The sequence below is a fragment of the Schistocerca gregaria genome, chromosome 8 (assembly GCF_023897955.1).
Source record: "Schistocerca gregaria isolate iqSchGreg1 chromosome 8, iqSchGreg1.2, whole genome shotgun sequence".
NCBI classification, from domain to species: domain Eukaryota; kingdom Metazoa; phylum Arthropoda; class Insecta; order Orthoptera; family Acrididae; genus Schistocerca; species Schistocerca gregaria.
The window spans coordinates 478,492,348-478,596,889 of NC_064927.1; the positions used below are offsets into that span (position 1 = coordinate 478,492,348).

At 42.2% G+C, this 104,542-nt stretch overlaps 1 protein-coding gene across 1 annotated transcript; it reads left to right on the forward strand.

Annotated features, from left to right (window-relative positions):
* The first annotated feature begins 33,675 nt into the window (after positions 1-33,675).
* Positions 33,676-84,460, forward strand: LOC126284311 (uncharacterized). Its single transcript, XM_049983145.1, has 4 exons — positions 33,676-33,801; positions 59,618-59,676; positions 77,836-78,003; positions 82,593-84,460. Exons 2-4 carry the CDS (start codon positions 59,620-59,622, stop codon positions 82,767-82,769), a joined length of 402 nt encoding a protein of 133 aa, XP_049839102.1. The 5' UTR covers positions 33,676-33,801; positions 59,618-59,619; the 3' UTR covers positions 82,770-84,460.
* The last annotated feature ends 20,082 nt before the right edge of the window (positions 84,461-104,542 follow it).

The window sequence follows — 104,542 nt, forward strand, 5'->3', positions numbered from 1 at the left end:
TAACATCCCTTTGGCGAAAAGGTTTTAAGTTTAACAATTGGTGCTCGACTACAGCTTGTCCACATGGTAACAAAAATACGAGTATTATGTGTTGTGTTCAGAGGGGAGTAGCATAAATTGAAACAACATGATCTAGCCCACAGGTTGGTTAACAAAGAAAAAAATGTAACAGGAGCACGTAATACGAAAACGTCGAGATCCTTCAGCGCTCTGTTGGCAAAAACTGGTATTCGACATATCCTAAAAATGAATTCGCCGAGTAAAACAAGACTTTTTTGCAGCTATTGGTTGACTGAAAAAAAAAAAAAAACATATGCATTGCGTTCTATGACCACGGAGAACAGAGCCATGCGTAAGTCACCTTATGAGATACTGTGGTTCGCTAGACCTTTCAAACCTCTACAAGATGATGAAACAAATGGTTTCCCCAAAACAAAAATTACAGTCTCACCAGAAAACTTAGGTTAAATATCACACGGACCATACATGAAGAAATGGAACAATGAGGGGAAGCAACAAAGAAACAATTTTAGAGGATCGATACCATAATTGGTTACATTTTATCTTCTTCGTACTTCTGAAACAAAACTGCAGTAATGCTACTATGATGCAACAAAAGCTCTCGCCAATCATGTCTTCGCTTCAGTCTGGAATATTTGTAAACCAGACATTAGGCTTAGTCAATGGACTAACACGCCATGCGATTTTTGAGAGAAGCGGACGTGGGCCTGCAAAACAAATTTTGAAAATTGAATAATTTTACTACATGTGTAAGCCCAAAACCCTACGCACCTGCTCGCTCTCTCATGCCTCTGAAGACCACATGCACACGTACAAAGTATAGTACACAAGTCAAATCAAGAGAAATTACGTAAACGTTACTACACATCGAAAAAAGTTTTGCATCACCTCGGTTCCGAGAGTGCCGGAACCTGTACAGAAAATTGGAATAGAGATCAACATAAACATCATTTCCGCCCTTTTTATTGCTCATGAAAACAACACACTGTGTATAGTACCACCATACAGGTGGTGGTCCAAATTGCTGTACACACCAGTACCTCTAATATCCAGTAGCACGTCCTCTTGCACTGATGCATGCCTGTATTCGTTGTGGCATACTATTACCAAGTGCATCAAGGCACTTTTGGTCCAGATTGTCCCACTTCTCAACAGCGATTCGGTGTGGATCCCTAAGAGAGGTTGTTGGGTCACGTCGTCCATAAACTGCCCTTTTCAGTCTATCCCATGCATTTTCGATGGGGCTCATGTGTGGAGAACATGCTTGGCCACTCTAGTCAAGCAATGTCCTTATCCTGAAGGAAGTCATTCACAAGATGTGCACGATGAGAACCCGAATTATCGCCCATGAAGACGAATTCCTCGCCAATATACTGCCGATATGGTTGCATTATCGGTGGTATGATGGTATTCACGTATCATACAGCCGTTATGGCGCCTTCCATGACCACCAGCGGCGTACGTCGGCCCCACATAATGCCACCCCAAAACAGCAGGGAACGTCCACCTTGCTGCACTCGCTGGGCAGTGGGTCTCAGGCGTTTAGCGTGACCGGGTTGCCTCCAAACACGTCTCCGACGATTGTGTGATTCAAGGCATGTGTTACACTAATCGGTGAAGAGAAAGTGACGCCAATCCTGAGCTGTCCATTCGGCATGTTGTTGGCCACATCTGTACTGTGCTGCATGGTGTCGTGGTTGAAAAATGGACGTCGCTATGGACGTCGGGGGTGAAGTTACGCATGATGCAGCCTATTGCGCACTGTTTGAGTCGTAACACGACATCCTGTGTCTCACGAAAAACATTATTCAACATGGTGACGTTACTGTCAGGGTTCCTCCCAGCCATAATCCTTAGGTAGCGGCCATCCACTACAATAGCCGGCTTTGGGCGGACTGAGCGAGACATGTCATCGACAGTTCCAGTCTCTCTGTATCTCCTCCATGTCCGAACAACATCGCCTTGGTTCACTCAGAGACACCTGGACACATCCTTTGTTGAGAGCCCTTCCTGGCACAAAATAACAATGCGAACGCGATCGAATCGCGGTGTTGACCGTCTAGCCATGTTTGAAGTACAGACAACACGAGCCCTGTACCTCCTTCCTGGTGGAATGAGTGGAACTAATCGGCTGTCGCACCTTCTCCATCTAGTAGGTGCTGCTCATGTGTAGTTGTTTACATCTTTTGGTGGGTTCAGTGACATATCTGAACAGTCAAAGTCTCTGTGTCTGTGATACAATATCCATAGTCAACCTATACCTGCAGGAATTCTGGGAAGTGGGGTGATGTAAAACGTTTTTGGATGTGTGTATTAACCACTGACAAGATCGTATGGGTAAGTAGCATCTCCAGATAACTTACACAAAAACAAATCACATCACCGAAGCTAAAATAAAGCAATCTAATTGAACAAAAAGTATGAGACTGGAGAAGTGGTCCATAGTCAAGCTTGTTGACTACTTTCTGGAACTGGTTCCCTTATTTCAGTTATTTTCAGTCCTCCGTTTCCTTGTTCCCTAGGGTGGTCCTCGTACAATGTCTCCCAAACATGGTCTCTTGCCGTAACCCCTGGTTCTTTGAGTTCGCCAGTTCTGATTTTGAGACCGACTGATGTTGCTCTTTTCTCTGGCATTTCCATTTTTCCACTCACTGTCTCTTGAGTTTCCGTATTGACTTCGCTCTGATGAAGAGCTCGTGCCTTTATCTTCTTGAGTACTCAAAAATATCCATTGAAACAGCGTTAAATATCTACAGATCGCTCTCCTGAACAGTGAGAACAGAATTTTTTGTGTTATGTTGGTGAAGAGTTCAGTCACCGAAATGGTCGAAATGCTGCTCCTGTTTCAAAATCTCCTCGCGATGCTGCAGATAAGATTATAACTGTGCTGCTGGTAGCGGAGGGAATTCTGTGGTACTTAATCTGACCCTGTTTTGTTGTGCACACAACCAGTGGAACTTCATCACCCAAGATTCGAACTCACCCAATGTTTTAAAGTGCCTGTCGACTGGAAAATCTTTCATGGTAACCTCTGTCTTTGTGGCTACTCATAAACTCTTTGGACTGACCAGGAGTTCAGCGGATTGTTCTCAATTACCCTGCTTTAATACACAGGTCTCCCCCTGCCCGTAGAGGAATAAAATGGTTCAAATGACTCTGAGCACTATGGGACTTAACATCTGAGGTCATCAGCCCCCTAGAACTTAGAACTAGAACCTAAGGACATCACACACATCCATGCCCGAGGCAGGATTCGAATCTGCGACCGTAGCAGTCGCGCAATTCCAGACTGAATCCACTAGAACCGCTCTGCCGCAGCGGCCGGCGTAGAGGAGTATCCCGCATGTTCCAGAGCTTTAACTGCTCTGCGCTACTGCCGTTTCCATTTCGCAAATCTCGCTAGTTTCACTCTATTGACTTGCCGCTAAGGTTTCCTAGGTTACAATAAACGCAACATCTGCTGACGCTTCCACGGTAAAAGGTTCCGACACGACACGTGTTCCTCTGGATCAATCTGATCCTCTCACCAAATAATTTTCGCTGCCTCCCTAGAGTCCGCTCGATTACCTCTGTCGCGTTTGGAGGAGTTTAAATTGAAAATTACCTCACAAAGTTTAACATGAACAAATAAACCTCCGCACAAGAATGCCTTTACACAAAAATACAAAATCTTCAGGTGCAGTACAAAGGCTCATAAAATACCCGAAAATACACGTACATGAAAAACATCAATCCACAAGAAAAGCTTGCACGCGCCACGCCGTCGTATGCTGCAGTTACTGGTTCAAGCGTACTGAATGAAAAACTGGACAAAATGGTTGCTAGAACTTTTTGTACCCTGATATGAACGACTGTCACAATGCGCCTGGAAGTGCAAATACCTGGCCAAAATAGGGTTTTTATTAACACTTCCCAGAAAAAATCTTTACTGGTTTGGCAGATGGGGCCTTGACAGTAAGACAAACAATTACCTATAATCGATCAATAATGTTATCAAATATTTCAGTGAGATTAAGTAACAAAAAGTTATAGTGTTAATTCAAATACTTTATCTTAACTCTCCAAAAGTGATTTGTGGCAACATGAAGTGTGAAAATTTAAATTTAAGACAAATATTATTCTCTTTCCCAAAATATTCAAATCTTGTGGGTCACTGGTTACTACTGCTGAAATATTTACAAGTTTTAATAACAGAAGCAAGATAGTATTTCACCAATTGAAGTTACATAGTTCGTTCAAAGGTGCTAAGAAAACAATCTTCAAGTAGGTAGGCCACAACCATCTTTAGAATGACTTTGACCAATACACAACAAACAATTCAGGTTTACCTGAAATGGAGTTGACTGAAAGAAAAGAAAAAAGAAAAAAGGGGCTTCACATGAAACCATAACGCGTCAAGCATTGTGGTCCAGACGAACGGATCCGAAATTACTGAGTGCATGCCCGATGCTGTGCTCAGCACACCCCCATTTTAAGCAGTAAGTGGAAGCACGCCCCAAACACAAACATACATTGATAGCCTGATGAACAGAAGTAATTTGTAAGTGAAGCAAGTGAAACTTAGGTCATCAAACTAAAAGTTAGCAGCGTAGACAAAACATTTATGGAAAGTCACTAAAAGATAAGGCAACTGGCCAAGCTGTAATGTTACGTGTGCCTCACTCTTTTTTTTAACTACTTTGTGCCTGATTTTATTCTGAGAAGCTCAGTAATGTATTTAAATACCGTAACTGAAAATGTGATTCAAAAAGTACTTTAAGTGAGTGACTGCAGCTGGACAGTAAGAAACTCTTAGCGCACTATCCCCGCAACGATAGTAGTTTGTGAATCTTTGAGTATGGACTCTAAAAAAAGACAATTGATTTATTAAAAAAAACAGAGGACTGTTAATCTGTGTCTTGTGGAAAGAGGGCGTGATGCTAGGCCGTCGCTCAGAAGGTATTGTTACATTGGATGAAAATTGATATTTTAGTGATAAAACCGAGTAAAGTATGCGTAAGAGTTGCCATACATTTATGTACACAAATTTTCTGGAAGTGAAGAATAGAAATATCTTGTTTTTGGAAACAGAGGTAAACTTCATTGTCGTTGCCGTCTATCAATCGACAGAATTGTAAGAGTACAAAGTCCACCAAAATACAGGAAAAGAAATGCATTCTCTGTAGTTTTCATTCAGTAAGTAACAACCTCTCATAATTTCTTAATTACAGTAATTAGATTATGTTCTTGTGCAATAGTTTGGTGCTGAACTCCGCTGACCAATTTTGATGTGGCATAAAAGCAGATTGCAACAGTGGTCCCTTAGGTATGAAAAGCTACGAAAACTTGGGCTCAAAGCTATCCGCAATACGGCCAAGTACCTAACAGAGTCGTATTTTAAACCTTAAAGAACAATAACTTCCTCCAAATTGTAATAGGTCACCAACTGGTGCAGAAGCTGATCATCACTTAAAGTAAAAATATCAGTCAAAAATGTGTATCTCTCTCTCTCTCTCTCTCTCTCTCTCTCTCTCTCTCTCCAAAGACACACATAAATATTCATTTTATTAAGATAAAAGTCATTTTATAAAGGCAACCAATCCCATTTAAACCTGATAGCAATGGAGTCCAGCGCCCAACCGAGGTTAAAAAAATGGTTCAAATGGCTCTGAGCTGTATGCGACTTAACTTCTGAGGTCATCAGTCGCCTAGAACTTAGAACTAATTAAACCTAACTAACAACCGAGGTTCAGCTTCAAATCACGCCATGAGGCGGAAACAGGAAAAACTTAACCGTCACGAGGGACTGAAAACATAGGCGGAAAACGGAAGCGAACGGTTGGCTGAAGATCTTCACCTACACAAACACAAACGTGGCTTGGAAGTATAACCCACCAAAATACAAGTAACAAGATTCGCCCCGGAAAGGCGCATAAGCTTGCGGGTCCCAAATAACTCAAAAGAAGCGACTTGGCGACGAAATATACGAGGTACTAGGCCATAAAATGTTTTGAACGTCACCATTATTGGGACCACAATAATTAAAAAAATTATAACAGTTGGCAATTACTAAATGAAAGATACTATGTTTTGATGCGACGGACATGCTCCTCAAATCTCCAGGGCAGAAGCAGGAACAGAGGACAACAGAAGGCTGAAATGAGTCCAATGTAGAAGCAACAGGACACAAGCAAACGCAGGAGCCGAACCTGTCGCAATTATTACTCTCACAGCGGTGATCAAGACCAGACTTTACGAATGCTGCATGGTCTCTTCACCGAAGCAAATAACTAAAAATAGCTCACAGAGCGTACAAAGCCGCTGTGGGATGAGAAACAGTGTAAAAACTTGGAGCCTCCAGGAGATAAGTGGATGACGACGACTCACTGCTCACCTCCAGATCTTTTCAGCCAAGGTATAATCCGACCACTCCCTTTACCGGTGCACGTTCTTCGGCTCCAGAAGATGTTTAGCCACACCAATTTGAAAGTCACACGGGCGGTGGACGAACAGCTGACCCGTTGGTCTGCACACCTTCGCTGTCCGTGCTGCTTCGCAGACTGTCTCTACCCGGGAGACGGCCTCAACAACACTCGGGGAATATGTCCCACGCCCCTTCAGGCCATAGATTCTGTTCCAGGAGACGTGGCGCGAGTTATCGATCGCGCAGCAGTTCATGCCACACTGTGTTTCGCTGTACCGTCCTAACTACAGGAGACTCAAACAACACAAAAGTAGGAACGTGGATCAAAGTCAACAAGTAACTAGCAGATACTCTCTGTCAATGAAACCAAATAATACCTATACAAGACGAGCGAGTGTTATGTTCTTTGCTTTCACAAAATAATAAATAAATTATATTTATATTTCTACGCTGTGTACAAGGACAACGCTGCACTGTGCAGTCAACCAGTTGGATATGCAACAGGCTACATCTACTTTTTGTATGGATATGTACCATGAAAATATGTAGGAGATGCTGAAGGATCCTGAAATTTTCTCTATGTATTGCATAAAATTGACAACTAATTGAGAGAGAAATTTTATCTCAATATTCAATAAAATTGACGAAGGCCGGCCGCGGTGGTCTCGCGGTTCTAGGCGCGCAGTCCGGAACCGTGCGACTGCTACGGTCGCAGGTTCGAATCCTGCCTCGGGCATGGATGTGTGTGATGTCCTTAGGTTAGTTAGGTTTAAGTAGTTCTAAGTTCTAGGGGACTAATAACCACAGCAGTTGAGTCCCATAGTGCTCAGAGCCATTTGAACCATTTTTTTTGAATTGACGAAGAATGTCACTAACACGGTGAGATGTAATAAATTTTCCTGTAAGACCACAGGGAGCAGTCAGCACCAAGATCCTCAGTGAAACTCGAAAATTCAAAGTTAAACAATCCAAAATTACCGTTTGCGATCAATCAAAAAATAGTTCAAATGGCTCTGAGCACTATGGGACATCGGAGGTCATCAGTCCCCTAGAACTTATAACTACTTAAACCTAACTAACCTAAAGACATCACACACATCCATGCCCGAGGCAGGATTCGAACCTTCGACCGTAGCGGTCGCGGGGTTCCAGACTGAAGCGCCTAAAACCGCTCGGCCACCACGGCCGTCCTACGATCAATCAGATCGTCAACATAAATAATACAACCACAAGTAAACAAGCTGCTCAGAATATGGATTGTGCTACTGTAGATTGTGAACTTACATTTCGTTAAAACAAGGAGAAAGTGTTGAACAGCATACGACGACACGCAAAATCACCTGTCCAATACATACCCGGTGGTTCATTGATTGTAACTTCTTTCTGGTTCGCCATCTCAAAAAACTCTACATGGAGAGGATGAGTCTTTCATTGTCAACGTGACAGGTGATAATCGTTGTAGGATTCGCGATAAAAAAAAAGAAACAGGCGAAAGTACTTGTAATTTCCCTCCTTTTGCGTATCAGACGTACATTTTTAAACAAGAAGTTGGTACTGGGCTGAAACAGAGTCTTCGCCACTGATCAGTCTTAAGTGGTAAAAACACTGTCCAGAGTGACGCAGTATAATTGGCCGAACCAAATCTTAGCTGCTGCGTCTGTCTGTTGGAAGTACACATAACAAGGGAAAATATCACGCCCGGTCATTTCCTGAGGTCTGTAGAGCAGGTGTGGTGTTCACTGACCACAAGGGGTGCTAGCGCCTGCTCAGCACTCAAAAGCCAAGAAACGGGTCACTACCCAGCTTCAGCGAAACTGCCTGTTTCCTATTCGGAGGCCTTCTTGTCCTAATGAGATTCACCAACAGCCTTCTCCCAATGAACGATTCCAGAGAGACAGTTCCAGCGGCACACCATCCCAGCGATCCGACTGTCAGGCTGCCTTTCTCTGCGTGATAACAGTGGAGATACTATCGAAGAGAGTGCTGCCAAAGCAAATTTACTAAACACAGCCTTCCGAAATGCCTTCACAACAGAAGACGAAGTAAATATTCCAGAATTGGAATCGAGAACAGCTGCCAACGTGAGTAACGTAGAATTAAATATCCTCGGAGTAGTAAAGCAACTCAAATCACTTAATAAAAGCAAGTCTTCTGGTCCAGACTGTATACCAGTTAGGTTCCTTTCGGAGTATGCTGATGCATTAGCTCCATACTTAACAATCATATACAACCGTTCGCTCGAAGAAAGATCCGTACCCAAAGACTTGAAGGTTGCACAGATCACACCAATATTTAAGTAAGGTAGTAGGAGTAATCCACTAAATTACAGGCCCATATCGTTAACGTCGATGTGCAGCAGGATTTTGGAACAACACTCGTATATTGTGTTCGAACATTATGAATTACCTCGAAGGAATCGGTCTATTGACACACAGTCAACATGGGTTTAGAAAACATTGTTCCTGTGAAACACAACTAGCTCTTTACTCACATAAAGTGCCGAGTGCTATCGACAGGGGATTTCCGTATTCCTGGAATTCCGGAAGGCTTTTGACACTGTGCCAGACAAGCGGCTCGTAGTAAAATTGCGTGCTTCTGGAATATAGTCTCAGTAATTGACTGGATTTGCGATTTCCTGTCAGAAGGTCACAGTTTGTAGTAATTGAGGGAACGTCATCGAGTAAAACAGAAGTGATTTCAGGCGTTCCCAAAGGTAGTGTTATAAGCCCTTTGCTGTTCCTTATCTATATAAACGATTTAGGAAACAATCTGAGCACCCGTCTCCGGTTGTTTTCTTATGGCGGTGTCGTTTATCGACTAATAAAGTCATCAGAAGATCAAAACAAACTTCAAAACGATTTAGAAAAAATAACTGAATGGTGCGAAAACGCCAGTTGACCCTAAATAACGAAAAGTGTGAGGTCATTGACATGAGTACTAAAAGGAACTCGTTAAACTTCGGCTACACGATAAGTCAGTCTAACCAAAAAGCCGAAGTTCAACGAAATACTTAAGTATTACAATTACGAACAACTTAAACTGGAAGGAACACATAGAAAATGTTGTGAGGAAGGCTAACCACAGGCTGCGTTTTATTGGCAGGACACTTAGAAAATGTAACAGACCAACTAAGTAGACTGCCTACACTATGCTTGTCCGTCCTCTTTTAGAATTCTGCAGCGCGGTGTGGGATCCTTACCAGGTGGCACTGACGGAATACATCGAAAAAGTTCAAAGAGAGGCAGCACGCTTTGTATTATCGCGGAATATGGGAGAGAGTTCAGAGAAATGATACAGGATTTGGGCTGTAAATCATTAAAATAAAGGCGTTTTTTGTTGCGACGGAATCTTCTCACGATATTCCAGCCACTAACTTTCTCCTTCGAATGCGAAAATATTGTGTTGACACCAACCTGCATAGGGCGGAACGATCACCACGATAAAATAAGGGAAATCAGAGCTCGTGCGGAAACATACAGTTGTTCATTCTTTCCATGCGCTGTTCGAGATTGGAATAATAGAGAATTGTGAAGGTGGTTCGACGAACACTCTGCCAGGAACTTTAATGTGATTTTCAGAGTATCGATGAAGATGTAGAACAGAGCTCCAATATACTCACTGAAATAATCGCGAAAAACTGGCAAAATTGTTTAATATCCTACAGCGAAATGTGAGAGTAACGTAACATCACGACAGTAATGTCAAAGTAGTGTTGACTTGTGTTATTAAGACTCCTGAAGGGTGCATTTAAAGTGAAAACGTGGAACCGTCATTCATTCACACCACATTGGAAAAATCTTAGAAACCATAAACAGCCGGCGGTTTCCAGTTAATTTCTGCATGGGACACGATTACAGAAAAACTTCCTTGTCTGCGTAATCGGCGTCGTTCTGCGATCGTACCGTGTGAAGGCAACTTTTTTGATATCGAAGAGGCGAGCTTTCACCTCAGAGGACGCACAGAACAGCGCACGAACTTTCACAGGCGTGCGAACGTTCAAGTAACGCCTGTGCAATGCAAAATGGGACACCACGCATCTGCCAGCGGGATCTTAAATAGGGGAGTATTCACCTGAATATGGCCAGAAGGCTCTGTGCCCAAACATCATACCACCAAGTTACTGCTCTCCGGCAGTTCTCCCGAAATTTTAAATAATAAACACGTTCGTCTATATTTATATCAGTTTCTTAAATTCGTAAAGCTTTTTTGTGTTTCCATTACTACTACAGTTACCGTAATCTCTCTCTGTTCTATAAAATATGCACCACGGACATCAAACAAAATCAAAGAAAACAGCTGGTAAAATCACAAAGTGACGTCAGCTACGTCGGGTACTAACCTCATGTAATACCTTTAGCATAGTTATCGTCAAAATTGCAACGTTCTATTACACACGTGTGTCAACGTGTTACTTGCAGTTTCACTTGTAAAGTGGCTATCTTGACATGCAGAGAGACATTAGTCGTATGGGTACATCAATCTACTTTTTTTATTAACAGGAGTTCCATTTATCACGCTAAGGACTTAAGATATGTATTGAGTGCAGATAATCACAACATTTTGCTGCAGAATGACTATGAGTTGCACAAATTTATCAAATGCCAAAGAGGGTGTATTCATCAAACTAAATTTCTATATATTTTCTTATACGTTGTAAAAATATAGCTAAGTTTCCTTACGTCGAAAGTAAAACATTTAATACCAGTTTCTGTTCAGACTTTTTGTGCAGAAACATTCGGAGTTCTCGTGTATTTAGATCTGTTTTGTCAGTATCTGAAAGAGGTCACATGTTGTGGTCAGGGAAACTGACACAGCTATTAAAAGCATTCGACGCATTCTCAGTTTAAAGTAGAGAATTCGATACCGTGACATTGGTTAAATTATGTGGGGGTTTTGGATGTTTACATGATTATTACAGCTATTTAGATACAGCTTGCCAAGGATAAGGAATCTTTCGACTCTGTGATGTAAGTATTTTTGATAGTTTAGAGCATATTGTAAACTGCTGACACGCGAGGGAAACGTGTTAGGTGTGCTGGCAACGAAAAGACTCCAACGTTTCGTTGCAGATAACGGAAGAGATAGCAGTCAGCGATCACGAGGTTATTACAGGAGCGTCGATAACTGGTACTGAACGGAAAGATAGCACAAAAATGTATTTTTGCTTAAGAAATTCGATAAAAGTGTACTTAGAACCTAGCTAAGCATTCAGCAGCTAACAATCGGCTAGGCAGAGGACAAAATCGAGGATCTCATTCCCAGATACAGACTACATTACAGACACGGAAGACAGCGAGGGATTGGAAGGCACCATCATGGTTCGGCAACAGTGTTCGGAAACTGCTAAGGAAGTGGAGAGCGGTGCAAGCCATATTAAGGCGAACGGGAACGCCTCGTGACAAACAGGGACTGTTTAAGGCCAAGGTGGCATAAGAGCCCCTGCAAACAGAAGCTGAACGATGTCTCATTGAATTTGGTGGAGCAATTTTACTGGTTGATCCGTCAAAAAAAATTGGTCCTACGTAAATTTATCCATTGCAACAAACTAATCTGTCCAAATACTCGTTGACTGTGACGGCATCCGAACAGAAGAAGATAAATTGAAGACTACAATGCTAAACTGGTTTACCAAATTAGACCTCAACGTAGTTATCCCATTTGAATGTCGCACTGATGCGAGAATGACATTTGCAGACAGACTTGACCGCAGAATTGATATACAGCTAAAGGCCCTCGACAGAGAAGATAGCAGTGTCCTTGGTGGGGTTGTGTTGTTGTAGTCTTCAGTCCAGAGACTGACTTGATGCAGCTCTCCATGCTACTCTAACCTGTGCAAGCTTCTTCATCTCTGAGTAGTGCCACAATTTCCTCTTCTCTCCAGTTCTATTCAGTACCTCTTCATTACTTACGTGATCTACTCTTCAGCATTCTTCTGTAGCACCACATTTCGAAACCTTCTATTCTCTTCTTGTCTGAACGATTTATCGTCCATGTTTCACTTCCACACATGGCTACACTTCATACAAATACTTTCAGAAAATTTTTCCTGACACTTAAATCTATACTCAGTGTTAACAACTTTATCTTCTTCAGAAACGCTATCCTTGCCATAGCCTGTCTACATTTTATATACTCTCTACTTTGACCATCAACAGTTATTTTGAAACTTATTGGCAAATTAAAACTGTGTGCCCGACCGAGACTAGAACTCGGGACCTTTGCCTTTCGCGGGCAAGTGCTCTACCATCTGAGCTACCCAAGGACGACTCACGCTCGTTACTCACAGCTTTACGTCTGCCAGTCTGGGGGATGTACTGGCAGAAGTTAAGCTGTGAGTAATGTGCGTGAGTCGTGCTTCGGTAGCTCAGATGGTAGAGCACTTGCCCGCGAAAGGCAAAGGTCCCGAGTTCTAGTCTCGGTCGGGCACACAGTTTAATCTGCCAGGAAGTTTCATATCAGCGCACACTCCGCTGCAGAGTGAAAATCTCATTCTGGAATCAGTTATTTTGCTTCCCAAATAGCAAAACTCATGTACTACGTTAAGTGTCTCATTTCCTAATGTAATCGCCTCAGCATCACCTGACTTCATTCGATTACGTTCCGTTACTCACGTTTTGCTTTTGTTGTTGTTCATCTTACATCCTCCTTTCAGGACACTGTCCATTCCGTTCAACTGCTCTTCCAGGTCCTTTGCTGTCACTGACAGAATTACAATGTCATCGGTACACCTCAGTGTTTTTGTTTCTTCTCCATGGATTTAAATTCCTGCTCCAAATATTTCTTTTATTTCCATTATTGTTGACAGGCTACAACCCTGTCATACTCCTTTCTCAACCACTGCTTCCCTTTCATGCCCCTCAACTCTCATAACAGCCACCTGGTTTCTGTATAAATTGTAAATAGCCTTTCGCGTTATGTATTTTACCCCTGCCATCTTTAGAATTTGAAAGAGAGTATTCCAGTCAACATTGTTAAAAGCTTTCTCCAAGTCTACAAATGCTAGAAATGTAGCTTTGTCTGTCCTTAATCTATTGCCTCCAACATTTCTGCGGAATCAAACTGATCTTCGCCGAGGTCGGCTTCTATCAGTTTTTCCATTCGTTTGTAAAGAATTCGCGTTAGTGTTTTGCAGCTGTGACTTATTAAACTGATAGTTCGGTAATTTTCCCATCTGTCAACACCTGCTTTCTTTGGGATTGGAATTATTATATTCTTCTTGAAGTCTGAGGTTATTTCGCCTGTTTCATACATCTTGCTCGCCAGATGGTAGAGTTTTGTCTTGGCTGGCTCTCCCAAGGCTGTCAGTGGCTGTAATGGAATGTTGTCTATTCCTGGGGCCTTTTCCATATTCTGCAGCCATGGTCTCCGAGGTGATAGTCCATGCTGCCTAAAACGTTGTCGACCTGTCCGTGCAAATGGTTGTTGTCTTGCAAACGTTCCCATCTGTTGACTCAGGGATCGAGACGTGGCTGCACGATCCGTTACAGCCATGCGGATAAGATGCCTGTCATCTCGACTGCTAGTGATACGACGCCGTTGGGATCCAGCATGGCGTCCCGTATTACCCTCCTGAACCTACTGACTCCATATTCTGCTAACAGTCATTGGATCTCGACTAACGTGAGCAGCAATGTCGCGATACGATAAACCGTAATTCCTATTCACATTATACATAAATGACCTGGTGGATGACATCGGAAGTTCAATGAGGCATTTTGCGGATGATGGTGTGGTATATCGAGAGGTTGTAACAATGGAAAATTGTACTGAAATGCAGGAGGATCTGCAGCGAATTGACGCATGGTGCAGGGAATGGCAATGGAATCTCAATGTAGACAAGTGTAATGTGCTGCGAATACATAACAAGATAGATTCCTTATCATTTAGCTACAAAATAGCAGGTCAGCAACTGGAAGCAGTTAATTCCATAAATTATCTAGGAGTACGCATTAGGAGTGATTTAAAATGGAACGATCATATAAAGTTGATCATTGGAAGAATACTAAGGAAATGCAATGCGAAAACAAAGGAAGTAGGTTACAGTACACTTGTTCGCCCACTGCTTGAATACCGCTCAGCAGTGTGGGATCCGTACCAGATAGAGTTGATAGAAGAGATACGAGGTGCATTCAAGTTCTAAGGCCTCCGATTTTTTTTCTAATTAACTATTCACCCGAAATCGATGAACCTGGCGTTACTTCTCGACGTAATTGCGCTGCAGACGTACACATTTTTCACGACACTGACGCCATGATTCCATGGCAGCGGCGAAGGCTTTTTTAGGAGTCTGTTTTGACCACTGGAAAATCGCTGAGGCAATAGCAGCACGGCTGGTGAATATGCGGCCATTTTTCATTGTTGCAAAAAGCCAAAAGCCAAAAGTCACTAGGAACCAGGTCAGGTGAGTAAGGAGCATGAGGAATCACTTCAAAGTTGTTATCACGAAGAAACTGTTGCGTAACGTTAGCTCGATGTGTGGGTGCGTTGTCTTGGTGAAACAGCACACGCGCAGGAAGGAATTTTATCTTCAAAACATTTTCGTAGGATGCACCTGTTACCGTAGTGCCCTTTGGAACGCAATGGGTAAGGAGTACGCCCTCACTGTCCCAGAACATGATCACCATCATTTTTTCACCACTGGCGGTTACCCGAATTTTTTTGGTGGCTGTGAATCTATGTGCTTCCATTATGCTGACTGGCGCTTTGTTTCTGGATTGAAAAATGGCATCCACGTCTCATCCATTGTCACAACCGACGAAAAGAAAGTCCCATTCATGCTGTCGTTGCGCGTCAACATTGCTTGGCAACATGCCACACGGGCAGCCATGTGGTCGTCCGTCAGCATTCGTGGCACCCACTGGATGACACTTTTCGCATTTTCAGGTCGTCATGCAGGATTGTGTGCACAGAACCAACAGAAATGCCAACTCAGGAGGCGATCTGTTCAACAGTCATTCGGCGATCCCCCAAAACAATTCTCTCCACTTTCTCGATCATGCGTCAGACCGGCTTGTGCGAGGCCGAGGTTGTTTCGGTTTGTTGTCACACAATGTTCTGCCTTCATTAAACTGTCACACCCACGAACGCACTTTTGACACATCCATAACTCCATCACCACATGTCTCCTTCAACTGTCGATGAATTTCAATTGGTTTCACACCACGCAAATTCAGAAAACGAATGACTGCACGCTGTTCAAGTAAGGAAAACCTCGCTATTTTAAGTATTTAAAACAGTTCTCATTCTCGCCGCTGGCGGTAAAATTCCATCTGCAGTACGGTGCTGCCATCTCTGGGACGTATTGACAATGAACGCGGCCTCATTTTAAAACAATGCGCATGTTTCTATGTCTTTCCAGTCCGGAGAAAAAAAATTGGAGGCCTTAGAACTTGAATGCACCTCGTAGAGAAGATCCAACGGAGAGTAGGGCGCTTCGTTACAGGATCATTTAGTAATCGCGAAAGCGTTACGGAGATGATAAACTCCAGTGGAAGACTCTGCAGGAGAGACGCTCAGTAGCTCGGTTCTAGCTTTTGTTAAAGTTTCGAGAACATACCTTCACCGAGGAGTCAAGCAGTATATTGCTCCCTCCTTCGTATATCTCGCGAAGAGATCATGAGGATAAAATCAGAGAGATTAGATCCCACACAGAGGCATACCGACGATCCTTCTTTCCACGAACAATACGAGACTGGAATAGAAGGGAGAACCGATAGAGGAACTCAAGGTACCCTCCGCCACACACCGTCAGGTGGCCTGCGTGGTATGGATGTAGATGTAGATCTGTAAGCTGGTCGAATATGCATGTGTTATTGTCGTTGGCATCTACGGAAAGAGAAAGAACAGTGAAACCACCAATAGGCGCTAAGTGGTTCACGAGCCTTCACAGAACGCGGGGCTTGGGAGCTTATCTGCTCATTAAAGTATAATAGTTGATGATCTGTGGCATCTCTGGCGAACCAGCTGGCTGGTGCACGCACAAGTATTTCGGAGCACACCGTTCATCGTACGTTTTTCTTCGTTGACCATGGAGCCCCGCAGCATACCACTTCTACGTGTTCACATGTTAACCCAACGATATCGTCAATTGCCACTGCAGTGGTCACAGGACCAACGGGATTCGACCCGCCGATCAATGAGTGAATCACATTGTGGTTACACTAGTTGGTTTGTGGACTCCATAAATGTCGTTATCGAGGTGAACGCCGGCTCGAAACGTGTCGCGCGTCACGGATGCAGGCTGGTGGTAGCAGTACTATGCTGTGAGAGACATTCCCCTGACGGTCGTGGGACCTGTGGTAGTAATGGAGGACACGTTGCCAGCTGCGAACTACGTACGTCCCTTCATATTTGATGTCTTCCCCGGTAGCGATGTGACCGCTCAGCACTACAACAGTCCTTGCCTCGGAGCCAGAAATGTGCAACAGTGGCTTGAGGAGCTTTATAGTGCACTCATGTTGATGTCTCGGCGACCATATTTAATTTTAATTGCTATGGAACCCATTTGGGTCGCTGTCTGGCGCCATCAGAACTTACGCACATCAGCGGAGACATCTAATGCCACATTCCTCCACAAAGCTACCAAAATCTGTCGGATCCCCGATACGAAGAGTCCGTCCCGTATTTCGTTCCAAAAACAGACAAACAAGTTCTTAAGAAGGTGGTCATAATGTTTTGACTGATCAGTGCATATCAGCATGCGAAGCCACACAACTGAGACACAAAACGTTCCGTCACACACTCTTCACTCAAGAATGTCTTCTGGATCTTTATCCAAGTGCAGGACAAACAGATCAACATCTAAACATTCTTTCTATTCGCCATTTAGCGGAGATGCTGAGTCGCGATAGGCACAATAAAAAGCTTCACACACTCATAGCTTTCGGCCATTAAGCCTGTGTCAGCAGCAGGCACACACACACACACACACACACACGCACGTACATACTCACGCAAACACAATTTGCAAACACGTCTGCAGTCTCAGTGAACTGAAACTATGTGAATCTTTTTATTCTGCCTATCACGACTCAGCACCTCCGCTATATGGTGAGCAGCAACATTCCTTCTCTGGTATGTTACATTCCATCCTGGGTTTTCCATTGTTTCATTCTTTCTATTGACAATATATGAACATACTAACATTTAGAAAACAGTAGAAGTTACTGGGTATGTCAATAAGCTATTTGTAATATTTCCTTAAATTGATATGCACTGATTCATGATTGACACCATTACCATTTCATATGTGTTAAACGAAACATTGTCTAATCAGCATTTTTAATTCTACAACCATGCTAAAAGAATTACCTTGGACGTGTGCTGAAACTAAAATCTCTGATGAAAAGTACATTTCTATCAGGTGTAGATCGATGTAAGAATTGTGGTTCATAATAGGATATGGGAAAATGTAAAGAAGCTCAAAACTGGACAACAACACTAAAAACTATAAAATACTTACGTAACATTTAAAACAATTACTCAACTGCGATCCACCACTGAAAAATTTCAATTTTCACAATACAACATCGAGAGAACCAGACTCAGTCACCAACATTGAAATGATTTTAAGAAATCATAAAATAATAAAGCATCTGAGGAAGACAATGTAGCTGCAAAATTATGGACGCACTTCAGTGACAAAGTGACGTTATGCTTAACGAAAATAATTCAGAAAATCTGGGAAAGATACTTCCTGCCTACCCTGACACAGTCAGAGAAGAATCAAGTAGAGCTGAGGAAGAGCAGATCAAGAGCAGAACACATCTTAGAAATTATAAAAATAGAAGCTTGTAATATGTGGTAACACTTGCAGATCTTAAAAAGGGTACGATTATATTGATAGAAGAATGTGATACGCAACATTCTGAGTCTCTGTACTATATAACAAAACAACAAAATAATTAACGGTAACGCTGACCAACACAAAAAGTGAAATTGGTGGAAGGATTGTCCGAAAATTTTGAAATAAAGTCAGGATGAAGTCAAGGAGATAGCTCCTCGCCTCTACTTTGTTAACGTCCATCAGAAACGGAGTAAGCCATAAATAGTGAGGATGTACAACAAAGAAGAAAGTCAAACTAGATAAGCGGATAGCGTGGTATTTATTACAGACTACTTGAAAGTGCTCAGTGCTAGCCTACATCGTCAAGCAGAAAAAATAGGATTACAAATATCATTAGAAAAAACACAGTTCATGACAATCGTCAGTATTACACCTTAAAAGCTGAAAATAAATAAGAACACAATCTCTAAATGACACTGTTTAGATCACCTAGGAGCGTGGGTGTCAAACAATATGAAGGAAAAAGTGGAGTAGATAAAAAGAAACAATTGTACTAAAAAAATCTTTATCCTGTAAACACTATGAAACAGCATTCCGACCAGAAATACTGTATGCAGCAGAAGCTGTTATAGGCTGTCTACGAAGGGAGAGCTCGAAAAATTAGAAAAATCTGAAAGAATAGTTCTAAGAAAATTAGTAGGACCCAAAACTAGCAGCGACCAGAATCCAGGGTGAGATCTAATACGGTACTATATCTGAATGTCGAAAACCTGTACGACATAATGAGAAAACGATTAAATTCTATGGACACATCTCAATGATGAATCATTTCAGAATAACTAAACAACTCTTTGACTTACTAAAAATTACAAATTCAAAATAACATAGCTGAGAGAAGAAGGATGAGATATATAGCAAATAAATAGGAGCTGACTTGGGAGCAATAAGAAACGAAAGCAGTAGAGGAGGCTGGTTTTCAGGACAGAAAAAAAAACTGGAAGCAAAAGGTCACAAAAAGAGAAGAAAGAACATCGAATGAGAGAAGTGTGTGCCCAAAACGAAACTGCAATTGAAAACAAAGAAGCAGAAAGAGTGTTGATTTATAGAAGAGCCATTCGAAATAAAACGAGAGATATGGGAGGATATTAAAACTCATATCAGCGAAGTATTACAGAATGACTTAATCAAAACGAAATCGAAACCGGATGATAAACTGCGTGGTCTCGGCAGTGTTACTGACAAGAATAAAATGGAGCCGCATTCAAAGTTTTTCAGTTTGTACCCATAACGTTAGAGAAATGCCTCGATCTCACTATCGAAAAGACAGTTAATAAAAAATTATCATTAGCGATATGATTTTTACAACAAATCTGACAGGAAAGTAGCCAAACTGAATAGTAACAAAGTATGGGTGTTTAAGTGACAAGTACTAAAATTTAAGGTGACTGATTAGCCATTGACTTCATAGGCTGTTACCTTATGCATGGGACGACTTTTACTTTAAGCAGATAAACAGAATACCGTTGGAATAATCAAGTAATAGGAGAAAGTCTAGAATGTTGAGTACTGAATGCCGAAAATGGCATCTCGGAGATGCCAAGGAAAACAGCATGCTTTATCATTAATCCACTGCACCAAATTTAGGGCCATAGCTGAAAATTTATAAATCGAAGCATCGCTTCATTGCGATAGCTAACTCATGGAATTTCCCAGCTTATAGAATAGCAGAAACTCAGACTTCTAGTTCAATACGTAACTCTACATCTACATCTACATCCGTACTCCGCAAGCCACCTGACGGTGTGTGGCGGAGGGTACCCTGAGTACCTCTATCGGTTCTCCCTTCTATTCCAGTCTCGTATTGTACGTGGAAAGAAGGATTGTCGGTATGCTTCTGTGTGGGCTCTAATCTCTCTGATTTTATCCTCATGGTCTCTTCGCGAGATATACGTAGGAGGGAGCAATATACTGCTTGACTCTTCGGTGAAGGTATGTTCTCGAAACTTTAACAAAAGCCCGTACCGAGCTACTGAGCGTCTCTCCTGCAGAGTCTTCCACTGGAGTTTATCTATCACCTCCGTAACGCTTTCGCAATTACTAAATGATCCTGTAACGAAGCGCGCTGCTCTCCGTTGGATCTTCTCTATCTCTTCTATCAACCCTACCTGGTGCGGATCCCACACTGCTGAGCAGTATTCAAGCATTGGGCGAACAAGCGTACTGTAACCTACTCTATAACAATATATCCCCAATTAACGGAATGAAAGAAGAAACAATTGCACACGAATCTCGCTTTGTTTCACTAAACTAGAATTTATGTTTCAATGTTAGCAACAACGAAACAAAGCCCACAATTAAGAAATTCTCCTAAATAATAAAATATCAAAGTAAGAAAGAGCTGTATTCATGAATCATTTAGTCGGAAATAAGTTGTAAATATTTTACTTTTAATGAAAGTTTTATATTCCAAAGAAATGGTAGCCATGGGGTCCAGCATTTAAGGGGCTGCGACAATTTCGTTAATGATCTAAAAAAATATTTTAAAGTCTACCCAGGCTGAAATAATACAATCATTTATTATAAACTTTATGTGGATGATACGATTGTCATTGCTTTTGGGAAAGAATATGACGTAGCTGAAACAGTGACGAAGCTTTCCAGAGACGAACAGAAGTTACTGAAGAAAAACAAGTAATTGCAGCTTGCAGTGTGAATATTAATACAAAATCGACGACGACTGAAGCTGATACATTACGACTGATGACACCTATGTATTTAAGGAAGCTGCATTTCGATTACTTAGAACTATAAATGTGCCTATGAGCAGTGAAGATAAGGAGACGGACTAAATCCTATTGGTAAAACAGCCGTGAATAACGTTTACAAGGAAGACATTGTCAACCAATTGATAGGCGAAAACTAGAGGGGAAGGAAAAGAAATAGATGAATGATGTTTTGAACAAATGAAGATCGTTGCTTCCTAGTCTGTTACGGAAAATGTTGGCAAGTTAACATCTTTAAGCGACAAAAAGACCAGTAATTTGAACAGAGGCCGAAAGTCATGCAAAGAGTTGCCTCATTTAAAGATGTGTTGTGTATCCTCTTATTCATACCTCGAACACATAAATAAAAGTTTCCTTTTAAATATAATACACTCGTCATTGCTGTACGCCCTAATTATATACTGTATATACACTCCTGGAAATTGAAATAATAACACCGTGAATTCATTGTCCCAGGAAGGGGAAACTTTACTGACACATTCCTGGGGTCAGATACATCACATGATCACACTGACAGAACCACAGGCACATAGACACAGGCAACAGAGCATGCACAATGTCGGCACTAGTACAGTGTATATCCACCTTTCGCAGCAATGCAGGTTGCTATTCTCCCATGGAGACGATCGTAGAGATGCTGGATGTAGTCCTGTGGAACGGCTTCCCATGCCATTTCCACCTGGCGCCTCAGTTTGACCAGCGTTCGTGCTGGACGTGCAGACCGCGTGAGACGTTGCTTCATCCAGTCCCAAACATGCTCAATGGGGGACAGATCCGGAGATCTTGCTGGCCAGGGTAGTTGACTTACACCTTCTAGAGCACGTTGGGTGGCACGGGATACATGCGGACGTGCATTGTCCTGTTGGAACAGCAAGTTCCCTTGCCGGTCTAGGAATGGTAGAACGATGGGTTCGATGACGGTTTGGATGTACCGTGCACTATTCAGTGTCCCCTCGACGATCACCAGAGGTGTACGGCCAGTGTAGGAGATCGCTCCCCACACCATGATGCCTGGTGTTGGCCCTGTGTGCCTCGGTCGTATGCAGTCCTGATTGTGGCGCTCACCTGCACGGCGCCAAACACGCATACGACCATCATTGGCACCAAGGCAGAAGCGACTCTCATTGCTGAAGACGACACGTCTCCATTCGTCCCTCCATTCACGCCTGTCGCGACACCACTGGAGGCGGGCTGCACGATGTTGGGGCGGGAGCGGAAGAAGGCCTAACGGTGTGCGGGACCGTAGCCCAGCTTCATGGAGACGGTTGCGAATGGTCTCGCCGATACCCCAGGAGCAACTGTGTCCCTAATTTGCTGGGAAGTGGCGGTGCGGTCCCCTACGGCACTGCGTAGGATCCTACGGTCTTGGCGTGCATCCGTGCGTCGCTGCGGTCCGGTCCTAGGTCGACGGGCACGTGCACCTTCCGCCTACCACTGGCGACAACATCGATGTACTGTGGACACCTCACGCCTCACGTGTTGAGCAATTCGGCGGTACGTCCACCCGGCCTCCAGCATGCCCACTATACGCCCTCGCCCAAAGTCCGTCAACTGCACATACGGTTCACGTCCACGCTGTCGCGGCATGCTACCAGTGTTAAAGACTGCGATGGAGCTCCGTATGCCACGGCAAACTGGCTGACACTGACGGCGGCGGTGCACAAATGCTGCGCAGCTAGGGCCATTCGACGGCCAACACCGCGGTTCCTGGTGTGTCCACTGTGCCGTGCGTGTGATCATTGCTTGTACAGCCCTCTCGCAGTGTCCTGAGCAAGTATGGTGGGTCTGACACACCGGTGTCAATGTGTTCTTTTTTCCATTTCCAGGAGTGTAAATTGAAACTGGCTAGTACTCTAAAATAAAAGTTGTACAAATTGTTCAACTTTGTCAAATTAATTAAACAGTCTATAGTGGACAAAATATGTTTGACTTTCAGAAAATGCGCTGAGGATTGAACTCGAATGTAAGTAAATTATTCCATTTTTCTGGCAAGTGTATAAACTATCATTGTGTACAGGTACTGGTTAGCTGGAACTATGAATTCTCTCTGTGGGTTCATACTGAGCTGATCCATTACTGTTGCGATTGCTAAAATATTTCACAAGGCAGATACAGCCAAAGACAGGATGCAATATTACGTACTCCGCCGTAATTCTCAATAAAGTGACGACCCGATTGTGCCCGAGAAACGTCATAATTTTATTTGCGTCATGAACTGAGCTCACATCGTTTCCTGGGATAGAATGAAGTAAACAACACTGGAGGTTCTTATTGTACCCTGATACCCTTTCGTAATCGGTTTTCTGATATTTTATCTCTGTATCGTCCTGGTGAAGAACATTCCACGTACCTGTTGTCAGCTGATAACGGTAAACAGCCGAAGCCTTCATATCGAGCCATACTAGTTTCGTACACCCTAGCTCAAACAAGCCCGTAGACATAATCGTCAATTATTATATGATAGATAATGTGAAGCTAAGTGACATTGCAAAGCAGAAAAAGACTAACAGAAGGTATTCGGAAAGGTCATGTTTTGATATCCGGAACGAACCGTCTACATCACAATCATCATCACCATCATGTAATACGGACTTCCATTGTTGGAAATCTATGAATGCTACGCTAATGCAAATTTGGTACTATTTATTTGCTGGTGAGAAGCTTAAAATTTTATTGATCTTGGCTGCTATGTGGCGTTCCTCCTGGTATTTAGCGAAAACTTCACTCGGGCTTGTGATGCATGTTATGGCGTACTGGTCATTACAAGAACTATTATTTTGTTACGCCACTTTCTGTATATCGATTTGTGCTGTCACTCCATTTGACTGATGAAGTCATCCATTTATAACGTATGCCACCGCCCAGACTTGGCATGTAGTAATTCCATGGGAACATCTTCATCGCTAAATACTTCATTTATGACTCGTTTCGAGTAGCCATTTTCAAATAACTGTGACATAATGTACACAGAAAACAAAAGACAAAAGCTTACAAAATAATGTAAATATTACAAGGCCAGTCACGAATATTTGGAAGGAAAGAACATATCGAGTACAAGTACTCACAATCTGCTTAGGAAAGCTCATACAAGTGAGCAATACAGGAAAATGTACGCTCTCACGTACAATTGTCGTTAGGTGTATATGCAAAAGATGTTTTTTGGAGTTGTTACATGCCAGACTGAAGGCAGCAGACTCGAGGACCGTATTGTTTTAACTTGGCGCCAGATGGCGTTGATCTCAAAAACCAACACATACGAGGACACAGAACTTATAGTATACGAAACGTTGTAAATACCACTTACCACATTTTACCTGTTCTTTTTACAATAAGTGTTACATTGTCAACGAAAAAATAAAACTAAGACTACTTAATGAGTATAACCTGTCGTGAGGCATATAAAAGGATTCTTCAGCACATTCCGTAGAATGTCCATCGACAAACAGAGCAATCTGAGGGCCATCATTATAAAGGAAGACATTACATTTTTTATTTACTATTTTCCAGGCAAAGCAAGCAATCTTCTACCCACCGATGCCATTGACGGGTCAGTTTAAAAAACAAAATTGCAATGTCTTCCCTTATAATGATGGACTTTACGTTGCTCTCTCTCTCTCTCTCTCTCTCTCTCTCTCTCTTTCTTTCTTTCTCTCTCTCGATGTGGTACTCTGACATCCAAAACAAAATAAAGCAACAAACCGGCATTTCCCTTTCCTGTATCTAATTCAACAATATGATCATACAAACTGTCAACAGATGTCCATACGATCGTGTTCTGCATGGAAGATGGCATTCCAGTCAACGCACAACTACGCCGACGATGACGTCAGGGCACGTACAAAACGAGGTAGTGTTAGCTGAGTAGTCTCACAGCCACAGTCGCTGTGTACACAGTCACAGACGGTGCAGTGTGGCATAGAGAAAACTCCTACCAGACTATATCCGGTGGAGAACCATGAGAAGAATGGAAGCAGGACAATCGCAAACTGATGTGGCCTGATGGCTTGTGGATCGTTTTGGTCTTTCTCGGATACTGAGAAAGTTCAAAGGGAGTGAAACTCTATCCCGAAAACCAGGGCAGGTGCGACCTCGTGTGACATCAGCAAGAGAGGACCGTCATTTGTCTGTAACGGCACGAGGGTACCACCTTAGTACAGCACGGCAACGGGATCAGACCTCGCAGCATCCACTGGACGTGTTGTATCGAGGAAGACGGTGCGCAGAAGGACTCAGCAAAGAGACTTTCTTTCAGGAGTGCTAGTTCTGCAAGGTTCGCAGGAGAGCTTCTGTAAAGTTTGGAAGGTAGGAGACGAGGTACTGGCAGAAGTAAAGCTGTGAGTACCGGGCGTGAGTCGTGCTCTGGTAGCTCAGTTGGTAGAGCACTTGCCCGCGAAAGGCAAAGGTCCCGAGTTCGAGTCTCGGTCGGGCACACAGTTTTAATCTGCCAGGAAGTTTCATATCAGCGCACACTCCGCTGCAGAGTGAAAATCTCATTCTGGAAACCTCTTGATTAATTGTACGGGTGAATTGGCAAGGTTTAATAGCTGTAACGTATCGTGAGGAGATCTTGGTACCTCAGTGGGCCTGCTGCGAGGTGCTGTGAGCCCAGACTTCAAACTGGTGAACGATAATGCTCGACGTCATGGAACACCGGTGACTGATATTCCTTTGGAAATGATAGATATTGTACGACTGGCGTGAATCCTACAGGGCTTGTCAGAGATGCACTAGGGAGACTGGTTACATCGCGTCAGCATCCACCACCACATTCCAAGACTAACGAACAGCTATGCAGGAAGAATGGGCGTCATTGCCTCAACATAAGACTGATGGCATCTTTCACAGCCTGCCCTGTCGTTCTCAGGTCTGTATTGCTGCCAGAGGTAGACACACACACACACCATACTGAGCACATTAACCCCATGTCGGAATGTGTGTGCTAAAGTTGGAAAATACGAAGAACATTCTTGTCTACCGTTATGCATGTTGCAGTTGTTCAGGTTATGTATTCTTTACATTGTTTTTCCTTTACTATCAGCTGATTATATTTTTTTGTGGCAAAACAAACAATTTCCCTTTGTTGCTTTAATTTTGGACACCAGTGTAGGTAGTTCAAAAAAATGGCTCTGAGCACTATGGGACTCAACATCTCAGGTCATCAGTCCCCTAGAACTTAGAACTACTTAAACCTAACTAACCTAAGGACATCGTACACATCCATGCCCGAGGCAGGATTCGAACCTGCGACCGTAGCGAATGCGCGGTTCCGGACTGAAGCGCCTAGAACCGTTCGGCCACACTGGCCCGCCCAGAGTAGGCAGTGATTAAGGCCCTAAACAACAACAAGGTTATAAATGTCGAAAGAATAGTTGGACATTTTGCCAAGTGTGCTGGACGATCTTTGTATGTTCCGTAACAAGTTTTGGTCCAAACGTATTGTATGTTTCTTTCTGTCACTGACGGTATGGCGCTTATTGTAAAAAAAAAAAAAAAGAAAAAAAAGGGGGCGGGGGCAATTTCCTGTGATATTATATATTTTCCTTGTGTTGCTCCCATGCATGAACTTTCCTAAGCGTAAGTACTAGTACTCGATACGTACTTCAGTTCCTTATCTATTATTGGCCTTGTAATATTTATATACAAACTTTTCTAATTTGTTTCTTGTATAATCTGATGATGCTTGCAAGGCGCCATAAATAAGTATTTACTGATCAAGACGATTCCAAGAATTACTACCTGCCTTGTGCTGGTATTGTTGCACTAATAGTTGCCGTAGATGTTGCTAAAGCTGTGATGATTTCTTTTTAAATTTTTACATAGGATAGTGAAATTTTCTCAATTGTATACCTTCGCAAAAATGAGACAGCACTTATTAGACATTACTAATAACTTGAATTCTGCAACAGCCCCGTGATATTACGGCACAGTACGCGTTTACAGATAACGATCACTCATCTTCAATGCAAACGAGCTGCACTACTGGCTATTAAAATTGCTACACCATGAAGATGACATGTTACAGACGCGAAATTTAACCCACAGGAAGAAGATGCTGTGATATGCAAATGATTAGCTTTTCAGAGCATTCACACAAGGTAGGCGCCGGTGGCGACACCTACAACGTGCTGACATGAGGAAAGTTTCTAACCGATTTCTCATACACAACCAGCAGCTGACCGGCGTTGCCTGGTGAAACGTTGTTGTGATGCCTCGTTTAAGGAGGAGAAATGCGTACCATCACGTTTCCGAATTTGATGAAGGTCCGGATTGTAGCCTATCGCGATTACGGTTTATCGTATCGCGACATTGCTGCTCGCGTTGGTCGAGATCCAATGACTGTTAGCAGAATATGGAATCGGTAAGTTCGGAAGGGTAATACGGAACGTCGTGCTGGATCCCAACGGCCTCGTATCACTAGCAGTCGAGATGACAGGCATCTTATCCTCATGGCTGTAACAAATCGTGCAGCCATGTCTCTGTCCCTGAGCCAATAGATGGGGACGTTTGCAAGACAGCAACCATCTGCACGAACAGTTCGACGACGTTTACAGCAGCATGGACTATCACCTCTGAGACCATCGCTGCAGTTTCCCTTGACGACGCATCACAGGCAGGAGCGCCTGCGATGGTGTACTCGATGACGAACCTGGGTGCACGAATGGCAAAGCGTCATTTTTTCGGATGAATCCACGTTCTGTTTACAGCCTCATGATGGTCGCATCCGTGTTTGGCGACATCGCGGTGAACGCACATTGGAAGCTTGTATTCGTCATCGCCATATTGGCGTATCACCCGGCGTGATGGTAGGAGGTGCCATTGGTTACATGTCTCGGTCACCTCTTGTTCGCATTGACGGCACTTTTAACAGTGGGCGTTACATTTCAGATGTGTTACGACCCGTGGCTCTACCCTTCATTCGATCCGTGCGAAACCCTACATTTCAGCAGGATAACGCACGGCCACGTGTTGCAGGTCCTGTACGGGCTTTCCTGGATACAGAAAATGATCGACTGCTGCCCTGGCCAGCACATTCTCCAGATCTCTCACCAACTGAAATCGTCTTGTCAATGGTGACCGAGGAAATGTCTCGTCACAATACGCCAGTCAGTTTGACTCAATGCCTAGTCGTATCATGGCCATTATGACGGCCAGAGGTGCTTGTTCTGGGTACTGATTCGTCAGGACCTATGCACCCAAATTGCGTGAAAATGTAATCACACGTCAGTTCTAGTATAATATATTTGCCCAATGAATACCTGTTTACCATCTGCATTTCTTTCTGGTGTAGCAATTTTAATGGCCAGTAGTGTACTTCTGTTACCGCGTTTTGTGCCTGTAGCATTACCAGGCGCCATCCAACGTCACTGTGGGTGGTGGCCATGATGTTTTGGCCTAAAGTATATACACACCGACAGAACGCAATATATGGGAAAGACAATAGGAGAGAAATGACCTTTCTGCTCCGGTCCTAAAAACTAGAAATGCCCTCAGTGGTTATAGAATTGTCCCCACAAAAGTCCTTGTAGGAAAAACTTTTGATCTGAGCTATTTATCAGCCATGACCTGTTTTGAATTCTAGAGGCCAGAGAACTTCTTGAACACCCACAATGTATATGCGGGAGATAGGAATCCCCAGCCAACCACTGAACTGTTTTGTATAACGCTTTGTCAAGGGCTTTCTTACGAAGACGGCTTCCAACTGTCGTAGCTTGAGACTGATAAAGTTGTACAATACTACCTGGGAACACAATGTTCTACGGCACGGCCGCCCCACCGATGTACCGCAGTTTTCGTGGTAGTCTACTAGATTCACCCACTGGGTGACAGATATCCTTAACCAAAGGTTAAGTTTCCGCCCTGTGAGAAAATTGAGTGCTTTCGACTAACACATCTTGAGCAACGTAAGAAGGTTGTGATGAACCTTACCGATTACTTTCCATCAGCAATTTAAGGGTTGTCGCGCCTTACGACGGGTCATGGCATCATACGTATAGTGAAAGCAGGTGTGAAGAAGGCGTGGATCACTCAGGTATGTATAATGGAAAAACTAGGACAACCTGGGTTTGCCTAGCAATCGATGCTTCATCCTGCAGTCGTTTGGGCTAATTTTTACGACACTTGATAACTCATAGAAATTTCCCTGACGGATTATCCCATTCTCACAATTACACATCTCGAAGCAAATCTAAATGCATAATATTTGAAATTGTTTATGTACGAAACATTCTGACCAACGTTTTTCATTAAATGTTGTACTCTCAACATAAAGAAATTACGTTATATTTTCATAACAGGTAAACAAATTTCTACATATCTGCAAAACGGTGAGTATGAAAATTGTTCACTTACCACCAGTGATTCACTTGTGATTACTAGACACTTTTTGTGTAAATAATGTAATACAATAGAAATTAAAAAGAAATATACAGCTATTTTCGAACATGTTAGCACTTAGCTAGCAACATTAAGTCTGAATTCAGCTACTTCGAAATGTTCAGTTTATTTATATCTGGCAGTAGGGTTTGTAATAATCATTTATAACCTGCCAAGGAGCACGATTGTTTTTTTATTTACTTAGTTCCATCTGAAGACAACCACTTTTACTGAGAAAGTATCGCGGATTACCAGATGTGAATATCTTGTAGCCTACTTACAATTCATCAGAAATAGTTCCACATGATCATACATACCTTTTTCATACTTAATAACAAATTTTACTGGTTACGTGTGGTAGACTGGCTGGCGTGAATCATTAAATATAACATTACTCACACATATGAAACAAATTTATTATTTATTGCTTTCGTAAAAGAGAAAGTTTTGACATTCTTGACTGGAATACTCGCTTTCAAATTCTGAAGGTGGCAGGGGTAAAATACAGGGAGCCAAAGGCTATTTACAATTTGTACAGAAACCAGATGGCAGTTACAAGAGTCGAGGGGCAGGAATGGGAAGCAGTGATTGGGAAGGGAGTGAGACAGGGTTGTAGCTTATCCCCGATGTTAATCTATCTGTATACTGAGCAACCAGTAAATGAAACAAAAGAAAAATTCGCAGTAGGAATTAAAATACATGGAGAAGAAATAAAAATGAGGTTCGCCGATGACATTGTAATTCTGTCAGACAGCAAAGGACCTGGAGGAGCTGCCCTGGGATTTCGTTTCAGCAAGATAACACCCGCCAATACTCGGCGAGACTTCCTACTGCCTGTCCTCGTGCTTCCCAAGCCCCAGTTGGACAGAATTTAGCACTACATCCCTCAGGAGGACATCAACCAACTCTGTCAGTCAATGGAAAGCCGAAAAACTGCTTGCATAAGGGCCAGAGTTGGACCAACGCGTTATTGACTTGCTTAATTTGTGAGGTTCTTTCTCTTGTATAAATCATCTAATTTCTCTAAAATTGTAATCATTTGTTTGTCTCTACATTTACGTCGCATCTGTCGATCCTCTTTCCATTCGGGTAATTGCTTCTTGGTGCATTTTTCTCTTTGTCTTAGAGTTTGTGATAAAATAGGACATAATAGAACGAATGTGCTCTAGGTTAACAAGCTTCCACATTTTATTGTCAAACAGTGGGGATTCTCTCAATGATGTTATTGTGGTCTTCAATCCTGATACTTCTTTGATGCATCTCTCCATGCTACCCTATCCTGCGCAAGCTTCTTTATTTCCCAGTGTTTACTGCAACCTACATTCTTCTGAATCTGCTTAGTGTATTCATCTCTTGGTCTCCCTCTACGATTTTTACCCACCACGCTGCCATCCAATGCTAAATTTGTGATCCCTTGATGCCTCAGAACATGTCAGAACAACCGATCCCTCCTTGTCAAGTTGTGCCACAGACGCCTCTTCTTCCCAATTCAATTCAATACCTCCTCATTATTTATGTGATCTACCCATCTAATCTTCAGCATTCTTCTGTAGCACCACATTTCGAAAGCTTCTATTCTCTTCTTGACCACATTATTTATCGTCCATGTTTCACTTCCATAAATGGCTACGCTCCGTACAAATACCTTCAAAAACGACTCCCTGCACTTAAATCTATACTCTATGTTAACAAATTTCTCTTCCTTAGAAAAGCCTTCCTTTTTATGTTCTCTCTACTTTGACTATCATCAGTTATTCTGCTCCCCAAATAGCAAACCTCGTTTACTAATTTAAGTGTCTCATTTCCTAATCTAATTCCCTCAGCATCACTCGGGTTAACTCAAGTACATTCCATTATCCTCGTTTTGCGTTTGTTGATCATCTTATATCATCCTTTCAAGACACTGTCCATTTAGTTCAACTGCTCTTCCAAGTCTTTTGCTGTCATCGGCGGACCTCAGTTTTTATTTCTTCTCCATGCATTTTAATTGCTACTAATTCCCACTCCGAATTTATCTTTTGTTTCCTTTACTGGTTGCTCAATATACAGATTGAATAACATTGGAGAGAGGCTACAACCCTGCCTCACTCCCTTCCCAACTACTGCTTCCCTTTCATTCCCATCGACTCTTATAACAACCACGTGGTTTCTGTACCAATTGTAAATAGCCTTTCGCTCCCTGTATTTTACCCCTGCAACCTTCAGAATTTGGAAGAGAATATTCCAGTCAACATTGTCAAAAGCTTTACTAAGTCTACAAATGCTTGAAACGTAGGTTTGACTTTCCTTAATCTATTTTCTAAGCTAAGTCGTAAGGTCAGTGTTGTCTCACGTGTCCCAATATTTCTACGGAACCCAAACTGATCTTCCCCGAGGTCGGCTTCTACCAATTTTTCCATTCGTCTCTAAAGAAGGCCGTCAGTAGTTCTAATGGAATGTTGTCTACTCTGGGGACCTTGTTTCGACTCAGGTCTTTCAGTGCTCTATCAAACTCTTCACGCAGTATTGTATCTCCCATTTCATCTTCATCTATATCCTCTTCCATTTCTGTAATATTGTCCTCAAGTACATCGCCCTTGTATAGACCCTCTATATACTCTTTCCACCTTTCTGCTTTCCCTTCTTTGCTTAAATCTTGGTTTCCATCTGAGCTCTTGATGTTCATACAAGTGGTTCTCTTATTTCCGAAGGTCTCTTTAATTTTCCTGTAGGCATTATCTATCTTACCCCTAGTGTGATAAGCCTCTACATCCTTACATTTGTCCTCTAGCCATCCCTGCTTAGCCATTTTGCACTTCCTGCCGATCACATTTTTGAGACGTGTGTATTCCTTTTTGCTTGCTTCATTTACAACATTTTTTTATTTTCTCCTTTCATCAATTAAATTCAATATTTCTTTTGTTACCCAAGGATTTCTACTAGCCCTTGTCCTTTTACCTACTTGATCCTCTGCTGCCTGCACTACTTCATCCCTCAAAGCTACCCATTCTTCTTCTACTGTACTTATTTCTCCCATTCCTCTCAATGATAGCTGAATTAGTTTCTACACCTGATCCTGACTGTGATACGTCCAATAGAAATATTCATCGATGTTGGCTGTAAAAACTTAAAATCTTCGACTTCCCTGATTACCTGGTCACCTATATGAAAGAAAATTTTTGCTTCTTCAAGAGTTCTATGTCACAAGTTGTACGCACTATGTTTTGTTTACAGTTAAGTGCCAAACGGGTTTTTATGCGCTGGTGGTATCCTCTACCCTATTAACTCATTCACTTCACACTGCATAGTGACCATAACGACGCTTCCGCCGTCTGCGGATAGAAATTGTTTTGCATCACCAATCGTGTTTTTTGGCAGATCATTCGTATGGATGTTAAGAAAAGAGCTATCTACTTTTTGCTGTTTTCTAGGTATAATTTCAACCATTATTCAGCTCCTTCCGGTAACAATGTAATGTTCCAAGTTATGGAGAAGTACTGGGTGGACCACAAAACCCTACGCAATTTTTTTATCGATGTGGGCATCTAGTTAACACAAACATTTTCTGTGTGACCATCGCGATATTTTATAAGCCATCAATTAACAGGTGAAGGTAACGTTTAGCTCACTGTAACTTGCATGCTCCCCGTGAGACCCAAGTTCCCAACATGTCCACACCATCATATGATGGGCAAACATCAATTAGGCGTACTACGAATGTAGTGGTGTGGACGTATTGGGATTGTGGGTCTCACGGGGAGCGTGCAAGGGATAAGTCGCTGAAAGCGCACTGTGTTCTGTGCGCTCGATGGCTCAGATGGATAGAGCCTCTGCCATGTAAACGGGAGATCCCGTGTTCGAGTCCTGGTCGGGGCTCACATTTTGAACATAATTTAATTATCATTTCATTCCTAGCAAAACAACATGGTCACCTACAGTAACTGTTCTTTCGGGAACAGATACTACCGTCACATATATTGTCTAAACGTCAGTTTTATCCGTCAAGTGACAGTTATTTTATAATAAAAAACAGCTACGTACAAAAAAAATATTTGAACTGTCTCTGCCCGCGGAAGCACGCACACTTGAAAGATACCCGTATAAACAAACTTATCATTTTGTCCTATATCAGTATACATTCACGTGAGGTAAACTACCATTCATAAGTTCTCTCATTTAGTATACAGTACCCTCCGCTTCCTGCTCGTATCTCGCCGGATACGGCATACGCATCCTCGCCGACCTGGAGTGTCTCCATTCCGGGAACCAGCCACCGCACCGCCTACTCAGGAGCGTATCGCGGCGGCTCCATAATCTCTGATAAGGGCTCCACTTATCATCCAGGCACGCCGCGGAGCTACTCTCAAATGCGACCTGCAAGCGGCCACCTAACGTAGCTACACACCTGTAACACACCCACATTTGCTGCTGCGACGACACACACCGAGTAATAACAGGTAAGGACCGAATTGTTTCTTAGTGAATGTACAATGATCTATCTTCATTTGGGGTCACTCTGGTTACTAAACGCTATCGTTTTATACGTGACATTTATTGGCAGATTGCGAATATGAACTACCGTCAGCTGTACAATGGAATGACGACACTGTGAAAATTTGTGCTGGGCCGGGGGTCGAACCTGGATTTCCCGCTTATCGCGAGCGGTCGCTTCATTATTTGGCTATCCGAGCACGACACACGGCCACACCCACACGTCCTTGTGCCGTCAGCCGTGTGTCTACAACCCGTACTCGTACATCAATCACGTATATTCTCGTACATAGCAGACATTTTACTTGAAAGTCACTTGGGCGGCCTCGGCGGTTAAATGTGATACTGCACTGCCTGTGTTGTTCCGAATTACAATGATGACAAATGGAAATTTGTGTATGGCCGTGAGTCGTGCTTGGATACCAAAAATGTAAGGCGACTGCTCCCAATAAGTGAGATACCCCGGTTCGAGCCCGGGTCCGGCACAAATTTTCATTGTCCTCATTCCATTATACTGCTCACAAGTGTGAATACATTTCAAGAGGTTTCATAACGCCTGCAGTCGCCGCAGTGCCTTTCGTTCGAACATCCCAGCATGTCAGAAGAAACTTTGCATCGTAATTCGGAAAATAACGGGCTCTGCAATAACATGTTTCGTTTTAATCGTTGTTGGGTGTGGAGCCTGCATGTGTGCGACACATTCTAGTATAGTTTATGTATGGTAACTGCTTTCAGGCATCCGAAGCCTCGCAAAAATGCTTCAGCTGCGGTAAAAAATTGCTCTTTGTCATTCTGTATCAAAAGATTTATTAAATCGACCCATCAGCCTGTTTTTGTTACACAAGCGGAATACCCATGTGAATAGAGCACGGTTTATGATTATGGTTAAACACATTAACATGAACTTAAATGTATCGGCTGGAGCACATTCATTGACGATGAATAAATGGAGCCACGTTTAAGAATAAGAATAATCGTTCGCCCCCGGAAGCTTTTGTTCAAATGGCTCTGATCATTATGGGACTTAACATCTGAGGTCATCGGTCCCCTAGACTTAGAACTACTTAAAACTAAAGACATCAAACAGATCCATGCCCGAGGCAGGATTCGAACCTATGACATGTCCGAAGGAACAGGCACTGCTGCGACTACAGCCGTTATGAAACACGTAAAATGTATCTGCAGTTCCAAAGATGGACTACCATCGTCAGCATAATGGAATGACGACAATGAAAATTGGTGCCGGACCGGGACTCGAAATCGGATTTCCCACTTACTGCGTGAGTCATGTTACCATTAGGCTATCCGAGCACTCTTCATTACCAGACCCCTTTATATATGTCCAAAGCAACATTACTTAGGACTTCTGAATAACGCAGGCACTGAAATATTGTGTTTATCTGCCGACACGGGACAAGCGACTTCCGAACGGGAAAATAGATAATAGATAGACGAGTACAGTTTGTACTTATGGAAGTGTGCTCGGATAGCCTAATGATAAGGCGGCACGGTAGCTCAGCGTGTTCGGTCAGAGGGTTATCTGCCCTCTGCAATAAAAAAAACTGAGTTAACCGATCAACAACGAACTGAAACGAATGTCTTACGACGTCCACCACGAGCAGATGGAACGAACAAAACTGAACAAAATGAGATTTAAAAAAATGGTAAGGTGACTGCTCACGATCAGTGAAAAATCCGGGTTCGATTCCCGGTTCGGCACAAATTTTTATTGCTGTCAGTCCATTATCCAGCTGATGGTTTTGCATATTCGTAAATATGGAACCATTTCTGCACCATCGACAGCATTTCAGTGTGTTCTTTTAAGCGGGTACTGAAAATCTGTCCGCTGAGCTGACACGTATGTTGTTGCGAAGAGAAGGTAGATATCACGTATGGTAGGAATGTTCAAGCTGAAAACGAAAGTTTTTACACGAGACATGGGCTAAACAGTAAACAATGCAAACTCTTATCATCAGACAGAAAATTAAGAATGGTCAGTCTCCTCATTACTTTTATTTAATTATATCTTTTAAGAATATATGCTTTACATCTGCATCTACATCGATACTCTGCAAATCACATTTAAGTGCCTGGCAGAGTGTTCATCGAACCACCTCCACAATTCTCTATTATTCCAATCTCGTATAGCGCGCGGAAAGAATGAACACCTATATCTCTCCGTACGAACTCTGATTTCCATTATTTTATCGTGGTGATCGTTCCGCCCTATGTAGGTCGGTGTCAACAAAATATTTTTGCATTCGGGGGAGAAGGTTGTTGATTGGAATTTCGTGAGAAGATTCCGTCGCAACGAAAAACGCCTTTCTTTTTCCAGCCCAAATCCTGTATCATTTCTGTGACACTCTCCCCCATATTACGCGATAATACAAAACGTGCTGCCTTTCTTTGAACTTATTCGATGTACTCCGTCAGTCCCACCTCGTAAGGATCCCACACCGCACTGCACTATTCTAAAAGAGGACGGACAAGCATGATGTAGGCAGTCTACTTAGTTGGTCTGTTACATTTTCTAAGTGTCCTGCCAATAAAACGCAGCCTTTGGTTAGCATTCCCCACAACATTTTCTATGTGTTCTTTCCAATTTAAGTTGTTTGTAATTGTAATACCTAGATATTTAGTTGAATTTACGTCTTTTAGGCTAGACTGATTTATATTGTAACCGAAGTTTAACGAGTTCCTTATAGTACTCATGTCGATGACCTCACACTTTTTGTTATTTAAGGTCAACTGCCACTTTTCGCACCATTAATATATTTTTCTCTAAATTGTTTTGCAGTTTGTTTTGATCTTCTGATGACTTTATTAGCCGATAAACGACAGCATCATCTACAAACAACAGGTGCTCAGATTGTCTCCCAAATCGTTTGTAGATAAGGAACAGCAAAGGGCCTAAAATACTACCTTTGGGAACGCCTGAAATCGCTTTTGTTTTACTCAATGACTTTTCGTTAATTACTACGAACTGTGACCTCTCTGAGAGGCAATCGCAAATCCAGTCCATAACTGAGACGATATTCCATAAGCACGCAATTTTACTACGAGCCGCTTGTGTGGTACAGTGTCAAAAGCCTTCCGGAAATCCAGGAATACGGAATCAATCTGAAATCCCTTGTCAGTAGCACTCAGTACGTTATGTGAATAAAGGGCTAGTTGTGTTTCACAGGAACGATGTTTCCTAAACCCACGTTGAGTGTGTGTCAATAGACCGTTTCCTTCGAGGCAATTCATAATGTTCGAACACAATATATGTTCTAAAATCCTGGTGGCCGAGCGTTTCTAGGAGCTACAGACTGGAACCGCGCGACCGATACGATTGCAGGTTCGGATCCTGCCTCGGGCATAGATGTCTGTGATATCCTTAGGTTAGTTAGGTTTAAGTAGTTATAAGTTCTAGGGGACTTAAAGTTAAGTCCCATAGTGCTCAGAGCGATTTTTGAACTAATAGGTGATTTTTTTGGCTAGCTTTCGCTTGCAGAATAGTGCTCAGAGCCATTTGAACCATTTTTCTAAAATCCTGCTGCATATCTACGTTAACGACATGGGCCTGTAATTTAGTGGATTACTTCTACTATCTTTCTGGAATATTGGTCTGACCTGTGCAACTTTCCAGTCTTTGGGTACGGATCTTTCGTTGAGCGAATGGTTGTAGATGATTGTTAAGTGTGGAGCTAATGCATCAGCATACTCCGAAAGGAACCTAATTGGTATACAGTCTGGACCAGAATACTTGCTTTTATTAAGTGATTTGAGTTGCTTCACTACTCCGAGGATATTAATTCTACGTTAGTCATGTTGGCAGCTGTTCTCAATTCGAATTCTGGAATATTTACTTCGTTGTGAAGGCGTTTCGGAAGGCTGTGTTTAGTAAATCTGCTTTGGCAGCACTCTCTTCGATAGTATCTCCACTTTTATCGCGCACAGAAGGCATTGATTGTTTCTTGCCGCTAACATACTTCACATACGACCGGAATCCTTTTGGATTTTCTGCCAGGTTTCGAGAAAATCTTTCGTTGTGGAAACTGTTATAGGACTCTCGCATTGAACTCGATGCTAAGTTTCGAGCTTCTGTAGACGATCGCCAATTTTGGGGATGTTGCGTCTGTTTAAATTTGGCATGTTTATTTCGTTGTTTCTGCGAAAGTGTTCTAACCCGTTTTGTGTACCAAGGAGGATCAGCTCCGTCCGTTTGTTAGTTCATTTCGTATAAACCTCCCAATTGCTGCCGATACTATTTCTTTGAATTTAAGCCACTTTAGATTTAAGCCACTAGATTTAAGCGGAAAGTATTTGGAAATTACTAAACAATGTCGTAAATAGTAAATGACGCCGAGAGGAAGCTATCAGCAACCGCAATAAATTTGTCTTTCGAGAGATAGCAATGCTCTGAGAAAGCTGATAAGTGGAAGCTGATGGCACCCAAATCTAAAGATCAAAGGCCATTAATGTAGCAACGAGAATTCCTTGGAAAATAAACACTTTCATTCTAACAGTAAACGCAAGTTCTGGTAGTCGGTGAGTCTGGGTGTAAATGCGTCGCATGACACGAGTAGGTGAATGAACTTCAGAAAGGTCATATTTAGGATTGACGTTCTACGACGTCGTTACCTATCTTGGCACCTGCTGCTCAGTAACGCGAACGTTCCGTCTAATCAGTTGATCAGTGATGGCACGTGATGTGTCGCATGCGCTCCCACGATACTGATGACGATAGCTTCCCGTGTACTGCTGACCTTATCTCGCAGTACTGTACGTTATCTGCCGCTGCAGAGCCAACGGATGTAGATAAACGTGCCTCGGGCATCAGAATCGGTGATTTACGAACAGTACGTTCTCTGCTAATATCCACTAACGTAATACAAGTATCGCCGGCCGGGGTGGCTGAGCGGTTCTAGGCGCTACAGTCTGGAACCGCACGACCGCTACGGTCACAGGATCGAATCCTGCCTCGGACATGGATGTGTGTGATGTCCTTAGGTTAGTTAGGTTTAAGTAGTTCTAATTTGTAGGGGACTGATGACCTCAGAAGTTAAGTCCCACAGTGCCCAGAGCCATTTGACCCATTTAACACAAGTATCAGTGACAACATTATGAATATGGACAGGAACAACAGCTGTCTTACAGACGAATAAGATGGTAGAAAAGGAGGCGGACGGTATTCGTTATCAGCAAAGAAGCAACAACAACGAAGTGGCTCGATAGGGCGATCTCAGTCGACTGTGGGTGACTTGATTGTGAAGTAGAAAACCGAAGGAACAGTCACAGCTAAAGCAAAACCAATCACACTTCGCCTTCTGATGGACAGGGACCGTCAAGCATTGTGGCGAGAGACTGAACAATCGCATTGAATCAGCGGGAGGAATGAGTCGTGAGTCACAAAGTTCCCTCAGCAGTCCAGCTACCACAATGTCTGTGCGTAGGGAGTTAACAATGTGAGGGTACAACGGTCTGTCAGCTCCTCATGATCCACACGTCGATGTGGTCCATTCTAAGCGACGGCTAAAGTCATGTGAGGGCAGACGTCACTAAGCAGTGGATGAGTGGAAATGAGCGATTTGGATTGATGAGTTTCGATTCAATCTGCAGCAATCCGATCGAACGGTTCGGTTCAATGAATACCTGAAGAACGTTGCAAGCCGTAATGTCTGTCCCCATCTATGAAATACAGAGAAGGTGGTGTTTTGTGTTTTTCGCGATACCACCCCCCCCCCCCCCCCCTTGCGCTTCAGAAATAACTGAATTCGAGAGGATGTGAACAGAGTTTATAACACTGTGTACTTCTTACAGTGGTGGAACAGGTCGGAGACGATAAGTCTTGGTCTCACCATGAAAGTGCACCTTGCAGTAAAGCAGCATCTGTGAATCGGTGGTTTGTGGATAAGAACATTCCTGAAATGGACTCGTCTGCACAGAGTCCCGACCTGAACCTGCGGAACACCTTTGACAATTCGCGCTAGACCGGACCGTCTAGCATCACTACCTTGTTTCGTTTGTCCTCTTGAGGAAGAATCGTCTGTCATTTTTCCAGCGTTCCCAGTTGAGTTCAAGCTGTTATAGAGACGAAGGATGGACACACAGCACATTTATGTCCACTAGAAGGTGTCCTAATACTTTTTTTACAGTATAAGCCACAATAAAATTTGTTTGGAAAATTGTTTGCAAATGTTCTTCAAATGCTCCCATAATTTCATTTATAATTGGTATGTTTCCTTTTCGATGATTTGGTTATATGTTTTTTTAGCCTTATAGAAATTTATTTTCTGGCCTGCTTTCAACTTTAACTGTTAACCTTTTCCGTTTACTTGCGTCCACAAGTCTGTCCTATTTTACAAAGGACTTTTATAAGTATTTACTCACCACGATCGCAATTGCTATCAGCAGAAAATTATTTTTGTGAAAAGTTTTGAGAACAAAATGCACTATCAAAGGTGAAATAGTCTTCAAGTCATTTTTATTGTTACAGCTTTTACTTTAGAATGTCAAAATAGATCAAAATCGGTCCGGCCTGGGGTGGCCGAGTGGTTCTAGGCGCTACAGTCTGGAACCGCGAGACCGATACGGTCGCAGGTTCCTCGGGCATGGATGTGTGTGATGTTCTTACGTTAGATAGGTTCAATTAGTTCTAAGTTCTAGGGGACTGATGACCTTTAGAAGTTGACTCCCATAGTGCCATTTTTTTGGTCGAAATCGCATTCGTTGTGAATAAATACATTTAATAACAGTCCAGACGGAAAAGCTGCCATTTATACACAAAAATTCCTTTATTAAGTTCTTTCCTACTACGAGCACAATGTCTTCAGCAAAACTAAGGTGAGCTTACCATACCCGGCTTACGCCTTACGACCATGGGAAACTTCCCTAAATCCCTTGCTCCAGCATGAGATGCGTTCCTTCAACACTATTCCTCCATACTTTAATGTCTTCAGACCTGAATATTTACTCTGTGGATACTGAGTGCAGTTTTGGCGATAAGGAACCTTTTTCTTGCTCCTCTCAATGATTAATTTTTGAATATCCTCAATAAACGGTGTGGAAGTTGTAGTACTGGCTTATAATAGCTCACCGCACAAAAGTCACAACCATAAAAAAAACACACTGGTCGCTTAAGAGCGCTGCGGATTTTGTAGAATGGGTAGCATACTCCAACGATGGAGGTCGTGGTACTGAGACGTTGTGCAAGTGGCATTCGGTTCTATGGAATAGACACAGCAAGACGGATCGATGTGGAGACAAGTCACAATAGGAGCAACTATCGTGTTTGAACGTGTCCATCACCATATGTATGGTACTAAACAAATACAAATCATTGTTTAACATTGTTACCAAAATTCTCGAAAAGTACTTGACCGATTTGCTTCAGATTTTTACACGATACTCCAATAAAAATACGGACGGACATAGGTTATATATTTTATTAAATAACAGTGATGCCTAATTTCAAGGCATTGAGTGCATCGAAGGCCCAATAAGGTTTTTGAAGCTGAGTGTCTGAAATGTATGTGGAGGTTTAGTTCAGACCAGAGGTGGTTCCGCGACGTTTTTCGTATCATGAATTTGGCTCATCCATCAGGTTACCGTGAACACTAATCAAGTACTTGCTTCAGTATTCACAGTGGCGAAATGCTGCCCTTAAAAGATGCCAGTTTTTCCTATCATACACTCTGTAAGTAGGCTGTTTAGGTTTTTGTGTTGGTAACGTCACCTAGCACTCTGTATTAAAATCTCTGGCTGTGCTGTGAGCAGTCTGTGGCTGGTGGGCATTGTTGGATTATTCGCCATTGTAGTGTTGGGCAGTTGGATGTGAACAGCGCGTAGCGCTGCGCAGTTGGAGGTGAGCCGCCAGCAGTGGTGGATGTGGGGAGTGAGATGGAGGAGTTTTGAGAGCGGATGATCTGGACGTGTATCCATCAAAGAGAGTGTCTTTGTAAGACTGGATGTCATGAACTTATATAATGACTTTTGAACACTATTAAGGTAAATACATTGCTTGTTCTCTATCAACATCTTTCATTTGCTAACTATTCCTATCAGTAGTTAGTGCTTTCAGTAGTTAGAATCTTTTATTTAGTTGGCAGTATTGGCGCTTGCTGTATTGCAGTAGTTGGACTAATGATTTTTGTGAGGTAAGTGGTTCATGAAAGGTATAAGCTACTATTAGTCAGGGGTCATTCTTTTTAGGGATTATTGAAAGTCAGACTGCGTTGCGCGAAAAATATTGTGTGTCAGTTTAGCTATGATCAGAATACGTAAAGAGAGAAATATCTGAGTACGTTCAGTTTTGCTCAGCTGTTTGAAAATCAAATAACTTAAGAGGTTTATCAGCACAGTAATTCATTAATTTTTCTAACAGAATGTTTCAACTCTAAGACAAGAAAAAAACGATGCACCACCAACAAATTATCCATACGTGACGGAAATAGGTAGATGTGACGCACATGTAGAGACAATGAAATGATCTCAGAAAAAAGGGTACGATTTATTCAAGAAAAAGAGCTTCACAAGTCAATAACGAGCTGGTCTATCTCTGCCCCTTGTGCAAGCAGTTATTCGGTTTGACATTGTTGTAAGATATCCTTCTGAGGGATATCGTGCCAGTTTCTGTCCAACCGCGGCATTAGATTGTCAAAAGCTCGAGCTAGTTGGATGGCCTTGCCGAGCTCAGTCCGAAGCGGACTCATCAGCTTGGGGTTATCAGGTTCAGTAAGCAGTGCAATGGAATATCTGAGACCAGTCTTTAGAAATAACCTAAATAAAATAGAGCTAACACACGTCCCCCAAAGAAGCAGCATCTATCGCAGAATCCTTAAAAATCAAAGTATTCTTGTGCTTAGATAACATATCAGCGAATTTAATCAAAGAGTGCTCAAGTGAGTTCAGTTCTATTTTAAGTCATTTGTGTAATCAATCTCTTATCAGTGGAACATTTCCAGACTGGAAAAAATATGCTGAAGTTACGCCTCTTTACAAGAAAGGAGGGTAAAGAGTTTCCATCAAACTATCGACCAATTTCAGTTTTGCCTGCTTTTTCAAAAATATTTAAGAAGATTACGTTCATGGGTCTTCTTAAGCATCTGCCTGCAAATAATATATCATCCAAGTTACAGTTTTGGGTTTATTAAGGGTTTCGATCTATAGAAGTCTATTTATAAATACAGTGAAAATTTACTTAACACATTAGATAAGAAATTAGCGGCTACTGGCATTTTCTGTGTCCTATCGAAAGGCTTTGTGTGAATCACAGCGTCCTCCTAAGTCACTTATAATATTTTGGTGTCACTAGCAGTGCCAAGAAATGATTGGAGTCTTACCTAACAGGAAGGAAAGGACTCGTTGCGAAATACATGTAGAGTAACCAATTGATTTTCATCTGAATGGGGATTAATTACATGTGACGTTCCTCTAGGTTCCTTGTTCGGTCCGTTGCTTTTTCTTGTGTACATTAATGACCTCTCGTCTGTTCTCAAATGCTAACTTTGCTTTATTTGCAGATGGTAAAATCATTGCAATAAATAGTACAAGTATACATTTAGAAATGGCTGGTAATCAAATTTTCACTGATATTGCAAAAGGTTATAGCTAATTCACTGTCATTAAACAATGAAAAGACCCAGTTCAGAACCTGTGAGAGATTCCCTTCCAGCGTGTGTACAGCATATGAAGATATGCAGATCAAAGTCGTTGACAGTGTTAAATTCCTGGGGTAATAAGTTCATTTGGGTAGGGCACACCACTGAATTACTGAAGCGCCTAAATAAGTCTGTATTTGCAATGCGAATAACGACAGATGTACGACATATATTCGTTTACCTTCATTCTGTGATGTCATAAGGTATCATATTCTGTGGTAGCTCATCAAACCGAGCAAAAGTGTTTAGAGTGCCAAAACGCGTAATAGGACTCATTTGTGGTGTGCATTTAAAAACATTATATAGAAACCTGTTCAAGGAACTTGGTATTTTAATCACTGCTGCTCAGTATATTTATTCCTTAGCGAAATTTGTTGCAAATAATACGTCTATTTCTAGCCAATAGCTCAACACACAGTAACAGTACTAGGAATAAGAAAAATCCACATGAAGATCTAAAATCACTTACCTTGGTCCAAAAATGGTCGAATACTCAGGAACACACATTTTCAATAAATTGCCAGCAACCATTAAAAGGCTGGTTTCACGTAAAGCACAGTTCAAACAGAGTTTGAAAGAGTTATTGATAATCAGCTCCTACCTTATAGCTGAATCCCTTAACAGGGACTATTAGACCAACTTAAGTAAAAACCTCTGTTAGATTTGATGACACTTGGTCAAAACAGCCAAGATTAGGTATGTTGTGTATGATAAATTTATTAAATGCGCGTCACAATGTTTCATTCTGACAATGTATTAATTCTGTTAAAAGCAGCATTTACAGTGTATTGTGATGCAGCCACGAATTTTTACAATCTCCTGACAAATTACCAGGTAGGTGAGTATGATGTTCAGATGTTCTATGTTTTTTGTGTTGTACTTTCTGACATGTTTCACGCCCGCGAGAATCGTCTCATTTTTGGGTTTATGGAACGAAAACTGAATCTAATCTAATCTTAATCGAATCTAATCACTGAAGAAAATTCTACTCCAGTCAACGACATAGCAGGCCCTACGTGCCCGATACCGCTGCAGACGGGCTTGTTCGTGTGCGGAGGCCAGTGGCAGCCGGCGCAACGGGTGCCTTGAACTCTTTTTCTGCGAGCCGCCTCTTTACGGTCATTGTCGTCAACCAGCTGCACGTCAGATCGACGATAGTGATGAATCTGGGCTTCTGAGTGCCTCCTTAACGATTGCTCGTCCGTCACGTTCTGTCTTCTCTCTAAGTCGACTGCCCTCCTCTTGATGCTGTGTTCAGCCAAGGTTCACTCGTCCCTGCCAATGTCCCCGAATAGTGGCATTGTTCTTGCTCAAATGTCGAGCGATTCCTCGATTAGCCCAGCCGCCACCTTTGAACCGAACTACACGTCCACTCTCAAATGCTAACATCTGCCTATAATGTTCACACACCCTTCTGGAACGCACAGTTACCGTTCAGCTGAATACACGGAATGAAACTCGCAAAGAATTTATGCCATGGTATTGACATGTCCCCTGTTCACTATACTTGCCATTTTCCGTCGATATCTCTGTCAATATCAGATTGCGATCAGTTTGGATAACTCGTATGCGATGCGTCGATCTTTATGCTGTCTATCGTCTTCTTACTGTCTGATTGTGAATTTAGTTTTTTTCAGAACACGGGATACATCTTTCGCCATACACCATGGGCTTTATGACGCCACTGCACTTCTCATCATGAGCAATCAGTACCCCTCTATTTGCAAGTTCCACTGAGTACAGTGTCGCCCGACATCGTTACGAGAATTTAATGGAATTTCGCCAAATGATTTATCTTTAATTCGCAGCAGAACCTGACTTAGCCACTTAAGCAGAAATAATGAGGCAATTATTTTCATTAATCATTTAAAAAGACATTTCGCAAGAAGGACAGCTATTGTTAATAATCATAGGAGGTGGAAGGGAGTGGTGGCATACGCCTGGGGGAAAAGACAAATGAACTATAATCTACATCTACATCTACATCCATACTCCGCAAGCCACCTGACGGTATGTGGCGGAGGGTACCTTGAGTACCTCTATCGGTTCTCCCTTGTATTCCAGTCTTGGATTGTTCGTGGAAAGAAGGATCGTCGATATGCCTCTGTGTGGGCTCTAATCTCTGATTTTATCCTCATGGTCTCTTCGCGACATATACGTAGGAGGGAGCAATATACTGCTTGACTCCTCGGTGAAGATATGTTCTCGAAACTTCGACAAAAGCCCGTACGAAGCTATTGAGCGTCTCTCTTGCAGAGTCTTCCACTGGAGTTTATCTATCATCTCCGTAACTCTATCGCGATTACTAAATCCGTGAAAGGGTTCTTTTATTATCAGGGAGTTGTTCTCTCCTCGATTTTAGTAATCCCTTAACAAATTTTAGTCATCTTAACTATACGGGTCCGTATGGGGAATAATGGTTCTAAACAGATAGTCTCCACATATAACTTGATAAATGAAGAACCATAACAACTATAAATTGATTTGTCTGGACATGATTATCTCATTATGTCGAATATAAAATTATATTTAATATAAAATTATTCCACATAATCTTATAATACAGTCTCAGACCTCAAACAACATCCGTATAACATGGATAAATTTAAATATAATTCTCTCAGCAAAGGATCGCACTAAAACTCAGACGATCGTTACAGGTGGGAAAGAAAGTCACTGGAGAATAAGTTCACCATATATAAAAACTAAAGAAAACGTTGAAAATACTACGAATAGCAAGTGTTACCGTCAATCCTGGCATGTGACTTAATTCTCCTCAAGAAATTCTGTATACCACAATAGAATCACCCTTACATGGGTGGATAGTGACGTCATGTCGTCCTTACAAGAACCAAGTTAGACTCGAAGAAACTGACACACAAAGAATCCAGCCACGTGATTTCCTTAATAACTGAATCTAATTACTGCAGTGATTACCTACATTATGAGACGAAACGAGTAACTAGAATCCCAACCAAAATTTTTTTATGCTAAGTAGGTAACATGGCTTACCCCTCACCCCGTCAGCCACCAACCAAATAACACAGAACATTTCTAAAACTTCTCTGACCCTGTGGTCTAGTGCAACATCCCTGAGTGGAGGACGAAGACAACTAGTCATCTAGGAAAATAATCGGCATACCAGGCACTTTGTCCAATCTCGCAGATGCGGAAAGACCCAGCGCATGTTGCTAAAGGCTCCCACGGGTTTAATGTACAACATATAAACAAGAATCAGATGGAAATATCGACAACTTGCAGCTTGATCTGTCTGACCAATCGGAAGATATACTTTTTTAAGGATCCGAACAAACTGTTGTTCTGACCCGGTCACGTCACGAGCGAACTTTGAAAACTAAATGCCACGAACGTTTCTAAGCCTTTACAACGATAAACAGGAAACGTATTCTGATTACACAATCGCATACACACTTTCAGTCATAGACACATTCATACACCACACAGCTATCCATGGTTAGGATTATAGATAATGGATAATACAGAATGCTGATACAAAATAAGAAGGAAATGAAATCAATGAGCTTGATTCCGTACGAAATCCTTCTCCCAGGCACTATTATGTTAAGCAGGTGGCAGAAAAGCAATGTGGTGAACTAAATTAAGACAGATTAATCGTTACAAGTAATATTTTCATGAAATGTGGCTAAGAGCCCCCCTTTTCACCCTCTCTTCTAAATATTTGAGACGGGTATGCTGTCTCTGGTTTCCATGTTTCTGTCAACGGTTCGACGAGCACGAAGAACCTCTGTCGTACCTCTCCTGGCCCGCTAGATCAATAGAGGTTAGTCCTACAGTACATTTTTGCGGCTGTTTGGAATGGTGGTTTAAAGTAGCATTAAACGCCCAACAACTTGTACTTCCACTCCATCTAATTATGAATTGATGAAGCTTAATAAACTTGTCAGCTCTCTTCCTCACGGAATTTAGGCCATTGGGCGATAAGTTGTCCTTAAAGGGTATTAGTGTCATATATCGTGTTGGCGACTAATTCCTGATTGGTGAGCTGTAGTAATCAATGTACTACCAACGGATGAATCAGCCCCTTGCTTCACAAATGTTATTACAGATTCCCTGAAAGCAGAACAGGGAAGAGATATTAGTGGCTCCAGAAGGACCCTCCGCCACACACTGCCAGATCACGTGCAGAGTAATGATATAGATATAGATAAAAACGAGCAATTTGTGAAATAGTGATAATTTGCACCCATTTCTCGGCGCTTTTATTTCGTACACGGTCAGAAAATGGCCTGTTATACATCTAAAAACAATTTGTTCTTTCGTCACATTACTAGACGACGTTTACCGGAAATAATTCTAGTGAACATCTTGTACATTACGGAGGGAAGGCAGATTCGTATGTTTCTTTTGTCTTGTCTGTCTCTTCTTGTGAAGCAGAACAGTTACGGCATTGCTTCGGTCTTGTGGAACAGCCTTCTTCCTCATATTTTCAGCAAATTCGTTTTATATTACTTTTTCTCCACCTTCATGTACACTACTGGTGATTAAAATTGCACCACCAAGAAGAAATGCAGATGATAAACGGGTATTCATTGGACAAATATATTATACTAGAACTGACATGTGATTACATTTCCACGCAATTTGGGTGCATAGATCCTAAGAAATCAGTACCCAGAACAACCACCTCTGGCCGTAATAACGGCCTTGATACGCCTGGGCATTGAGTCAAACACAGCTTGGATGGCGTGTACAGGTACAGCTCCCCATGCAGCTCCAACACGATACCATAGTTCATCAAGAGTAGTGACTGGCGTATTGTGACGAGCCAGTTGCTCGGCCACCAGTGACCAGACGTTTCAATTGGCAAGACATCTGGAGAATGTGCTGGCCAGGACAACAATCGAACATTTTCTGTATCCAGAAAGGCCCCTACAGGACCTGCATCATGCTGTCGTGCATTATCCTGCTGAAATGTAGGGTTCTTCAGGGATCAAATGAAGGGTAGAGCCACGGGTCGTAACACATCAGAAATGTAAGGTCCGCTGTTCAGAATGGCGTCAATGCGAACAAGAGGTGACCGAAACGTGTAACCAATGGCACCCAAGACCATCACGCCGGGTGATATCGCCATTATGGCGATGACGAATACACGCTTGCAATGTGCGTTCACCACGATGACGCCAAACACGGATGCGACCATCATGATGCTGTAAACAGAACCTGGATTCATCTGAAAATATGACGTTTTGCCATTCGTGCACCCAGGTTAGTCGTTGAGTATACCATCGCAGGCGCTCCTGTCAGTGATGCAGCGTCGAGGGTAACCGCAGCCATGGTCTCCGAGATTATGCTGCAAATGTCGTTGAACTGTTTGTGCAGATGGTTGTTGTCTTGCAAACGTCCCCATCTGTTAACTCAGGAATCAATACGTGGCTGCACGATCCGTTACAGCCATGCGGATAAGCTGCCTGTCATCTCGACTGCTAGTGATACGAGGCCGTTGGGATCCTCCACGGAGTTCCGCATTACCCTCCTGAACCCACCGATTCCATATTCGGCTAACAGTAATTTGATCTCGACCAACTCGAGCAGCAAATTCGCGATACGATAAACCGCAATCGCGATGGCTACAATCTGACCTTTATCGAAATCGGAAACGTGATGGTACGCATTTCTCCTCCTTACGCGAGGCATTACTACAAAATTGCAACAGGCAACGCCGGTCAACTGCTGTTTGAGAATGAGAAATCGGTTGGAAACTTTCCTCATGTCAGCACGTTGTAGGTGTCGCCACCGGCGCCAACCTTGTGTGGATGCTCTGAAAAGCTACTCATTCTCAGGTCACAGCATCGTCTTCCTGTGTTAAATTTCGCGTCTGTAGCACGTCATCTTCGCGGTGTAGCAATTTTAATGGCCGGTAGTGTATTTATAGTGGAACAAATCATCCTTTTTTTAGTAACTATCATGGCTTACACTCCTTAATTGCCCTGGTGAAGAGCAACAGTTGCTTGTGAACTTTGCTTGAGGTGTGATGTTGGCCTATGTACGGGAGTACTTGCAAAACTTAGGCATATTATTATAATTGGGCGTTTCAGACAACGAATCGTTAAGTACTGACCAACAGAACTACAGCATGCCCGAGAATTTTGTAAATGATTTATAGTGGTAACAGGCGGCCGGGGTGGCCGAGCGGTTTTAGGCGCTACAATCTGGAACTGCGCAACCGCTAAGGTCGCTGGTTCGAATCCTGCCTCGGGCATGGATGTGTGTGATGTCCTTAGGTTAGTTAGGTTTAAGCAGTTCTTAAGTCTAGGGAACTGATGATATCAGTAATTAAGTGTCATAGTGCTCAGAGCAATTCGAACCATTTTTTGAAACTCTGTAATTAACATCTATACGGGGGCAGTATTGGACCCACGCATCGACTCAATCATAAAGTTTTCAGTAATATAAAATATATCAGTTAACGCATTCAGTGTAAATATCGCTAGTGACACGCAAAATGTCCAAACGCTAATCTGTCTCACGCCACAAATATTGTAGCATTTGAGTGTTGGCGCTTTGAAAATTTGAATGATGCGTTCACAAAATATAAGCATATCCGGCACATATTTGGCATACACTTTCGTATTCACAAACCTACATAAGAAAAATGATTTATTGGGGTGATGTCGCGCGATCGTGGTGGCCATGGGATAGGGGTGTCCCAGTGCATCAGTACAGCAGTTCTTCATCCAAAGACGCTCTGACTCGTGTTGTCGACTGATGCGGTGCTCCGCCTAGTAGAAACATTACAGTGGGTCTTTTGTATCTCGAGCTGATGCGATGGCCAACTCACTGTTATGGATGCTGATCGTGTAAAGACTGTCGCGGTGTTCTCAACAGTTTCTACAGACGTTGATAGTCCTCCGCTTCTTTTCTTTTATTTCTAAAACAAAAATGCATCCATTTCTCATCCTTGCATCGTGGTTGGAGTTTTTGAGTCAGAAGGGCACACAACCCATTGTGCTTTTCCATGTATTGCTGTCGCCATTTTACGCTTTAATCGACTGCGGTGCTTCCAGAGGCAAATTCACTAACTGAAACACATAGTCATAGAAACTTAACGATGTTTCTAAGACGCTAAAATACAATATTAGAGACATGTAGCATGATAAAAGATAATACCTGTTTAGAAACGAAGTAAACTGTCTTGGACGCCCTGTATTTCAGTTTAGGTAAGTAAGCGCGGCGCTCAGGAGCGTCGACCGAGTAATGGCAGCTTATCGCTTATCGCTCGTATACGATATTGTTTCGTTAATCCTGGAAAATCAAGACGAGTATCAGCATAAAGATAACACTGTCTTCCACGAAGACTTTTACTGAAAAACATTACCTTCAAAGCTGCCTTACGTCCTGGTTTGTCCGTCAAACGACATGTATTCAATTCTAGTTTTTAGTGAGGTATTACATGTGCGCCCATGTCTGTATTTTACAAACCACTGTTTAGTGTACGCCGGAAGGAACGTCCTATTGTACGAGCTATAAGGTTTTCTTCCCTTTCGATTCTCGTATGGTGCCCGGAAATAATGACTGTTTAAATGGCTCCGAGCATGTTGTAATTATTCTAATCCTATCGTCAAGATCCCTGGCGGAGCGAAACATGACGGTTCTGGGGGTGGGGTGGTACGATATTCCTAGAGCCGTCGTTTAAAGCAAATTCTTCAAACTTCGTAAGTAGCCTTCTGAAGATAGCTTACATCTATCTTTAATAACCTGCAGAGTCTGTTTCTTGAGCATTCCTGTGACATCTCACACGGATCAAACAAACCTGTGGCTATTCGTGTCACCTCTCTTTGTATGCGTCAGTCTCATTTGGTACGGATTCCAAACACTTGAGCAACATTCTAGGATGGGTCGCACGAGTGATTTCTAAGCAATATCTTTTGTAGACTGTTTCCATTTCATTTTTTTAATAAAACAAATGTAATAAACGTCTGTTACAGTATTATTCATGCCTACGTATTTTCAGCTCTCTGTTGCTGGAAGGCTCCGAGTTGTAGCGTGCAACTACGTCGGTGTGTAACGTAATCATGTGGAGCACGAGAAACAGCTTGCAGTAATTGAATTTCGAATTCGAAGAGTTTGTCCGCGTATGGAGCGCCTCCCCCTTCAACGTAACAACGCCAGACCACACACGAGCGCCGCAACATCTGCAGCAAAGCGACGCCATGGGTTCACTTCATCGATCATCCTCCGTACAGTCCCCACTTGACCTCATTGGATTTCCGTCTGTTGCCCAAACTTAAATAACACCTTAGAGGACTTCACTTTGATAATGATCAAGTGGTACAGGCAGAGGGGAGGTTTGGCGGTATCAAAAAACTAGTCCCTCGTTGAGAGAAATGTGTTCATTGACAGGGTGACTATGGTGAGAAGGAAATGTGTAGACATGAAGAATATAGATGCAGAATGTCAATAACGTATAGAGTTTTCACACAAAAATATCGGAAGCATCACTTTCGATCTATTCCCCAAACATTTCTGAACATTTGAAGAAAGTTTCCAATCTTTGTTCCTCTTTTAAATCTTATCAAGATCTGAATGAATATTTATGCAGCAGCTTTTCGGCTGTACTTCTTATAGATAACGGTATTGTCAGCAAAAAGTCTGAGGTTACTATTAATATCGTCTACAAGAACATTAATATGCAACAAGAACAGCAACACACTTCCTTGTAGCACAACTGAAACCAGTTCTACATCTGTCGATGACGTTCTGTCCGAGATAACGTGCTTCGTTCTCCCTTTCAAAAACTCCTCAATCCAGTCACAAATTTCCCCTTCAGTTACACATGCAGTACAGTGACGGAAAACTTGTAAAACAGAAGCACTGGTGACATTTATATAATTTCTGTTTCTTTGTAGCAGTCAGAAGCCGTGAAATGGACTCTTCCTAACTGATACTGAATTATCGTTTCTCCTCATGCTTTCGTAGTTTAAATGGCCGAGGTGGCCGAGCGGTTCTAGGCGCTACAGTCTGGAACCGTGGGACCGCTACGGTCGCAGGTTCGAATCCTGCCTCGGGCATGGATATGTGTGATGTCCTTAGGTTAGTTAGGTGTAAGTAGTTCTAAGTCCTGGGGGACTGATGACCTCAGAAGTTAAGTCCCATAGTGCTCAGAGCCATTTGAACCATTTAAATGGTGAAAATACTTTTTAGGCGACAGTCAACAGTGGAAATATATTGAAGGAAATGCATGACATACTACTGTACTGTCAATTAGTATTCATTCCGATCGATTTCGATGGTTGACCGTTATCCAGAAAGAACCAAAAACAAAAGCGTTCATATGTCATATACCATGCAACACGAGAATAACATCTTTATTGCAGTCAGAGTTAGTGTGCACAACGCGATCAGAAAGCTTTTGTTGTGCGCAGTAATTGTGGCTGCGATAAGTGAGCTACTCTCACGTCATGTGAATGCTTTTGTTTTTCGTTCCTCTTGGATGAAGGTAGAGGACCGAAAGCGGTCTGAATAAACATGTATTCACAATAAAGGAGTATGCCAGGCAATTCGTTCAGCTTCGTTTCACTCTGGCATACGCTGTGGTTACCTCTACGGCAACTAGCCTTGTTAAACTTCTGTAACATAACTTTAATAGCTCTCTTAGCAATTAAAGAATGTGTGTATAAAATAGTCAAAATGATTAAGAGAAAGCATAGGACAACAGATTTAAATTGAAAATGTGTAATTACTTTCATAATATAAGAAGCTTTTGCTTTTGGAAGTCTTAGAAGTACGTGATATGCGGCTCTGAAATTATTATTGAGTCCAAGTCGTCTACCATCTTGAAGCCACCTTCTTGAATTTATTTGATATAATTATAGTTCTGCAATGTCATCTGTTTCACGCAAGCATGTAAAATTTCACTAGAATCGGATGATTTCATAAAACAACGGCATCTAAGCTGTAATTAAACTTTGACCGGCGGTAATACTTAGACTGTAAATCGTTCAGCTATCTTCGGGGCTATCCGTTAAGACTGACGGAACAGCACTGACGCCCACCTTACATACACGCAGAACTAGCAAAGTGCACGGCTGGTAACTGTGGAAGAAACAGCACATGAGCGGGAGACACCTTCTGTGAAGGATGTAGTTAAAAACTTTTTCGGCAGGGAAACAGCACCATTGTCTACGAGAATTAACTCTGCCGCATTCCACATTTTGCCAGAGTCAGTACTGTCAACACGATAAACCTTGACATAATATGGAATGTGGCAATGGCAATAGTTAATTCGCAAGGACAACGGTACTGTGCCCCTAGCGCTTTACTTTGACTCTTTCCACCTCGGGCCGAAGATGGCTGAACCGTTTACAGCGGAAATACTAGGGGTAATCAGTACGCAATGAAACGCATTTTATTCTGAAAGCAGATTGGTTTTATTCGGTATTTCAATATACCATGCTATTTTCCACTCTATTGGCTATAAAACCCTATTTTTCAACATACACTACTGCCATTAAAATTGCTACACCGCGAAGATAACGTGCTACAGACGCAACATTTAACCAGCAGGAAGAAGATGCTGTGATATGCAAATGATTAGCGTTTCAGAGCATTCGCACAAGGTTGGGGACGGTGGCGACACCTACAACGTGCTGACATGAGGAAAGTTTGCAACCGATTTCTCATACACAAACAGCAGCTGACCGGCGTTGCCTGGTGAAACAAAATGAAACATTATTGTGATGCCTCGTGTAAGGAGGAGAAATGCATACCATCACGTTTCCGACTTTGATAAAGGTCTGATTGTAGCCAATTGCGATTGCGGTTTATCGTATCGCGACATTGCTGTTCGCGTTGGTCGAGATCCAGTGACTGTTAGCACAATATGGAATCGGTGGGTTCTGGAGGGTAATACGGAACGCCGTACTGGATCCCAACGGCCTTCTATCACTAACAGTGGAGATAACAGCCATCTTATCCACATGGCTGTAACGGGTCAGGCAACCAGGTCTCGATCCCTGAGTCAACATATGGGGACGTTTGCAAGACAACAACCATCTGCACGAACAGTTCGACGACGTTTGCAGCAGCGTGGACTATCAATTCGGAGACCACGGCTGCGGTTACCCTTGACGCTGCATCACACACAGGAGCGTCTGCGATGGTGTACTCAACGACGAACCTGGGTGCACGAATGGCAAAACGTAAGTTTTCGGAAGAATCCCCGTTCTGTTTACAGCATCATGATGGTCGCATCCGTATTTGGCGACATCGCGGTGAACGCACATTGGAAGCTTGTATTTGTCATCGCCATATTGGCGTATCACCCGGCGTGGTGGTATGGGGTGCCATTGGTTACATGTCTCTGTCACCACTTGTTCGCAATGACGACACTTAACAGTGGACGTTATATTTCAGATGTGTTACGACCCGTGGCTACCCTTCATTCGATCCCTGCGAAACCTTACATTTCAGTAGGATAATGCACGACCGCATGTTGCAAGTCCTGTATGGGCCTTTCTGGATACAGAAAATGTTCGACTGCTGCCCTGACTAGAATATTCTCTAGATCACTCACCAATTGGAAACGTCTGTTGAATCGTGGCCGAGCAACTGGCTCGTTACAATAGGCTAGTCACTACTCTTGATGAAATGCGGTATCGTGTTGGAGATGCATGGGCAGCTGTACCTGTACACGCCATCCAAGAAAATGTTCGACTGCTGCCCTGACTAGAATATTCTCTAGATCACTCACCAATTGGAAACGTCTGTTGAATCGTGGCCGAGCAACTGGCTCGTTACAATAGGCTAGTCACTACTCTTGATGAAATACGGTATCGTGTTGGAGCTGCATGGGCAGCTGTACCTGTACACGCCATCCAAGCTCTGTTTGACTCAGTGCCCAGGCGTATCAAGGCCATTATTACGGCAAGAGGTGATTGTTCTGGGTACTGATTTCTATGCACCCAAATTACATGAAAATGTAATCACATGTCAGTTCTAGTATAATATATTTGTCCAATGAATACCCGTTTATCATCTGCATTTCTTCTTGGTGTAGCAAATTTTAATGGCCAGGAGCGTATTCTTCGTAGAGCGCGACGGCCTTACGCCACCTTAATAGGATTGAACGTCAAACGTAATAACCCCTTGAGAACCCCATCGCTATGACTTTAACGGCTGCCGGTGCGGCTTTGAACATTTTCTCCGGAAGCGAGCTGATGTGGCCTCTGTTTATGGATAGCCGCTTTGTATCCATTTCGAAGAGATGAACCCATGTTTCATCGAATGTGACGATTTTCCACCATAAAAAAAATTTAAAAAAATATTCACGATCAGCCTCATGAGGCGCAAGCAGTTCCTGACAGATGGTCCTTCGTTGCTCCTTATGGTCTTCTGTTACGCAAACGGAAGTCAGCGAGCACGCAACTTGGAGTACCCCAACAGGGGACGAGTATATCAACAGTACCAACAGAGACGTCCAGTTGTGCAGCGGGGTGTTTGATTGTGATCCGTCAATCATCTACAATGAGAGTGTCCCCACGTTCCAGCACTGCAGCAGTCACAGGAGTGAGATGCCTGCAAGCAAACGGGAAATCGGACAGGTTCGTGCGACCTTATTGCGATGTAGACAGACTCCTCGCCTAACGACACATTGTTCTTCTGTTCACTGCCAGGTCTTCGTAAGCAGCCGCCTACGAATACTTTTGATACTCTAGTTTTCCGCCAAAGGAAACTCAATGACAGCTCTCTGCTTGGAACGCACCTTCGTCACAGGCGCCATTTTGAACGTTGCATGTAACGCCGCCACATATCGGAACTTCATGAAACTGTAAGGACTGTAGCGGGAATGTTGTACGATGTCCCACAGCAAATTCCACATTTTTTCAACCCAAGTTGGGCGAGAAAAAAAAATTAATTGTGTTACTTATTGAACGCTCCTCCTATTAGCAGCGGGCAAAGTTTGGTTGCATCAGAATTCTTATAACATTATGAATGAAGTATACACCAAGAGAACAAGTAGATTTACCCAACTGGATGAAATTTAGCGGCATAAATATGGTTTAAAGTTTTCGAACCACGAATGTCCTGGATCGAAGGAAGAATGATGGTTCTCTAGGGCATTCAGTTTACTAGAAACCCACTCATACTGATTTGTACCTGCAAGCATCGAGTTGCCATCACGCATCGCAAACCATGAGTTTACTTAAAACACTTCTTCATAGAGCTCATACTGTCTCAGATCTAGATAGCTTACCTCAAGAACTAGCCCATCTAAAGACAGTATTCAGCGAAAATGGATATTCCATCCGGCCGATTAACAGGGCACTAACAGTTAAAACTAAGTAGCTGGAAGAGGAGAACATACCGAAACAATCTTTAGCTTTTATTCCTTTCGTTGGCAACTGCATAAAGTGTCATCACTTCTGTCTCTCAGCTGGTCGTAGGGTGTGTTCCAAAAATGAACAGCATAGAGATAAAAGTGATGACACTTTCTGCAGGACCTGACCATCATTTTGCAGGACAATGCTCAAGCACGTGCAATGCAAGCTGTTACTGATTTGTTTGACTGATGGGGCTGCTAAGTGCTATACCACCTACTGCACTCCCCTGACTAAAGCCTTATTAAGTTCAACTCGATTTCTAAACTGAAGGAAAGTTCACGGCTTTCGCTTCAGAACTGCTACAAATTCGTCGGGCAATAGACCGCGCCGCAAGAACTGTCAACACAACTGGCACTGCTAAGAATATCCTACGACTTCCACATCGCTTTCAACGGGTTATACACAATGCTGGTGACTGCTTTGAAGGTCAGTAAAACTTTGAAACACGTTTCTATTTTGTAAGAGCTGTAAATAGTTGCCACCATTAAAGTTCCAACCCTCGTATGGGACCATCCCTACACTTTCTTACAACTGTCGCCAGGAGGCAGACATATCCTGCAATCTGCGTTGAAGAAAACCTGACGTTCCTGATACACTTTGCATTCCGAATGTTCTCTTGATCACGTTCTTCACAGATCAAGTTTCTGGACAAGGATTGCATAGTATTTTGTAAAGAAAGCCTAGAGTCCAGATTTGTTCTGTACAGTCTGTTGAACATTCTCGGTCGACAAAGCCTTCCTAGTTGGTTTAGAAAGGTCGAGTGCAGTTCTGTTGTACTCTCCTAATGGTACGTAAGAGCCATAACTTACAGGTAGCGATTATCATCTCCGGTGTTGACCCCTGGTCAAATACTGCGGTACAGATATTCAGTGTCTTCAGATAGTTGTCCGTCCGACATACACTACTGACCATTAAAATTGCTACACCACGAAGATTACGTGCTACAGACGCAACATTTAACCGTCAGGAAGAAAATGCTGTGATATGCAAATGATTAGCGTTACAGAGCATTCACACAAGGTTGGCGACGGTGATGACACCTACAACACTGTGGTGCACGCTAATTTGGTGGATACCTCACTATGCCTAAAACCCTTCTCCCGTCCAGCGACAAGGCACACATCGCGTCAGCTTGAAATGACTTTTCAGTTTTCCTTAACAGAGTGATTCGTGTAGAAAAGGCGCGCCGACCCGATCTCTATTGCAGGCTCAATCTTCTTTAGTAAACTGCGCTGACAAGAGGGATTACTTCGACATTGCTTACGCAGGTGTCAATACGTAGCACTTTCATGTTGTCAAAAGAGTTCTGAGAAAAAGATTTGCGATTTAACAGCACGAGCTATGCAAGTCATGATGGTGAAATAAAACGTTATGGAGCAGCTTATAAATTAAAGTTTGTATGTTTTCTACGTACAAAGTATGCCGGGGTGCAATCACCTTTGTATGTCACTAAAACATCTGAAATGGAAGGTACCATCTTGTTTCACCCCATGGTGGTTCTAGAATGGAGTGACCTTAGATATTTTAGAAACTCATTCAGACTTCTCTTTCTATGTGGCTACATGACAAGTACGGAGATACGTCGGCTTTACTATGACCTGTTTAGAAAAGTTCTCTGCGAAGTTATGTTTATATAATTTCGCTATCGCAGATGTTACGGTGTGTTCGACAACCATTACGTCGTCCTGTTTATAGCAATTTAGACGGAACAAAAAGCAAGCTGAGATGACCAAGAGCTCGAACAGACTTCTCATCGTGGTTCCAAGCTGCTCCATAGTATGTTTTATGGACTCGTCCAGTTCTGAAGAGAACACTGTATCGACACTTGTCATCGAAGCGTCGCTGCAAAAAATGCCCAAATTCATATGGTGTTTGCACTTCCCTACGTGTGGGCTTTGTAATACTGTTTAACGGGCTCTAATCTTATACCGATGTAACATTCAATGAACAGCCCTCCGCTTTTTGAGTCACCCCGTTATTGTGCAAACATCTTATCACAAGATTAAAACTGTGTGCCCGACCGAGACTCGAACTCGGGACCTTTGCCTTTCGCGGGCAAGTGCTCTACCATCGGAGCTACCGAAGCACGACTCACGCCCGGTACTCCCAGCTTTACTTCTGCCAGTACCTCGTCTCCTACCTTCCAAACTTTACAGAAGCTCTCCTGCGAACCATGCAGAAAGGCAAGGGTCCCGAGTTCGAGTCTCGGTCGGGCACACAGTTTTAATCTGCCAGGAAGTTTCATATCAACGCACACTCCGCTGCAAAGTGAAAATCTCATTCTGGAAACATCCCCCAGGCTGTGGCTAAGCCATGTCTCAGCAATATCCTTTCTTTCAGGAGTGCTAGTTCTGCATGGTTCGCAGGAGAGCTTCTGTAAAGTTTGGAAGGTAGGAGACGAGGTACTGGCAGAAGTAAAGCTTTGAGTACCGGACGTGAGTCGTGCTTCGGTGCTCAGATGGTAGAGCACTTGCCCGCGAAAGGCAAAGGTCCCGAGTTCGGGTCTCGGTCGGGCACGCAGTTTTAATCTGCCAGGAAGTTTCATATCAGCGCACACTCCGCTGCAGAGTGAAAATCTCATTCTGGATCTTATCACAAGAGTTAACCAACTCTTAAGGATGTCCACTATCTAATACAATGTAATATGCTGTCTGTATTACAATCTAATTTAAAGACTTGTTCTTTCAAAATTTGTTGACAAAAATAAGAAGGAAAAATAAAAAAGGGTTCAGATTTACAAATGTATTGCTTTAATAACTAAATATCTTCTCTTTCAGAAATGGCTGTTACGGATCTTATCAGGAGCCCACCTTTTATAATCAAAGTTGTTGAACTGGTGAGTATTCTTCTACTATCGTTCTTCAGAATAGTATTTGTATCAGAAATAGATAGTTTCAACATGGAAAACTGAACATTAACAACAGAGACAATACGCTTTCTTTACGAAAGAGCGGGCAATTTCTACATCTTCTGTTTGTGGTACTGCTACGTCTTATTGCCAAATAGTATCACACACAGTGTGGGTTGTTGATTGTTGTATTCATCTCTTTATCTCCCCCTACAATTCTGACGCCCACCTACCACCACAGTTCCCTACAATACTAAATTAGTGATCCCATAATGTCTCAGAACGTATGCTCTCAACCGATACCTTATTTTAGTAAAGTTAAGTCGCAAATTTCCTTTATCACCATCTCTCAAAATGGCTCTGAGCACAATGCTACTTATGAGGTAACCAGCAGCCTAGAACTTAGAACTAATTAAACCCAACTAACCTAAGGATATTACACACATCCATGCCCGAGGCAGGATTCGAACCTCCGACCGTAGCTGTCGCTCGGTTCCAGACTGTAGCGCCTAGAACTGCTCGGCCACTCCGGCCGGCTCTCACCATCTCTCTTTTAGTACCCCTTCACGAGTTACATGATCTGCCCATCTAATCTTCAGCATTCTTCTGTAGTATCACATTTCAAAAGTTTCCATTCTCTTTTGTCTGAAATGTTCATCGACCACGTTTCACTTCTACACAAGACTACACTCCAGACAAAATCTTTCAGAAGACAATTCATAATGCTTAAATCTTTATTCGAAGGTAATAAATTTCTCTTATTTAGAAACGATTTTCATGCCATTGCCAGTCTACATCTTAGATCCTCTCTACTTTTGCCATCATCAATTATTTCGCTGCACAAATAGCGGAACTCGTCTATTACTTTCAGTGTCTCGTTTCCTAATCTAATTCCCTGAGCATGGCCTGATTCCATTCTGTTACATTTAATTAATTGTTTTTATTTTGTTAATATTCATCTTCTATCATCCCTTCAATACATGATCTATCCCTTCCACTTCTCTTCCAATTTATTTTCTGACTCTGACAGAATTAAAATGTAATCGACAAACCTGATTTTTTTTTTTATTTTTCCTCCCTGAACTTTGATTTCTTCTCCAATTTTTTTTGATTCCCTTTACTGTTTTCTCAATGCACACATTGCAAAGTTTCGGGTAAAGGCTACCAACCTGTCCTACTCACATCCCCATCACTGCCTCCGTTGTATGCCCCTCGGCTCTTATAACTGCCGTCTGTTTTCTGTACTTTATAACATCTCTCACACTTTATTTTACCTATTATACCTACAGAATTATGAAGATTGTATTTCAGTCGGCATTGTCTAAAGTTTCTCCCGATCTATAAATGCTATAAAAATCTGTTTGCATTTTCTTGCCGCGCGGGATTAGCCGAGAGGTCTTGGCGCTGCAGTCATGGACTGTGCTGCTGGTCCCGGCGAAGGTTCGAGTCCTCCCTCGGGCATGGGTGTGTGTGTTTGACCTTAGGATAATTTAGGTTAAGTAGTGTGTAAGCTTAGGGACTGATGACCTTATCAGTTAAGTCCTGTCCGCCCCGGTAGCTGAGTGGTCAGCGCGACAGACAGTCAATCCGAAGGGCCCGGGTTCGATTCCCGGCTGGGTCGGAGATCTTCTCCGCTCAGGGACTGGGTGTTGTGTTGTCCTAATCATCATTTCATCCCCATCGACGCGAAAGTCGCCGAAGTGGCGTCAAATGGAAAGACTTGCACCTGGCGAACGTTCTACCCGACGGGAGGCCCTCGTCACACGTTTTATTTATAGTTAAGTGCTATAAGATTTCACACACATTTGAACATTTATTTTCCTTAGTCTATCTTCTAGCAGAAATCAGTGTTTCTACATCTACATCTACATCTACATCTACATCTACATGACTACTCTGCAATTCACATTTAAGTGCTTGGCAGAGGGTTCATCGAACCACAATCATACTATCTCTCTACTATTCCACTCCCGAACAGCGAGCGGGAAAAACGAACACCTAAACCTTTCTGTTCGAGCTCTGATTTCTCTTATTTTATTTTGATGATCATTCCTACCTATGTAGGTTGGGCTCAACAAAATATTTTCGCATTCGGAAGAGAAAGTTGGTGACTGAAATTTCGTAAAAAGGTCTCGCCGCGACGAAAAACGTCTATGCTGTAATGACTTCCATCCCAACTCGTGTATCATATCTGCCACACTCTCTCCCCTATAACGCGATAATACAAAACGAGCTGCCCTTCTTTGCACCCTCTCGATGTCCTCCGTCAATCCCACCTGGTAAGGATCCCACACCGCGCAGCAATATTCTAACAGAGGACGAACGAGTGTAGTGTAAGCTGTCTCTTTAGTGGACTTGTTGCATCTTCTAAGTGTCCTGCCAATGAAACGCAACCTTTGGCTCGCCTTCCCGACAATATTATCTATGTGGTCCTTCCAACTGAAGTTGTTCGTAATTTTAACACCCAGGTACTTAGTTGAATTGACAGCCTTGAGAATTGTACTATTTATCGAGTAATCGAATTCCAACGGATTTCTTTTGGAACTCATGTGGATCATCTCACACTTTTCGTTATTTAGCGTCAACTGCCACCTGACACACCATACAGCAATCTTTTCTAAATCGCTTTGCAGCTGATACTGGTCTTCGGATGACCTTACTAGACGGTAAATTACAGCGTCATCTGCGAACAGTCTAAGAGAACTGCTCAGATTGTCACCCAGGTCATTTATATAGATCAGGAACAGTAGAGGTCCCAGGACGCTTCCCTGGGGAACACCTGATATCACTTCAGTTTTACTCGATGATTTGCCGTCTATTACTACGAAGTGTTTCTTCACGTGTTCCTATATTTATGCAGAGTAAAACCTGATCTTCCCCGAAGTTAGCTCCTATCACTTTTCCATTCTTCTGTAAATAATCCGTGTAAGTATTTTCAGACCATGACTTATTAAACCGATACTTCGGTAATACTCATTTTCATCTACATCTGTTGTCTTTGAAATTCTCCTTTATGTCTCAGATATTCCGCCTGTCTCATACATCTTGCGCAAAAGGTATAACAGATATGTTGTGGCAGGCTGACCCAAGGAAATCAGTAGTTCAGAGCGAATTTTGTCTACTCAGGGACCTTCTATTGGCTTAGGTCTTTCTGCTCTGTCGAAATCTTCATGCAATGTCATATCTCCCATCTCATCTTCACCTGTATCCCCTTCCCTTCCTATAATAATGCCTCCAAGTTCATTTTCTTCCTACAGACCCTCTATATACTCCTTCCATCTTCCACCTTTCAGCTTGACCTTCTTTGGATAGTACTGTTTTTCCATATGGGCTCTTGACATTCATGCAGCTGCTTTTCGTCCCTCCAAACGGCTCTTTAATTTTCCTGCCAGCGAAATCTTTCTCCTAGTTGTTCTTGTGGTCTTCAGTCCTGAGACTGGTTTGATGCAGCTCCCCATGCTACTCTATCCTGTGCAAGCTTTTTCATCTACCAGTAGCTACTGCAACCTACATCCTTCTGAATCTGTTTAGTGTATTCATCTCCTGGTCTCCCTCTACGATTTTTACCCTCCATGCTGCCCTCCAATACTAAATTGTTGATCCCTTGATGCAACAGGACATCTACCAACCAATCCCTTCTTCTAGTCAAATTGTGCCACAAACTCCTCTTCTCCCCAATTCCATTCAATACCTCCTAATTAGTTATGTGACATACCCATCTAATCTTCAGCATTCTTCTGTAGCACCACATTTCGAAAGCTTCTATTCTCTTCTTGTCCAAACTATATATCGTGCATGTTTCACTTCCATACACGGCTACACTCCTTACAAATACTTTCAGAAAGAGCCTTCCTGACACTTAAATCTATGCTCGATGTTAACAAATTTCTCGTCTTCAGAAACGCTTTCCTTGCCATTGCCAGTCTACATTTTATAGTCTCTCTAGTTCGACCATCATCAGTTATTTTGCTCCCAAAATAACAAAACTCATTTACTACTTTAAGTATCTCATTTCCTAATCTAATTCCCTCAGCATCACTCGGATTAACTCAACTACATTCCATTATCCTCGTTTTGTTTTTGTTAATGTTCATCTTATATGATCCTTTCTAGGCACTGTCCATTCCGTTCAACTGCTCTTCCAAGTCCTTTGCTGTCTCTGACAGAATTATAATATCATCGGCGAACCTCAAAGTTTTTATTTCTTCTCCATGGATTTTAACACCTACTCCGAATTTTTCTTTTGTTTCCTTTACTGCTTGCTCAATATACAGATTGAATAAAATCAAAGAGAGGCTACAACCCTGTCTCACTCCTTTCCCAACCGCTGCTTCCATTTCATGCCCCTCGACTCTTACAACTGGTTTCTGTACAAATTGTAAATAGCCTTTCGCTCCCTGTATTTTACCCCTGCTCCCTTATGAATATCAAAGAGAGTATTCCAGCCAACATTGTCAAAAGCTTTCTCTAAGTCTACAAATGCTAGAAACGTAGGTTTGCCTCTCCTTAATCTATTTTCTAAGATAAATCGTAGGGTCAGTATTGCCTCACGTGTTCTAACATTTCTACGGAATCCAAACTGATCTTCCCCGAGGTCGGATTCTACCAGTTTTTCCATTCGTCTGTAAAGAATGCACATTAGTGTTTTGCAGCTGTTACTTATTAAACTGATAGGCTGGTAATTTTCACATCTGTCAACACCTTTTTTCTTTGGGATTGGAATTATTATATTCTTCTTGAAGTCTGAAGGTATTTCGCCTGTCTCATACATCTTGCTCACCAGATGGTTGAGTAGTCAGGACTGGCTCTCCCAAGGCCGTCAGTAGTTCCAATGGAATATTGTCTACTCCGGGGGCCTTGTTTGTTTCGACTAAGGTCTTTTACTGCTCTGTCAAATTCTTCACGCAGTATCGTATCTCCCATTTCATCTTCATCTACATCCTCTTCCATTTCCATAATATTGTCCTCATGTACATCGCCCTTGTATAGACCCTCTATTTACTCCTTCCACTTTTCTGCTTTCCCTTCTTTGCTTAAAACTTGGTTTCCATCTGAGTTCTTGATGTTCATACAAGTGGTTCTCCTATTTCCAAAGGTCTCTTTAATTTTCCTGTAGGCAGTATCTATCTTACCCCTAGTGTGATAAGCCTCTACATCCTTACATTTCTCCTCTAGCCATCCCTGCTTAACCATTTTGCACTTCCTGTCGATCTCATTTTTGAGACGTGTGTGTTCCTTTTTGCCTGCTTCATTTACTGCTTTTCTATATTTTCTCCTTTCATCAATTAAATTCAATATTTCTTATGTCACCCAAGGATATCAACTAGCCCTCGTCTTTTTACCTACTTGATGCTCTGCTGCCTTCACTACTTCATCCCCCAAAGCTACCCATTCTTCTTCTACTGTATTTCTTTCCCCCACTTATGCTCTCCCTGAAACTCTGTACAGCCTCTGGTTCTTTTAGTTTATCCAGGTCCCATCTCCTTAAATTCCTACCTTTTTGCAGTTTCTTCAGTTTTAATCTACAGCTTGACACAATAGATTGTGGTCAGAGTCCACATCTGCCCCTGGAAATGTCTTACAGTTTAAAACCTGGTTCCTAAATCTCTGTCTTACCACTATATAATCTATCTGAAACCTGTCAGTATCTCCAGGGTTCTTCCATGTATACAGCCTTCTTTTATGATTCTTGAACCAAGTGTTAGCTATGATTTTAAGTTGTGCTCTGTGCAAAATTCTACCAGACGGCTTCCTCTTTCATTTCTTTGCCCCAGTCCATATTCACCTACTACGTTTCCTTCTCCCCCTTTTCCTACTACCGAATTCCAGTCACCCATGACTATTAAATTTTCGTCACCCTTCACTATCTGAATAATTTCTTATACTTCATCATACATTTCTTCAATTTCTTAGTCATCTGCAGAGCTAGATGGCATATAAACTTGTACTACTGTAGTAGGTGTGGGATTCACATCTATCTTGGCCACAATAATGCGTTCACTATGCTGTTTGTAGTATCTTACCCGCATCCCTATATTCCTATTCATTATTAAACCTACGCGCAACTTTTCATTCTTTTCCTTTTTATCCACCTCTGTTATTAATGCTACCTGTTATGGGTCTCAAACACACTATCACTACTTCGACAGTATTCAAGGAACAATAAAGCGAGCTTTTTGTAAGGCGCCTGCTGCACGAGTGAATATCTGTAGGATTCATCTACTGAATTTCTACCTATGAAACAACCTCTCGTACAATTGTGGCCGCGCTGCTTTGTCTAATGCTTTGTAGTCTAAAATGTAACGGATTAATAGTGGGTCTTTCAGCTACTTATATTCAATAAGTTGCGTTCATTTACGTAAGTCTTCCTGCATTTCGCTACATTTTTCCGGAGCTGCGACATTCCTATGTGAAAGATCATTCCATGATGATCTTGCAACATCCTATCTGCGACATTCCTATGTGAAAGATCATTCCATGATGATCTTGCAAATTTTCAGGGACGATAAAGAAGGGTAGATGTATCAATATGAGGTAACGGACTCTGGTCGGGAACCAGTTATAAGCGAAACTCGTTCAGCTTCCTCTGACAGTGCTATGTGATGTAACACGTATCGGTTCTGTTGTTACTTAGCTTGTACGGTTGGCTACTTTGAGAGGTGGCAGTAGGCACCAAAACAATAAATACATGTTTAGTAAACATGAGCCCTAAAATGCATACTGTAAGAGCTATGAGTACTTGTTCATAGAAGAAATATGTTTCACAGAAGCGATGATGAACAAGTGCTGATGCCCTCAATTTATACATCTGCTGGACTTACTTACTTATTTTGTTCCATACTACCACCACTGAAATTTGCCTACGCTATAATCTTAGCATATAACTCTCGACACGGTCATCTCCTACCTTGTCCACCATCGATGGAAGTTTTTAACATCATACTCTACACATGGCATGGTCTACATATTGGCTCACGGAGCTTCCTCTGTTGCCCGTCAATTCCCGTTTATGTACTATGAACGCTGACGATCGGCCCTTGTGGCCGAGCGGTTCTAGGCGCTCCAGTCCGGAACCGTGCTGTTGCTACGGTCACAGGTTCGAATCCTGCCCGCGCATGGGTGTGTGTGATGTCCTTAGATTAGTTAGGTTTAAGTAGTTCTAAGTCTAGGGCAATAATTCCAATCCCAAAGAAAGCAGGTGTTAACAGATGTGAAAATTACCAAACTACCACTTTATTAAGTCACGGCTACAAAATACTAACGCGAATTCTTTACAGACAAATAGAAAAACTGGTAGAAGCCGACAACGGGGAAGATCAGTTTGGATTCCGTAGAAATGTTGGAACACGTGAGGCAGTACTGACCCTACGACGTATATTATAAGATAGATTAAGGAAAGGCAAACCTACGTTTCAAGCATTTGTAGACTTAGAGAAAGCTTTTGACAATGTTGTCTGGAATATTCTCTTCCAAATTCTGAAGGTTGCAGGGGTAAAACACAGGGAGCGAAAGGCTATTTACAATTTGTACAGAAACCAGGTGGCATTTTTAAGAGTCGAGGGGCATGAAAGGGAAGCAGTAGTTGGGAAGGGACTGAGGCAGGGTTGTAGCTTCTCCACAATGTTATTCAATCAACAAAAGATAAATTCGGAGTAGGAATTAAAATCCATGGAGAGGAAACATAAGCTGAGGTCCGCCGATGACATTGTAATTCTGTCAGAGACAGCAAAGGACTTGGAAGAGCAGTTGAACGGAATGGACAGTGCCTTGAAAGGATCATATAAGATTAACATCGACAAAAACAAAACGAGGATAATGGAATGTAGTTGAGTTAACCCGAGTGATGCTGAGAGAATTAGATTAGGAAATGAGACACTTAAAGTAGTAAACGAGTTTTGCTAGTTGGGGAGCAAAATAACTGATGATGGTCGAAGTAGAAAGGATATAAAATGTAGACTGGCCATGGCAAGGGAATCGTTTCTGAAGAAGAGAATTTTGTTAACATCGAGTATATATTTACGTGTCTGGAGGTCGTTTCTGAAGGTATTTGTATGGAGTGTAGCCATGTATGGAAGTGAAACATGGACGATAAATAGTTTAGACAAGAAGAGAATAGAAGCTTTCGAAATGTGGTGCTAAAGAAGAATGCTGAAGATTACATGGGTAGATCAGATAATTAATGAGGAGGTAGTGAATAGGAATGGGGAGAAGAGGAGTTTTTGGCACAACATGAGTAGAAGAAGGGATCGGATGGTAGGACATGTTCTAAGGCATCATGGTTTCACCAATTTAGTTCTCGAGGGCAGTGTGGAGGGTAAAAATCGAAGAGGGAGAGCAAGAGATGAATACACTAAGCAGATTCAGAAGGATGTAGGTTGCAGTAGTTACTGGGAGATGAAGAAGCTTGCACCGGATAGAGTAGCATGGAGAGCCGCATCGAACCAGTCTCAGGACTGAAGACAACAACAATAACAACAAGTCTAGCGGACTGTTGACTTCAGATGTTAAGTCCAATGGTGCTTAGGGCCATTTGAACTCTGACGGCCTAAATATACTCCACTCTCTGGGTATATCTTAATTTACTTCTACATTCAAAGTTTATGCCCCGTTAAATAGAACGTTCTTTTATCTGCTGGGGTGTTTGAAGTTCAGTCCAAAGACTAGTCAGGTGCACATATTTGTAGACGCTTTGGCTGACGTCGCTGTGTTGTAAAGTTATGGAATATCCTCACATATTAGGACTTAGATGAAGAACTAAATATGCTCCATAAAAACAATTCATGGATACCGCAGACTGCAGTCTTGCGAAACTCATCTCGACATGTTCGTCAATGAGATCCAGAGGACGCTCAGGATGATTTTGTGTTCCCCGAAGTCAGGAAGGCATACCATGCAGTTTCGCTACATTGTCTTGTGGATGAGAATCGAGTGTGATACTAAGACTTATTTAAGCGATACTAAGTAATCCATATCACTCTGGGGGCCTTAAAAAGGTGGATTAATAGAAGAGATAAAGTAGATCCAACGGAGAACATCGTGTTTCGTCTCTAAATAGTTTATTCGGCGAGAAAGCCTCACAAAGGTGTTCCACAAATTCCACTGATAGTCGCTACTGAATTGCCATTATGCATCACGAATAGGTTTACTATAGAAATCAACAGAGCGTACTTTCCGGAAGAATCCGGCTGTATATGATTTACTCCCACATGTGTCCCCCTGTAACGACCACGACAAGAAAATCGGAGGAATTAGACGACATGGCGAGATTTGTCGACGGTCGTTGCTCCCAAGTTCCATTCGCGAATACAACACGGAAGGGAGAGCAAGACAATAGTAACAGCAGTGCATTCCGCCACACTCGCAGGAAACAGAGGTAGACATTCCGTAAGCTCACATTTTTTTATTATGCAACAGTGCGAAACTGTGTTGAAAATCTCCCTGCGACCTATTATGACATATATGGTTTTTCAGAAATAAATAGGTATAAGTTTCATCTTATGAACTTTTATCGGTGGACTGTGGGTAGATATCGGTGCAACATGCTGAATGGACGCTCCTGGCGAACGGCTGGCCCTAATAGGCAGTGTAAAATCTCGAGACAGCAGCCATGCAAGTCTTCTCAAATCAGACTCTATCGCTCCAGGTCTTCACAAAAGGTTGTGGGCGCAGGGGGGGGGGGGGGGGGGGGAGGGCAGGGGGGGGGGGGGCAGGTGGGGGACACGTGATGTAAACCGACGGCAATGCAATGAAAACTTGCGATTCAGATCGGGAAATGAATTCTCGGCACGAAAGGAAGGAACGCTACGGTTTAACAATCATCGTGAATTTTTAAGCTATTTTCTCATGATTGCCGTTTAACAATTACTGTGTTCCGTCTTCTGTAACAGTTACAGCGGGTGGACAAAAATATGGAAACACTGCTTTCTTGAACATAAAGAAAGATACTTGACAAACCTGCAGGTTGTACGTTGTACGTGACCGCGGACTGGACCTGTGCAATGTTATCAATATGTTTTAATTGTCAGTCGTGTGTAAACTGTTGTGGCATGTATGGAGAGAGGCCGAAGTATAACACACCCCTGCTTCCCGGGATTTGTGAAATTACATGTTGACAATGACCGTTAATTATGAATTTTGACCCGTGTCGGGATAAGGCATCCGAATGCGAAGTATAATGATTATTCCGCGGGAAACAGGAGGCATTATAACTTGATCGTTATTGAATGAGTAATTTTCTTCAATAACGATCGGTAAATGACATAACGGAAATAATTTGGAAGTAAATTTTGCCAGTGGAAATTTTCTGGAAAGAAATGATTAAGTTGTAAAAGCAATTAAAATATCGGTCGCCAGCGCAACTGATGAGCGACAGTACTGTTAAGTACCTGAATAATTATGTCAAAAATAAAGATTACCTGTTTGTAGCGCAGCAGGTGGAACGGTAACTTTTACGTAAGTGCTGTGTCAGGCTGAGTAGTCATGTAAAACAATGTCATAACAATGAAACTACACTTAAACATTAATGGCTAACTTTCAACAATTTGTCAGCTAAGTGCAATTCTGCCAACACAGATAATTATCTATGGAGATTTTGAATAATGGACTGTCAAAAATGGCTCTAAGCACTATGGGACTCAACTGCTGTGGTCATTAGTCCCCTAGAACTTAGAACTACGCAAACCTAAGTAACCTAAGAACATCACACACATCCATGCCCGAGGCAAGATTCGAACTTGCGACTGTAGCAGTCGCACGGTACCGGACTGCGCGCCTAGAACCGCTAGACCACCGCGGCCGGCAATGGACTGTCTTTCTGTCTTTAAAATTAGGTACATTGCACAGTTTACTCTACTGATAATGAAATATATTCCCAATAATTGATTAACTATGTTCTGAACAACAAACGCAAAACAAGGATAATGGAATGTAGTCGAATTAAGGCGGGTGATACTGAGGAAAGCAAATTAGGAAATGAGACACTGAAAGTAGTAAACGAGTTTTGCTATTTGGGGAGCAAAGTAACTGATGATGGTCGAAGTAGAGAGGATATAAAATGTAGACTGGCAATGGCAAGGAAAGCGTTTATGAAGAAGAGAATTTTGTTAACATCGAATATAGATTTAAGTGTCAGGAAGTCGTTTCCGAAAGTATTTGTATGGAGTGTAGCCATGTGTGGAAGTGAAACATGGACGGTAAATAGTTTGGACAAGAAGAGAATAGAAGCTTTTGAAATGTGGTGCTACAGAAGAATGCTGAAAATTAGATCGGTATATCACATAACTAATAAGGAGGTATTGAATGAAATTGGGGAGAAGAGGAGTTTGTGGCACAACTTGACTAGAAGAAGGGATCGGTTGGTAGGAGATGTTCTGAGACATCAAGGGATCACCAATTTAGTACTGGAGGGCAGCGTGGAGGGTAAAAATCGTAGAGGGAGACCAAGAGATGAATACACTAAGCAGATTCAGAAGGATGTGGGTTGCAGTAGGTGCTGGGAGATGAAGCTTGCACAGAATAGAGTAGCATGGAGAGGCGCATCGAACCAGTCTCAGGTCTGAAGACTACAACAGTAACAAATGTTTTGAATGATAATAATTCATTAATTGGGGGATTTTCCGGTGGAATAAGCTTTATAGTTTGATCTTGAACTAACTCCAGCTGAATATGCATTAAAATAAATCTTAATAATCAAATTTATTATTTCAGTCTATTATAAAGCTACTACGATTGGAGTAAGCTTATTAAGTGCAACAATTAACTACGATAACCAGTCTGAAATTTACTGTTCACCGTCTATGCAAATAATTTGATAATTAACATATTTTCTCTTGATAATGGCGTGACACACTCGGTTCAATAAGGTAAGGATCAGAAGGAACCTACATGGTGTTATTTTAGGGTGGAATGTAACTGCAACACTTCGATTATAAAGTGCTTGTTATTAATTGTTCGACTTCAGAGAAAAACACAGTCACTGGCAAGCCTTCTACAATTTTATCCTACGAGAATTACGTAGATCTTACTTCCCTCGTTGTCGGTGGATCGACGGAACTCCACGGCAGCGACACAATGTGGCAGCGGGCTTTTACTGTTGTGATTTGGGCCCACAGAGCGCTTCACATTTAAGTCCTCGTTTCTTCAGCACTATGCCCATTAATCCGAAATAACTTGCCCGGCCATGCTTCCAGATATGCCGACCATTACTTTCCCGTCGTACTTAGACCCACACACCAGCCGTTAGACGTAACACAGCTAGGACCAGCAGCACTCGACTGTACTTCTCACTCCGATCACGGCATCACTGCTACTACTACCCGCTGGCGCGCTCCCAAGCCCAGAGGCGCGACAAAAACAATCTCTCTGACTTCAACGTTAACTAAATATGCGCTGACTTGCCAGTGTTAAATATTACATAATTTAAACATAGTATTTGTAATACATGTTTACACTAGACAATACATCGTATACCAACACTTTCATGTGTTACGTAAGCGAAAAAATTCATAGCAAGGACTGCGTGGTAGCGTCAGAGAAATGTGTGGTATTCTAAGAGGCAGCGTATCGATGACTTGTACCGCACACAGGGCAAGAATGAAATTATCATCAATGTCACGGAGCTTAAGAAATTGAGCACTGAATGAATGATAGTGACTGACCGTCATTAAAGACGTTTGACACGATGGGTGACAGGACTATAGCTGCAAAACTCTCTGCAGAACTGAATGTAGCAGTCGTCATCCCTGTCAGAACCAAAACGACACCAATGGAGCTCCATAGGCTAGAAATAGAAGGGCGAGATGGAATTCCGAGAATCCTCGTGACTGATGGAAATGACCGTAATAGGAAAACATGCTTCCATACAATCTAGATTATGGAGCTATGGAAGAATGTCATTTGGTCAGATGAGTCTTGTTTTACACCGTTACTGACTTCTGGCCGAGTTTAAGTCCCAAAAGTGAAATATGGCACAGGTTCGGTGATGACTCAGGCAACTATATCGCGCTATTCCACTGGCGCCACGGATATTCTACAAGGTCGTAATACGGCCAAGGTTTTTGTGACGTCTTTGGGTGATCAGGTCCCTCCCATGGTATAATGTTCGTTCCCCAACGACGATGCTTTTTCTCAAGAAAACAGCGCCTCTGCTCGTATAGCACTCATCATTCAGCATTGGTTTTGTAAGCACGACGATTAACCGTTGCGTTTCCCCTAGCCACTAAAATCACCAGATCTCACTAGCCTTGAGTCTCTTTGGTCTACGTTTTAGAGAGGGGTGCCTGATCGCTATCCACCTCTATCAGACTTATCTGTGTTTCCCACTATTTTGCAGGAACGATGGTGTATGCGCTTGAAAACGACACAGGAACTGTATTTATCCATTCCTGTACGACTGAAGACTGCCTTGAATGTTAACTGGACTGCTATACCATATCAGAAATAGTAATATAATTTTTTTTATGTTCCCCTATTTTAGTCCACACCCGGTATGTACATCTTCACCCAGGTATGTTTCACCAATTTTCTGTTATCTCCAGTGGACGTTTATTTATAACATCAGAAACAATAAACTCATAAGATTCTGCAAATTTAAAGGAAACAGCCCACCAAAAGCGATTTATGCCACCCACAAAATACCTAAATTAATAACGCCGTTCATGGATCTAAATTGGGAAGTTCACAGGACTCCTCTATACAGGGCTATTTTACTAAATGGTGACAAACTGCAGGAAGCGGTCCCTGGGAGAATAAGGAGCAAAGAAATATGGGTATACACCCGGAAATACGTTGCAGGAAAGGCAAATCCCTTTGAAGGTCGAGATAAAAGATCCTTGAAGTACATGTTTCAGTTATGGAAAGCGCATATGAGCACACACTTGGCAAATGGTTGTCTCTTGTCTGTACAAGAGTTTTAGTTCCACACTCAAAAGAGCAGTAACGTTACCCATAACCAGAGCGGGTCTGAAGCAGCACTGAAGCGGATGCCCGCTAATAACGATGTGTGAGGGCGCTGTAAATAGTGAAAGTTCGTTGTCTGCTATCCCTCCTGTTGCTGTAATTTAATGGCTAGCTTCATTCGTAAGTGGAGACATTAGTGAGAACTAATGTTTGAGCCAGGCGTGAAGACGTGTTCAGATAGGCTTACGGTCAAGACGACAGCTCACGAAAAGCAGGTCACCCGAATTCATGTCAGTATATATGCTAGTGATACTTACGGATGTAAAATTCAAGGGATATAAATAGATTTTTAAAAAAAACGCGGCATTTAAACACACGCAGCTAAATTTCATCTGCAGGTGCAGTCATTAGTTTTTGCATAGCTTTCTTGGAATTAGCCACCTGTAATGCCAAACAGCCAGTATAACTTCTTCAACCTTTTCACTATCATGGAATTGCAACACGAATCGGAGAAACGCTTCGACAAACTACAGTCCGAGAATAACGACTAAACCTAAAATGAGAGAACATAATACGTTATATGCTACAAGGTACGATTCTAGATTCAAATAAAAACTACGTAAACCACTCATATTACTATGTTTGTTAAGAAACTGGAAATTATGCTGATGACAGAGACATATTAATCAAGGGCACAAAATAAAACGATACCTGACATTGCTCACGACAAACAATTTTAATCTTTATATAAGAAACATTTATATTATTCAGGTACAAGTAAACAAAAACGTGGTACTGTGAGCCAATCAGAACGCCCCTACTGCAAAACGAATGTTACAGGAAACACTACTACTCTATTTTTCCAGTTTGGTGATAAACTGTAATTGAGGTAACACATGGAGACAAATCAGTTCGGCCTTTTCGATATTAGAATTAATTATCATTGGGTTTAATTACAATGTTCTTAGCATATATACTTTCACTCTCTGTTGTCCAATGAAACTATGATGTTGGCAATGCAACTAATCTGAAAAAGCATTTATCCACGAACAGTAAACGGAGTGAATATTAAGGAAGTAAAGCTGTGAAGAGAAGCGGTGCGTCGTGCTTGTGTAGCTCAGACGATAGAGCACTTGCCCACGAAAGGCAGAAGTTCCGAGTTCGAGTCTCGGTCCCGCACGCAGTTTTCATCTGCCAAGAAGTTTCGTATCAGCGCATACTCCGCTGCAGAGTGAAAATTTCACTCAGCAGTATGAATATTATTTAAATCAGAAAGCCACGTTAGGTTTTCCAAGGCCTCCACAAATCATCTGAACAAGCACATCCCATAACTCAAACCCCTATACCAACAAGATAATTAACCACATACGTCCTCCATGGACTACTGTTGTTAGACCATTTGGGTAGCTATATATTCACGGGTGAGTTGCCGGCCGGATGTCAGTCTGAATTGTTCGTCAGCGCATCTGATGATGGCAACGAGATCGTTTGCCGAAATATTATGTCAGTCGGACACTCACATCCGGACGTTCACCCATAAACTATTTCGTCATGAATTAGACTGGGAAAAGCTGAAGAATCAAAAAGATATCTAGGCAAGTACTAACATACAAAATAGCAATCTGAACTGTTAAACCAGCAAGGTTCTTTTTCCAGGCTAGTAGCTCAGATCCAAGTCTTTAGTCTTTATAAGGACTAACATACCAGATTGATCATCGTTTATAAAGCCTGAAAAGTAGCTTCTAACGGGTACTTCTCACAGTTAATGCATTGCGTAACGTCTTACACATATGCGTAATATTTTCTTCACGATATGATCTATAGATATCAGTTAATGATGTAATGCATGACACAGCTTCATTTATATTTTCCAGTGAATGGTTTAACTGTTCAACTACTACTACTACTACTAGTAGTATTAGTAGTAGTAGCTTTATTCATCTGTAGATCTCTTTTTACAAGGATATAGAACATGTCAAAGCATTCACAAGTTTAGACCAATTTAAATTAATCTAATTCGTATACACATATATTTACATACATATATTTACATACATATATATTTACATATATTTACAGACTTCTAATTAGATCCTACTCCTGATGTACAATACGTCTTTTACAAATAACTTATTAAATAATGTAATGCCACACTGTTCACTCATATCTCAGTATCAGTCACTGTGCACACTATAGACACATTGTTTCATAACACTTCAATCACTACACACACACACACACACACACACACACACACACACAGGTCATCCCTGGGCCATTTTCTGTACCACAACTTCCCATTTGCTCTCCTGAAAAACTGAGTCAGCATCCCTCCATAATGTGTGAGATGTTGAGCTCAGAAAGAGGAAGATGTGTTAGTATTGTGTTATGCATAGCTTGAGGTGAGAGTGCTTCTACAAAGGAAAAAAGAAGGAAAAAAACATAAAGTGAAGGTGTTATGTGGAATGCTGGATGTTTTATAATCATTATTGTTATTATTTATTTTTATAACTTTTATTATCAAACACCTACTCTGTTTTATCTAAATTATCCTTCAATGTATAAAACGTATTGCATAACAGGTACTTTTTAGCTGCCTTTTTAAATAAGTGTATTTTTGCAATTTCTTTAATCTCTTTTGACAATTTCTTGTACAGTTTTATTCCTTGGTAAAAAATGCTGTTTTGTGATTCATGCTTATTTTTTGATGGTAAATGTAAGTTGAGTCTATCTCTTGTTGCATAGTCATGGATAGAGCTGTTTGTGCAGTAATTACCAATGTTATTTTTATGTTTACAACTGACTGGTAATTGTATTCACGTGGAGCAGTTAAAATCCCCAGTGTTTTTAACAGGTCTTTACAATGAGCTCGACTAGTATTTTTGATTATTGTTCTTGTAGCTCTTTTCATGAGTTTGAAAATTGTGTTCATATTTTGTGCGTTTGTTCCCCAAAAAAAGAATGCCACAGCTGAGAATTGAGTGTACATATGAGTAATATGTAACCAAAACACATTGCATGTTACACACTGATGACAGGATTCTAAGGGCATAACATGCTGATAACATTCTGTTTGCAAGTAGCTTTGTGTGTTCACACCACCTCAACTGAGAATCAGTATTCAATCCTAGAAATTTTGCACATCTTACTCGGTCTATAGAGGTGCCATCTACATTTAACATCGTCATTTTTCCTCTTGAAACTGAAATTCATGGCATTAATTTTCTTTATGTTCAATGTCACTTTAGTGCTTATTGACTAATTTTAAACATCCTTGAGGGTTTAATTTGCTTTCTCAGGAAGGAGTTCTCTTGTTTTCTCAGTGACTATAATATTGCTGTCATCAGCAAAGGCATAATACTGCTGTCATCAGCGAAGACAATGAGTAACACTACTGGAAACGTCATTGATATATATCAGGAATAGTAATGGGCCTAATATGCTACCGTGCAGAAACCCTATAATAATGTATTTTGGTTCTGATAAGTGCTTTACTAAATGTTTAGATCTATTTGAAGTATGTTTTATCTCTACTCTTTGTATGTTATCTGCTAGGTATGATCAAAACCAGTCATTAGCTACCCCTCTTATTCCTAATTCTTCTGATTTATTCAATAGAATCATGTGGTCGACTATATCAGACGCCTTAGAAAGATCCAAAAATATGCCTCTGACACACTCATCTTTATCAAGAGCATCGAGTACAACTTTTGTGAACTCTACTATGGCTGACTCAGTATTTTTGATACTAAAATGTAGACTTTCACGGTCGGAAATATCATGTCCATTATAATTATCCGCGCTGTTATGCCGTGGCCGGTTGATGAATTCTGTGTCGATTCCCAACATTTCGTCTCCGAGTGCGGGAGACATCTTCAAGGGGGTCAATAGATCGATGGAAGGTCCAACACACCCACTTGCTCGCTACTGTCAGTAGCCCAGATAATTATAATGGTCAGTATTTTTGCCACTTCTGTGTGTCTCCACTTCTGGATTGTTTCAATATATATTTAGTTTGAAGGTGCGTAATATATATCGACCTTTGAGGTGCTTCCTACTGCAAAAAATAACATATTTTGCGTGATTCATACTGTAAACACGTGACTCAATCTACTGCATATTGACATTGTTGTGACCAAAGACAACGAAACTTTGTATCAAAACAAATTTCGAACAAACGCCATGCCGCACAATTTTTCTGTGTGTCCTAGATCTTTTGCCCACTAACATGTATCTATGATTGCTTTTCAGGTCTTATCCATTATCATAGCTGGTCTCACATCTGGTCAGGCAGTTGCTGCATCTCCTGACATTTTCGTGCGTTTAGCGGTTGTCGATGGCACAATAGTATGTTACATCATACTAGGTGCCTTAGTCATCATCGGCTATGTACTCGAATGTCCTATACACACCAAACTGGTGAGTTTGCTGAAAAAGTTTTCTCTTTGGTTAGACCATAAGTTACATGATTTTGGTTTTTCTTCTGCTAAGCGTGTGAATTAAACATATCTACAGGCATACTGCCTCTGCATATACACTCGTTTGTTAAAATCTTATGATCACTCACTTACTACTTTGATGTCTAAATACTTAGAAACTTCTGACTTTTAGAAATGTAGACATATATTTAATTTTTTTACATATTAGTGACATGGTTTGTGTGCAATACTTAAGCTGAGGAGCATATTATAAGTAAGTGCGCGTGAAGACTTATTTAGAAATTACTGAATGTATTGCTAATATTTATATGTAATAGTAACTAAAAGAAAACGTATATTTTCCGATACAAAAAGAATTATTTCAGTGCTCGTGTAGGAAGTGAGCTTACAATCAGGAAACCGTTCACTTGTTCTCGCACTACCTGTTTCTCCACAAACTTGTGTTCTCTTTTCTGAACAAATTCTACAAAACTTTAGTCGGACACTTGTCGGAACGGTGGGAACACTAAACGTCTAAAGTCGAACCAGGTTATCGTGGAAAAACACATATACCTGTGGATCCAACTAAACTGTCAACATTCTGGCAAGGTTGCCAGTTAAGATGGAGCTACACCTGAGTACATGTATATTTTTTATATTACTATCCATAACAATCAGTCTTTGACGTCGCATTTTGTCTTATGTTGCCAGTTATGGTGAAGCTTTAAGTGATAGTGTTCCATGATAATGCAGACACACTTCGCGAGTGTGTAGTAAGTAAACTGTCACGGGATGTGCCTAAAAATGAAGCCATCGTAATATATAAACATTATCAAATATAATGGTTTGGAATTAATTTCGAAATAATGGGAATGAATTGTTATTCTACGCATCAGCGGAACATGAGAATCAGCTGACGTCCCCATGTCTTCGGCAAAATAGAAGTTGAAAGATTTTCATTCACTAATGTCTAAAAGTTTAATATACCTAGAAAATTCTTCATTGAGGGTGAATGTAGAGTGCACATTATTAGAAAATCGTAATAGGAATTATACAAGGTACTTGTTGTGTACAGCTCTTTACACGGTAACCGTGCTAGCAAGGTCGGAGGGATGCCACGGTCTAGTTATGTTGCGCACTTAATGGTTGTTTTGGAACTAACTGCAATCTCAGTTAGCGTTACTGTTTGAATACTCGAGAGTGCGATGTACGTTGTTGCTGTTTCAGCACGAAATATTGGAAGGATTTTTTTTTTTTTGTCCATTTGGACTCTACCAGTCCAAAACTGTAGTTTTTTTACTACCGCCTTTAAGGTCAAGTCCCAATCAGTTCGCAATATCTTCTTTTTTTCCTTCTTCTTCATAAAAGCTTCCATTAACATTCAGTCTTATTACATGAGTTGATAGATGGCAATAATATTGTACTCCAACCTGTCTTTCCTGCAGGTGAAATTGGCACTCAATGATTTCCGCTTACGCAATTCAGAAGATGAAATTGTTGCTGAATTAAGTGATTTTTCTCAAATAACCATGAATATGAATCCGATTTATGTTCATGTCGACTGGTCGACTGTATGAAGACAATGAAATCCAAACCCTAGATCCCAAATATCGTCCTAGTTGGGGAAAAAAAAATTGGAAACCGTGTAAAAATGTAAACCATGTACTCAAGCTGAATCAGAAAATATTATTGTACACATTCCAGGACTGAATGTTGTTTCTAGCAACAGTGAGTCTGAAAATATCTTAGAAATCTGTTTGTTTTTGACCTACTGTGCATATTATACGCAGCTCTTAATACGAAAGGAATGTGGCCACATTCGTAGAGGAGGAATAGAAGAGGTTAAGGGAGAATATTGGCTTAGAGAAGGAAGGACAAGGAATAATTAAATTCTGCTATAAATTTCAACTAGTAATAGCTAATACGCAATTTAAGAATCATTGAAGTGGGAATGAAAAACATGGGTGCAAAGGGGATAACTGCCAAACTGCGAAGAGACCATAGCTATCAGAAGAAATACTGCAGTTGATAGATAAAAGAAGGAAGTGAAAAAAGTGGAGGGAAATTCAGAAATACAGAAGTACAATGAAATAAATAGAAACTAGAAGGAAGCTCAGACGAAATGGCCACATGAGAAATGTGAAGAAATCGAAATGGGGACTATTGTCGGAAGGATTGATTCAGCATACAGAAAAGCCTAAACAACCTTCGGTGAAATTAAAAGCAAGGGTCGTAGCATTAAGAATGCAATGAGAAACCCCATATTAAGTGCATATAAATGAAAGGGTAGGTGGAAAGAGTACACTAAACGGGTTCACTTTGCTGTGTAGGAAGTATGAACCTGTCGGTATACCAACAAACTTTGGGAACAATACGCTTTAAGACAAAAGACAGAAACGACGCACCACGAATAAATTATCCGAATGGATGGGAAATCAGGTGATGTGATGTATATCTACAAACAAATAAATTATTAAATTTCATGAAACTGGAAGATGTATTCAGAAGAAAGTGGTTCACAAACTGAGCAAGTCAATACCACGTTAGTCCTCCTCTGGTCCTTATCAAGCAGTCAGTCGGCTAGTCATTGACTGACAGGGTTGTTAGATATCGTCTTGAGGGATATCGTGCCAAATCCTGCCAACTGCCGCGTTTGATCGTCAAAATCCCAAGCTGGTTGGAGGGAGCTGCCCGTAATGCTCCAAACGTTCTCCGTTGGAGAGAGATCCGGCAAACTTTCTGACCAAGGTAGAGTTTGGCAAGCATGAAGACAAGCCGGGAAAAGCGCCAATCAGAGAGAATTTAGCACGATATTTCCTCAGTAGGACATTCAGCAACTGTCAGTCAACCAAAAGCTGAATAAGTGCTTCGAAGGACCACAGGTGGACTGGAGCGTTATTGGTTTGTGAGGCTCTTTCTCTTCAATAAAACAACCATTTTCTTCTGAAATTGTTATCATTTGTTTGTATGTACATGTACATAACGTATGCTGATTCGCATCCTATTAATATAATTACTTCGTGTTGCACCGTTTTCTTGTCTTACACACAATTTCGAAGACAGCAAAAGCCGACAAGTGCGAGAATTATCTCACAGTCCACTTAACAGCTCATACACCCAAGTTGCTGATAATAATACACAGAAGGATGGAAAAGAAAACTAAGGGGCGATTACAAGAAGATAAGTCTGGTTTTAGGAAAAGTAAAGGCTCCAGAGAGGCATTTCTGACGTTGCGGTTGATAATGCGAAATATGAAAAAAAAATCATGACCCTTTCATAGGAGTTGTCGACCTGGAAAAAGTGTCCAACAAGATAAAACGGTGCCAGATGTTCGAAATTCTGAGAAAAACAGAGGTAAGTTTTGGGGAAAGATGGGTGATATACTGTGCGTACAAGACCCAAGAGGGGATAATAAAATTAGAACGAAGTGCTCGCCGCTTCTGTTCAATCTATACAATGAAAAAGCAAAGGCGGAAATAAAAGAAAGGTGCAAGAGTGGGACAAAAATTGAAGATGAAAAGATGTCAATGATACGATACCCTGATGACGTTGCTATCCTCAGTGAAAGTGGGGAAAAAATTACACGATCTGTTGAATGGAATGAACAGTCTAATGAGTACAGAATATGGACTGAGAGTAAATCGAAGAAAGATGAAAGTAATGAGAACTAGCAGAAATTAGGACAGTGACGAACTTAACATCAGAATTGGGACAACCAAATAGACGAAGGTAAGGAATTTGGCTGCGTAAGTAGCATAATGGATGGATGGAGCAAGGAGGATGTAGAAGTTCTGCAAGGTCCGCAAATGAGCTTCTGTGAAGTCTGGAAGGTAGGGGACGAGGTACTGACAGAACTGAAGCTGTAAGAGCGGGTTGTGAGTCGTGCTCGGATAGCTCCGATGGTGGAGCACTTGTCCGCGAAAGGCAAAAGTCCCGAGTTGGAGTCCCGGTCCGGCACAAAGTTTTAATCTGCCAGGAAATCTCGAATCAGCGCACACTCCGCTTCAGAGTGAAAATCTCATTAAGGACATAAAAGGCTGATTAGCTCTGGAGAAGAGAGCATCTCTGGTCAACTGAAGTCTAAGAGTATCAAACATAGGCCTTAATTTGAGGAAGAAATTTCTGTGAATGTACATTTGGAACGCAACATCGGGTGGTAGTGAAACATATACTGTGGAAAAACCGGAACGGAAGAGAATTGAAGCGTCTGAGATGTAGTGCTACCGAAGAATGTTGACTGTTAGGTGGACTGGGAGGTTCTGCGCAGAATCAATGAGAAAGGAACATCAGCAAAATACTGGTAAGAAAAAGAGACAGGATGACAGGACGCCTGTTAAGACGTCGAGGTGACTGTAGACGAAGACAGAGATTGGAATACATACAGCATATAATTGAGCATGTATGTTGCAATGTGCTACGCCTGGCATGAAACTGATGATAAAAAAGAAAAGGGATCTTTGCATATATGGGTCAACACGATATTTTGCAGGGCATAATGCATAATGTTTTGGCTCATCTTATATTTTTAATAAGTACCAATTTTTTGTTTAAATACTATATGAAGTAATTGACAAAATTCTTCTTTTTCAGATCCTAATTTCTTCAGCGGTTGCATGTCTATTATTTGTGACAACTGGAGGACTTATTCTGGATGCGTACACCCGATCTTATTTCAAAGTTACTCAAGTAATCATTGGAGGAATACTAGCCCTTGTTAATGGACTTGTGTACGCTGCTGATGCATTTCTGTCGTGGAAGTTTAGCTAGATACCCTTCACAGAGTGTTAACACGTGACATTACACGTTCACAGTGTATATACTGAAACTATCTACTGTTCTGTCGAGGAGCAGTTAGTGGGAGTTGTTTGAAATAACATCAAATGAAATAGACTGAAAGCATTGTCAGCTTAATTTGCTGTTTCTGTACCTAAGACAGATATGTGTTGTCATACAGTTAAATTTGTGTACACAATGTGATGAATAAGTTATTAAAAAGTAGTATTAAGGTTTATTATTGAATTTTGACATCCAATAATATTCACTGAGGTTTCTTCTCTTGCTCTCTCAGATTACTTGCATTGATAGTGAAGCATTCTTTACTGAGAAGACTTAATCTCCAACATTTCTTTATATCTTTATATACTTCTCCTAGCGATTACAATCAGATTAATAATCATAATCAGTTTGTAAGTGTTGGATAATTTCTATTTACTGACTCTTTTGTACTTTTTTGTCTAATGAAACTATGAAAGAGCGATAATTTAAATGTACAGATAATTATCTGATGAGACTGTAATTATTCGCAGAGATAATAATATGACATGTAAATCACCTCTTATAGAATTATGAGTATCCACACATAGTTTCTATAAAAAGATTTTTTGGCCACACCACTATTTTTCGGTAATTAATAAAGATTTGCTGTACGTTTCACTTTAATTTGTATAGAGGACAAAAAAGTAGAACACTTTGAACAAAGAGTCACAATTTTCTCTCTGCTCCCCTGTACTTAATTCCTAGAAAATGTTGTAACTCAGAGTCTCTCATGAAAAAGATTGACCTTTTCTGACATAGGACTTTGAAGAAGTAAAAATTTTCTTTTCTCGAGGTGATCAAATAACTGAGGAAGTCAAAGGTCCAGGAGTGATGGTCTGGGGTGCTATTTCGTTTCATAGTAGGAATGCATCGATGCAGCGAGTGCCAGGTGGCATCACGGCAACGCCCGCCTGCTGAAATCTCAGTAAGGCAACAACTGACAGTCTGCCTGTGCTGGTTCAGCGCAGCTAGCGGCGACATGCTAATTCAAGGCGATTTGCCATGACAAAGCAGCGGCGTCCCTCACTTCGGACTGAAAAACGGCGGACCTCCCACTTGACTGAGACCAGTTTTGTTCAGGTGCTGAGGTGGACGATGTAGTGGGGACCCGATAAGATTCGAGAGTTAAAAATTGAAAAATATATTTGCGAAACTGAAGGCAGTACACCCTATGGAGGGCTTGCTAACGTGCCAACTGTATGGAGAACCATCACAGGTCGGTTGAGGTTGGTTGAGGTCCAAAAGAAGACAAGAAACAAGAGGGACACATCTTGAGCCAGTCTGAAAGCCAGAAAGAGCGAGTGACTTCCGCTTGCTGAGATGGCAGCATATCTGTGGGTAGCACGTGATTCTGTTCCCACACTTTCTATTGGCTGCCTACAGACGCATGTGGCTGGTTTTCTTAGTAAAGTACAGGAAGCGATAGAGCGTTGCTTAAGCCATAGTTCTAGCAGGAACATAGGCATTGCAGGGGCTAACGCTGCTAGCAGGTTGTATCAACAAATACAAAAGGAAATTTAAATTGTTTCAATAAAAGATCTTCCATTTTACTGTATAAACTGTGTATTCTGTTGTACAAACATGATTACCAAAAACTGCGAAAAGAAATTTAAATTGTTAAAATAAAAGATCTTCCATTTAACTGTGTAAACTGTTTATTCTATTGTACAATCATGAGTGCAGCCTTTGGCGGAACTTCCATTTAAACAGTTTTACACGACTGTTGCCCCAAAATGTGGAAAAATTATCAAAAGTTTGCTTAACGAGGCACTAGGAGGCCTCCTTCGTTTTCAACGTACGAAGATTAAGCTAATTGAAATGACTGAATACATCAGTTTGAATAAAAAGTGCAGGATCAATAAAATCATCCCGGACTATATTCAGTTAAAGATTAAAGTTTTTTTTTTCTTTTTGTAATCAGTCTTCTGAGTGGCTTGATGCGGACCACCACGAATTCGTCTCCTGTGCCAACCTCTTCATCTCATAGTAGCACTTGCAACTTACGGCCTCAGTTTTTCTCTACAGTTTTTGCTCTGTACAGTTCCCTCTAGTACCATGGAAGTTATTCCCCCATGTATAAACAGATACCCTATCATCCTGTCATTTCTCCTTGTCAGTGCTTTCCACATATCCTTTTCCTCTCCAATTCTGCGTAGAACCTCCTTATTCATTACCTTATCAGTCCACGTAATTTTCAACATTCGCCTGTAGCACTAAATCTCAAATTTTTCCATTCTCTTCTCTTCCAGTTTCCCCACAGTTTCACTACCATACAATACTGTACTCCAGCCGTACATTCCCAGAAATTTCTTCCTCAATTTAAGGCCGATATTTGATTGTAGGAGACTTCTCTAACAGAGGTTGAAAATACCGCTTCAGTTGTAAACTTCTTTTACTATCACGACCGGTTTCGGGCTTTCATACCCTTTTCTGCGCTCGTAGATAGCACACCGTGCCAAGTACAAGTCCATCGCGGCGCTCGGAGTCCACAGCACAGTTGCGACAGCTGAGGATGAGCTTATGAGAGCCCGAAACCAGTCGTGATAATAAATGAAATTTACAACTGAAGCGGTATTTTCAACCTTGGTATAATGCTCAGTTGCAGATGCTCTTCTAACAGGATTGTTTATAGACTTCCCTAGACCAGGAATGAGCTTTTTCGCCATAGCTAGTCTGCTTTTGATGTCCTTGTTCCGTCCGTCATTGGTTATTTTACTGCCTAGGTAACAGAATATCTTAACATCATCAATTTCGTGACCATCAATCTGGTGTTAAGATTCTCTCTGTTCTCATTTTTGCTGTTTCTCATTACTTTCGTCTTTCTTCGATTTACTGTCAATCCATACTTGGTACTCATTAGAGTTTCCGTCCTGTTCAGCAGACACTTTCACTGAGGACAGCAATGTCATCAGCGAATCTATATTAGATATTTTTTCCCTTGAATTATAATTCCACTCCTGAACCTTTCTTTTATTACCGTCATTGCTTCTTCGATGTACAGATTGAACAGTAGGGGGGAAAGACTACATACTTGGCTTAAACCCTTTTCAATACAAGCACTTCGTTCTTGGTCGTCCACTCTTATTATTCCCCCTTGACTATTGTACATATTGTATCACCCGTCTCTCCCTATAGCTTATCCCTACTTTTCTCAGAATTTTTCAACATCTTGCACCATTTTAAATTGTCGAACGCTGTTTACAGGTCGACAAGTCATATTAACGTGTCTTGATTTTTCTTTAGTCTTGCTTCCATCATTAACCGGAACACCATAATTGCCTCTCTCGTGCCTTTACCTTTGCCGGCCGCGGTGGCCGAGCGGTTCTAGGCGCAACGGTCCGGAACCGTGCGACTGCTACGGTCGCAGGTTCGAATCCTGCCTCGGGCATGGATGTGTGTGATGTCCTTAGGTTAGTTAGGTTTAACTAGTTCTAAGTTCTAGGGGACTGATGACCTCAGATGTTAAGTCCCATAGTGCTCAGAGCCATTTGAACCATTTGAGCCTTTACCTTTTCTAAAGCCAAACTGATCGACATCTAGCGCATCCTCAATTTTCTTCTCCATTCTTCTCTATATTATTTGGTACGTGCCTTCCCTTATTCGTACAACACTTACCCACCATATCTTAGATACCATAAAAGAGGAAGCGGGATGGAATCCTGGTTGATAGTCACAAATTATAATTAAGATAGTTTATTTACATTACGCCTTTTAAGGAATTTGACAATTGCAAATTGTGGACGAGCCACTAGATACAGCTTTGCAAATACATTTAGAAACCCAGCGTACTCAGTACTCAAATAAACAGTCCCTTAAGAGTTAGTTATAAAAAACTTAATGAGCCAGGCATTTATAGAAACATTAAGCATAGCAATTATCAATGACTTCACACAGTCACTTCATCAAGCTCCTTAAAACCAGTTATTACATTAAGATGGCCATACTTAAAACATTCTTCACTAAAATACCCTTATAAACTTACTACTTCAGTCTGTTAAAGAAGCACTTGTTCAAAGGTCAATTACAAACTTAACGTTGCCGGGCAGTAATACGCCTCGCTTTATTTTCCCATATTGCCGGCCGGTGTGGCCGAGCGGTTCTAGGCGCTACAGTCTGGAACCCCGCGACCGCTACGGTCGCAAGTTCGAATCCTGCCTCGGGCATGGATGTGTGTGATGTTCTTAGGTTAGTTAGGTTTTAAGTAGTTCCAAGTTCTACGGGACTGATGACCTCAGAAGTTAAGTCCCATAGCGCTCAGAGCCATTTGAACCATTTTTTTTTTATTTTCCCATATTCAGAAACACTTTATATCCTCTCTGCTGAGACCATCATCAGTTACTTTGCTCCCCAAATACCAAAACTCCCTTACTACTTTAAGTGTCTCATTTCCTAATCTGCTTCCCTCAGCATCACCCGACTTAATTCGACTACATTCCGCTATCCTCGTTTTGCTTTTGTTGATGTTCATATTATATCCTCCTTTCAAGACACTATCCATTCCGTTCAACTGCTCTTCTAAGTCCTTTGCTCTCTGTGACAGAATTACAATTTCAACGGCCAACCTCAAAGTTTTTATTTCTTCTCCATGGATTTTAATACCTATCCCGAATTTTTCTTTTGTTTCCTTTACTGCTTGCTCAATATACAGATTGAATAGCATCGGAGAGGGGCTACAACACTGTCTCACTCCCTTCTCAACCACTGCTTCCCTTTCATGTCCCTCGACTCTTATACTGCCATCTGGTTTCTGTACAAATTGTAAATAGCCTTTCGCTCCCTGTAATCTACCCCTGCCACCTTTAGAATTTGAGAGAGAATATTCCAGTCAACATTGTCAAAAGCTTTATCTAAGTCAACAAATGCTAGAAACGTAGGTTTGCCTTTCCTTAATCTAGCTTCTAAGATAAGTCGTAGGGTCAGTACTGTCTCACGTGTTCCTATATTTCTATGGAATCCAAACTGATCGTCCCCGAGTTCGCCATCTACCAGTTTTTCCATTGGTCTGTAAAGAATTCGCGTTAGTATTTGGCATATGTGACTTATTATACTGATTGTTCGATAATTTTCACATCTGTCAACACCTGCTTTCTTTAGGGTTCTAATTATTATATTCTTCTTGAAGTCCGAGGGTATTTTGCCTGTCTCATACATCTTGCTCACCAGATGGTAGATTTTTGTCAGGGCTGGCTCTCCCACGGCTGAGTCGTTCTAATGGAATGTTATCTACTTCCGGGACCTTGTTTCGACTCAGGTCTTTCAGTGCTCTGTCAAACTCTTCACGCAGTATCGTATCTCCCATTTCATCTTCATCTTCATCTACATCCTCTTCCATTTCCATAATATTGTCCTCAAGTACATCGCTCTTGAATAGTCCCTCTATATACTCCTTCCACCTTTCTTCTTTCCCTTATTTGCTTAGAACTGGGTTTCCATCTGAGCTTTTGATATTCATACAAGTGGTTCTCTCATTTCCAAAGGTCTCTTTAATTTTCCTGTAGGCAGTATCTATCTTACCCCTAGTGAGATAAGCCTCTACATCCTTACATTTGTCCTCTACCCATCCCTACTTAGCCATTTTGCACTTCTTGTCCATCTGATTTTTGAGACGTTTGCATTCCTTTTTGCCTGCTTCATTTACTGCGTTTTTATATTTTCTCCTTTCATCAATTAAATTAAATATTTCTTCTGTTGCCCAAGGATTTCTACTAGCCCTCGTCTTTTACCTACTTGATGCTCTGCTGCCTTCACTACTTCATCTCTCAAAGCTACCCATTCTTCTTCTACTGTATTTCTTTCCGCCATTCCTGTCAATTGTTCCCTTATGCTCTCCCTGAAACTATGTACAACCTCTGGTTTAATCAGTTTATCCAGGCCCCATTCCTTAAATTCCCACCTTTTTGCAGTTACTTCAGGTTTATTCTACAGTTCATAACAAATAGATTGGGGTCAGAATCCACATCTGCCCCTGGAAATGTCTTACAGTTTAAAACATGATTCCTAAATCTCTCTCTTACCATTATATAATCTATCTGGAACCTGTCATAAGCCACAGTAAAAGCAAAGATGTCTTAGCTTAAGCACAATCGATCCCAACGATACATGAACAAAATAACGCTGGTGCCAGCTCGCCACGACTCATTATTCTCGTAAGCAGCTTGCATGCATGAGCTATTAAGATGATGGTGCGATAAGTCTCGCACTTGTCAGCACTTGCCGTCTTCGAAATTGTTGTAGATGATGCTTTTCCGAAAGTCAGATGGTATGATGCCAGACTCATACATTCTACACACCAACCTGAATAGTTGTTTTGTTGGCATTTCCCCAAATGATTTTAGGAATTGTGATGTAATATTATCTATTGCTTCTACCTTACTTGATCTTAAGTCCTCCAAAGCTCTTTTAAATTACGATTCTAATACTGGATCTCCTATCTCTTCTAAATCGACTCCTGTTTCTTCCTCTATCACGTCGGACAAATCTTCCCTCTTATAGACGCTTTCAATGTCATCTTTTCACCTACCCGCTCTATCCTCTGCATTTAGCAGTGGAATTCCCGTTTGGCTCTTAATGTTATGAATCTTATTTTTAATGTCCCCCTAGGTTGTTTTGACTTTCCTGTCTGCTAAGTCTGTCCTTCCGACAAACATTTCTTTTTCAATGTCTTCACATTTTTCCTGGAGCCATTTTGTCTTAGCTTTCCTGCACTTCCTATTTATTTCATTCCTCGGCAACTTGTATTTCTGAGTTTCCCGGAACATTTTTGTCCTTCTCCTTCCATCGATGAATTGAAGTATTTCTTCTGTTACCCATGGTTTCTTCGCAGTTACCCTCTTTGTACCTACGTTTTCTTTCCCAACTTCTCTGATGGCCCTGTTTAGAGATGTGCATTCCTCTTCAACTGTACTGCCTACTGAGCTATTCCTGATTGCTGGATCTATAGCTTTGGAGAACTTCAACCGTATCTCACCATTCCTTAGTACTACCGTATCCCACTTCTTAGCATATTGATTGTTCCTGCCTAATGTCTTAAACTTCAGCCTACTCTTTATCACTACTATACTGAGATGTGAGTCTTTGTCTGCTCTTGCGTTCGCCTTACAAACCTGTCCTGATTTCGGAATCTCTGTCTGATCATGATGCACTTTAACTGAAATCCTGCCGTAACACCCGGCCTTCCCAAGAATATCTCCTCTTCTTGCGATTCTTCAACAGAATATTCGCTATTACTAGCTGAAATCAATTACAGAACTGAATTAATCTTTCTCCTCTCTCATTCCTTGTCTCAATCCCATATTCTCCTGTAACCTTCCCCTACAACTGCATACCAGTCCCCCATGACTATTAGATTTTCATCCCTCTTTACATACTGTATTACCCTTTCAATACCCTCGAGCTCTTTCACTATCTGTTCGTCTTCAGCTTGCGACGTCGGCATGTATACCTGAACTATCGTTGTCGGTGTGGGTTTGCTGTCGATCTACATGACTACTCCGCAATTCACATTTAAGTGCTTGGCAGAGGGTTCATCGAACCACAATCATACTATCTCTCTACTATTCCACTCCCGAACAGCGAGCGGGAAAAACGAACACCTAAACCTTTCTGTTCGAGCTCTGATTTCTCTTATTTTATTTTGATGATCATTCCTACCTATGTAGGTTGGGCTCAACAAAATATTTTCGCATTCGGAAGAGAAAGTTGGTGACTGAAATTTCGTAAAAAGGTCTCGCCGCGACGAAAAACGTCTATGCTGTAATGACTTCCATCCCAACTCGTGTATCATATCTGCCACACTCTCTCCCCTATAACGCGATAATACAAAACGAGCTGCCCTTTTTTGCACCCTTTCGATGTCCTCCGTCAATCCCACCTGGTAAGGATCCCACACCGCGCAGCAATATTCTAACAGAGGACGAACGAGTGTAGTGTAAGCTGTCTCTTTAGTGGACTTGTTGCATCTGCTAAGTGTCCTGCCAATGAAACGCAACCTTTGGCTCGCCTTCCCGACAATATTATCTATGTGGTCCTTAAAACTGAATTTCTTCGTAATTTTAACACCAAGGTACTTAGTTGAATTGACAGCCTTGAGTATTGTACTATTTATCGAGTAAACGAATTCCAACGGATTCCTTTTGGAACTCATGTGGATCATCTCACACTTTTCGTTATTTAGCGTCAACTGCCACCTGACACACCATACAGCAATCTTTTCTAAATCGCTTTGCAGCTGATACTGGTCTTCGGATGACCTTACTAGACGGTAAATTACAGCATCATCTGCGAACAGTCTAAGAGAACTGCTCAGATTGTCACCCAGGTCATTTATATAGATCAGGAACAGTAAAGGTCCCAGGACGCTTCCCTGGGGAACACCTGATATCACTTCAGTTTTACTCGATGATTTGCCGTCTATTACTACGAACTGCGACCTTCCTGACAGGAAATCACGAATCCAGTCGCACAACTGAGACGATACCCCATAGCTCCGCAGCTTGATTAGAAGTCGCTTGTGAGGAACGGTGTCAAAAGCTTTCCGGAAATCTAGAAATACGGAATCAACTTGAGATCCCCTGTCGATAGCGGCCATTACTTCGTGCGAATAAAGAGCTAGCTGCGTTGCACAAGAGCGATGTTTTCTGAAGCCATGCTGATTACGTGTCAATAGATCGTTCCCTTCGATGTGGTTCATAATGTTTGAATACAGTATATGCTCCAAAACCCTACTGCAAACCGACGTCAATGATATAGGTCTGTAGTTAAATGGATTACTCCTACTACCCTTCTTGAACACTGGTGCGACCTGCGCAATTTTCCAATCTGTAGGTACAGATCTATCGGTGAGCGAGCGGTTGTATATGAGTGCTAAGTAGGGAGCTATAGTATCAGCGTAATCTGAAAGGAACCTAATGGGTATACAATCTGGACCTGAAGACTTGTCCGTATAAAGCGATTTGAGTTGCTTCGCAACCCCTAAGGTATCTACTTCTAAGAAACTCATGCTAGCAGATGTTCGTGTTTCAAATTCTGGAATATTCCATTCGTCTTCCCTGGTGAAGGAATTACGGAAAACTGCGTTCAATAACTCAGCTTTAGCGGCACAGTCGTCGATAACAGTACCATCGGCACAGCGCAGCGAAGGTATTGACTGCGTCTTGCCGCTTGTGTACTTTACATACGACCAGAATTTCTTCGGATTTTCTACCAAATTTCGAGACAATGTTTCGTTGTGGAACCTATTAAAGGCATCTCGCATCGAAGTACGTGCCAAATTTCGCGCGTCTGTAAATTTTAGCCCATCTTCGGGATTTCGCGTTCTTCTGATAAGAAAAACCCTGTCACTGAACTGTTCACAGTAACATACTCTCTGCCCTACCTTCCTATTCACAACGAATCCTACTCCCGTTATACCATTTTCTGCTGCTGTTGATATTACCATATACTCATGTGACCAGAAATCCTTGTCATCTTTCCACTTCACTTCACCGGCCCCTGCTATATATAGATTGAGCCTTTGCATCACCCTTTTCTGATTTTCTAGTTTGTCTACCACGTTCAAGCTTCTGACATTCCACGCTCCGACTCGTAGAACGTTGTGCAGTGGGGGCCGTTACTAAATGGATTTAATAGTATAAAAGTTGATTTTATATTTATTTGATATTCGTCAGCGCCTTCTATCTGGTGGCTAGTTGCAGCGTATGAGTCAGCTTGTATGAAACCGGACAGAACCACTGTGAAACTCACGTATTGTACCATCAGCATCTGAACTCACGTGTTGCTGACGAGGTAACGCTACCAAACTGCGCGTCTACAACTTGGCTGTCCAATAGGTTGGGTTGGCGGTGGTCAGAGGGGGGGGGGGGGGGGGGGGGGGGGGGATGGGGGTGCAACCGCGGCCAGCAGCCAGAAGCGCACACGCCGTCTGCTCTCTTCTGCTGGCAGCTTCCGAGACGACCAGACGCTCTCCTCTCCTGGCGGCATATCTAGGTCTGCCTTTCATTCTTACTGCATTAAATAGCCATGCTCTTAAAACATGTTTGACTTCTTCACCAGAACGGGCGCCCACTGCTTTCCCTTCCTCGCCAATCCTGATTTAACAACGTTATACTTTCGTTGATTATTCAGTCTTTTTCTCATGGAAACCTCCGCCTTGGCAGTTTCCTCCCAGAGATCCGAATGGGGGACTACTCGGGAATCTTTTGACATTTGCTTAATTACCGGCCACATGTCCTTTGGATACAGGTAACATGTCTTTAATGCAGTGGTTTCCACTGCCTTCTGCATCCTCATGCCGTTGATCATTGCTGATTTTTCCAACTTTAGGGGCAGTTTCCCACCCGTAGGAGAAGAGAGTGCTCTGAACCTCTGTCCGCTCCTCCACCCTGTTTGAGAAGGTCATTGGCAGAATGAGGGGTGACTTCTAATGTGCCGGCCGATGTGGCCGAGCGGCTCTAGGCGCTTCAGTCTGCAACCACGGGACAGAAACGGTCGCAGGTTCGAATCCTGCCTCGGGCATGCATGTGTGTGATGTCCTTTAAGTAGTTCTAAGTTCAAGGGGACTGATGACCCCACATGTTAAGTCCCATAGTGATCAGTGCCATTTGAACTTCTTATGTTGGAACTCTTCGACCGCCAATACTGATTAATAATCAAATTTTAAGCAGCGACGGGATTTATAACCGGGGCCGAATCCGTTTCTAGGTATGAATCAAAGACGCTACCCGTAGATCACGGCTCAGACGTAAATGTAGTACAACATCAGAAAAACGGGCATTTGACTGTAGTACTTGAAAATTATGCTAACGGACACCATTGAAGCTAACGGAAAAAATGATGGAATGGACATTAACACAAAGAACACAAAAGTATTGGCACTACTAATAAATAAAGATATAAAAAATATGCTGCTTGAAGAAATATTAGAACAGGTGCAAAATTTTAAGTTTCTTGGAAGCAGGATAGACACCGACTGGATGTGCAGCACAGAAATTAAAACAAGGATAGCAATGGCAAAAGAGGCATTTTATAAGAAGAGGAGAATTTCCTGCACTAGTCTGGGCAGAGAACTGAAGAAAACACTCATAGATTGTTTTGTATGGAGTATTCTTCTGTATGGCGCTGAAACATGGACTTTGAGGAAGAAAGACAGAGAAAGGCTGGAGGCTTTTGAGATGTGGAAAGGGCGTAGGATGGAAAGAATAAGTTGGGTGGACAGAGTAAAAAATGAAGAGGTACTGAGAAGGGTGGGAGTAAAAAGACAGTTACTAGACGTAATAAAAAGAAGAAAAAGAAATTGGATTGGGCATATGTTAAGAAAGAATAACGGACTGATAAAAACAGTTTTCGAAGGTTATGTAGAATGAGGAGGTATTGAATAGGATTGGGGAGAAGAGGAGTTTGTGGCACAACTTGACTAGAAGAAGGGATCGGTTGGTAGGACATGTTTTGAGGCATCAAGGGATCACAAATTTAGCATTGGAGGGCAGCGTGGAGGGTAAAAATCGTAGAGGGAGACCGAGAGATGAGTACACTAAGCAGATTCAGAAGGATGTAGGTTGCAGTAGGTACTGGGAGATGAAGCAGCTTGCTCAGGATAGAGTAGCATGGAGAGCTGCATCAAACCAGTCTCAGGACTGAAGACAACAACAACAACAACATGTAGAAGTGAAAAGGAAGCGAGGAAGGAACAGATTTCAGATACTGGATGACGTGATGAACGGTACAACATACAGCAGACTTAAGAAGGAAGCAATGGATCGCAGAAAATTGTGAGGCAAAGGACCTGCTAATATAGCAGAAAACAGATAATGATGGTGACTTGGAAGTCGTCAAAAGCTGAAATCATGATTGCACAGCAGAATAAACAGTTTATTCACTCATATGGGGTAACTTTAATCTAAAGTGTTTTATTACAAACAAGTGTAGCCCCAAACTAAAGAAATATTACCGAAATTTAGATTCTCGATAAATTATCTATAAACTACTCGATATTCTATCCTGAATGAATGGCGGCTTCCTCAGTTGTAACTGTTGCCAGTTTCTCCCGTAGTGAACATGTGGAATGCCACTACAGTTAAGGTCTGAAAGGATCATTCATTGGTGGCGGCAGGAATTCATGGAAGGGCGAAGCCCCAGGTTCAACATCACTTGTGGCTGACAGCATCCAGGTTAACTTCGTGAAAAAATTAAAATTTTCCTTTACAATGGAATGAAGCGAAAAGCCAGTTAACAACAACCTATAATGACAGCACCAAAAGGCTTAGAATCTTCATTAAAATTCTCTCATCAAAAGTTTACAAGATCAAAATCAATAGCCACCAAGCGCCAGAAGGCTTAGAAACTGCCTTGAAATTTTTAAGTATTGCAAGTTCAAGATCAACAGAGTACCATACGGCTTAAAACCACAACTTTTTGAAAAAAATTAAAAAGAAAACTCCTTAAAAGAAATAGATGAAGACATTTTACAATTTTCAGGGTTGATTCCGGGAGGAGGAAATAGCATATTTAACGAAGAATAGAAAATTAAGAAGATCGCAGTGGCAGAGCGTCGCAATAAGCTTAAGAACTTAGCTGACAGACGAACCGCAAGGGCAACTCGGCATGAAATAGATCCTGGAACCGCCTTCCGCCCAGAAATGCACCCGCACCTTCTCCCGTCGTCAAGTCCATCAAGTTGGCCGGTGGTGAAGTACACCGGAACAGTCTGTTGGCCGGTCGGAAAACCAGGAGCTGGGTCAGCATTCAATGTGGCTAACCAGGCCAGCCTGAAAAACTGACAACCTGATGTTAGTGTTAGATCAACTTAGACAGTAACGACGTGAAAGACAAGGATAATTCTCCATTTGAACCTTCTGCAAATTTCATCCTTTAAAAAAAATGGAAAACATATAAAGAAGGCTATAACACCTGAAACAGGTAGGTCTTTGGCAATCCGAGTTGCAGTTACTTACAACACAGATTAAGAAATCATATCTCAATAACAGGGCAATAAAAACAGGTAGGCCTTGGTTAATAAGAGTTTCAGCTAACCCAAAATATGAAGTAACACTTAATTTAATGAAAAGGGAACAGGCATACCTCCAATGATAACAGCATCAGTTAGATGAAATTACCAAATAGAAAACAGGCGAGTCTCCAATGACAACAGCTTCAGTTAAGTGAAATCACCAAATAGAAAACTGCCATGCCTTCTTTAACAACAGCTTCAGTTAAGCAAATTACCTATAGGTACCAATAAGAGGTTGACAGTTAAGATCTCAAAATCCAAAACTTACCTGAAGTTCGCGAATCGAAGCTGAAGCTTACCGGTTACAAAGGGAGCCCAGAATTCAGCACAGCCAGACTGGCTTCAACTCTGTCATCGGTGTGGCACGTCCCAGAGTTGGCTGGCCAGGCTATGCACGAGGGCGACATTCGAAGTCAGCCACGGATACAAATCGGCCGACCAGTATGCACGGCAACCGCAAGCCGCTCTGAGTACCCAAGGCGCTTGCGCAAGTGTTCGCCTTAGTCGCCGGGCGTATCTCTCACATCATCCTCCTCGCTCCGTTACTACTCCGCAACACGCCACGCCACAACACACCCCGTCCCCATCAACAACCTCGATCAAAGATCTTAGTGCCCTCACACGAGAGGGACATAACACGACAGATCGAGCCATTGGCGCCAGGAATTCTAAAGGTGACGCCAGCAATGTCAAGCACAACCTCCCCCCCCCCCCCCCCCCCCCCCCTCCTTAAACCAATAGACACCGAACCAGCATACAGAAGAAAGAGGGGAAGGTTAATTCATGAGCTTAATTTGACTAAGGTGCTGCCTGAGGACCCTATCAGTAGCCAGACGCCTGACAAGCAAGTTAACCGGATCCATAAATTTGATGATAGAGTATGGGCCTATAAAACGAGGAGTGAACTTCCAGCTTGGCACCACCCCTCACCCGAGAGGCGTATTTCTTCACGAAAACCATATCTCCTATCTTGCCCAGAATTTTAAACACGAACAGCTGCTAGCACTAGTTTCTTAGAAGTAGATACCTTAGGGGTTGCGAAGCAACTCAAATCGCTTGATACGGGCAAGTCTTCAGGTCCAGATTGTATACCCATTAGGTTCCTTTCAGATTACGCTGATACAATAGCTCCCTACTTAGCAATCACACACAACCGCTCGCTCACCGATAGATCTGTACCTACAGATTGGAAAATTGCTCAAGTTGCACCAGTGTTTAAGAAGGGTAGTAGGAGTAATCCATTTAACTACAGACCTATATCATAGACGTCGGTTTGCAGTAGGGGTTTGGATCATATACTGTATTCAGACATTATGAATCACCTCAAAGGGAACGATCTATTGATACGTAATGAGCATGGTTACAGAAAACATCTTTCTTGTGCAACGAAGTAATGACCGCTATCGACAGGGGATCTCAAGTTGATTCCGTATTTCTAGATTTCCGGAAAGCTTTTGACACCGTTCCTCACATGCGACTTCTAATCAAGCTGCGGGCCTATGGGGTATCATCTCAGTTCTGCGACTGGATTCGTGATTTCCTGTCAGGAAGGTCGCAGTTCGTAGTACTGGACGGAAAATCATCTAGTAAAACTGAAGTGGTATCAGGTGTTCCCCAGGGAAGCGTCCTGGGACCTCTGCTGTTCCTGATCTATATAAATGACCTGGGTGACAATCTGAGCAGTTCTCGTAGGTTGTTCGCAGATGATGCTGTAATTTACCGTCTAGTCAGGTCATCCGAAGACCAGTATCAATTGCAAAGCGATTAGGAAAAGATTTCTGTATGGTGTGGCAGGTGGCAGTTGACGCTAAATAACGAAATGTGTGAGGTGATCCACATGAGTTTCAAAAGAAATCCGTTGGAATTCGATTATTCGATAAATGGTACAATTCTCAAGGCTGTAAATTCAACTAAGTACCTGGGTGTTAAAATTACGAACAACTTCATTTGGAAAGACCACATAGATAATATTGCGGGGAAGGCGAGCCAAAGGTTGCTTTTCATTGGCAGGACACTTACAAGATGCAACAAGTCCACTAAAGAGACAGTTTACACTACACTCGTTCGTCTTCTGTTAGAATATTGCTGCGCGGTGTGGGATCCTTACAGGCGGGACTGACGGAGGACATCGAAAGGGTGCAAAAAAGGGCAGCCCGTTTTGTATTATCACGTAATAGGGGGGGGAGAGTGTGGCAGATATGATACGCGAGTTGGGATGGAAGTCATTAAAGCAAAGACGTTTTTCGTCGCGGCGAGATCTATTTACGAAATTTCAGTCACCAACTTTCTCTTCCGAATGCGAAAATATTTTGTTGAGCCCAACCTACATAGGTAGGAATGTTCATCAAAATAAAATAAGAGAAATCAGACCTCGAACAGAAAGGTTTTGGAGTTCGTTTTTCCCGCGCGCTGTTCGGGAGTGGAATGGTAGGGAGATAGTATGATTGTGGTTCGATGAACCCTCTGCCAAGCACTTAAATGTGAATTGCAGAGTAACGTAGATGTAGATGAAGGAGCTTCTGTTCCCGTTGTACCGCGGTGCCTGGCGGAGATGGGCTAACCTAATGTCATTCCTGGCCCGTTCTCAATTTTCCCTAAGATCTCTAGGAGTAACGACGAACGTTGGAGAGCTTTGATATCCCACAATTGATGGGATACCCATGCGTGAGAGCGGTAGGAACTGCCTTGCATGCTTCTTGCTGTGCAGTATTAAATGTAAAATTGAGCCAGAACAAGGTGGTATTCGACTCACGCGGACGCTTGTCACGGTAAATGATCAAAGCTGACTTAAGGTTACGATTCACTCTCTCGGCAAACAATGGAATGGTAGTTAGGTACTTAACAACGTTACGAAAGCAAAACTGCGTAAACTGTTCGGAAACAAACGCAAGAGCATTATAGCTAACAAGAGCCTTAGGGAGTCCTGTGAAGATTGGAAGGTAGGAGACGAGGTACTGGCGGGAATTAAAGCTGAGAGAACGGGTCGTGAGTCGTGCTGGGATGGCTCTGGGGGTAGAGCACTTGCCCGGGAAAGGCAAAGGTTCCGAGTTCGAGTCTCAGCCCTGCACACAGTTTTAATCTGACAGGAAGTTTCATATCAGCGCCCACTCCGCTGCAGACTGAATATCTTATTCTGGAAACATCCCCCAGGCTGTGGCTAAGCTATGTATCCGCTAGTTCTGCAAGGTTCGCAGGAGAGCTTCTGTAAAGTTTGGAAGGTAGGAGACTGGCAGAAGTAAAGCTGTGAGGACGGGTCGTGAGTCGTGCTGGGGAGGCTCTGGGGGCAGAGCACTTGCCCGCGAAGGGTAAAGGTCCCGAGTTCGGTACTTGTTACGACACAAGGTTTAATCTGGCTTTAGGGTCCACAAACAACAGGGAACTTCAGCTAAAACGGTACACACAACTGGGTGAGATCTACTAACGCCCCTTATTCTCGACAGCACCCTCCTCCTGAAACATGCGACTGAAGGTGTCGGCGGCTCAGTTGTCAAATCCTTTTATGTGTCCCACCTTGAAATGAAACACGGCTATGCGGACCGCCCACCTGGAAATCCTACCAGTTTTCCTGGGTGGAGCCAACACCCAACTTAGCGTCTGACTGTTCGCCTCCAATCAAGCTCCCTATGCTCAAGGCAGAACTCGAACTTCTCTAAGTCGAAAAGCACAGCCAGTGCCTCTCACTCATAAACGGGGTAATTTATCTCGGGACCAGACGACCTTCTATACGCAAAAGCTAACGAGCGTCTTAAATCTTGATCAAAATGGTTCAAATGGCTCTGAGCACTATGGGACTTAACATCTAAGGTCATCAGTCCCCTAGTCTCAGAACCACTTAAACCTAATTAACCTAAGGACACCACACATATCCACGACCGAGGCAAGATTCGAACCTGCGACCGTAGCGATCGCGCGGTTCCAGACTGTAGCGCCTATAACCGCTCGGCCACTCCGAATGGCAAACCTTGATCCTCCTGCAACAACACTGCAGCAATATCGCAGCTTCAAAACCCGCCCGTTGGCGCTCACCCCAGACAAATTTCCCCTTTCCTACGTAGTTTATTCAGAAGAGCGACCATCTGGGCAAAATCAGGGAAAAACGGCAAATCTAATTCACCATCCGAATAAATCAGGCGACCTCCTTCCTGCTCCAAGGCCGAGGAAATTTCTTCAACATCATTGTTCGTCCCTGGCGAATCCTAATGCTGACCCCGGAAATTAAAAGCCCAGAATGGACACCTGTGTCCCAGCAAGTGTGATCCTGGATGGCTTAACGGTCAACCCCGCACCTGGAAATTTTGAAAGGACCTCCCGAAGATGGGGAATATGATCCTCAAACGACTGACTGTAAATGACAACATCATCAAGTTAATTAAAGACACAAAGAAACTTCAAGTCGCCCAGGATATGATCTAACGAACGAGATAAAACCGCCACCCCAGTGGGCAAGCCGAACGGCACCTGGTTGAACTCATAAAGGTGCAGAACCCGGTGATATGTTTAGACTCCTCGGTAAGAGGAACCTGATAATATGCTTGGTTGAGTTCTAGCACCGTGAACCACCTAGCCCCCTAAAACCAAGTGAAGCAATTGTGATGATGCGAGGGGGGGGGGGGGAGAACAGATTCTAAGAAAACTTTTTTATTGAGGTGCCCATAATCAACCACCGGCATATAGTCCTGTTACTGAGCTATTGTAACAAGAGAAATCGGTTACTCGTAGGGAGATGTAGAAAGCCTAATGACCCAATACTTCAACATATTCGCCAATTACTGAAACGATATTCATTTTGGGTAGCGAGAGATAACGAGACTGTCTGACTGGAAAGTCGTCAGCTAAGCGTATCTGGTACTGTATGACGTTAGTGACCCCCAACTTATTAGAGGAAACCTCCGGAAACTGCCCTAATAAATTCACCAACTGCCCTGCCTGACCCGGCTCAAGATGGACCACATGAAATTCGCCGGAGGAACAATTTACCATACTTGCGCAACGCGAAGAGCAAAAGCCTATCTTGTCACTAATTGAAAACCTAAAAGACAAGGTGCGGCTCCCAAAGTCGAAAACTAATCCAGTTTTGTCAATAAAATCACGATCGAGCAACAAATTGAGCGCTACATCTTTAACAAGCAAGAGAAATTACTAATGGACAAGCTACTGGGTGATCAAAAAGTCAGCATAAATTTGAAAACTGAATAAATCACGGAATAATGTACATAGAGAGGTACAAATTGACACACATGCTTGGAATGACATGGGGTTTTATTAGAATCAAAAAAATACAAAAGTTCAAAAAATGTCCGACAGATGGCGCTTCATCTGATCCGAATAGCAATAATTAGCATAACGAAGTAAGACAAAGCAAAGATGATGTTATTTTACAGTAAATGCCCATTATGTCCACCATCACTCCTCAACAATAGCTGTAGTCGAAGAATAATGTTGTGAACAGCACTGTAAAGCATGTCCGGAGTTATGGTAAGGCATTGCGTCGAATGTTGTCTTTCAGCATCCCTAGAGATGTTGGTCGATCACGATACACTTGCGACATTAGGTAGCGCCAAAGCCAATAATCGCACGGACTGAGGTCTGGGGAGCTGGGAGGCCAAGCATGACGAAAGTGGCGGCTAAGCACACGATCATCACCAAACGACGCGCGCAAGAGATCTTTCACGAGTCCAGCAATATGGGGTGGAGCGCTCGCAGAAATCGGCACCTAATGACTGTATAGTTGCATAGGTAACATCAGTATCCAAGAAAGATAAAAGGAATAACCGAATGAATTGCAGCCCCATATCACTAAAGTCGATTTGCAGAAGGATATTGGGAAATATATTGTATTCGAACATTATTAATTACCTCGAAGTAAACGATATTTTGTAGCCCAGTCAGCACACATTAAGAAAATATTGTTCTTGTGCAACACGACTCACTCTTTATTCTCAGGAGGTAAAGAGTACTATCAAAAGGGGAGCTCAAATTGATTCCATATTTCTGGATTTCCAGAATGCTTTTGATATTGTTCCTTACAAGCGGATTAATAAAACTGCGTTCCTGTGGTGTATCATCTCAGTTGTACGGCTGGATTCGTGAATTCCAGTCAGAAAAGTCACAGTTCATAGTAACCGGCGGAAAATTGAGCAAAACGAAAGAGATACTGGTTTCCCAAGAAAATAGTATAGGCCCTCTGCTTTTCCTACTCTAGTACGTAAAATGAGCAGCCTTCTTACATTGAGTGCAGATGACGCTGTCATTTACCGTCAAGTAATGGCATCAGAAGATCAAAACTAATTGGAAAATGATTTGGACAAGATATCTGTGTGGGGTGAAAAGCAGCCATTGGCTCTAAATAACGAAAAGTGTGAGTTCACCTTCATGAGCACTAAAACGATTCCTATAAATTTCGGTTGCATACTAAATCACACATATCTAATTGCTGTCATTTCCCCTAAACGTCTACGGATAACAATCAGGAACTACGTAAACTGGAACGATCATATAGATAACGTTGTGAGTAAGGCGAACCAAATAGTACGTTTTATTGGCTGAACACTTAGAAGGTGCAACAAATCAACTAAAGACACTGCCTATAATACAGCGCTGCTGTGCGATAATGGATCGTTACCGGATAGGATTGACAAACGACATAGAGAAATTCAGATCAGGGCGGCTCGTTTTGTACTGTCGCGAAATAGGGGAGAGTGTGCCACGAATGAGACAAGCGATTTGGGTTGACAGTCGTTAAAAGAAAGATGGTTTTCGATTTGGCGAGATTTTTTCACGAAATTTCAATCGTCAACTTTCTCTTAGGAAAGCGAACATAATTTTTGACGATCAGTTACTCAGGGAGAAATGAAGAAATGATCATCGTCATCAAACAAGATAAATCAGGACTCACAAGGATAAACTGAAGTATTCGATTTGGCCACATGCTTTCCGAGAGAGGAAGCGTAAAAAAATAGTGTAAGAGTTATTCGATGAACCTTCTGTCTGTTACTAAGATGTGAAATACAGAGTACACTAATGGCAATTAAAATTGCACCAAGAAGAAATGCAGATGATAAACGGGTATTCATTCGACAAATATGTTATACTATAACTCACATGTGATTACATTTTCATTCAATTTGGGTGCATAGACCATGAGAAATCAGTACCCAGAACAACCACCTCTGGCCGTAATAACTCCCTTCATACGCCTGGGCATTTAGTCAAACAGAGCTTGGATGGCGTGTACAGGTACAGCTGCCCATGCAGCTTCAGCACGATACCACAGTTCACCAGGAGTAGTGACTGGCGTATCGTGGCGAGCCAAATGCTCGGCCACCATTGACCAGACGTTTTCAATTGGTGAGAGATCTGGAGAATCTGCTGGCCAGGGCAGCTGTCGAATATTTTCTGTATCCACAAAAGCCCGTACAGAACCTACAACATGTGGTCGTGCATTATCCTGCTGAAATGTAGGATTTCGCAGGGATCGAATGAAGGCTAGACCAACGGGTCGTAACACATTTGAAATGTAACGTCTACTGTTCAAAGTGCGGTCAATGCGAACAAGAGCTGACCGAGACGTGTAATCAATGGAACACCATACCATCACGCCGGGTGATACGCCAGTACGGCGATGACGAATACACGCTTCCAATGTGCGTTCACCTCGACTACGCCACAAACGGATGTGACCATCATGATGCTGTAAACAGAACCAGGATTCATCCGAAAAAATTACGTTTTGCCATACGTGCAACCAGGTTCGTCTTTGAGTACACCATCGCAGGCGCTCCTATCTGTGTTGCAGCGTCAAGGGTAACCGCAGCCATGGTCTCCGAGCTGATAGTCCATGCTGCTGCAAACGTCGTCGAACTGTTCGTGAAGATGGTTATTGTCTTGCAAACGTCAACATCTGTTGACTCAGGGATCGAGACGTGGCTGCACGATCCGTTCCGTATTACCCTCCTGAACCCACCGATTCCATATTCGGCTAACAGTAATTGGATCTCGACCAACTCGAGCAGAAATGTCGCGATACAATAAACTGCAATCGCGATGGCTACAATCTGACCTTTATCGAAGTCGGAAACGTGATGGTACGCATTTCTCCTCCTTACACGAGGCATCACTACAAAATTGCACCAAGCAACGTCGGGCAACTGCTGTCTGTGTATGGAAATCGGCTGGAAACTTTCCTCACGTCAGCACGTTGTAGGTGTCTCCACCGGCACCACCCTTGTGTAAATGCTCTGAAAAGCTAATCATTTGCATATCACAGCATCTTCTTCCTGTCGGTTAAATTTCGCGTCTGTAGCACGTCATCTTCGTGGTGTAGCAATTTTAATGGCCATTAGTGTAGTTTCACCGTGTGGTTATAATTAATGTTCCAGTCTGTAAACGGCCACTGCGTTGTCCATGGTGAGACTTAATGCCTGAAATCTGGTATTCACGCCACACTTGCCACCGAGGATCTTGGAATATTGAATTCTCTAACGATTTCCGAAGTAGAACATCCACTGCCTCTAGCTCCAATTACCATTCCGCTTTAAACGTCTGTTAATTCCCGTCATTCGGCCATAACCAATTCGGAAACCTATTCATGTTAATCACCCGATAGCAAATGAGAGCTCTGCCAATTCACTGCCGTTTTGTACCTCGTATACATGGTACTACCACCATTTGTATAGAGTGGTGCAAATAAAAGTGGCCCGATCGAGTGCAAACCACTTGTGGG

What these genes read in the sequence shown, in the direction of transcription:
- LOC126284311 (XM_049983145.1), top strand. Translation starts at nt 59,620, where the DNA reads ATGGCTGTTACGGATCTTATCAGGAGCCCACCTTTTATAATCAAAGTT. An exon ending in TAATCAAAGTTGTTGAACTG is followed by an intron (nt 59,677 to 77,835) that starts GTGAGTATTCTT and finishes ATTGCTTTTCAG; the next exon opens with GTCTTATCCATTATCATAGC. An exon ending in GTCCTATACACACCAAACTG is followed by an intron (nt 78,004 to 82,592) that starts GTGAGTTTGCTG and finishes CTTCTTTTTCAG; the next exon opens with ATCCTAATTTCTTCAGCGGT.